Source organism: Sus scrofa, unplaced genomic scaffold, assembly GCF_000003025.6.
Source record: "Sus scrofa isolate TJ Tabasco breed Duroc unplaced genomic scaffold, Sscrofa11.1 Contig2345, whole genome shotgun sequence".
In the NCBI taxonomy this organism is placed as follows: Eukaryota; Metazoa; Chordata; class Mammalia; order Artiodactyla; family Suidae; genus Sus; species Sus scrofa.
Window position 1 is genome coordinate 3,221 of NW_018085072.1, and position 124,208 is coordinate 127,428.

A 124,208-nucleotide genomic window follows, 5' to 3' on the forward strand; every position below is an offset into this window, starting at 1 on the left:
AAAGTTATTAAATTGACAGGGGGATGCCCAATTTTTTATAAGGGAGTGAGGGGGGGGGCCTATTTAAGAGGGTCCCTTGGTTATTTCAATTTCGTTTCCCTTATTTCTTCTTCTTGTGGTTTTCTTCTCGCCTTTCTCCCTCCCTCTCTCTTTCTCTTTCTCGCCTTCTCGTTTTCTCTTCTTTCTTCTTCTTCTCTCTCTTTCTTCTCTTGTTCTCTTCTCTTTCTCTTCCACACCCACACAAACAACACCACCCACACACAACCACCCCAACCCACACCACCAACACCAACCCACCCCACACCAGTTCCAAAGAAAGGTGGCGCCAGGTGGCTTTGAAGGCTGAAATTTGCGCAGTAAACAAATTTCCTCTTGAATCATGACCTTTAGGGCCCAGGCCTGGGTCCTAGAAAAATGTCTGAAATTGTGGGGGTTTTTTCAAGATTGTTACCAGTTGTGGGGGTCTGCAAAACAATACATATTTCCTGTGGCAAAAAGAGGCTGTGGAAGGGTGCTTATTACATTTTTCAACTTAAAACCATTCAATATATCCTCCACAGTAATCGCAATGCCACTGCCATTGCAAAAAAATGCAGGATGCATTAAGCTTTTTCTCCTTACGAGCTTCGGTCATATCAGGCTTAGCACTTACAAAGGATATAATGAAGTCTGCTTTCATACAGCAATGTCCCTACAATTATGTGCTGACTGACCTTCACTTTGTGCTGCGCCGACAATGAAAGGGACCCTGATGTACTGTACGAGCATAGCATGTGCAACTCAGATGGCTGGGAAGGAAGCAGTGTAAGCTTTCCTGCAGCAACCTGATGCCATTTCACTCAACAACATAACACTAATTCTAGAGTGACAGTAGATGCATCGGAAGTTTAGGAAGTTTTAGGGAAGATTTTGAAGCAGTTTTTAAATACACCCAGATTTAGGTCTTCACCTGCTTTGTGAAATGTTATAATAAAGGGAAGTCCCTTCATTGCCTTATTCCACACATGGAACCTAAGCAAGATGCTAAGGAAAAATCTGTATAAACGTGACACAGAGATTAAATTCTCATCCCTCTTTTAATTTCCGTTGGTGTCATTTGTAGCTTTCTGCTCTTGGTAAGGTACATAACTCTTAATAAATAGACCAGAATACTTAGTGATTCAAGTCAACAGACACATTCTCACTCATAACAGCCCCAGTGCAATCTTAAGCCCTCGTGGTTGGTGGGGATGGTGTGGAATGCTTTGCTCCACACAGTCACTCAAAGATCTAGGTTGATGGAAGATTTGTCCATTACATATGAGTCTCCATCCCGGTCAGCTGGAAGGGAAAGGAACATGGAAAAGCCCACATGAAAGGCTGCATGAGTGATGGTCCCATTACTCCTGCTCACACATTCTTCTGGCTAGAGATCAGCCAGATCAGGCAACGAGGGAGGCTGGGAGATGTGCCAGGAAGAAAAGGATGAGGATTATGGTGAGCAGCTAGCTATCCCTGTCACACTCCCATTCACCTTGTTCTTTTTCTTTTTCTTTTTTTAAATCTTATTTTATGGCTGTACCTGCGGTATATGGAAGTTTTTGGCCCAGGAATTGAATCCAAGACACAGCTGCCACCTATGCTGCAGCTGCAGCAACACTGGATCCTTTAAGCCACTGTGCAGGGCCAGGAATCAAACTCGCACCTCCACAGCGACCCAAGATGTTACGTATCTAGGAAAAGACCGTTTATACTCGGACAATCCTCACACGTCCTACTCAGTTCCCAAAAATCTCCATCCACAATATTTAAATCCAAGACTGAGATTTTTTCAAAAACCCTATTGCACATTCTCTGATGATCAAATGAGCACCTCAGATGGTAAATGTGTTCTCTCGCCTCATCTGTAGGATGGAAACAATCAGTATCTATTCATAAGGCTGTGGTGAGGATGAAGTGAATGGATATGTGTAAGCCACTCAGAAACCTGCTGGTACACAGTGGAGGCTTAATCGATGTTGGCCATTATTTTCTTTCCTTCCCTCCTTCTCTCCCACAAATCTGTCCCCTTCCCTGTTTCACAGCACCCACCTAACAACCAAGCTCAAAGCCGTATTTGTCTCTTTTCAGCTCTCACCTCCGTCCAGTGACTGTCACCTATCACTGACTTCAGAGTTGCCACCCGATCTTCACCCTCACTGTCTGCTCACATGCAGATACTCAGTCCTCTCAATGAACTACTGCATGATCCTGCTCAGTGACCCCAGCACCGTTCTCTGATTTCTCTCCCTCTAACTCTCCCTCTACTGCCAGAGCTCATATCTTTAAAATATTCTAACTGTGTTCCAAATACTTCAATGGCTTTTATTATCAACAAGTATGAAGACACAATCCTAGAGCTGAAAAAGTGAGTCAGGGTGTTCCTGTCATGGCTCAGTGGTAACGAACCTGACTAGTATCCATGAGGACGTGGGTTTGATCCCTGCCTCACTCAGTGGGTTAAGGATTGGCGTTGCCATGAGCTGTGGTATAGATGACAGAAGGGGCTCAGATCCCACGTTGCTGTGACTGTGGCATAGGCCAGAGGCTACGGTCTGATTGACCCCTATGGAAACTTCACATGCTGCAGGTGAGGCTCTAAAAAAGCCCCTGCCCCAAAAAATTAAATTAAAACAGCCTTAGAAGCTTTAGAAGAGCTCATTAGCTTGCATTTGTGTAACAAAGATCACTTCCCATAGTCTTAGCTGCAGATTCCTGAAGAGAATATAAAATCTAGATGCAATTAAAAAAAGAAAAACAAATGCGAACAGCTTGAATCGATCCTGGTTTGACACTCCTGCCTCTCCTGCTCATTCAACCATCCCCATTCCTCACACCGTTCACCTCTGTGTCTTACTGATTCCGGTCCTTGTACTGAGAAGGCCTACCCTGTTCTCCTCTAAGTCTTAGACTATCATCTCCAGCTCAGATGTCACCTCATCGGAGCAGCTGTCCACTCCACTCAGATTCATCTAGTCAATCTCCATCCACCCAGCATTTCATTCATCCTCTATCATTATCAATTACGACTTGTCTTAACATCCATGGAGCCTGTCTTCTCTCTTCGACTGAGCCGTTGAGTGTCCCCAAGCAGTTAGCCTCACACCCTGATACTTTAACTTAATGTTTAAATTTTCTCAGCTTGCCAGGGTATAAACATGGACAGGAACTGCCTTGAGCTGGGCTTGTGTATTCCCTCTTCCCCACTGGGCGGTTGGCTCCCTTAAACATGTGGAGCAGATTCGGTCAACTTTCAGTACCCGTTGAATACCAGAAAGTCTCATGATCTCGTTTAGACACCTGCTGCTGCTGCTGCTGCTGCTTCTTCCAGCCTGACACCCCTCAAGTGTTGAGAGGTGAGGGGAGGGATATGGACCAGTGCGACCGCATGTCAAAGGGCTCCTTCCAAACTCACTCTGCTTCAGCCTTGCTCACCAGTGCTGGGAGCTGCCAAGTAGGCAGTGGGATGGTGTTCACAGAGGAAGGTGGCTTTACCCAGCACCCTCCTCAACTGAGGACCTCCCCAGAAGGGTGCCACCATCTCCAGTGCCCACTGGGCAGGCCACCGCTGCTCCTCAGTTACCTGGTTGCTTCACATACAGCCACTAGGACCTCTAGAGTCCTCTTCTGCACCTCTAAGGGCAATGAAGGACTGGAGAGGTGTGAGTTGTCCCATCTTTCCCCAAACGCCTCCTATTACAACCTGCCAAGTCTGCTAGCCTGGCCTCTCCACTGGGCCCTTCCTTCTCAGATAGCTCTAGATCAAACTCTTAAGTTCTCAAACCTCAGGGCACATGTGAGATTCTGGGGCTGAAAGGAAAGGTAAGCCCTGCCTCAGACTCCACACACTCCTCCAGTAACCCTGAAAACAGTCACGTGAGTGGAACGACACCCAGCAATGCCAGGCCAGGGATGAGCTGCCTATCTCCATGTCTTCAAGTTCCACCAGTCTGTCAGAGAAATTCCCTTAGAAGTCCTCTTGCTTGGCTTGAAGGATGGGAGGCAATAGCCTCTCACCTGGGACGCTGTTGTCACTCAGCTAAGACTCCTCTCCTGCCAGTGGATGGTGGGGTGGAGCCAGCCCACTCTGGTCCCTCCCAGTGAGCCTAGAGAGGCAGCACTGGCCTCACTGCTCTGTGTTTTTGGAATGTGGTGTATATAGGCTCTTTCTGAGCTTTGGGCCTTGGCTCCAAAAAAAAAAAAAAAAAAAAAAAAAGTGACACACCATTAAGTGTCTTATAAGAATGTATGGTTCTGTTGACCTTATTACTGTTTTTATTTTTATTTTTCTTCTTATAGCCACACCTGTAGCATATGGAAGTTCCCAGGCTAGAAGTCAAATTGGAGCTACAGCTGCCGGCCTACACTACAGCCAAAGCACGTGGATCTGAGCCACATCTGTGACCTACACCACAGCTCACAGCAATGTCAGATCCTTAACCCACTGAGCGAGGTCAGGGATTGAACCTGCATTCTCACAGACACTATGTTGGGTTCTTGACCTGCTGAGCCACAATGGGAACTCCCTTATCGCTGGTTTTTTGTCTTTTCTAGGGCCGTATCCGCAGCATATGGAGGTTCCCAGGCTGGGGGCGAATCAGAACTGTAGCCACTGGCCTACGCAGAGCCAGAGCAAAGCGGGATCCGAGCAGCATCTGCGACCTACACCACAGCTCATGGAATGCCGGATCCCTAACCCACTGAGCAAGGCCAGGGATCAAACCTGAAACCTCATGGTTCCTAGTTGGGTTCCTTCACCACTGTGCCACGAAGGAACTCCTATCACTGTTTTTAGAACATGTTTTCTAAATGCACTTCCTCCCACAGAAACTGGAAACTCCTGAAAAGATTTTATCATCTACATTTTGATTCACCCTTTCTCTGCAGGGACCTCAGCACTTCGTGGATGTTCAATAAATGTCCAATATGCTATTTTCTAATCTCCAAAAAAAAGTTAAAGTACCAGGATCAGGAGATGCTAACTTCCTTATTTTTTCAGAAGGTGAAACTCAGGTCCCAAAAGATGAGGTCACCTATCCAAAGGCACACAGCTAGTTGGAATTCCATTTCACATACAAATTTCTACACTTAATAGTACAGCAGAAGCAGAGGCAAGCCAAGCAGATTTGATGACTGGCCTTTGGAGAGAAGAAAGTGGGTAATGGAAAACCCTGAACAAATTCCAAAAGTTAATTTCTGCAGATGAAGCACATTTTTCATTCCCTGGTCTGGGCGGCTTTGCCAGTGTGTGCTGTGACTAATTCCTGTTGGCCCAGCCTAGGCTTCCTGTTTGCAGGGCAGCGTGGCAGATTTGTTGGTATAATCTGGCTTTAATTCATTGCAGGCTGATCCTGGAAACCAGAGGCTCTGTCATGTCTTCATTGCAACATTAACTCCATTTTTCTTGCTTGGCTCCCTCTATTAATAAGCAGAGGCCACTCAATAGGGCAATCCTAGCTGCCCACTCAAGGTGACAGCTAGAAGTAGAAAGAATTCTTCTCACCAACCCTCCTATTTTTTCCAGGAAGAGTAGTGATTTTGTTCTCATATCTCTCGAGTGGATCTAAGCTGAGAACTCATTCAAGATAGCTTAAAGGTTTCTTGGTAAAACAGAAATTCCAGGGTAGGCTTCCGGAGAAGGGCAGGTCCTCCAGTGCCACCTGATGACTGGGATTCAGAGTGGCTACAAGAATGTTGTCTAAGCCCCAGCTGTATCCAACTAAGCTCCTTCTAGGAAAGCGCGGAGCCGTTGGAACCTGAGATATTATCCACGGAGGATTTTCCTCTGCTTTGCCTGAAGGCACAAAAAAGCAGTACTCTTATTCAGAGATCTCAGAATAAGGGTGGAAAGGAAGAAAGGTGAAAAGCAGAAGTCTGCAGCTGTGGGCAAAGTCCTCCATATATGGGCGGATTTGCACAGGCACTCAGGAAAGCCTGTGATGGACAGTGGTCTCTGGGCACAAATCCTTTGGAGGGGGCAATTCATGAGTCAACAGCCTTTCAGCAGAGGTACCTATATGGCTGGCTCACCTTCATATATTGGGATAGGCCTCATCTAAAAATCTACCCAAGCCTAAAGCCATCCTTGGCAGAGAAATAGAAGTCAAACACGTTGTTCACTGCTAAGTCCTTTGCCTCACCATGAACTAATTAGCACAGCCAGGGTGATCTAGGCACCAGCTGGGTACTCTGTATGGTACACCCACACCAACTCTATGAAGGGAAAACAGTACCCAGTGAACGGCAGTGGGACACCCACAAGACATGGGGAGAAAGGGAGAGGGTATTTCCCGGAGGAAGGAGTGCTGGGCAGACATCTATACATCAGTACAAACCCCCAGACACTTTTTAATTTATATTCTCAAACTTAATCATTAACATATTACTTAAGATAACTGTGATATTTCACCTAACGTTTAGTTATTTTATGTAGCCTATTGGACATAATGTTCACATATATTATACTCCCCCAAACATTGTTAGGCTTACAACACCTGGGAATTGTACACCCTGACTACCTTCCAGCAATGCACCACATGTCAAATTTCTCCATCAAGTGTGCTATTGTTCCCAATCTATTCCTTTCCTTTCCCATTTCAAAGAATCACGTGGAAAATGTTTAGAAATACACAAGTATTTCAGAATGGAAAAGGTAGGGAAGATATATTGCTTTAAACCATCATATTTATCAATGGAGAGATTGGGCATATTGGATTTCCAGAGGGTCTGAGAGTAGAAACGAATTGTTTTCCAGTGTGTTTTCAGAAAGCAAATCAACAGCAGCATTTTCTTAGACAAAACCTAATTCTCACAAGGTCTATTAAAAAGAGAAATTGAGATCTCTATGTAGAATCTGGAAAGTCGAGAGGTTCCTTTTCCTTAATATTGCTCCTTACTCTCCTTCTGCTACTGGATCCATGACCATTATTTCTGGGACGCAGCTTCTTGCTACTGCAAAGGGAACACCAGGCTGCCTGCCCCATTCATCAGAGTCCCCAGTGCTACAAACAATATCACAGAGAAGCAAGTGAGGGCTCCCATCATCTTCACTCTTAAGTCAATGTGGGCAGCAAGAATTATGAGTGTTCATCATGGGGTATTCCTATAAGGTTTAATATGTTTATCATCAGTCATCAGTATAACACTAGGCTTTGGTATTTCTTATAAACGGGTCTTTCCAAAGAACATTTTAGTCGCTCTCTGCCCAAAGATTCACTTAAGCAAAAGCATGACCTAAGGGAAAATAAAAGAATAACAGTCCAATTTACCTTCTAAATCTTCTCACCAGCAAATACATAGTTCTAAAGGGAAGAGATGAGAAGAAGATGCTGAGGTTAGTGATTAGAGGAAGTTGTAACCCTTAGAAGGGCAATGCTTGAAGCAAGACAAGGATGCAAAGGGGGAAAAGGAACAATAATTCCTTAAACGGTGGCTTCATTCCGAACACTCTCTTAGATGTGAGGTTGACAAAGATAAATAGAAAAAGATTTTCATCCCTCAGAAAAATCACAAACTTGTAGGGAAGACATGTGTATTATCTAGGAAAGTGTCTCATGCATAGATGGGGTCTATTCAATCCTTGCTGGCCTGATGACTTACCTGTAATAAAATTCGAATTCTTACACTGCACCATACCTGGGTCAAATTCTGGCTCCACCAACAACAACCACCACCAAGGTGTGTGATGTGACACAGGTTACTCAATGTCTCTGTATTATTGCGAACTGCTTTGCTCAATGCCTGGCAAATAAATGTAGTAGCAGTTATTGTTGCTGCCTGCCTCATCCCTCATCCTTCACTATGCTCCTTCTTTCTCCCTTTGTTATAACCTGCACTCCAGTCATGCCAAGCCAGGGTGCCTCCTGGACACATCATGATACCTAACATTTCTGAGTTTAAGATTTTCATTCTATCTTGCCTATCAAGAGTGGACTTTCGAAACTGCCTTTGGGGAGGCACTACGCTCCTTCATGTTCATCATTCCAGCACCTAGCATTTCCTGCAACAGTGAAGATATCCAACATACAATTGTTTGAATGAACTAACTATGTATTAAACTAAATCATGTGAATAAAACTATGCTCATCAAGGTAAGAGTGAGGAATTCTTCACAGGGAATAAATAAATCATAGGAAAGTTTCCCATAGGAGCAGACAGTTTAACTTTGAAGGATAAGTTCATCAGGGGCTGGAGGTTTGGTGTGTGTAAGTGTTGTAGTCAGCATAAGAAAACACAAGATGTTACTACAATGGGTGCTCTCTAAGCAGGGAGCTGAATGAAGGAAAGAATGGAGACACACATTTGTTCTCAAAACAACAGCTTTTTTTTTTCATTCTAAGAAAAGCCCAACTTAGATTGTTTGGCATCATTTTAGCATCTCCCCTGAATCAATAATATTATTTTTGTAAGCTTGTTAGTAATGAGGAAGGAAAAGGTCTTAGATATTTCTCAGACTTTAATAGATAAGCCAAATAATAACAAATAATCCTCACTACTATTCAGTCCCCTCTTCTTCCAAGTCTCCTTTGCCCCTGCTCATTATTCCCCAAAGACAATGGCAACCTCTTCTCCATTCTCCTCTATGCCATCTTCATCTGAGCTTGCATAGAAGCAGACCTCAGCAACCAAATGTCCACAGATAAAGGGAATTTTGCTCAAAGTCACATCTTTGTAAAGTGTATGCAATACTGATCAGCTATTTTCTATTTATCCGTGGACAACAAGCAACCCATCAAAAGGCAAATGTGGGACAAGACCTAAACCAAGGCACATCGTCAAACCTCCCATGACATCTGCCTCTAGAAATTCTGCTAGGATTGGGTGAGAAGACCTAAACAGCTGAAGAAAATGAGGAAGGAGTACACAGGAAGATCAGCTAGGACCAAGAGCTGTGGCAAGAGGTATTTGGCATGTTTGGGGAAAGACAGGGAGAGAACAAGGGAAGCGGGCAGGCAAGAGTGGCAGGAGGTAGTGAGAGCAGAGAGATCAAAGACCTGATCACATAGGGTGCTGATGTCCATGGCAGGATCCCTGTATGAGCAAGACACAGGCCCCCGTCCTTTGCAAAGAGTCTACCACGGAAAAGACGCATCTAAGAGACAGTCATCACAAACATGATGAACAGGATGAAACCAAAATGCAAGTATTAGAGGATCATAAAATGAAGGGCTTTCATGTATCTGAGAGGGTTAGAAAAGGCTTCCCAAGTTCTTTAAAGAAAGTGTCGGTCTGGAGTTCCCGTCGAGGCACAGCGGTTAACGAATCCGACTAGGAACCATGAGGTTGCGGGTTCGGTCCCTGCCCTTGCTCAGTGGGTTGAGGATCCGGCGTTGCTGTGAGCTGTGGTGTAGGTTGCAGATGCGGCTCGGATTCCGCATTGCTGTGGCTCTGGCATGGGCCAGTGGCTACAGCTCTTATTCGACCCCTAGCCTGGGAACCTCCATGTGCCGCGGGAGCGGCCCTAGAAATGGCAAAAAGACAAAAAAAAAAAAAAAAGTGTCAGTCTGACAATGAATGAGTTGGAGAAGTAATGGTGAGCATCACAGTGAGAGGAAACAGAATGGGCCAAGACTCAGAATCAAGAGAGGGAGAGGGAGAGACAGCAAAACAGAGAAAGAAAAGGGCATAGAGAAAAAGCATTTGAGGCTAAAGTGCTGAGTCTAAGAAGAGAGGTGCTGAGGAGGGAGACCACAAAGTGAGACAGGGCTGGATGGTAGGAGCCCTTGTAAAACATGGCATAGATTTTGGTCTCTGTCCTAAGAGCAAGAGGAAGACACGTCAAGCAGTGGAGATACATCAGATGGAACCTTGAAGGTCACATCGTCAGGTAATTTTGTGTGGCTGAAATACAGAGTGTGGAAGGGAGGTGGCAAGAGAAAACATTGGAGCAGTTAGCTGAGGCCAGGCGGTGCAGGAAAAGATCCAGAAAGGTTCTTCTGTTCAGAATATTTTTTAAAAGAAAGAAAAAGAAAAAAGGATAGGCAATCTAACATGCTCAAAGGAAAATATCAAACGTCTCTCTCGGGAAATTTCCCTCTCTCCCCCACTAACTTTATTCTCTTGACCAGTGAGGATGAATGTTATTTTTCCATCTTGTTTTGGCTTCACAGTAACTGTCAACATATTAGTCACTTACTCTAGTGCTTCTCACACTCACTTGAACATGCATAAGGATCCCTGGTGACATTACTAAAACAAAGATTCTCGTTCAGTAGGTGTGGGGTAGGGGCTAAGATGCTGCATTTCTAACATGCTCTCCAGTAATGCCTGGGATGCTGGTCCATTCTAGAACTAAAGAGAAGGTATTTGGAGCTTTCTGAACATATACATCATAGCAGGATTAAAAATGCAAAACAAGCAACCAAACAGGGCCAGATGATTATGTCTTTGTTACTGCGCTGCCTTTTATCAGAGAACCTGGGTGTAACATGTCTTTCTATAAAGAGACTTTAGGACATGTTCAGTGTGTAACAGTTGGAAGCAGTTCAACTCCTACAGCACTTCTCTAGGAAGCTCCAAATTAGAGCCCTTCTGACTGTGACCCTACACCACAGTGACACCTGCTGGTGGGTTGCTGGATTACATTTTAAGGCTTTGAGAATAATCGAGTTAGTAAGTACTTTTTCACACATAACTTTACCTGAAGTGCACCTTCTGGTTGTGAAAGGACCCTTTTAAAATAAAACATAAGAAATATCTTGATAAGGAGTAAAGTCTGTGCAGTATTATACTAATCAAAGTTTAACAACTGGCTCTCTAGGAAAAAAATACTTGAGTAAATACAGACATATATATACATATATATATATACAACAAATTTTATTCATTTAAAAGATGTTAGCCCATAATTTATAAGTAACAATAAAGTTTACAACACATTTTGTTGTCAATTCTGTAGAGAAATTTATCCTGACTCCTTTCACTTATTTTGCTGAACTTGTATCAATTACTGAAATTGCAACAATTTGACAATGTCTTGACAAAAACAGCCTATGAAAAAAACGTTTGCTTAGTATATAATTTAGCAAACTCCACTCATGTCCATTATCATATGAATGTAGTTCTGACACAAATGTTGGTCGGTATTTGTGTTTACATTATAAAACAAGACAACACAAATATGTTTGGATGTCACTCATTCGTCAGTGACATTCAGAATGACTTCTTTGTGGAACTGGATGACAGTTTTGAATACTCAAAGACATTAGTTCTTCAACTGGAAGACTGTTTATAATGTAACAGGTAAAGACATGACACAATTTTGAGTTTAATCTGAATTAATAACATTTCTCCATCACGTTCTCGAGTCAACAAAACAATAAATCCAGCCCTGATCTGTGGCCTTTTCCAGCTTCCATGTTATAAATACTCCCACCAGGACCAGTTTCAAGCTACCCAGGTAACATCACTGACTGTGAAGTTGGGAAGATGTGCAGTACCACACCATTCTGTAGTATTTCCACTCTGCAGGTAAAACAGACGTAAATAACCACAATAGGACAAGGTAAGAGAAAACTATAGCAAAATAATTAGGAAGTGATTTAAAAAAAACTGTTGAGTGTTTTTAACCTATGTTTTTAAAGAATTTATTTAATTGTAAGATTGCATCATTTAATTTTTTAATAGTGACTGTTTCTAACAACCAGCTCACAAAATTCCTAGAAATGTGACAGTTGGCTCTGAAAAGCCAGTAAGAGTCAGCTCTAGCACACCACTGGGTTTGGGGGATGGCGAGGTCTGAAGATAACACAGAAATTCAGGGAGCTTAGGGGGAATACCCTAGGACTTGAGAACTAAGAAAGGTTGACAAAAAAAAAAAAGAAAGAAAGAAAGAAAAAAAAATGGCAGATGAAGTCATGAACGTCACAGTGGAATACAGAACCATTCCTGAGGCTAACGTGAGAAAAGAACTAAAATAAGTTGTCCTACCCAACAGTGGAGCTTGGCAGGGACACGGAAAAGACAAGGCAGGGGAGCTGAGGCAGTTGACAAGGTTGCCAACAGGGAAAGGAGGGTGGAGAAGGCAGACCGCTGGTGCAGGCACTCTCTCCAGAACCTCCCAGGCCAGTAGCTGGGCTGTTTGACAACAGGGTCATCAGAATGGTAGAAAAGGTCAGCAAAACTATTGAGCCCACATATTCACCAGCAGTGACAGAGAGAAAGAAAAGCAGGGAAATCTAACCCCTGAACTCCACCCATACAGGGAAAGCTTTGGGGAAACCTAGTTTCTATAAAGGCAGAGTAGGATAATGAAGTTTCTGCCTTTGGTTTGATTAAGCAATGAGTCGATCTATTTACTGCCCATCTAAAGAGAAGAATGACTGGGTTCGCTTAATTAGGATTTTGTCACTTTAAAGTTAGAAAATCTATCTGGAGATCAATGGACCAGGGAGATCAATGGATTATTTAGAGATAATCTAGTGCAGTCTTCACATTTCACAAGTAACTGTAAAAATTATTTGAGACTTCTGTGCCCAGGAAATAGAGTGGAATAGAATTGCTTTTCCATATTACTTCTGAAAAGCACATCTAAAATCCTTTATATATAAAGCACACCATATATAAAACAAACATTAAAAAACTCCAAAAGTTGGAGAGAAAGTTGAGCTGTTAGAGAATTCAGTACCTAAGGATGACACAAGTGGAGAGTTTCTTAATGTTTCTTTTTTTTTTTTAAGACATACCAGATTTTGAGCTAAAGAAGCAGGCAACTAGAAAACGGCAAAGGACCTGGAAAGGGACAGTCTAGCAAGACAGAAAGCTGTTAGACAATAACTCTCCTACTCAAGAAGCTAAAATCAGAAATGAAAGGGGATATTACTACCAATTTTACAGAAACAAAAAGGAACATGAGAGTACTATGAACAATTGCATATGAACAAGCTGGATAACTGAGACAAAAGGGATGAATTCCCAGAAATATACAACCTACCAACGTTGAATTATGTAGAAATAGAAAATCTGAGTAGATGTACATAGGGCCACCATAACACCAACCATCTCGTCACTCAATATGAAATAGATAATGTGCATAATCCTATAACTACTAAGAACACTGAATTCATAACTTTAAAATACCCAGAAAAAAATCTCCAAGCCTAAGTGTTAAAATAATTAGAGCCAACGCTACATAATTTCTTCCAGAAAACAGAAGAGGAAATACTCCCTGATTCATTCTATGAAACAAGTATTACTCTGATACCAAACCAGACAAAGTACAAAAGAAAAAACAAAACTATAGCCAATGTCCCTCAGGAATGTAACACAAAATTCCTTAATGACATAAGAATATAATTCTTAGTATACAGAATTCATAAATGTATTTTTAAATTATATGTTATAACTAACTGTAGTATAATCCAGGGATGCAAAAATAGTTCAATATTTGAGAAAGTCACTGTAATCCACCATATTAGCAGTCTAAAAAAGGTATATGACATGATCATATCAATCAAAGCAGAAAAAGCATTTGATAAATTTCAATACCCATTTATGATTTTTACAATTTTTTTAAATTTTAGAAAAATAAGAAGTAAGGTGAACATACTCAACTTGATAAAGTGCACCTACAAAAAACTTATAGCTAACATTATGCTTAATGGTTAAATATTAACAACCCAATTAAAAACTGGTCAAAAGATCTAAACAGACATTTCTCCAAAGAAGATAGATGACCAAAGAGCACATCAGAAAATGCTTAACATCAGTAATTATTAGAGAACTGCAAATCAAAACTACAATTAGGTATCACACCTCACACCAATCAGAATGGCCATCATCAGAAAGTCTACAAACAATAAGTGTTGGAGAATGTGTGGAGAAAAGAGAACCTTCCTACACTGTTGGTGGGAATGTAAGCTGGTACGGTGACTATGGAGAACAGTATGGAGGTTCCTTAAAAAACTAAATATAGAACTACCATATGATCCAGCAATCCCACTCCTGGGCATATATCTGGACAAAACCACAATTCAAAAAGATACATGCCCCAATGTTTATCATAGCATTATATGATATCCAAGACATGGAAACAACCTAAGCGTCCATCAATGGAGGATTGGATAAAGAAGATTTGGTACACATATACAATAGAATATTACTCAGCCATAAAAAAGAATGGAACAATGTCATTTGTAGCAACATGGATGGACCTAGAAATTATTATACTAAGAAAATTAAGGCAGCAGAGAAAGACAAATATCATCTGAGATCACCAATATGTGGAATCTAATAAAAATGATACAAAAGAACTTATAATACAGAAACAGATTTTAGAAGATTTTAAAACCAAATTTACATTTACTAAAGAGGAAATGTGGGGGGGGCATTAAATTAGGGGGCTATGATTGACATATACACACTACTATATATAAAATAGACAGAAAACAAGGACCTGCTATATAGTACATGGTAATATAGTCAATACTGTGTAATAACCTGCACAGGAGAAGAATCTGAAAAGGTATGGATATATGTATATATAACTAACTGATCTACTTTGCTGTACAACTGAAACTAACACAACTTTATAAGTCACCCATACTCCAATAAAATTTATCTTTTTTTAAAAAAAAGCATTATACTTAATGGTTAAATATTGAAATTTTTTCCCTGAAATAAGGAACAAGACAAGAATATCCACTCTCATAACTCTTATTCAACATAGAGCTGGAAGTTCTAACCAATGCAACTGGTCAAGAAAAGGAAATAAAAGACATAGAGAACATAAAGGAAAAGAGAAAACTATTTACAGAATATATAATGATTGTCCATACAGACAATCCCAAGGAACTCAAAATAAATTCTGGGAATTAATAAGTGAGTTCAGCAAGATAAATATACAAAAATTAATTGTACTTCTGTATACTAGCAGTGAACATATGGACACTAAGAATTATAAATACAATATTTATAGTCAATACATAGGTGTAAATATAAAAAAACATGTTCAAGACTTATATGCTAAAAACTACACAATACTGGAATTCCCTTGTGGTGCAGTGGGTTAAGGATCCTGCATTGTCACTGCAGAAGCTCAGGTTGTTGCTATTGTGCCAGTTCGACTCCTAGCCTGGGAACTTCCACATGCCACGGGCATAGCCAAAAAAAATACAAAAACAAACAAACAAACAAAAATCAAAAGCTACACAACACTGAAGAAGGAAAACAAAGATCTAAATAAATGGAGAGAAATACCATATTCATAGAATCAATACAGCAAAGATGTCATTCTCTCCAAACTGATATACAGTTTGAATTTAATTCCTAGCAAAATGCCAGAAAGTTTTTTTTTTAATATAGACAAGACTGTTCTAAAATTTACATGAAAATGTAAAAGAACTATGAGTTCCCACCGTGGCTCAGCAGAAAATAAATCTGACTGGTATCCATGAGGATGCAAGTTCAATCCATGGCCTCACTTCAGTGGGTAAAGGATCCGGCATGCCGTGAGCTGTGGTGTAGGTCGAAGACGCAGCTCAGATCTGGTGTGGCTGTGGCTGTGTCGTAGGTCAGCAGCTGCAGCTCCAATTGAACCCCTAGCCTGGGAACCTTCATATGCCATCAGTGCAGCCCCAAAAATAGAAAGAAAAAAAAAGAAAGAAAGAAAAGAAAATGTAAAGGAACTAGACCTCAAATAATTTTTTAAAAAAAAGGAATAAAAAGAGAAGAACCATTATACTCGTTTCAGGACTTAATATAGCTACAGTACTAAAGACTATATGGTGTCAATGGAGGAAGAGACACATAGATCAATCAAACAGAATAGAGAACCCAGAAATAAACTCACACAAACATGCCCAAATGGTTTTTGACAAAGGTGCAAAGATAATGCAATGGAGGAAAGATAGCCTTTTTAATAAATGTACTGAATGGAGTTCCCGTTGTGGTGCAGCAGAAATGAATCCAACTAGTATCCATGAGGACGCAGGTTCAATCCCTGGCCTTAATCAGTGGGTTAAGGATACAGCGTTGCTGGAGCTGTGGTGTAGGTCACAGATGCGGCTCGTATCTGGCATTGCTGTGGCTGTGGTGTAGGCTGGCAGCTATAGCTCCGATTCGACCCTCAGCCTGGGAAACTCCCTATGCTGTGAGAGTAGTCCTAAAAAAGGAAGAAAAAAAAAATCTAAATCTTACACCTTATATTTTTAAACCTTATATAAAAATTAACCTAAAATAGATCACAAACTTTGGAGTTCCTGTTGTGGCCCAGCAGGTTAAGAACCCGAGTAGTATCCATGAGGATGTGGGTTCAATCCCTGGCCTTGCTCAGTGGGTTAAGGATCCAGTGCTGTCCTAAGCTGCAGTGTAAGTTGCAAATGTGATTCACATCTGGTGTTGCTGTGGCTGTGGCATAAGCTGGCAGCTGCAGCTCCAATTCAACCCCTAGGCTGGGAACTTCCATATGCCACAGGTGCACCCCTAAAAAGAAAAAAAAATCACAAACTTAAATATCAAATGTAAAACTATAAAATGTTTAGAAAAAACTAAGGGAAAAATATTTGAGATCTAGGGCTAAGCAAAGAGTTCTCAGAGTTAATATCAAAACATAGTTCCTAAAGGGAAAAATAATATACAATTAAAAATAAAATAAATTCAAAATCAAAAGCTTTTGTTTTGCAAAAGACTCTGTTAAAAGAATGAAAAAAACAAGCTACAGAGATGGAGAAAATGTTTGCAAACTACTTTATCCAATAAAGGATTAGTGCCTAGAATATATTTGAAAACTCTCAAAACTCAACAATAGAAAAGGAAGCAATCCAATTAGAATATGGGCTAAAGCTATGAAGAGACATTTCATAGAAAAAGGTATAGAGATGGAAAAAAAAAAAACCATGAAAAGATGTTAAACATTACTAGCCATTAGAAAAATGCAAATAAAGATCACCATGAGATATCACTATGCATCTATCAGGATGGTGAAAATTAAAAATAGTGAGAACAGTGGTTAAAATGCAGAAAAACTGTATCACTCATACATATTTGGTGGGAGCATTGTAGCCACTCCAGAAACCAAGTTGTCAGAGTTCTCGCTGTGGCTCAGCAGTTAACAAACCCAACTAGCTTCCGTGAGGATTCGGGTTCGATCCCTGGCCTTAGTGGGTTATGAATCCAGCATTGCCGTGAGCTGTGGTGTAGGTCATAGATGCAGCTCAGATCCCACAGCTCCAATTGGACCCTAGCCTGGGAACCTCCATATGCCATGGGTGCAGCCCTTAAAAAAAAAAAAAAAAAAAAAAAAAAAAAACGAAAAAATTTAAATCAGTTTTGCCAATTTCTTTAAAAATTATGTGACTACCGTATGACTCAGCAATTGCACTTCTGGGCATTTTTCCCAGAGAAATGAAAAGTTAATTTCACACAGAAACCTATATCAAATTTAATTTTAAAATACGTAATTGCCTTTTCAAGAGTTATACAGAAGTGTAAAAGCAGACACAGGACCAGATCTCTGTCTAGCCCTCTGCCTTGTCACTACATCTTGGTTCACTGTATCTGGAACGGCAGGTAAGTTTTGTCTTCATCTGATGGATAGTGGATACCTGAAATTCTGTGATGAAAAGGATTCTAAGGACTTGGAATTTCAAGGTTGGCAAGAAAAGTTTTCACAATGAATTAGTGGTATCTGCCATGAATAAAACCAGTAAGAATGGCAATATACAAGCTTAATACTTGCCAGTTCTAAATTGAAACATGCTGCCCTGCCAATCATAGAGGTATTAGCAATGACTAAGTACATAACCCTTGTATTTTACTGATGGAGAAACTAAAACAGTAAGATCAGAGAGAACTAAACCCCAAGTTTATTATCTGACCTCTCCATTTTACCAAGCCCAGCTTTGCTCAGTAGTAAATGACTAATAATTCAAGTCTATGAGTTTTCTCTTTGTGTGGAAGGGATTTTACATGTGCAGTTATTTCTCACGAACAGCTTCTTGATGCTGGAACTGTCTTAGGAAAAAAGGGGGAGCATTCTAGAAAAGGAAATACTCAACTCCCAAACTTTGGAAAGGAATCTCTTTCATATTCATCATCTGGATAGGCTAAAGTTTTCAGAGACCATCTGGTCTTATTTTAAGAAGTACAAGTGTCCTTCACTCATATTATGGGAAGTGGTAGAGTAGAGAGATGTAAAAACGTGTGCTGTGCTGGGGCCTCCAAGCCCTATGCAAATCATCACCTTAGTGTGCTGGGAATTTTCAGGAGTCTTTCTAGGCTTCCAGAAATACCAGGTTCTATCTTCCCTGTTAGTTCCTTTGCCTTCCTAATAACAAAGAGATCACTAAAAATGAGTAATGGAGTCAAATTAAAGTGTTCAGGTTTCAACACTCCTAGGTTTTAAAAGAAGGAAAGAAGACAGCTGCTTAAAACCTTTGCCCCTGAGAACAAGCTGTGCTAAGAGACCTGAACTCATGACTGGCTGCTTTGGTTTCCTGTACCTTGAGACTCACAGAAACTCTGTCTGAAGCCTTGGTGTAACCTTCCTGAGTAACCACATATTGATAGTTAATGAATATGTAAGGATTTGAGGATCAGGCTTGGGTGAGCTGGCCCGACACTTGATCTTTTGAGTGAAACTTGTGATAACAGCTCGCCTGTGCCTTCTGAAAGCTTCCCATGGCCCTTGCTGCTGCCAGCCTCCCACCTTATCGGCAGGCACCAAAAGCTTCAAATTACAGCAGCTAATTGGATGAAAGCGGAAATGCATCCTTCTAATGGAAGGAGAGATTAATGCCCTGATCTTTTTCCTTCACTTACCGAGGCAAAACAAAAACACAGATGAAGGTTATGATGCAGAAAAGCAAATTAACTCTGCTTCACAGTCACAAGAGTGGCCGTTCCAGTGAAAATCTAAGATGTTTTAGAGACTACAGACACACATCAAAAGGACAGAAAATAACCCAAGATAGTGATTACCAAATTATCCTGGAGACAATCTGCAATTCCCTTGCTCAGTAAAAATGATCAGGACAATTTACTTTCATACATAGATAAGCTACTCCGTACCTAAGATAGTTTCATTTATGGCCTGGTTTATTATATTCTCTTATCTTTGACACCCTATATGGGTAACAGGAATAAACAGAGCTGAAATATAAGAGGCATCAAAATGAAGATTTAATGTGAAATTGTCTAATGCAATTGGGACTCATATTTTAGCCAAAAGAGTATCTTTTTCATGAATACTCTGTTGCACCAATAGGTTTCTTATGGACTAATATGGTTTGTATTTAAAAACATATCTGCAGTTGACTCAGGAAAGAAGACTCTTTTGACATCAACCTATTTTCTCAAAAGAAGTGTAATTAAAAATATAGGAGTAATTTCATCTTTTATTAAATTACCCTGAAGTAGAAAGCAATGTTACCACAGGGTGATTGAGACACTGAAATTCTAAGAAGCTTGAGACAAATTAAATTTATATTATTTGAAAGATAAGTCTGAGATCAAAGTTCTGGGTGGTTTTCCTCTGACACCTGTGGTGGATTTTAATATGCTTTCATACTCCATCATCAAAGGATGAAATTTGTGAGTGTCTAGAGGAGGTGTCATTCCAATGGGGGGGGGGGGACAGTGGGGAGGAAAAGAGGAAAGATGATAGTAATCAAGCAATTACAGAACCTGGTGTTCAATACATTATTAAATAATAGATCACCACTCAGGGCAGTGGAAAGAACAAGAAAAAAATGCGAAAGGCACTCAAAATGCCTAATTGTGAGCAAAATTTCCTCTCAGGAGCACTTACCTCATTGTTGGGGATAAAATTCTTGATCAACAGATGCCCACCATCTTCTGTCGTCTGAGGATTTGCTTCACAGTGTCAGTCAACAAACCCATCTCTCTGAAGCACCAGTTAAAAGCAGTCTTGGGTTATACATTCCATGAATGACTACCACGAAACAGACGTAATATTCAGATGCTGTCTCCATTAAATCTGCCAATTCCACGACCCCAAAAATGCTGTCTGTCCATTTTATTTGGTCAGCTAAGGGATCTCTAAGTATATTCTTTGCAGTAATTCTGTTTCTTTAAAAGTATATTGCAGAATGATCATGACCTTTGATCTATATCTGGACTCAGCTACTTACTTGCTGTGTAAATGTGGATAACCTACTTGACACACTGCATCTCTTTTCCCATCTGCAAAATCAGGGAAATACTATATTCACTTTGCAAAGTTGTTTTGAGGCTCAAATCACATGACAGCCATAGTTAAAAATGTTTGGATCCCAGTAGATTTATATTGAGCTACAGAAAATGCAAAAACATGACCCTCTAGGACAAGATAATCTAGTAGACAAGCTACAACCTGAGACTATCCTGAGGCAATGTACAGACATGCATTAAATAGACGTGGAGAATAAAGACAGCCCACATGCATGTCACAGTTACTTGAAGCAAGCAAAGGTCATCATGAGGGTGGTTAGTCAGAGAAAACTTCCAAGAGACTTTAGTCCCTGGTACAACAGATTATGACGTCTCCATTAAATCTGAAATTATAGTACATTGTAGGCATTTCAAAGGCACATATATCTCTGAAGACTTTTTGAATGCTTTACCCAACCTTCTGACACTGAGCAATACAACCTACTCTTCAACAAACATTTATCAAAAGCCAGCTGATTTCCAGGTGTTCCTTCTCCTGCACCTGTTATCATCTGTACAGAAACAAGAGAACCCATCCAGGCTCTTCCAGACTCTGAAGAAAACAAAGAGCCTTACCTTGACCTCTGTGATCAGCCCTGTGAACTGACACTTAGCTTCCTCTTTTAGAGAAAAAAAAATATGCTATTTGGTTGCATTTTCTCTGACTGGTTATTATCTTCTCTTTTAAAGTACCCTTGATTCTCCAAATATTGCTTATTTCTATATATTATACCTACATGTCTACTACCACGACCAATGAGACGTGGCAAATTAATTATCCAGATTAATTATCTGTCTTGGCCTTAATTTCTGTTTTAAAGGATGATGCCTTGAATTAAAAGGATCAGCACATGAAAATACTGCCTATGTTTGCTGCAAAATTTAAAGGAAAAATATTTTAAGTTCGAACATATTTGTAGATATTCAAACATTTTAATTTACTCATGAATAGGTTTTTAATTAGGCAGGACATGCTACTTATAAATCACTAACTGTGATCATACAAGTGTGTACAGGTAGGATCCAAAATCATAAATGAGATTCATTCCTTCATTCATGGATTTTGCTGGGCACTAGGGATATACACAAAAACAGAAACAAAAAACACCATCTGACCTTCAATGTACTTAATCTGCAGGAGACAAATCTGTAAACTGAGCATTAAAATGACTATATAGTAAGTCCTTTTACAGACATTGCAGGGAGGCTTTCCCCATCTCACTTTTTCCTTCCTGATGGCAGGACATATCAGACTAGCATAAGAGAAGGGAACAGGAGATAGGTGGTATTTTAGCAGGATAATCTACAGAACGTGCTTATGGGATTGCAGAAGCTACACAGTCCAGAACTTTGGGAAAGCCTCTTTCCCTCCACCTGGGGGAACATCCAGCAGAGGGCTTGGCAGTGCAAAGACACTCACCTGACTAAAGAAGCATGACCCTGGGTGGGGAACAGAAAATGAACATACGAAGTCTCAGATCAGTTGAAAGAAACCAAAAGAGATGCTAATGAAATGTGGCAGGAGAGACTGCCAAAGCCCACTGACTTAATGAAACTCTTACGTGAGCTAAAGTGCAAAACCAAAAGTCCAAGAGTCTTCAGTGTGTTCCTCCTTGTTCCCTGTAAGTGTGTGGATGTGCACATGTCTAAATATGTACATCTGAACTTAACCTGTCGACTGTTAAGACCAGTTTGGGGAAGGGATTGTACCATTCCCTCCTTGTCTACACTAGCATGTAATCTTGGTGGCTACAAAGGAGAAATATACAATGTGTAATGAAAGAGGAGGAGAATAGTCTTTGAGGATATTAGGGAAGGCTTCACTGAGGAACTAATTTGAGCTAAAAGTCTTGAAGTATAAAGAGGGATTCATCAAACTAATATTCCAAGCAGAGGATAAATAAAAGTATATACAAGATGCAGAGAATGAAGAAAGCATGGAGTATTTAGGCCACACAGGGGTCTGGTACAGCAGAGCACAGAGGCACATTAATGGGAGGGGGGTGTAAGAGGTCAGCTTGGAAAGCCAGATAAGGGCTGTATCAGAAGAGTCTTTATCCCAAAGGGAAGGAGTGGCTACTAAAGCATATTAAGCTAGCGAATGTTTGATTTACAAGATAAAGTTTTATTGGCAGTAAAGCCCCCAAATGAGAGACTACAAAGCCAATACCTTATAACCCTATTGGGAAAAGGCTATGTGAAGGTCATCTGAGCTGCAAGGTCGAGCATGACCTTAGAAGAGATGCATGGAACTCTTGAACTTGGCGGGACTAATTTTGGTTGGTGAGGACCTACACTAAAACAGTGGCGGAAGGAAGTGGCTAATGCAAACACGTTACGGGAGCAGATTGCTAAGTGGGATGGGTTAACCTGGAGAGAAAAGGCAAGGAAGGAATAGAGATGCACAGACGTGCAGTTTTGGTGATTAGACAGATTTATGGGGAAAGATCTTGATTTCCATTTCATTAAGGTCAAGGGGCCTAGGTTGCATCTAAGTAAAGTTTCCCAGTAGGTAGATGAACATATATAACTGATCATGAATAGAAGCATGGCTTTGAGAGGGAAAAAAAATGTCTGGCATCAAAAGACAGATCAGTAATTATCTAGGGCCTGGAATGAGGGAGTACTGACTACAAAGGGAAAAAAGGGAATATACTAGGGTGATACACATGTTCTACATCTCAATTGTGGAGGTGGATGCCCATCTGCATATATATGAAAGGAGCCACTGAACCTGAAATGGACATCCTGTAGTTATGTAATTATAATGCAGTAGAGTTCATTTTTTAAGATGCATTGTCATAAGTATATTGATGATAGCTGGAAATGTGAAATGGACAAAATAGATGAGCAAGGTTATAGAGTGGGAAAAGAGGATGGAGGCTAGAGCAGTATAATAGGGGTAGGAGAGGAAAACTTGCAAAATCATCAGCCAGTGTTTAGTGTTTAGGCATGGCACAGAAGCATATCTTTTTTTTTTTTTTTTCCAAAATTGTTTTGGCTAGTTTAGGCCCTTTGCTCTTTTACATGAATTTTACTTCTTTTTCTTTAATTTTTTTATAGCTGCACCAGCAGCATATGGAAGTTCTAGGCCAGGGAGGGATCGAATCAGAGCTGTAGCTGGTGGCCTACACCATAGCCACAGCTATACCAGATCCAAGATGCATCTGCAACCTATGGCCACAGTTTATGGAAATGCCAGATCCTTAACCCACTGAAGAAGGCCAGGGATGGAACCCACATCCGCTTGGATACTATGTCAAGTTTTTAGCCCGTTGAGACACAATGGAAACTCCAAAAGAGAATCATTTTAAAGCTCTTTGGAGGCTTACAGGTCATCTAGTTCAACTTCATTTTACACAGGAAGGAACTGGGGGCAAGGATGGCCATATTGAAGTAAAATGCTTTTCCTCACAAAGGTAGTTAATGGCAAAGGCAACGCCAGATGCCAGCCAGGACTCCTGAGCCTGGGATGGCTGTGTCCGGGACTACTCCCATCACTGGGACTCAAATGTCAAAGGACACCCTACACCACAGAAAGAGGTCCCACTAGTGTCCCTCTGGAGTTGGCCCATACATTTTCTTCTCTGCGCTACCATACTCTTTCTCAGTGCTCATCAAAGAGCCACGAGACCCTAAGAGCTCATAAAAGGCTTTAGAAGACAAAACCACCTGCTACTATCTGAAATTTTGGAAGAAAAAGGAATATGATTAGATCTAGGTCACCACGACTGAAAACAGAGGAGGCATTTTTTTCATCACACAGATGTATAGATATACCTACAAAGCAAGGGGTTGGGGTTTTGTTTTGCTTTCCTAGGATGATACATCTCTACACACTGCACACTTTCTGACAAGTCAAATAAATGAAACTGTCACAGGCCAGAAGCCTCAAAAAAGAAGACAGTATTGAACAACTTATCAAGCAAACACCACCTTTCAATTTTTATTTTTTCTTAAAAAAAAAAAAAACAGGACTCACACAAGTATACTTTTATTTTTAATGAGAAAAGAGACAAAATGTTGACTTTGTTGGTGAATACTGAACAGATGGAACCATAAGCATGGAGGGGAGAGGAGTGAGAGACAAATATGGTTGTCATGGTTTCACTGAGATGCAGTAAACAAAGGGACCCAAATGGACAATGAAAGCCCCCGCTGGGGGAAAAAACCCACATGTCGCTTGTTTCTTTCTTAGGTAATTGCCAAGCTCGCTTGGAAGGTCTGGAGTCCATGAGAGATGAGAAAACAGCAATGCTGTCACTCAACCCGGCTATCCTCAAATCATATTTACCCTGGACCCAGCCTACCCTCCTATATAACAGACAGCCACGATTAATGACTACCTCAGATTAATCAGTTAGCCCAGTCGGCAGCGTCCTGCAGAAACCTGTGCCACATGTAATCATGAGGGAAGCTGGTATGGCATGACACCCAGTTCTCTGTTTAACTGGGAAGCAGCAAGCACGTATGAACAACACCTTGAAAGATTTGTACATCCTGCTGACACATCAAGGTCCCGGGCTTAGGTTCACTCTTCAGTTATCTCCAAATTAACTTAAATGCACCTCAACTGTATTTCAGGTAACTGTGAATCATGGATAGCTTGATATTCCTGCATTGCCCAGTTATGGCCCCATACCTTGTTTATGGGAGTGTCGGAAAAGGAAAAGAATGGAGATAGAGAGGGATCTCTTCCAAACAACTTTTTTGAGGGTCAAATTCAAGTCCTGCACAATGAAGCTTGTATCTATCATGGCAAACAGGCAAACGTCGGAACATTCAAAAGTTTGGCTGAACTCACATGTTTTGTCTGGAGGTTCTGATCTGGTTGACACGAGGTCTTTTCCAAGGTCATCGCATAAGGCTGCCGGCGCTGAGGTCAGGCTGTTTAAACCCGGAGTTCTATAGCAGCCCCCCTCCCACGCCTGCCAAAATAGATTCTTTCTAGTCCACACAAGACTAGGGGTTGTTTTCTCCTTGTTTTCCATGACCTTCATGAATGACCTTCCAGACCTCCAAAGGCTTGGACAACTTGAGCAGGGTCTTGTGTAGAGGTGAGGAATGTGGCTGTGTTTAGGAGACACTGATTCTGGGGTGATGGTGGTGAGACTGTGGGCACTCAAGCTAGCTGCAGACAGAGGGAGGGAGGGAGGTTTGCCTTGGCTCAGTTACATGTCTTCAGAAGCCAAAAAGAGCAATTTTCAGGTTGTTGCAATTTCTCTCTCTCGTGAGTCTGGCCCTAAGGCCTGTAGCCTGCAACATCTCATTTCCTGTTTGGGGATTTCCTGAAATCGAAACTGAGATGTTGGCCTCTGTAAAGAAACCTGTAGAAAGGCTTTTCCTCTGGAACTATGACTGTGTGAGTCAGCTTCAGTGCACACTTGGCCTCGCCAACTGGATGCTCTTTCCACACCTCCTCTGAAAGTGCATGTACGGCCTCTTCTTCATTGCCCATACCCTCTGTTCCTGGTCAACATTCCCCCCTACTTTCTGAAAATATGAAAGCCTCTTATTATAAAGTTTATTTGGAGGTGTTGCTTTTCCAAAAGACAGGTGCAGACTATGAATTCTGGGGAGCCATATTATCCCCTATCATTGTAAAACTAAAGGAAATTTTGGATAAGCATCAATTTTTTAAAAATCACAGCCTTGATGAATGTAGATCTGGGACTTGTACAGGGAGGGTGGTTACATAATAAGTAGAGCACAGGAAATACCAGCATCCGCTATTTTCTTTGACCCTTAAAGCTGGTTTTCCATAACCATGACCATGGTTTACCATAGGGTCACTTCCAAGATCCAAACATTATTTTTTCCTGAGTTTTTGTTGTTAACTCGAATATATCACCATCACAGTCCTTTGTGAGCTTTGCTCTGCCAGGTCTCAAAACAGAGAAGAGAGGAGTTCCCATCATGGCTCAGCAGTTAAAGAACCTGACTAGTATCCATGAGGACACGGGTTCAATCCCTGGCATTGCTCAGTGGGTTAAAGATTGAGCATTTCCATGAGCTGTGGTGTAGGCCGGCAGTTAAAGCTCCGATTCAACCCCTCGCCTAGGAACCTACATATGCCATGGGTGCGGCCCTAAAAAAGATACACACACATACACAAAAAAAAAAAAAAAAAAAAAAAAGGAGAAGAGGAAGCACGTGTGTACACAGAAGTGCAGAAGCCTCTGCAGACAAATCCGGGTGATACCACCAAACCAAGGCCATTCCAAAGATGGGAGTATCTGTTATGGCCAAAGTATGGGCTTTCTCATGTTTCACTTCCCAGTACATACAAACCAAATTCCTTATGATTCCAGTATCACAAGGAAGTTTCTGAAGAATATTCTGACTTATAAGCAAGCTACCCTCCACTAGAATTTCCTATCTATTTTAAAGGCTATCAGAGTAAAGCTAGATTTTTCCATATCAGTTCGGGAAAGGGATATTTTATTTTTTCAGAGATACTGCAAAGAATTGCAGCAATCTCTCTCTCTCCCTATGGGGAAAAAAACATTCTATGGTGGAAAGATCATGAACAAAGAAAACAATCTTGAGTTTGAATTGGATAAGCTGTGTATATAATTGCTATCTATGTCTTGTTTCACCATCTTAGGTAGGGTAAGACCACATTTCTTTTTAATTTAAGCTTTCTTATCTCAAAGAAGTCCTTTCGATTTTTCTCATTATTCTGGTAAAAATCTAAGAACTTCAAGGACTTATTAGTACAAGGAACTTTGCTTGGTCATAATTTCCTTACAGAGAGAAACCTGGAAAAATTAATTAATGCTTCAGAAGGTCCCATTATCTCCCACCATTACCGCTCTTGCATCTTATTTATTTCTCTTCATAAACCTCCTTAATTTTTCTCCCACTTCCTCTGCCTCCACCTCCTCCTCATTCTCAGACACTTATAACACACACCCCCTCCACACACACACACACACACACACACACACACACACACACACCACACCCCTCACTTCATAAAACTAACCATCCTCTATATCTGCTGTCAAGCTGGGACATCCTTTTCTCAAAAAGTGAGAAGGGCCGCTGGCATCTTCTCTGACAAGTGCCCCAGTTAGGGGCCTCTGTGGTCCACAGCGAGGTTCTAATGATATAAAGCCTCAAAAGAGAAGGGCCCATGAATCTAATATGAGAAACAATCAGATAAATCTGGATTATGAAATACTCTACAAGGCAAATGGTCTTAACTCCTCAAATACATCAGTATCACAAAAAGACCAAACACAAAGCAAAACAAAACAAGGTAAAGCAAGAGAATGCTTGCAAATTAAGAGATTGAAGACAGAGTTCCCACTCTGGTCCAGTGGATTAATGATCTGGCTGGTCTCTGTGGCGTTGCCAGTTCGATCCCCGGCCCGTCACAGTGAGTTATGGATCTGGCATTGCCACCATAGACAAAAAAGAAAAAAAAAAAGAAAAAAAATAAATAAAGTTTTAGGAATTCCTGCTGTGGTGCAGCAGAAATGAATCTAAGAACCATGAGGTTGTGGGTTCGATCCCTGGCCTTGTTCAGTGGGTTAAAGATCCAGCATTGCCGTAAGCTGTGGTGTAGGTCACAGACACAGCTTGGATCTGGTGTTGGTGTTGCTGTGGCTGTGGCACAGGCTGGCAGCTGTAGCTCCAATTGGACCCCTAGCCTGGGAAACTCCATAGGCCACGGGTACAGCCCTAAAAAAGCAAAATAAATAAATAAATAAAGTTTTAAAAAATTAAAATAAATAAAAGAGATTAAAAATATATGAACTTGCGGTTGCCAAGGGGGGTGAGGGAGAAAGTGAGATGGACTGGGAGTTTGGGGTTAGTAGAGGCAAACTATTACATTTAGAATGGATAAGCAATGAGGTCTTGCTATACAGCACAGGGATCTACATCCAACCACTTGTGATAGAACATGATGGAAGAGAACATGAGGGAAAAAATGCATATAGGTATGACTGGGTCACTTTGCTGTACAGGAAAAGGTGATGACAGAACACTGAAAACCAACTACAATTTTAAAAAAGGAAAAAAAGATAACAGTGATCCTCAACTGAATCTTGGATTGGAAAGAAAAAAGGAACAACTATAATAACTCATGGATGGTGCAACTGGGAAAATGTGAATAGGGCCTGTACATTAAATAGTATTATTACATCAATGTTTGATTTCTTGGTTGTGATCATGGTTATCATGTCATCGTTATTTAGAAGAACGTCCTCCATAGAAGACAGAGGGGTGAAGCGTCACGATGTCTGCAATTCTTTTTATTTTATTTATTTATTTTTCATTTTTTGGCTTTTTTTTTTTTTTAGGGCAATATCCATGGCCTATGGAGGTTCCCAGGCTAGGGGTCGAATCAGAGCTATAGCCATCGGCCTACACCACAGCCACAGCAACGCAGGATCCGAGCCATGTCTGCGACCTACACCACAGCTCACGGCAACGCCAGATCCTTAACCCACTGAGTGAGGCCAGGGATCAAACCCACAGCCTTATGGTTCCTAGTTGGATTCGTTTTCACTGAGCCACAACAGGAACTCCTGCAATTTCTTTATAAGTGGCAAAAAAAAAATTTAAAGAAAAAGAAACAAAAAGAAGTACAGCAGTATAGTCTGAAGTCCAGGAACCTGATTCCTCCAGCTCCATTTTTCTTTTTCAGGATGTCTTTTGTGCTTCCAAACAAACTTTAAAATATTTTGTTCAAATTCTGTGAAAAATGTCCTTGGTAATTTGATAGGGATTGCACTGATTCTGCCTATTGCCTTAGGTAGTATAGTCATTTTGATAATATTAACTCTTCCAATCCACGAGCATGGTATATCTTTCCATCTACTTGTGTCATCTTTGATTTCTTTCATCAGTGTCTTATAGTTTTCAGAGTACAGGTCTTTTGTCTCTTTAGGTAGATTTACTCCTAGGTATTTTATTCTTTTGGATGTAAGTGCTGGAGAGGGTGTGGAGATAAAGGAACCCTATGACACTGTTGGTGGGATTGTAAATTGGTACAACCACTGTGGAAAACAGTATGGAGATTCCTCAGAAAACAAAAATAGAACTACCATTTGATCCAGCCATCCCACTCCTGGGCATCTATCCAGAGACAACCACGACTCGCAAAGATACATGTACTCCAATGTTCATTGCAGCACTATTTGCAATAGCCAAGACATGAAAAGAACCTAAATGTCCATCGACGGAGGAGTGGATCAAGATGTGATACATATACACAATGGAATATTACTCAGCCATTAAAAGGAATGAAATACCGGCATTTTTAGCAACATGGATGGACTAGAAATTATCATGCTAAGTGAGGTCAGCCATACAATGAGACACCAGCATCCAATGCTGTCACTGACATGTGGAATCTGAAAAAAGGACAGACTGACCTTCTTCGCAGAACAGATGCTGACTCACAGACATTGAAAAACTTATGGTCTCTGGAGGAGACAGTTTGGGGGGTGGGGGATGTGCTTGGATTATGGGATGGAAATCCTGTGAAATTGGATTGTTATGATCATTATACAACTACAGATGTGATAAATTCATTTGAGTAATAAAAAATTATGCTAAATGGAATAATCTAGACACAAAGGGCAACCTATTATGTAATTTCATTTATATGAAATATCCAGAATAGGCAAATGTATAGAGACAGAAAGTTGATTAGTCATTGCCTAAGAGTGAGTTTGGAGAGCAGGGAGTGGGGATTGACAGCTAAGGCATGTGAGATTTCTTTTAGAAGGGACAATCATATTCTAAAATTAGATGATGGACACTCCCTTGTGGTACAGTGGCTTGAGGATCCAGTGTTGCCGCAGCTGTGGTGCAGGCAGCAACTGCATCATGGGTTCAATCCCTAGCCCGGGAACTTCAAAAATAACAACAAAAAAGTATAACAACGCTTTCACAACCCCCTGAATATACTAAATACATCAAATTGTACACTTCAAAAGGGTGAATTGGTACGTGAATTATATTTCAATAAAGCTGTTCTTTTTAAAAAAATTTTTTTAAAGTACAGCAAAAAATTATAAATTGGTGAATCAAATCAAAGAACAGTTGTGTTGATTATATTAGTCTTACAATTTTTTTGCAATTCTAACTTTTTCAAAATAAGATGTGTGCGGAAATCCAGTTTCTGTAAGGTAAGGAGGAAGAGTCTCTAGGATTTTCAAGAAAGTCCAAGACATCTATTCTACGCAGGTTTCCACTTCTTCCTATATTTGGTTTTTGACTTTTCCATAACTAAGGTGTCTGACTAAGGTATATGGATTGATTGGCCAGTGGGGACCTGCTATACATATAGCACAGGAAACTCTACCCAGTGTTCTGTGATGATGTATGTGGGAAAAGAATCTGAAAGAGAAAGGATGTGTGTGCATGTACAATTGAGTCACTTTATTGTATAGCAGAAATTATCACAACATTGTAAACCAACTATACTTCAATAAAACTTTAAAAAATGAAAAAAAAAAAATAGAGTGTTTGATGGCGCTATCCCTTCCAAGCACAAAAATATTCCTCCCTTCTTCCAGAACAAAAGGAACTTGATTACCTTACATCACCATATATAGAGGATTAATCATGAGGTTCTTGCTGAAGCACAGATCATACCCACCTGAAAAACATGGACATTTCTGCCACTAGAAAAAAGCTATTGGCACATCCTAAATAATGCCTTTTCTCAATTTAAAAAAAAAAAAAAAAAGCTTGGGAGTTTGCATCGTGGCTCAGTGGTTAACAAATCCGACTAGGAACCATGAGGTTTGGGGTTCAATCCCTGGCCTCGCTCAGTGGGTTAAGGATCCAGTGTTGCCATGAGCAGTGGTGTAGGTCACAGACGCAGCTAGGATCCCGAATTGCTGTGGCCCTGGAATAGGCCGGGGGCTACAGCTCCGATTAGACCCCTAGCCTGGGAACCACCATATGCTGCGGATGCAGCCCTAGAAGGACAAAAAGACCAAAAAAAAAAAAAAAAAAAAAAGGTGTACAAATAACAAATTCTGGGGAGCGTATGGAGAAAAGAAAAGCCTCCTGCACTACTGATGAAATGTAAATTGCTGCAGCCACTATGGAGAACAATATGGAGGTTCCTCAGAAAACTAAAAACAGAGTTGCCATATGATTCTACAATTCCACTCCTGGGCATATATCAGAAGAAAACTCTAATTTGAAAAGTTACATGCACCCCTATGTTCACAGAAGCATTATTACAATAGTTAAGACATGGAAACAACCTAAATGTCCATTGACAGGAATGAATAAAGAATATGTGGTACATAATACAATAGACTATCACTCAGCCGTGAAAAAAAATGAAATAATGCCATTTTCAGCAACATGGATGGACCTAAAGTCTATCATACTAAGTGAAGTCAGAAAGAGAATGACAAATACCATATGATAGCATTTGTATGTGGAATCAAAAATATGACACAAATGAATTTATTACAGGACAGATTCACAGACATAGAGAACAGACTTTTGGTTGCCAAGGCAGGGGGGGGGTAAGGAATGGATTGGGAGTTTAGGATTAGCAGATGTAAACTATCATACATAGAATATAAACAACTATCCTACTGTAGAGCACAGGGAACTATAATCGATATCCTGTAATAAGCCATAATGGAAAAGAAAAAAATAATAACTTTTTTGAAGTTTAAAATGTCAACCCCCATTGTTAAATGGAATTTTTGTTTTATATTATAAAGAGGGGTGAGGACTATCTATCTCAAGTGGTTATTGTGGCAACTAACTCATTATACATCACAGCATCTAACACAGTGTTCACTCTTAGTAAATATTAATAACCTTTTCTCTATCTGAGTGCCACATGCTCAGAGATTGTTCCAGAACACACTGGTGCTGAAACACCCTGTCTTCCCCTATATCTCCCAGCGTTAAGGTGACCACACATCCCTGTCTACGCCTACTGTCCTGGTTTCATAGCACCCCCGCTTCCACTCTCATGAGTATCCCAGTTTGGACAACACATTATAAAGCCATCCTACCTACTGTCGCAGTCTTTCCAGAAAACATATCTTGCTAAAGGCGCAAAGAGCTGCACTGTCTTTCTGAATAAAGATGATCAAAATGTGTTTTCAATGGCATCACTGCACTAGAGTTATTGCAAAAATAAAAAAAATAAACAAATTAGGGAGAGGAGTGTCATAGCAGCCATGCCTCCTTTTCTTATTTCTGCTCTATCACCTCCAGGCTAAAGGCACAATGAAGCTGGGATTTTAGACCATGAGAACAGGAAGTAGAGGACAGCTGTGATTACACATCACTACCAAAAGACGTTCATCTAAGTGGCCTGCACTCTCCCAGACTAGCAGATAATATTATTTCAATGGTGAAATGAGTCTTATTAATGGTGTGTGAGCTATATACACAATGACTGTATGCAGCTTGTAAGTTAACTTTTTCAGGTACTACAACTAAGTAAACACTGACCCAGCCCAGCCCCTGTATGAAAGGTGAACAGATGTTTTAGCCACAGAGCAGAACTGCTTGCCCAGTGAGCTCGTCACTGCCTTGCCATTCCCAAGTCAGTTCTTATTCTTGCCAGAAATCACACCACATTGACAGGAGCAACGTCCCCTCTTTTGGGAATAGGGATAAAACAATGGAGTAAAAAATGAAAAGAATAGGGGAAGAATTTGCTTCAAGATTGCCAACTCACTTCAAATCTGAACTCTCAGTCCTTGGAACATATCTTGTCAATATAACCCATTTAATACACTCCATCAGTACAACCATGAGTATCACAGCTCAGGTTTCAAATTGAGCAGCAGAAATTCAGGAAGTAAATTCCATCTCATGGGGCTCTTACAAAATAAAGAAAGAAAAGACCCCTGGAAGCAGCTTATATTTTGCTAAAGCATTTCCATTTTCATCTCCCAACTAGAATTAGAATGTAAGCTCCATGGTTACAGGGATTTTGTAAGTTCCATTCACTGCCGTGTGAATAATTCCTGACACATACTAGGTGCTCAATAAAAAAAATTACTGAGTAAATTAACAAATTCCAGGCAGCCTGACATTCTGAGTGACTCAAAATGGTGATTTTCTCAATGTATTTTTCAAACACTTTTCTTGTTCTTTAGTACATTTTTTAAATTTATCTCCCCAATGAAAAAAACCAAAGACTTTTCCCTCACTGAAAGCTCTGATTACCTTGAAACCTCAGTTTTCAAGGGACCAATAATTTTTAAAATATCCTATTGGAAATTCCATTTTCACTTATGCAATTCACCAACTAAAAAAATTTATTTAATTTTTTTTAAAGAAGTTCCTGTTATGGCTCAGTGGTAATGAACCCAACTGGTATCCATGAGGACATGGGTCAATCCTTGCCCTTGATCAGTGGGTTAAGGATCCGGCATTGCTGTGAGCCATGGTGTAGGTCACAGACACAGCTTGGATCTGGCACTGCAGTGGCTGTGGAGTAGGCCCGCAGCTGCAGTTCCAATTCGACACCTAGCCTAGGAAATTCCATATGCCACAGGTGCGGCCCTAAAAAAAAAATTAATTAATTAAAAAATAAAAATTACTCTCTCTCTCTCTCCAGTATATAACACTACCTCATCCTGCCTTTGAATTATAAAAACAAACTAATAAACACCTTTAAATATCATCTCTGATTCCATTCAACACCAAAAATAACATTTGTTAGTTCATCAGGAAAGTCTCAAGTATCAGGAAGTTGTAAAGCTCAAAGTGGAGAAAACTAGCTTTCCACAATCTTAATTTTCACTTGTAAGTTGAAATTTTATCATTGGCCACAAAGTCTAGCTGTTCTCTTAAAGTGACAGGCTTACTACATTTCCATGAGGATGACTGACAGAAACCCAATAGTGAACAACCAGAGTTTGCCAGACATGCTTTTGAGCAAAAATGGTTTTTGAGTTTACCTCACAACTCAAACAATCACACAAATGCTTTTCCTTGAGATTCCTATTGGGCTATGATGTGCAGCAGAAATGCTTTATGTAAACACCTCCATTTTGCCACAGAGAATATTAAACAGTGTACTCAAAGGTCAAGGTTTAATCAAATGAGACATTTTTACTGGTTCATCAAGAGCATTGTTAAGCAAAATGGCTTCATTTTTTTTGTGAGCCTGACTCATCAGATGAGTCTCCATAGCCACATCTACCCTGTATATATAAGGAGCAGTTTACGTGACACTCATTCCAAAGGCTCCTGGGATAAACGCTTGCCCTAAAATCATTAATGTTACCCCCTACCTACACTTATGATCTCTGAAATCTTTAATTACCTACTCATTTTTTTTTAAATTAAGGAGTCTGTGATAGTAAAATTCCAAGTATTCCTAATAGCCTAGCTGGCCTGGTTGTATAACCTCCTCCGATGAGGGAGGTTGCAGGATGAGGTCATGGTTTGTGGAAATAAGATAGGGAATAAATTTTTGACCTAATGCTCAAAATTCCCTTGGAAGCATTAACCAATGTTCAGTCCTAATTCATTAAGAAGCTTCAGAGACAAAGAGCCTGGAACCATTCATGTCACTGGTTCCAGGAGGAGACTAAGGAGCTGGGAAGAATCCCCAGTGAGGTGAAAGGAAGTCTCTGTTGACCATGACTGGTCATACCCTCCTGGGTATACAGTCCACCTCGGACTGACCCCAGGCTTGGCTGCTAAGCCCAATGAGTTGAGAGGACAAAATCACAAAGGGCCACTCCTGACTTTCTCACACCTGCAGAGTGTAACCAACTCCTTAACAGTCCCTACCACCAGCACCACGGGGTCACTAACTTAATGGGTTGGGCCCAGGATATTGATGAGGTCACATTTATTAATCAAAGATGTTACTATGACTTAAAAGGTAGCATCTGTGCATTGCACCCCATATTCTTGCCTCCTTAGCAAGTAGAGAGCAAATAGGGCTTGTCTCCTAGAGTTTCCCCCTCTTTTCTTCCTTTTTAGTCCTCAATTAATGAGTAAGTAAGGCCAGGACCTAGAGATTTTCTCTCCTTTCTCTTGGCACATTGATTAGGCTGGTCCTAAAGTTGAGAACTGAGGATCAGAAAGGCAGGAAAATTGATCCCCTTTAGGCTTCAAGTCTAAATCAAATGTTCAAATCTAGCTTTTACCAGAGATCACTGCACTGGATTTATTGGGGTTTGCACAGCTACCATCAAGAGGTTGCTGAGTTTCATTATGGTGGCAGTAAAACTCTGTGTAAAACTCCATCAGAAACCCCAGGGAGGGAGTAGGGAGAGGCGGTTATAGCACAAGTCAAGTATTCCTCAGTCCCTGGTCTTAATCCCATCATCATATCACAACTCCCTACTCAGAACCCTTCACACCTTCGTCATAACTGCTACAAGGTCTAACACAATGCCCATCTCATAAAAATATATGTGTTGCAATAATTAAATGAAGAACAAAATGGTCCAGTCACTAGTCATTCCCTTTTTCCAGACAAAACTCAATCCAGGTCTTCACAAACAAAAGGATGATGGCCACCATCAACTATAATAACCTCAGCTCATATTTATTGAGTGAAGTATGAACATAAGCTTATTTAATCATCATTACAACCTCATAGGGATGTTGGATATTATAATACCCATTTGACACATGAGCAAACTAAAGCCTAGAAAGGCCGAATAATTAATACCAACCAAGATGGTACACTGAAGAGAGGAACTAAAATGAGGTCTTTCTTACTCCAGAGTCATAGCTAATAATTCTATACTCCCTCTAAGCTTGTCAAGCATTTTTATTTCTATAATCAGAAGAAAACAAAGATATATGTTGACATTAGAATTATGCAGTAAAGGTATTATCCTTAATGACAACAACAAAAATGGAAACAAAGGAAAGGAATTTCCTAAAGAAGGGTGAAGAAATTCTCTGTAAAATATTCAGGATTGCAAAGGTATTGAAACATAAATTGACTACCTTTATTTGTGGCCTGTGAACTTCTATATTGTATACTTTGAAGATTCTAAGATATATTTCACTTATGCAGAGCTGTACCCTCCTGGCTTTGGACAATCAACATTTTTCATTGAAAATAAACTCCACACTGGATTCCCCTAATAAACTGTCAGCTCTAGCACCGGTTATGTGCTACTAATGATTTTTTAAATGCATAATATTACAGTGGGCATTCCAAAGCTCAGGTCTGTGCTGTGCTTAAATCCTTACAGTGTTCCACAGATACCGAGCCCATTCTCCTAGGTATAATACACAATGTTTGACTCTGAAAGAACGATGCTCATTTTTGCCCACATCTATTATTTCCAAGTAGGGCCTAGAACACAGTGTGCATTTAGTCCGTTGGGAATAATGATAATGACCTCAACTGATACTAAGTTACTGGAATCCAGGCCTTTAGAACAACAAATAAGCCAGTCAGCATTCAGGTTCTGAAATGTTATATTTGCTACGTGATCAAAGGTCAAAGTTGCCTCCATTTTCCAGGTGAAGAAGTGAAGACTATTAACTAGTATTAGTAATCATTTTCTTCAACATGACTGAAAAGATTTCTGCCCACCTGTCACACTGCTTTAAAAATTAGGTTTGGAGTTCCCATCATGGCTCACTGGTAACAAACCCAACTAGTATCCATGAGGACGAGAATTCAATCCTTGGGCTTGCTCAGTGGGTTAAGGATCTGGCATTGCTGTGACTTGTGGTGTAGGTCACAGATATGGCTCGGATCCCACATTGCTGTGGCGTAGGCAGGCAGCTGTAGCTCCAATTCTTTCCCTAGCCTGGGAACCTCCATATGCTACAGGTATGGCCCTAGAAAGCCAAAAAAAAAAAAAAAAAAAAAAAAAAATCAGTCTTGGAGCATAATCCAAGTAAAATGTACTGAAGCACTAAACAGAAAGTTCCATTGCTCCATCACAGCCATAAGCCATTCCTCACAACAGCCCTGTGAGGAGGGACACTTGCTTAATCATATTTAAAAACTGGAGTCACTCACGTGAAGAGAAAGATGTGGTACTCTGGCGTCAACACGGATAAAATACACGGAGGGCCTTACACGAAACTCAAAATGCAGAGCTCCCATCTTGCAGATAAAAATCCTGCCATAATGAGAACATGCCTGTCACTCCATGACAGCGATGATCACAGACAAAGGGCATCATCTTATTAATGAAAATCCTATTGCAAAAGACGCATATGCTAAGCAAAATAATAACAATAACAATAAAGTCTCAAATCTATGGATACTCAAAGGAGTCCTAAAGAATCCTTAATTTATTGTCTTTGAAGTATACTTCATTTTCAGTCCCATAAAATTCCCTCTCCTCCATCCTCTTCTCCCACAAAATTTTTATTCCACATTAATTGTTCAATGAGTTTATTTCACCAAATTTGCTCAGGTCTACATGCTTCATACAAGTTTAGGGAGTATCTGATGGATGGACTCTTCAAAAACCAGGATAGAACAAAACGACCTGAAATACTGGGGTTTAAAACTTACATGCAGCATATAAACACTGGGTGTTTAAGGCATTTATGAACTGAAGCTCCCCGATAATATCTCACCAGAGGCACAAATCATATCTTGAGCTTTCTTTTAAGAGTGGGGGGAAAAAATAAAAGAAATAAGCAAACAAAAAACAAAAAACAAAACCCTCATTTAATACACAGTTTAAAATCTGGTCTTTAACAAACAATCCCCCTTTCCAATCCTTTCCCTTTTAAATTTTTGTTTTGTTTTGTTTTGTTTTCTTGGCCATGCCTGAGGTATGTGGAAGTTACCAGGCCAGGGATTAAACCCTGAGCCACTGCAGTGACAACACCTGATCTTTAACCTGCTGTGCCACAAGGGAACTCCCAACCCTTTCCCTTTTGATATTATCAGATAAAATAGCAGAGAGATAATTAAATTACTTTCTATCCCCACACTACCCAATAAGAACGTTTCTTCCTCTAAAGAAGAGTGTGCTTCCCTTGAAAAACACACAGAGGCTCTAATCTAGTGTGTTAATGTCTTCATAAAAACACCTACAAAATTAAGGTTCATAAATTTTGATAAAAAGTTAAAGAATGCTACACAGAAAAGAACTTCAAAGACTAGTCCAATCACTTTTTTTAGGTATGACAGCTAAGGCCCAAAGAGGCTAAGAGATTTGTTCAAAATCACACCCAACTGATAGCAGAGCTGGGATTGAGAAGAACCCAGTCATAGGTGAGAAGCAGTGTGACCCTCTTGCTTCCAAAAGAACATACTGGCTTCGGTCCTTCTTTTTTCTGGCACAGCCGGAGAGAGAGCTACGCAAAGAAGGAACTGGCCTTGGCAGGCACTGGAGGGCATTGACCAGAGATCAAAGGGCAAGCATAGCTGAGGGCGCTTTCCTCAGTTTCTCCCATCAGGGACATGAGTACTGGGACCCCTCCTGTCCTCTGGAGCTTACGTCTTTCCACAATAAAGAATACAAAGGCCACCACACATTGCACAGCAACATCCAGAAGCCTCCCTATGCTCCAGCATGATCTAGAAGCCTCCCCAGGCTCATAAGGAATGAGAGTGAGAGCCAGTGTTTTCTCTGTCTTTTGTGGAGCTCAAGTAGAGACTCCAGATGAGACAGCTGAAACTCCTCTGTGCCAGCAGCATCAGACCTAACTGGGAACACTCTCAAGCCAGTGGGGCTGCCCACCACTGCAGGCTTATGCATCATCCTAAAAAAAGACAGGCTTCAACACCATGGGAGGTCCTGTGGGTACTCACTTGCAAGCCCATGGCAATCAAAACACACAGGCTGTCCAGCCTGAACTGTAGGATTCTTATTACTATTCTGCTCAGTGGAATAAGGGACCACTGGGGACAACCTGCCAATCAAAACACATACGGAGGACACACGTCTTCATAAGACTTTCCACTCTCGGAAGAACACGGGAGGATGCAGGGCAAGGCGATAATACGAAAGGTAGGGTAGGTGGCTGAGGGCACTGGGAAGGCAGGGATGTGCTATGTTCTTTAGACCAGAGTACACAGCGGATCGACCTTACAACCTTCATTACTCACTCACATCCCTGGAAACCAACAGATGGGCTCTCTCATTGCCAAGTTTTAACGCATTTCAGATTCAAGCTCAGCATCAGGGCACTTGGCTTGCCAAATACCAACAATCGCAGACAGCAAGGTGAGGACAGGAATTCACAGCTATGCCCTCTGCCTTCTCTGTGGGGCCTCTTTCCTTGCAGGAAAGAAGGCACTCACTCCATAATGGGTACATTTCCATTAAAGGTGACAGGTGCGTGGGTCCAGACACGCATACTGAAGGTAATCAGCGTCCATAAGAAATATGTACTCTTTGGAGTTCCTGTTGTGGCTCAGCAGTAATAAACCTGACAAGTATCCATGAGGATGCAGGTTCAATCCTTGGCCTTGGGTTAAGGATCTGGCGTTGCCATGGGCTTCGGTGTAGGTTGCAGACACAGCTTAGATCCTGAACTACTGTAGCTGTGGCACAGTCCTGCAGCTGCAGCTTCTATTGGACCCCTAGCCTAGGACCTTTCATATGCTGCATTAGGCGTGGCCCTAAACACCAAAAGAAAAAAAAAGGAAAGAAAAAATATGTATGTACTTTTTTAGTATAAAAAATAGAGAAGTGACCCCTCAGGATAATTCCTATCTATTATTCAGTCGAGCTCATTATGCCTATCATAGCTATTCATTCTTATCCTAATGGATGGTCAACCAAGTAGCTATTATATTATATTCAAATATTAAGGCAACCCAGAAAAGAAAACTCTGATACTTTCTGATATTAGTCCTTGAATACTAGGGCCCAAAACTCTTGAGTTGAAAAGTTTTGATTCCTATCAACCAGCCACCTTAGCGCCCGGGCTTCTTTCTTGGACTGCTGGAAGCTTGGGATCCACATCTCTCGCAAAGAGCTTCTAGGTCGGGTCAGGGGTGAGAAAGCAAACGTTGTTGGCTCTGGACAGCTCAAGTGGGAAACATCTGCCTTCCACGTTTTCGGTGGTAAGCCCTAAGGTGGGGGGAGGAATTAAAAACATAAGTTAGCACATCCTATGCTCCCTAAAATAAGTCCCTTCACCTCATAGAGTTCCTATGCTGAATAGTTGAAGGAGAAAGTAACATTTATTTAGAATATTCTGAGCACTAGAAACTTTACCAGGTGTGTTACATAGCTTGTCTCATTTAATCCTTATGGTAGTAAACATACTAAATACATACAACTGCCCCATTTTAAAGAGGTGGCAACGAATCAGACTAGTATCCATGAGGATGCAGGTTCGATCCCTGGCCTTGCTCAGTGGGTAAAGGATCCAGCATTGCAGTGAGCTGTGGTGTAGCTCTGATTCGGCCCCTAGCCTGGGAACTTCCATATGCCATGGGTGTGGCCCTAAAAAGATGAAGAAATTACAATACAATACAACAAAAATAAATAAAGAGGTGAGGTGGAAACTAACGCTCCAAAAAGTTATGTAAATTGTCCCATACGGTCCACTTAAGATTGACCCTAGTTCTCTAAAGCTATCCCCTCCCTCTCGTTATTGTTTTGGATTCGTTTATTTATTCATTATATTCTCCCCTACATACCACTGGTAATCATCCTCCCCAAAAGCAAAAATTTCAATGTGTTTAATATAGTTCTTGGCATTGAAATGTCCTTTTGAAAAAAATGTGTTCTCATTTTCTGGGCATTTATTTTTAATTAACTTGTATGTTACTGTATTATATATTTCATTCTGTTACTTCTTCACCAAGAATTGTTTTTACATGGGTGCATGTTGTCACATGTACATCTAACCCTTATTTGTCAGGTATTTCCACTACACTCTGTCTTCTAGACGTTAAAAATATCTAACATTTGCAGAGGACCTCCAAACTTCCACAGCGCTTCACATGGACCTATACTGCTACGTGCTTGTCCAAACTCTGTCTGGGTTATTTCCATGGTCTCTTAACTAGTCGCCCTGATTCCACCCTTGGTCCATATCAGGCTAAACGCAGCAGCTATTCATGCTGCCTGGAAGACTCCATTCAGGATTTGGCCATCCAATAATTTTCTAAATATTTCTTCCAATAAATTTCTACGTAATTTTCTAAAGGAGGGAGAAAGGAAGTGGGTGGGGTGGGGAGAAAGATAGACAGACAATAAGGCAAAAGTCAGATAATTAGTTCCTCAGTGTTGACCATGGTGCCATAGTTATGTAAAACATTAACTCTTAGGAGAAGCCAGGTGAAGACTACTCAGCAGCTCTGTATGATCTTTGTTACTCTTTCATCAGTCTAAAGTCATTTCAAAATTAAAAGTTTTCTTTAAAGACAATAACAAAATGCCTTCTGAATTCTAAGAAAATCTGATGTCCACTGTAGTAGCTTACGTTAGCTAAACAGTAGCTTAAATGTTAGAGTAAAAATGAAGACATATACATGCCTTCTTAAGAAATTATCAGAGGGTATAATCAACCAAAACAAGAGGGCAAACTAAGAAGAAGGGAGAAAAACATATGAGAAACAGAGGTGCCAATACGAGAGAAAAAGACAAGAAAGGAAATTCCCAAAATGCTGGGTAAGGGAGGTGTCAGGCTGACCCTCTCTATACAATGTGGAGGGCAGCCAGATGTACTGGGGTGTGCCAGGAGGCTTCGGAAGAGATCTAGTCAACAAAATGCAACGAGTTAGATGCCTAGGATAGCTGAACGTCTTTGGAGGAGATTCAAGCCATCCACAAGGACTGAATTAGTGATTTAAAAATATAAAAATAATCAAGAGTTCCCTGGTGGTCTAGTGTTAAAAATTTGGCATTGTCACTACTGCAGCCTAGGTTTGATCCTTGGCCCCAGTAACTTCCACATGCCATAGTCATGGCGAAAAAAAAAAAAAAAAAAAAAAAAACGAAACTATATATATGTCAAATAAGAAGCAAGATAATTATTAACTGGGTGGAAAACAACAGCTGTACAGGCAAAAGGAAACAAACTGTAGTATACTACATGGCTCATCTCTGAATGAGTTACATAATCATATATACAGGCAATATCAAAAATTAGAGTATAAGCATGTTATTTAGCCTCAGAAAACTATACACATAACTACCATATGACCCAGCAATCCTACTCTTAGGCATATATCCAGACAAAACTTTCCTTGAAAAAGACACATGTACCCATATGTTCACAGCAGCACTATTCACAATAGCCAAGACATGGAAACAACCTAAACGTCCATTGAGAGATGATTGGATTAAGAAGATGTGGCATATATACAAAATGGAATACTACTCAGCCATAAAAAAGAACAAAGCAATGCCATTTAAAGTAACATGAATGGAACTAGAGACTCGCAATTAAGTGAGGTAAGTCAGAAAGAGAAAGACAAATACCATATAATATCACTTATATCTGGAATCTAATACATGGCACAAATGAACCTTTCCACAGAAGAGAAACTCATGGACATGGAGACTAGATCTGTGGTTCCCAAGGGGAAGGGGGAGAGGGAGGGAGTAGGATAGGCTGGGAATTTGGGGTTAATAGATGCAAACTATTGCCTTTGGAATAGATAAGCAATGAGATCCTGCTGTATAGCACTGGGAATTATATCTACATCACTTATGATGGAGCATGATAATGTGAGAAAAAGGAATGTATATCTGTATGTGTGACTGGACCACCTTGCTGTACTCTAGAAAATTGACGGAACACTATAAACCAGCTATAATGGAAAAAATAAAAATCATTAAATTTTTTAAAAAGCATGTTATTTAGAAACATTGAGTAATTACCAAAATAATTAGTAAGTATGGTGGTAAGTGGTTGCTTTGGGGGAAGGAGAAAAGGGGAAAAAAGTAGAAGATTTGGGTTTTTTTTAACTAACTTCACAAAATTATTTGATGTTTTAAAAAGTCCACGTGCATGTTTACCTTTTTCTAAAAAGATTTTTTAAAATAGTGAAAATAGTAGGATTTATAGGGTTTCATCCATACCAGATTTATAAAGCAGAGCAGAAAAACCAATCTGAAATATAACAATGTGGGTACCTACCTATGGTTGGATAAACACATTCTCTTTTCTTTAAAATTCCCATAGGAAACATATGAGAAGATATTAGGGGTGTTTAGTCTGAAAAAGAGATTAGAATGAACTTATAGCTTGTTTTGAAGAATCTAAAGGGAGTACAATTAGAAGAGTGAACTAACTTGTTTGGTAGAGCATAAAGCATGGAGTTGCCTAAATCTTCCCTTCTCTTGAGAACTACTTACAAATGATCATGTGTTTGACTTCCAAGACCCTAGAAGTAGAGCTAGGATTCTCTACCAAAACATAATTGAGCAAAGAAAACCAGAACACAAATCCAAATAACAAACCATTAGGAAATGCTAATACTTACAATCTGGGAAGTATAAATACCAACCCAAAGTTCAAAGGACCAACAGTACGCTCAAAATGGCGCAACGGAAATGAATCCGACTAGGAACCAATAGGTTGTGGGTTCGATCGCTGGCCTCACTCAGTGGGTTAAGGATCCAGGATTGCCATGAGCTGCGGTGTAGTTCACAGACACGGCTTGGATCCAGCATTGCTGTGGCTGTGGTGTAGGCTGGAGGCTATAGCTCCAATTCGACCCCTAGCCTGGGAACCTCCATATGCCATGGGGGTGGCCCTAAAAAGACAAAAAAAGACAAAAAAGAAAATTATGGTTACTATAAACAAAGTTCACGGTGGGCTGGAGACTGTATTTGGGGAAGACCAGACTCAAATAAGGAAGACCCAAAGCGATGACCACAAAACAACTTTGCAAAGGCCATTTCCTTTATTGACTGACAGATACAACTGCAAGGCTGAACCAGAGTTAGAAGCAGGTGATTAAGAGCAAGCTATAGAGGGGTAAGTCTGGGTTCAATATAAAGACCAATATAACTGTTGAAACTAACAATAGATAAAATTTCCTACCCTAAAAAATAATGAAATTGCCTGCATTGGAAATGTTCCAGCACAAATTAGTGGATGACTTGTTCATGATACTTGAATCACCAGTCAGTTAGAAGTGGAACTGACCACACAACCTTTGATGGCCTTCCCAACCCTGACCTTGCATAAGTGTCTACATGAGAAAGTCAGTAGTAACACTCTCTTTCCTTGCCTGCCCACTCAAAATTCTTTCAACAGTGTAGGATAAAGTTCCATCAGAGGTGACATCACAGAGAAAAGAATCTTGTGAAATGGACTGTTTTAACTCTAGTGTTCCTCCAGAAATATCACAGTATGGCCTGACGGAAGTGCATCTGATGAAAGAACTATGACATATTTAGAAGTAATGAACTTTCGGCATCCCAAATTGCCTTTCCAGCTGAGATCTGGGAAGGAAAACATGCTGTTCCTAAATATATTAATAAATATTTTGCTTCCAAGGAGAATATGGCTCTTATTTTAACAATAAGGAAAAAGTCAGATATCCACAAATTCGTATCTTTTCTTGAATTTGTCAGGGAAATGAGATCACACAGCAACCAAGTAAACTGAATCCCACAGAGTGACAAGACCCTCCAAGGGAGTAAGGATACAGGATCGATTTCACCTTTGGCAAATGAGGTGGCTACCACCCTAGTAGGTAAAAAGAAACCAACTACAATTTTAACACATCCTTAAAGGTAAAATATAGTTACCATGTCAGTTTGGAATAGCTGGAATCTGAACGACAACAATAACAACAAAAAAAGAGTTCGAACTCACTCAAAAGCTCTTTTCTATAGACTTTCATCAGATGCCCAGGAGGAAGATTGGGGCCAGAGCAGGAGACTGGAAAAAGCAATTAAGGGTGATCAATTGTTGCAGGGGGACATTCAGGAAGCCCCTTCCATCTCCCCAGATCCTTCCCTCATCAAGAGAAAAAGCCTCAAGCCACTGAAGAAGCAGGGGAAAACCTTCTGTCCCCAGATCCAAGAGGAAAATCTCTCCCTTCCCCAGGCAAAATTCATCTCTCTTGTGGTTCAGGGGAGGCTGAACACTCTTTTGAGCCTAGGATCCTACAGGCCACCTACCCCTGGGAAGGACACAAAATGCTTTCCCATCCAAACCAACCACAGGTATCAGGCAGACATTGACGGCCATATGAAGGAGGGGCAGGAACACTGAGAAAGTTTCACTCCTGAGATGGAGGAATGCAAAACCTGTCCAAGCCTGAGGCAGCCAAGACAACAAAGAACCCACACTGCCCACAATTCGATCCCACCACTAAGTAACAAGCAACAAGAGTTTACTGCTGATAGAGGAGCAAGAGCATGGAGACCATCTCTGTGACACAGCAATGCTGGAACTGCCCACAGTTGAGGGTGAAGAAGTGCTGAGAAAAACTATTTAGTTCCAGGACCCACTGTAAGCACAGGTAATTCTTACAATTAATTATAATAATACCTAATTATTAATTATCATAATTATTAACACTGGAATCATTTGAAGCTGTGGAGTACTAAAGGTAACAGTGGCAACACAAACCCAAATTTAACTCACCTCCTGACTAGACCAACTCAACCCCCGACACACACTTACAACCTGATAGAAAAAAGAGGTGTGCCCATTTCTGAGCATAAATGTTATTTACCTCAGTCTCTATACTGCTGTACATGATGTCCAGCAATCAATCAAAAATCATGAGACATATTTAAAAAAAAAAAAAAAAAGTCAAGAGAGAAAGCAATCAACAGAACAAGACTCAAAGATGACTGAGATGTTGGAACTGTCAGATAGGAACTTTAAAATAACTACCATTAGGAAGGGAGGGTAGTTAAATTAGGAAGTTAGGACTAACATTACACATTACTATCTAGTAAATAGATTTTAAAAAAAGAGGTCCCTAATGGCACAGCAGATTAAGGATCCAAGGTTGTCACTGCTGTGGCACAGGTTTAATCCCATACCAGGAAACTTCCACATGCCATGGGCATGGCCAAAAAAAAAAAAAAGTTAACTAACAAAGACCTGCTGTAAAGCACAGGGATATCTATTCAATATTCTCTAGTGACCTATATGGGAAAAGACTCTTAAAAAGAACAGATGTATGTATATATATAATGGATTCACTCTGCTGTACACCTGAGACTAAAACAACATTATAAGTTAACTATATCCCAATAAAAATATTTTATAAATAATAAAGTAAAGCAACTGCCATTAATATGTCAAAGCATACAGTGGAAAAGATAGATAACATGTATGAATATAAGGGGAATTTCAGCAGAAAGATGTAATAAAAAACAGGAGTCAAAGGAAATGGTAGGATTCAGCAGCTGAAGGGATACTGAATTATAAGATCTCTGAGCTACCTTTAACCCTGACATTCTATGATTCTAAGACCACCACTTCAATAAGGTAGGAAAAGAAAAATCAAAATAGGAAAATACATGGTTTATATGGAGAAAGCATGAGGCAACTGTAACTGCCCACTTGGAATTTTTCCCTCACATTTTCAATTTAAAATATTAAAATAATGAGGGAGTCCCCACTGTGCCTCAGCAAGTTAAGAACCAACTAATATCCATGAGGATGTAGGTTTGATTCCTGGCCTCGCTCAGTGGGTAAAGGATCCAGCATTACTGTAAGCTGCACAGGTCAAAGATGTGGCTCAGATCCCAGATTGCTGTGGCTGTGGAGTAGGCTGGCAGCCGCAGCTCCGATTCAACCTCTAGCCTAGGAATTTCCAAATGCTGCAGATGCAACCCTAAAAAGAAAAACAAATAAATAAATAAATAAAATATTTTAAAAATGAGATTACTATACATACATTTGTTTGAAAGTAAATTCTATTAACCCAAGACTGTCTGCTTTTTTTTTTTTCATTTTGGCCATGCCCAAAATGTGGGAGTTCCCAGTCCAGGGATCGAACCTGAGCTATAGCAGCAACCCAGATGATGCAATGACAATGCCGATCTCTAACCCACTGAACCACAAGGAAACTCCTGCTTTGTTTATTTCAAATAAAATAGAAATATCTAAATTGCCTTGCTTTTTAGAAGCATGGCAGACTGAATCTTTCCTTTTTCTTAGAAATCCTCTCCATTTTCATAACTTATTTATAATTCTAACTTCAAAAGATTATCCAAACTACCTACATTATGCTTAATCTTTAAGAAGAAAAATTTTGACCTAAGATATGTCTATTGGATAACTTTTAATGGGTGACATTTATGATACAGGAAGAATAAGTTTTGTGTTTAGTACATATTAGATGAAAGTGTGTTCAAAGAAAAAATATATAACATACTTAAAAAACAGGGCAACCAGAAATCAAAACCAAACATTATATTCACAAAAACTAAAAAGAAAAGTACACAAGCATAAAATAAATGGAAATCATCCAACCAAAAAAAGAAAGGAACAAAGGAGAAACATAGAATCAACTGGAAAACAAGGTCTAAAATGGCAATAAATACATATTTATCAATAAACTACCTTAAATGTCAATGGACTGAATGCTCCAATCAAAAGACACAGAGTAGCAGAATGGATAAAAAAGCAAGAGCCTACAATCTGCTGTCTACAAGAGACTCACCTTAGGGCAAAGGACACATATAGACAAAGTGAAAGGATGGGAAAAGATATTTCATGCCAATTAACAAGACAGGAAAGCAGGAGTTGCAATACTCATATCAGACAAAATAGATCTTAAAATGAAGGCCATAAAGAAAGACAAACAAGGACACTATTTAATGATAAAATGATCCATTCAAGAAGAGGATATTACAATTGTCAATACATATGCCCCTCAGATAGGAGCACCCAGATATATACAACAAATGCAAACAGACATAAAAGGAGAAACTGATGGGAATACAATAATAGTAGGAGACTTTAACACTCCATTCACATCAGTGGACAGATCCTCTAGGCAGAAAATCAATAAGGCAACAGAGATCCTAAATGACACAGTAGAAAAGTTAGACTTGGAGTTCGCATTGAGATGCAGGGGAAACAAATCCAACTAGGAACCATGAGGTTGTGGGTTCGATCCCTGGCCTTGCTCAGTGGGTTAAGAATCTGGCATTGCTGTGAGCTGTTGGGTAGGTCACAGATGCAGTTTGGATCTGATGTTGCTGTGGCTGTGGCGTACGCTGGCAGCTGTAGCTCCTATTCAACCCCTTGCCTGGGAATCTCCATATGTCATGGGTACAGCCCTAAAAAGGAAGGAAGGAATGGAGGGAGGGAGGAAGGAAGGAAAGAAATAAAGAAAGAAAGAAGGAAGGAAGGAAGGAAGGAAAGAAAGAAAAGGAAGGAAGGAAAGAAAGAAAGAAGAGAAGGAGGGAGAAAGAGAGAGAGAAAGAAAGAAGGAAAGAAAGAAGAGTTAGACTTAATTGACATTATATGCAAAAAAAAATTAGAATATACATTCTTTTCAAGTGCACATGGAACATTCTCAAGGACTGACCACATACTGGGGCAGAAAATGAACCTCAACAAATTTAAGAGTATAGAAATTATTTCAAGTATCTTCTCTGACCACAATGGCATGAAACTAGAAATCAACCACAGGAAAAGAAATGAGAAAAAACTAACTACATGAAGACTAAACAACATGCTACTAAAAAAAACCAATGGGCCAATGAGGAAATCAAAAAAGAAATTTAAAAATACCTCAAGACAAATGATAATGAAGACACAACCACTCAAAATCTATGGGATGCCACAAAAGCAGTGTTTAAAGGGAAATACACAGAGATAACAGGCCTTCCTCAAAAAAGAAGAAAAAGCTCAAGATGACAACATAACCCACCACCTAAATGAATTAGAAAAAAAAAAAAAGAACAAGCAAAACCTAAAGTCACCAGAAGGAAGTACATCATAAAGATCAGAGAGTAAATCAGTAAAAAAGAGATTCAAAGAACAATAGACAAAAAATCAATAAAACCAAGAGCTGGTTCTTTGAAAAAGCAAGTGAAATTGACAAACCAAGACGAGGGGAGGAAAAAAACAAATAAAATAAGAAATGAAAAAGGAGAAATCTCAACAGATACTGCAGAAATACAAAAAACCATAAGAGAAAACTATGAACAATTATACACCAACAAATTTGACTACCCAGATGAAATGGACAACTTGCTAGAGACTTACAGCCTGCCAAAAGTGAATCAAGAAGAAATAGATCAACTGAAAAAAGTGATCACTAGAAATGAAATTAAATATGTAATAAAAACACTCCCTACAAATAAAAGTCCAGGACCAGAAGGCTTCACAGGCGAATTCTACCAAACATAGGAACTTATACCTATTATTCTTAAACTTTTCTAAAAGACAGATGGAGAAGGAACACTCCCAAAGACATTCTATGAATCCACCATCACGCTGATACCAAAACCAGACAAAGGTACCACCAAAAAAAGAAAACTATAGGCCAATATCTCTGATGAATATAGATGCAAAAATTCTCAAAAAAAAATTTAGCCAATCAAATTCAACAACATATAAAAAGGATCATACATCACAACCATGTGGGATTTATCCCAGGTTCACAAAGATGGTTCAACATATGCAAATCAATCAACATCATACACCACATTAACAAAAGAAAAGTCAAAAACCACATGAACATCTCAATAGATGCAGAAAATGCATTTGAGGAAGTCCAACATCCATTAATGATAAAAACTCTTACCAAAGTGGGTATTGAGGGAACATACCTTAACATAGCAAAAGTCATTCATTACAAACCCATAGCAAATATAATACTCAATGGAGAAAGCTGAAAGCCTTCCCACTAAAATATGGAACAAGACAAGGATGCCCACTCTCACCACTTTCATTCAACATAGTATTGAAGTCCTAGCCACAGCACTCAGACAAACAAAAGAAATAAAAGGTATCCAAACTGGAAGAAAAGAGGTGAAATCGTCACTGTATGCAGATGACATGTTACTATACATAGAAAACCCTAAGGATTCTACACAAAACTACTGAACCAATCAATAAATTCATCAAAGTAGCAGGATACAAGATTAACACTCAGAAACCGGTTGCATTTCTGTATACTAACAATAAAATATTAGAAAAGGAATATAAAAATTCAATATTTTTTAAAATCGCACCCCCAAAAATTAAATACCTAGGAATAAACCTGACCAAAGAGGTGAGAGACTAATATGCTGAGAACTATAAAACATTAATCAAGGAAATTAAAGAGGATTCAAAGAAATGGAAAGCTCCTGAGTTGGAAGAATTAATACCATAAAAATGGCCATACTATTCAAAGCAACCTACAGATTCAATGCAATCCCTATCAAATTACCCATGACATTATTTGCAGACCTAGAACAAACAATCCAAAAATGTGTATGGAGCCATAAAAAACCCTGAATTGCCAAAGCAATCCAGAGGAACAAAAACCAAGCAGAAAGCATAACTCACCCAGACTTCAGGCAATATTACAAAGCCGCAATAATCAAGTTAGTGTGCTATTGGTACCAAAACAGACATACAGACCCATGGAACAGAATAGAGAACCCAGAAATAAACCCAGACACCTAGGGCCAATTAATCTTTGACAAAGGAGCAAGAATATAAAATGGTGCTGGGAAAACTGGACAGCCACATGTAAATCAACTGGAACACACCCTCACACCATGCACAAAAATAAACTCAAAATGGCTTAAAGACTTATACATAAGACACCATGAAACTCCTAGAAGGGAACATAAGCAAAACATTCTCTGACATCAACCTTACAAAGGTTTTCTTAGGTCAGTCTCCCAAGGCAACAGAAATAAAAGTAGAAATAAACCAATGGGACCTAATCAAACTGATTAGGAAACCATAAAAAAAAAAAAAAAAAAAAAAAAAAAAAAAACCCAAAAGACAACCTACGGAATGGGAGAAAATACTTTCAAACAATGCACCCGACAAGGGCTTAATCTTTAAAACATACAAACAATTTATACAACTCAACATCAAAAAAACCCAACAACCTAACTGCAAAATGGGCAAAAGACCTGAATAGACATTTCTCCAAAGAAGATATACAGATGTCTAACAAGCACATGAAAAAATGTTCAACATCACTGATTATTAAGAAATACAAATCAAAACTACTATGAGGTACCACCTCACACCTGTCAGAGTGGCCATCATTAATAAGTCCACAAATAACAAATGCTAGAGAGGGTGTGGAGAAAAGGAAACCCTCCCTCACTGTTGGTAGGAATGTAAATTGGTACAACCACTATGGAAAACAGTATGGAGGTACCTTAGAAAACTATATACAGAACTAGCATATGACCCAGCAATCCCACTCTTGGGCATATATCAGACAAAACTTCCCTTGAAAAAGACACATGCACCCCTATGTTCACTGCAGCACTATTCACAACAGCTAAGACATGGGAACAACCCAAATGTCCATCAACAGGTGAATGGATTAGGAAGATGTGGTATATATACACAATGGAATACTACTCAGCCATAAAAAAGAACAAAATAATGCCATTTGCAGCAACATGGATGGAAATAGAGACTTTCATACTGAGTGAAGGAAGTCAGAAAGAGAAAGACGATACCATATGATATCACTTATATCTGGAATCTAATATACGGCACAAACAAACCTTTCCACAGAAAAGAAAATCATGAACTTGGAGAATAGACTTGTAGTTGCCAAGGGAGAGGGGGAGGGAGTGGGGTGGATTGGGAGCTTGGGGTTAATAGATGCAAACTATTGCTTCTGGAATGGATTAGCAATGAGATTCTGCTGTTCAGCACTAGGAACTGAACTATGTTGAGTCACTTATGATGGAGCATGATAATGTGAGAAAAAAGAATGTATACATGTATGTGTAACTGGGTCACCACACTCTACAGTAGAAAAAAATGTATTGGGGAAATAACAATTAATTACAATTTTAAAAAGAAAAAAATAAAAAATAAAATAAATAAAAAGAACAAAATAATGCCATTTACAGCAACATGGATAGAACTAGAGACTCACATACTAAGTGAAGTAAGTCAGAAAGAGAAAAACAAATACCATGATATCACTTATATCTTGAATCTAATATACAGCATAAATGAGCTTTTCCACAGAAAAGATACTCATGGACTAGGAGAACAGACTTGTGGTTGCCAAGGGGGAGAAGGAGGGAGTAGGATGAACTGGGAGCTTCAGGTTAATAGATGCGAACTATTCCATTTGGAACAGATAAGCAATGAGATCCTGCTGTACAGCAGTGGGAACTATATCTAGCCACTTGTGATGGAGCATGATTGCAGGATAATGTAAGAAAAAGAATATGTGTGTATGTGTGTGTATGTGAGAGAGAGAGAGAGTCACTTTGCTATACAGTAGAAAATTGACAGAACACTGTAAATCAACTATAATGGAAAAAGTAAAAATAATTGAAAGGAAGGAAGGAATGAACGAACGAACGGAAGGAAGGAATGTAAAGCAGCTACTTCTCTTTTGGCAGGTGTCCATTTGATAACTTAGGGTTATTATTCCCAATGATGAGTTAGTACTACCACTAAAATGACAGTAAGGAGTTTTTTATTAAAGCATAAATTCACAAGGACAAACAAAAAAATGGAAACAACAGCAACAACACTTTGAAGTTGCAGAGATCAGCAATGGGCGGCAAATGACTTAGTTGACCTGAGAAAGCTGAGTTCTAAAAAGCAGTGGGAAGGCAGTAAAGCAACTCAATCTATAATGCAGCATCCCCAAGGTATTAAGAATTTGGTGGCATAAAGAATCTCAGGAAATGGGTATAAAAATGGGACTAAAAACAGAAGAGTTGCATGTCATTTTAGTAAGAAGGTCATTTGGTAATTAAGGTTCCAGATAATCAATCTGCACAAAGAGGAAACCTATGCTCCCCATCCCAGCAAAATCGTATTCTCCAAAGGAAGTTGAACAGTGGGTCTCCAGACCGAGGGGAGAGGGGACACAGATGAGGGACACTCTGCTCTACCTGAGCCTCTCAACCTCACCTGTCTCATGTTTCAGCATGGAGGGCTCCAAACAACTGCACATCTCACCCCCTTCCTTGTGACTCCTGCCTCCTTTCCTGAGATTTGAGCATTGAAGTCATTGCGGAACACTTCTCAGCACCCATATCACACACCTCATTTCAAGACTTCTTATATAGTAGCAGTACTCAAATACAAACATACTGATCAGCTCAGAAAATGACTCACACATATATGGCCAATTGACTTTTAAAAAAGAAAAGTCAAGGTAATTCAATCAGAAAGAATGATCTTTCTGGCAAATGGGGCTGATATAATTGGATATACAAATAAAAAACTCACTCTTACACTATACCACATCACAAAAACCAACCCTAAGTGCATCACAGTCTTAACTGTAAAAGCTAAAATTACAAAATTGCTAGAAGAAAAGAGAAGCAAATCTTAGCGACTTTAACAGGTAGACAAAGATGTCTTTGAACAGGTAGACAAACTATAAAAGAAAAAAATTTATGAGCTAGATTTCATAAAAATTAAAAACTTTAATTTTTTAGTTAAAAAATTTTAAACTTTTTAAATTTTTTAATTTAAAAAATGTAAAAAACTTTAATTTTATAATTTAATTTTTTAACTTAAAAAAAACTAAAGGGAGTCCCGTTGTGGCGCAGCAGAAATGAATCCAACTAGTATCCATGAGGATGCAGGCTCAATCCCTTGCCTCACTCAGTGGGTTAAGGATCTGGCGCTGCCATGAGCTGTGATGTAGGCTGAAGACACAGCGTGGTTCCCACATTGCTGTGGCTGTGGCACAGGCCAGCTCCAATTTGACCCCCAGCCTGGGAACTTCCATATGCCTCAGGTGTAGCCCTAAAAATCCCCCCCAAAAAAATATATATATACTCAACATCATTAGTTAAGAAAAGGAAAATTAAACCACAGTAAGATACCACTACACACCCACTAGAAAGGCAAAAATGAGAAGGCTGACCACACCAATTGTTAATAAATGGAACTCTCATGCAATGCTGACAGGAATGAAAGAAGGAACAACTCTAGAAAACAATTTGGTAGTTTCTCAAAATGTTAAATGTACACTACCCTATGACCTAGCCATTCCACACCAAGGTATTTATGGAAGAGAAATGGAAGCATACATCTATACAAAGACCTGTACGTGAATATTCATAGAAGCTTTATTTGTAATAGCCGAAAATTGGAAACAGGTGGTAAGCAAATTTTGGTATATCCAAACTTCAGCAATAAAGAGAAACAGATTATTGATAAATGTGACACTGTGGATAAATGTCAAGACTATCATTCAGGATGAAAGAAGCCAGAACACCAAAGAATATACACCATCTGATTCCATTTATATAAAATTCTAGACAACTGCCTTGGCTTCTTTGTCAAAAATGACAAAAAGCAGACAGGTGGTTGCCTGAAGAAGGGGGAGAGGTGGAGATGGAATGAATCACAAATGGACATGAGTGATTTTGGGGGTAAGATAGTTATCTTTGTCTTCTTGACTACAGTCATGGTTTCACAGGTATATGCACATGTAACAACTGATCAAACTGTACACTTTAAATATGCAGCTTATTGTAAGTCAGTTATACTTCAATAAGACTAATTTTAAAAAAAAAAATCGCAGTTCTATAAAATTAAATTTCCAGTTATTACCTGTTGTCTCTCTGAGGTCAGGATAATTCATCAATAAATGCCCTTTTAACTGACTACAATTAACTCCTACGTTGGCCTCTTCAATACTGAAAGACTTTGCCCTACATAAAGCGAGCAGACAACACTGAGAATAAGCCCACTCAGGCTCACTAGGTGTGATGCTGAGACTCATGATGGACCCATGACCTCCTCCTTCTGGTAGTCCCACCACTGTATTATTCCCTCTCCTCAAGTGTGGGTGTTATTTGTCCCTTGCTTCTAATCAAGAGAACATGGCAGAGGTGAGAGGATGCAGGAGATTACATACATGTGGTTACATCAATAAGGCAGGAGCACTGGTCTTGGACTTTCTCCACACCTTGCTGGCTCTGAGAAATCAAGCAGCCCTGTTGGGAAGGCACAGGGCAAGGAATCATGGGTAGCCTCCAGGAGCTGAGGGCAGCCTCCAGCCAGCAGGAACCTGAAGCCCTCAGTCCTACAACCTCAAGAAACGGAATCTGAAATAGGCATGTGAGTTTGGAAGCTGAGCCTCCAGATGAGAACCCTTCACTCACTGACGCTTTACTGCAGCCTTCCAGGAAACCCAGTTAAGCCGTAACTAGAATCCTAACCCACAGAGGATATAACAAATATCTGAAATAACAAACGTATGTTGTTTTAAGCCACTAATTTGTGGCAGTATTGTTTATACAGCAATAGCTAACTAACATACTAGGTGTGTATGTTTATCAGAAGAAGAAGCATAATAAAGGGGAAATGCATTTGATATTCTAATATTTTCTTCATCTAAATACAATGACACAAACTATAAACAATTGTAAGATAAAAAAGTTTGGAGGAGATCAAATTATTTCTTTCAGCTTTTCTTTGTCTGAAAGGGAGAAAGTAAAGAAACATACCTGAGAAGCTTACTTTAAGGCATACCTATATATAAGCTGTAACAAATCTTGTAAAATAAATGCAAATGAAAACAACTGGCCTAATGCCCTTTAATTTACTTTCATGGTATGTTGTGTTCTGCTTTTCAAAACGTAGCACATTAGCATTTGCAAATTTTATCACGTTCTTTGAAATGCAAGCAAAGTCTTCCAACACCTCCACTGATCACCTCTCTAGGAGGAATAGCGGCATGCTGAAGGAAGGTCTACTCTATTTTTCCTCAGAGATTCCAAAGAAAAGAACATCAATTACACCTCCTTCAGGCACTCTGAAATACAGCAATCAAAGAGCATTTTCTGTTGGAAATGCAAGAATGTATGTATTCCCCATATCTTTTAAAAAGCCACTTCCCAATGTCGCTATATCCTCTTTTCCAGTCCCCAGTCATCATCCCAACAGGGCTTCTGTGAGATGCACAAGCAGTTAGAATCTGCATGGTTCTTTCATTTTTCTGTAAACATAATCTCCAACCCTGCAAAGGATAGTGAAAGGCAACCCAAGCAAATCTTCCCCCTCAGTAGTTCTGTTTTCTGCTCTGATACATTTTCAGAATCAACAATGGATACAGCAGAAATTGAAAGAACACTGCATATCAACTATAACAAAAAAACTTTTAAGTTAAAAAATAAAATAAAATTATACACTTCAAAAAATGAGTATAGCACAGGGAATTAATGTGGCTTCTACTTTCTCACATGCTTTTTGCAATGGTGTGTGTGTGTGTGTGTGTGTGTGTGTGTGTGTGTGTGTGTCTTTTGGTTTTTGCTGTAAGGTCACCCTACGAATTAGGTCATAAAGGAAGTCACTGGAAATCAGCATGCATTCTCTGAGAAGAGTGATGTCATATTTACTGTTCCTGTTGCTAACCAAGACACTCAGCTTAAAAGATTTTATGAGAAAAACTTATTAAAAAAACAGAATAATTTAAATTCTCTTAATTATGAAAATGTTACAAGTAGTTTAAATTTATTAAAACAAATATTTTAAATTTAGCTAAAATTTTTCTAAACATAAACATATTTAGCACATGAAAGCCTCATATGGTATATGTTCAATACATTAAAATAACTCCAAACGCTGTTTAGGTTTATGTTTGACCTGAAAGTAATATAATAACCAAAATAAACATTTAAATATTTAACAAAAATGTTTGCCTTTAGAGAATTTAGCTAAAACATAATGTGCATAGAGGAGTCAAGGAAATGATGAGTGATGGCCAAGCAGGACCAATCTCAAAGACAGCAGAAAGTAATCTTTTTCTTTCAACAAGATTCCTTTTAATAAAATCATTTATATATAAGGTGGAACCATTCCTGTCATAAATAATAAAGTAAGAAAGGAAACATTAAGAACATGCAGAATTTGAAGATGTTACTAAGAACATTAATTACAATAATTTAAGAAAAATAAGTAGTTTAAGGATTATCCCCAAATTATTTGAATATCCTCTTTATATTAATAAGTATGGGAGTTCCCGTCGTGGCTCAGTGGTTAACGAATCCAACGAGGAACCATGAGGTTGCGGGTTTGATCCCTGGTCTTGCTCAGTGGGTTAAAGATCCAGCATTGCTGTGAGCTGTGGTGTAGGTTGCAGATGCAACTCGGATCCCGTGTTGCTGTGGCTCGGGTGTGGGCCGGCAGCTACAGCTCCGATTAGACCCCTAGCCTGGGAACCTCCACATGCCACGGGAGCGGCCCAAGAAATGGCAAAAAGACAAAAAAATAAATAAATATATATATATATATTAATAAGTATGTGTGTATGTCAGACACAGAAAGAACAACAATCAGAGAGAGAAAGAAGGGTTAATTGTGTATATGAAATGAAAGTAAGTTTCAAAATGGCAAACAGCAGGGCAAGAGCATGAAGGGTCTGGCAGAAACCACAGCCTTGATGGAGAGGTTAAAGGACTGACCATGTGGATGAGATTCAGAACTTTCATTTTATTTTATTTTATTTTGTTTTTTTGGCCTTCTTCCCTCCCCTACAGCTTCCTGTATCACTGCCCAGAACCTGCAGTACAGTATCCTCCAGAAGAAACAATAAAGGAGAATTTAAGGACTTTGGGAAGAAGGACAGGGCTAGTAAACTTCATGACAGTCCTCAAAGAATAGAAACAAAATATTTAGAGTTTCAGTTTTAGTTGATTGAGTTAAGGACCCGACATAATGTCTGTAAGGATGCCAGTTCAATCCCTGGCCTCGCTCAGTGGGTTAAGGATCCAGTGTTGCCATAAGATGTGAGGCAGGTCACAGATTCAGCTTGATCAGGTGTTTCTGCGGCTGTGGTAGGCTGACAGCTGCAGTTCTGATTCAACCTTAGCCTGGGAACTTCCACATGCTGCAGGTGCAGCCATAAAGCGGGGGAAAAAAAAAAAAGAAAAAGAAAAGCAGGTGCAGTCATAAAAAGAAAAAAAGAAAAAAGAAATGAAATATTTACCCTTCCCACAGAGCCTGGCCTCTAGAACAGAAATGAGAGGAAGTGACGCAGCCGCTGCAGCAGAAGAAGGCAGAGCAGCAGAGAACATCACGACAGCCAGCCTGGCACCTCTGTGCCAAAGCTAGATTCACTTACCTTTTCCTGGAGCCTAATGTTATCCCACACCTTGGTGCACACCATGCACTCGAAGGCCTCAATGTAGTTTTCCTGCGTGATGTCCTGCACCCCCCACTTCCGTTCCCTGAGAGCAGTGAGGAGGCGATGGTTGGAGATCTCGCCCTTCAGCTTCCACTCCAGGTAGGCTGCATACAGTCGGTCATCGTGATCCAGCCGTCTGATGTAACTTGCCAGTTCTCGAGGGTGAGAAAATGCTGATACCAGAATGGCACTTCTATTGCTCGGAAGCCAGTCTGCGATACTGGGGGACCCGTAATACACAGGGACGACCCCCAGCTTCAGAGGTCTCCAGAACTTCTCTGTGATGTAGTCATCGCAAACCGCATTCTCAAAAGCAAGGATGAACTTATACTGGGCAAGGATCCTATAAAAGCCTTCGGCGTCCATAGAGGCTGGACTGTTCAGCGGCTGAGGGAGATCTCTGTTTCGCAAGCACTCACCATAGGAATCAACCTCGATGTACGTCATAAGTTCTCGAACATAGCTGTCCCTATCTGAAGGTGGGTCACAGTCAGACTGTACGTACACCAGCGGAGCAAGGCTCTTTCGAAGGTTGTTTTTGGACTGCAAGGGGACCAGGTACTGGAGTGACGTCAAGACCTCTGGGCCCTCCAGGTACTGGGTAGTTAAGGGCAGGTGGGAATGGCGGCTGAAGGTGGCGGTGTAGTTAAACAAGGTGATGACTGGCTGGTGAAAGAGCTTATAATTGTTTTTTGGAGACTCTTCGTGAAAAAGGGCCCAGTCGTGATGGGCTTTCCGAGGTAGAGGTAAGCTATCTATGTTAAAGTCAGTACCTAGGAGAAGAAAAGACAATGCTAGTGTGTCCAAAAGAACTCCGGTGTTGACGTTTGAGTCCACCTGAGTGTGGTATATCAGTACACAGAGGAGTGTGAGGTTACATATAAGAAGCATGTTACAGTGTCTGCAAAATGCCTAGCAGTCAATCATGAAGCTTTCACCCTAGAAACTCCTCAGAGAGAGCCTCACCAAGGAAAGGGACCCTCTCTTTCATTATATGAAAAAGGAAAAGGGAGTAGTGTCTAGCCTGGTCCTAAAGAATTCATTCCACTGCAATTAGCTTTTCTTCCCAGAGGTGTTGCCTAGGAGAAGAAGGGAGAAATAAAGAGATATACAGTTCTTTAAAAAGAAAAGCTCAAGAGAAAGGAAGCCAAAAAGGGAAAAGCAACCAGCTGGGCAGATTGATTAACTGAAAAAGTTAAATCATGCAAAAAGTAGCCAGAACAAATATACAGGACAGTTTTTTTTTTTTAATCCAAAATGATCGATTTTGACAAAGTACAGTGAATCAATCTTAGTCAAAATGGCAGACAAGAGGCTTTTAAAGACTTAAGAGCTGATAATAGCACTATGTTACAGACCACTGCAGGATGGACAAGAATTAACAAGCACATCAAGAAATAAAGAAGGCATAACAGGATTATAATTATGAGTGATTCCAGCTTCCACTGGATTAATCGGGGAAACCTTTGAAACATGATAACGTGCAGACAGACATGATGGATGTGGTAAGCCATTGTTTCCTGACTGTGTGGGTGGAGACTCAATCAGGAAGAAGTTATTTCTATAACTGAGAAAGAAGAATTAAGACAATATCATAACACATAACACAGAACCTCTAAAGTGTTCCAGACACTGATGATTTTTTGGTCCAGTGATCTTTCTAAACGTAAAAAAATGACATACACAAAAAATCCATCTTCTGGCATCCACTGGGGGAAAAAAACAAATAAATTCTTCTAGTGTAATAAAATATATCCTCTGGTAGAATTCATAAAAATTAATTATGTAATGCCAGTGCACACTCTCTCAAATAAACACATTCTCTCTGGTGCCAATAGTATATTAATGAGAAACCAATTAATCAAGAAAGGTTTTAAACAATTAAAGACCAAATAAGATTATGCTGGAGGACACAGATGGAGCACAGAGAAACTGCTGAAGAAAGTATTACTGTCTTGACAATAGGCTTCTATTCTCAATAGTCAGGAAGGAAAGACTAACATCAAAAAATGGTTATATATTTGTTTACTTGGCATTTGCTGTATTGGACCTTTAGCATCAAAAAAAGTTGGATGGTCAGCAACAGTTAACAGACAAACATGAGGACATGAAAGAGAACCTGAGAAGAAAAACAATTTATAACATTGAAATGGTTGCTGCTCATAAAGGGTCTAGGCTGGTCAAGTGGCCAGCGACAGGAACCGAACCCATAAACTTGAGTTAAAACAAAAAGTTTCCCACCCACAGTAGAGCAGAGATTCAAGGCCATTTGCCTAGGAGAGGAAGAACCAGAGTCCAATCCCTAGCAATCAGAGACAGGGACCAAGATATGAGATTAAAGGTTGGAAGGATTATGGTTTAAAACCAGTGGGTCTAGAATTAACTAGGGGACCAGGCACAGATGCCTTGAGTGAGGGACTCAAACACCATGGCTGTCTGCTGCTAACTGTTCTCTGGCGCATGGGGGCATCACCCTGTGGTTGTCACGGCAAAGATCCAAAACGTAGAGCAGGGAAAGAGAAAGACACAAAATCTGCTTCCAGTGCTTCAGAGAATGGAGAGGACCCAACTTCTATCTCTGCTTCTCTACATCAGTAGAGTGTATATAAAAATGAATAAAAAAGGCTGTGCTAGACCTTTTCATGGCCAGCATCTAGGTCTGTGTGTTGGTAATAGGAATGGGACTCGAAACTGGTTCCAGTTATAAGCTTTTCATTCATTATAACTAGGAGATAAGGGTTTCCAGGCTCATATACCTTCAGCCAAGTTGCTATTGGAACCTGGAGGCTGGGAAGGAGAGAAGAGCATAGGGTCTCTCGAATATGCAATCTGTGGTAGCAAAAAAATAGCCAGCACAATCTAAGCAAGAAACACGTATACTCATGCCCTAAAAAACAACAAAAAGCTTTTTAAAATGAGAGCAGCAGGTTCCCGTACATGTGAATTCTGTTTAGTTTGTAGAAGCAGGACTATCTTCAATAGTGGGGGAACGCCTCTTTAATAGAGAGGAAAGTTAAAGGAACCTAACTTGCCGGAAACATTTCACATCATTTGCTGCTTTTAAAAGTATTTCCTGGAGTTCCTGTCGTGGCTCAGTGATTAACAAATCCAACTAGGAACCATAAGGTTGAGGGTTCGATCCCCGGCCTTGCTCAGTGGGTTAAGGATCTGGCATTGCTGTGAGCTGTGGTATAGGTCTCAGACGCAGCTTGGATCCTGTGTTGCTGTGGCTGTGGTGTAGGCCATTAGCTACAGCTCCAATGAGACCCCTAGCCTGGGAACCTCCATATGCTGCACATGCAACCATAGAAAAGACAAAAAAAAATTTTTAATTTTTTAAATTAAAGTATTTTCTAATCACCTCCCTAAGATATATGCACGCACGCACATGTGCACACGTGCTCTCACATTAAAATAGGGCTTTTCTTCAGTCTTTCAAATGAAAGTCTCTGAGGAAGATTAAAAAATATATGTCATTTTGCCCAGTGATCTCCTCCCCTAAACTTAGAGCTTCAGATGGTAAACACTCAAGAATTCTGAAATTAGAAGCATAACAGACCTAAAATACTTCGCTGAGGATATTTACTGCCTAGAATGTGAGTGGCGATATTGAGCAGTTTCTAAAAGGTATTGGATGTGGCTCAGGAAGTAGCTTGGTTATTTAGCTCTCTCTGACTCCAGGGCAATGTTCACTCAAACAAGAATCAGAACTGGGGTCTTTAAAGAAATGGAAACCAATTAAACTATGGTAAATCCATAAAAATGTGACTAACTTGCATGTGATTGGTTCAGTAGTTTTATACAGCCATCTTCACCGGTTCTGACACTTAACTTCAGATTCAAACTTTCATTTCTCTAGGCTATTTTGCGTTTACTGAATACAAATTCATTCGTTCCTTTAAATAACAGCTGACAAACACCTTAAGCATCAGAGTACATTGTAAAGGGAACTGCAACTTGGAGTACAAATGGAATAGAATGAATGCTGGCAAGCAGTGCCAGATTGCTGACAGTAGGGACTGAATCCGAAATGGCACCGAAGCAGAGGAATGATAATAAATGGCAGACATCCAGAGGAGTGACAAGTCTTTGTGATACGATTATGTGCTCCCTTTCTTCTGCAGGTGCATATACTCATGATTCCCACACAAACTGGTGCAAACAGAAGGCCACACCGACTATTAGACCCACTCTACTAAGAAAGTTTAGTCTGAGTCATATACGTGGAGTTAAAACACCCTGGTAGGGACCAGAGTTTTCAGACTGGCTAATGGCAAAAGACCAGAGGAATTACTGACCCTGCGACAATGATGATTCTGGTTGAGTAACTTACTCGTGGTGCATGTGCACGCACACACAAAGACACACACACACACACACACACACACACACACACACAGACACCCACAGAAATGTTACCTGGCTTAAAACCGGGTCCACTTGGGAGAAGACATGCTTTAATTTTGAAAAAAGAAATGTTCCCACACCATGTCCTCCAAAGGTCATCTGTTTTTATTTTTATTTTCTTCTTTAGGGCCATACCTGGCACATGGAAGTTCCCGGGCTAGGGGTTGAATCGGAGCTGCAGCTGACAGCCTACACCACAGCCACAGCAACACTGGATCTCAGCCACATCTGTGACCTACAATGCAGCTTTCCACAAGGCCAGATCCTTAAGCCACTGAGTGAGGCCAGGGACTGAACCTGCATTCTCAAGAACACTATATTGGGCTCTTAACCCACTGAGCCACAACAGGAACTCTGGTCATCTCTGTTTTTATTTTATTTTTTAAATTTATTTATTTACTTTTTGTCTTTTTAGGGCCACATCTGCAGCATATGGAAGTTCCCAGGCTAGGGGTCAAATAGGAACTGCAGCTGCCAGCCTTACCATAGCCACAGCAATACTGAATCTGAGCCACATCTACAACCTACATCACAGTTCATGGCAACACCAGATCCTTAACCCACTAAGAGAGGCCAGGGATGGAACCCAGTTCCTCAAGGATAACAGTCGGGTTTGTTGCCACCGAGCCACAAGAGAAACTCCCTTATCACTGCTTTAAAATGAACCTGTACCAGAGTTCCCATCGTGGCTCATCGGTTAACAAATCTGACAAGCATCCATGAGGACGCAGGTTTGATTTCCAGCCTTGCTCAGTGTGTTATGGGTCCGGTGTTGCGGTGAGCTGTGGTGTAGGTTGCAGACGTAGCTTGGACCTTGCGTTGCTGTCGCTGTGCCATAGGTCAGCAGCTACAGCTCCAATTCAACCCCTAACCTGGGAACCTCCATACGCCTTGGGTGCAGCCCTAAAAAAGAAAAAATAAATAAATAAACAAACAAATAAATAAAATGAACCTCTACCTTAAAATGGCATGTCCCATGAAATGTAACCCCACAAAATACCCCCAGAGAGGACACTAAAACTCTGGAGGAAAAATAATTTAGGCCAAGGAGATGCCTCATCTAGCATTTGCATAGTTCGTAGCTATTTTTAAAGCCATTTCACGTGAATTTTTTTGACCTATCCATACAACCCATCAACCACTTATGCTCCCTAAGGTTCTCGGGTTTAACCAAAAATGCCACACATGCACCTCTGCAGAGAGCCTGGCTCTAGCCAATTCAGAGGGACTCTGACAGGTCACTGGCCTCTGGCAGGTCACTCTTGTCCAAACTTCCAGACCCATATTCTTTCCTCTTCTCCCATCATCTCTCTTCATGGTCCTTTTACCTGCCCCTTAATCGATTCTCTGTTATGTAGCCCTTTCTTAATTATACATGTTCAACTAGGCATCTATCCATTCTACCCCTGGGTGTGGAAATTTCGCAAGCCCCTTACTAATCCTGAACTGTGGGTCAATCAGTAACTTTGCAGTCCCTTCCTAACAGAGCAGGTCTAGAGGCAAGAGTCCTGCCTACCAAATGCCTAAATGTTTAAAGGCTATACATCAACCTAACAAGCTGTTATATGTTTTATCCTTCTACCTTTATAGACATACACATTCATGATTTTCCTAGTGTGCAGAACAGCAATTCACACCAAGTATGGATAACAACTACTCAAAATTAATGTCATTTTATGCCACAAATCATAGTCCTCTTTGGAGCTTGGCATGGGGTAGAAAGAGGAGAAGGGAGAGGCTTCCTCCTCACCTGTTGATTCAGCCTCCCCTAATCCTCAAGCCTCCCCCTCCATCCACTCAGAACATCCAGGAGGAAACACCATCTGCTCCCCCTCCTTGAGGGCCCTGCCCTTTCTGCCCCCACTGTCCATCTGCCTCCTGAAGCCCTTGAGCGTGATGTCTGTAAGATTTCTCCCCTGTAGAAAGAGTCCCCACCAGACAAGCCCTGCCCCACCCATCTCAGCATTAGCCTTTCGAGCCCCTCAAAGGAACCTGCAGCTGGAAGGCCAGGTTCAAACTCCGAACTCTCAGAGTTCCAAGCTGGAATGCAGTGGTGCCTGGTCCCCATTCCTTCCATCCCTGGTTCCATCCCACACTGTTGGGACCCTGCACACATGACACAGATACCTCAGTCTGCAAGTCCAAGTCTTGTCCTGACAAAGACTCTGCCTGACCAAAGTGTAATCAGACTCCCTCTGAGCCCTCTTCTCGCTACGCCTCAACCTTGGCCAACCTTGGCCAGCTGGCCTCCCTGGGCCTGCAGAGCCCAGTTTCAGCAAGAATCCTGTTGTGTTGGTTTAGGGAGGAAACCCCCCGCCCCAACCCTTGATGTCAGAGTTCCTCACCCTCCTCACTTGATGGCTAAGTCCTTGGCCTGCCTTTAGCAAGAATCCTGTTAAGCCGGCTTACAAAGCATCTTCCTGCCCTTAACAGCCTCTTAGTAATTTCCCCTCCACTGACCCCCTCACTGCCTGGCTGGCCATCAGTCCCCAGTTATCTTTGCTGTACTTGGAGCTGAGCTCAGTTCTATACTGAAGTCTCTCTCCTCTTCTACAGTAACTCAAATAAAATCTAACTTGCTATATTTTTTTTTTACAAAACACTGGCTCCTGCTCACCTCCAACGGTACAGCCTCAGAGACCAGCCATCCTGAACTCTAGACAAAGATTCTCCCCCTGTGCTTCTTCAGTCCAGGGGTGGTTATGTTTCCCTCATACCTAGAATAATTTGTTTTCCTGTCTGACTACAGTTAATACAGAAGCCCATTTCAAAAGCTTGAGACTTCCACCTGATTGCAACTTTATTCTAAGTTCCATTGCAAGTTTTCGCTTGCTCTCTTTCTCCTTGAATTTCCTAAAAATACTATCCCTTCTTCACCGTTCTACCCCCTGTTACCACCATCGCAGGCTTCTATTTTCCCCTCAGAGAACCACCTTTCTTTTCATCTGAGTCCATCTGGTGAGAATGTGGAAGCAGAAAAAACACAAGAGAAAATACAAAATCAGAAAATGAGACTCCCTTTAAGATAGGAACCATCAAATTACTTGAAACCAAAAGGACATTCCTCATTCGGATACTGTACTGAAAATTCCTTCTCTGAGCTGCTAATTAAAATCTACAGAATACTGCTGACCCAAGCAGCACAAAGAAAGATGGGATGGAGGTAAAGGTCTTCAGTAAAACTTATTCAACCCCATTCTAAGTTTTATCACAAATTACAAATCCTCTTCCCTGTACTTTGGGCACTTCATGTAAAAAGAGATAAAGACTTTCTTATTGCTAAAAGATTTTATTAGAGAAATTTTACTTATTGGAAATGAACATCTCTATGGCCAAATGTTCTTAAAGCTTATGAAACAATGGGCAAAGCATGGCTACTGTGGGAGACAGTAATAGTTCATAAATCACACCTATTGTTATTCACCTCAGCTGCGGCTAAACTCACAGTGACCTCACTGAATTTGTTCTCATTTCCTGCCTTGGATTAAATCATTTGTTTCATGAAGCTCAAACAACTTTTAGTTTTTGAGATAAACCATGACAATTGCTACCTCCCTGCCACAGCTGTCTGCAATAAGCTTACTAGCAAACTACAGTACTTGACAGTTTCTAAATCTAAACAGAAGTAGAAATTCGGTTTCTTCCAAAGTAATAATTAGAAAAAGTGAGAACTGGGTGTTATAAAGACCAAGAAGAAAGCAGAGCAGGAATAACAGCTTGCGATGCAGCCCAAGCCTTGGAGAGATAGGAGCTGATGTCACCAGGGCTTGTTAACAAGGCCAATTCTGCAAATCCTAGAATGTTCTGCCAAACTTGAACATCAAACTTTCTTCGCTCTGATTAGGGTTTGTGACATCTCTCAAGGCACGCGAAGAACGTACTCCCTGTTATGAAAAGCCACACCATTTGGGGCTGGTAGATGCAAACTATTACATTTAGAATGGATAAGCAATGAGACCCTACTGTATAGCACAGGGAACTATGTCCAGTCTCTTGGGGCTGGACATGATGGAAGACATTATGAGATAAAGAATGTACATATACATATGACTAGGTCACTATGCTGTACAGCAGAAACTGACACAAAACTGTAAATCAACTATAGTCTTGGAGTTCCCGTCGTGGCGCAGTGGTTAACAAATCTGACTAGGAACCATGAGGTTGAGGGTTCGATCCCTGCCCTTGCTCAGTGGGTTAACGATCCAGCGTTGCCGTGAGCTGTGGTGTAGGTTGCAGACGTGGCTTGGATCCAGCATTGCTGTGGCTCTGGCGTAGGCCGGCAGCTACAGCTCCAATTCAACCCTAGCCTGGGAATCTCCATATGCCGCGGAAGCGGCCCAATAAATAGCAAAAAAAAAAGACCAAAAAAAAAAACTATAGTCTGATTTTTAAATAGCCACATCAGGGTATTTCTACATCCCATGTCCTGAGTCCCTCTATTGCAAGCAACATACGTGGAGACAGGAGATGTTACCACTACCTCAGAGAGGCACAACCACCCCTAAAAAGCCAGGTTTTACTGAATTGTCCAATTTGGAAAGCATCAAGGTGGGAACTCTGAGGCTTCAAAGATGAACAAGATCAGCCCAGGGACCTGAGGATTATAAATGTAAATATTCAACCCTTAGCTGAAATTCAGGATAGAATAACACAAATGCAAACAGCCCTGGCAAGAAAAAGAAAGTTATATTTCCTTGGGACTGGTCAAAGACTCTGGAGCATACTCTAATTATGTGAGCACCTGACAAGCCCCCAGCAGATAAGGAGACTTTCGAGGACCTGTACCTTGTTTCATCTTCGCCTGCAGAACCTAACACAGTGCCTGCAATGGAGTAGGGACTCAAAGATATTTGGAAAATAACTATAAGTTCATGTTGTGGTTTTATTTTGTAAAAGTCAGGCCTAAGCTTATTCGGGCACGAAATGTAGAAAAAGAGTAAGAAGTAAAAGCAGAAACTGGGTGTTAAGAGTTATTTGTCAAGAGGATAGAACTCAAATGTGGAACCACTGGGGATCCTAAAAAAAAAATAAATCTTAAAATTAAGTAAAAGCATTGAAAGCCCTTCATTCAAGGGTCATCTGCAAATTACATCAGTCCCATCCCAAGTAAACAAGAAATTCAGTTCACAATATGAGCTGTTTGATTTCATGACTACATCTCCACCCAATGAGGTCAACAGGTTTCTGTAAACATAAAAGAATATATTAAGTTAGGGAGAGCAGATGAAGTGAATTGATGAAAAAATCACTACATCATTGTAGGGCCTTTCTCCTGCCTTGTTTGCTCTGAAAAGTATAGCAATTTCATTTTAATTACTTATAATAATACTTCATGGTAGACTAATAAGTGTATACTACTACCTCATAAAAAAAATGAAGTCTTAGCAACATTTTGGCATCCTGTTATTAATTCTTTGCAAAAAAATTTCTTTGACAGAGCCAATGATTTGAGAAAGAATTACTGAGAATTTTAAAAATGGGTGAATTTCTGTTGTGGCTTAGCAGGTTACCAACCTGACTAGAATCCATGAGGATGCAGGTTCAATCCCCGGCCATGCTCAGTGGGTTAAGAATCCAGCATTGCCATGAGCTGCAGTGTAGGTCATAGACATGGCTCAGATCTGGTGTTGCCATGGCTGTGGCGTAGGCCGGCACCTGCAGCCCTGATCCGATCCCTAGTCTGGGAGCTTCCATATTCCAGGGGTGTGGCCCTAAAAAGAAAAAAAAGAGGAATTTAAAAATGGGATAATGAAGAAGTGCTAAAGAACTAGACTCTTCACTGAGCTTTGGTATGGAAAATCTTTTAGGCAGAGGTCATTTCTGGACTCTTCTATGTGACCACATTTTCATTAGGGTTGATTCTATGGAAGCATCTTAGCAGTCAGTCATGGGAAAACATTAAAATTCATCCTAAACCTGAGCTCATGTGAAGTCCATGAAATTATAACGGGCAAGTTAAATCTGTAAGCCAAGTGTCTTAAACTTTTTCTGAGCTTTATACAAATCAAATGTATAAGTAAGCAATAAATAAGATTTTACTAAAAGCAAAGCAAATTCCCAATTTGCTGTTTGAGCTTGCAAAATTTAATTATCCGTATTCATTGTGTTTCAAATTTTTCACATGTTAAAAGAATTCAAACTTTGAGGGGAATTGTGTATAGACTTGTTGAGGCTAATTTGGCAGTATGTACCAAAACTTAGTTTAATTTATCCACTGACACAGCAACTTCATTCTCAAATGATCTAGAGAAATGACTACATATGGACAGGAGTTCCCATCATGGCTCAGCAGGTTAAAAACCCAACATAGTATCTGTGAGGACACGAGTTTGATCCCTGGCCTCGCTCAGTGGGTTAAGGACGCAGTGTTGCCTCAAGCTATCAAAGAGGTCGAAGATGCAGCTCAGATCTGGCATTGCCGTGGCTGTGGTGCAAGCCAGCAGCTGGCCCAGGAACTTCCATATTATGAAGGTGTAGCAGAAAAAAGAAAAAAGCATACATACAGACAAAAACATACAAGTATATTCATGATAACTAACAGAAAAACAGCAACCTAAATAACCATAGACAGGGAAGTGGTTAAATAAATTTAGGTAGTTCCATACTACTGAATTACCATAGCTTTAAAAATAATAAACTGACATAGTCTAATATGAAAAAAAAATCTTTAAAAATATATTTAGGAGTTCCTGTCGTGGCTCAGTGGTTAACAAATCCGACTAGGAATCATGAGGTTGTGGGTTCAATCCCTGGCCTCCCTCAGTGGGTTGAGGATCCGGTGTTGCCATGAGCTGTCGTGTAGGTTGCAGATGCGCCTCAGATCCCACGATGCTGTGGCCATGGTGTAGGCCAGTGACTACAGCTCTGGTTAGACCCCTAGCCTGGGAACCTCCATATGCCATGGGTGTGGCCATAGAAAAGAACAAATAAATAAATAAAAATACGTTTAAATGGATGGAGTTCCTGTTGTGGCCCAGCAGTAATGAACCTGACTGGTATCCATAAGGATGTAGGTTCGATTCCTGGCCTCGCTCAGTGGGTTAAGGACCTGGAGTTGCCGTGAGCTGGAGCTTTGGTCTCAGATGCAGCTCAGATCCTGCTGTTCCTGTGGCTGTGGCATAGGCTGGCAGCTGCAGCTCCAACTTGACCCCTAGCCTGGGAACTTCCATATACTGCACATGCGGCCCTAAAAGGCAAAGATTGAAAAAATAATAATAAAATAAAAATTTAAAAATATGTTTAAAAGCAGAAGAAAGGGTGGGGGAAAAACTGTAATTGCAATGTATACATCTAAGGATAACCTGACCCCCTTGCTGTACAGTGGGAAAATTAAAAAAAAAATAAAAATAAAAATAAAAATAAAAATAAAAATAAAAAATAGGAGTTCCCGTCGTGGCGCAGTGGTTAACGAATCCGACTAGGAACCATGAGGTTGCGGGTTCGGTCCCTGCCCTTGCTCAGTGGGTTAACGATCCGGCGTTGCCGTGAGCTGTGGTGTAGGTTGCAGACGCGGCTCGGATCCTGCGTTGCTGTGGCTCTGGCGTAGGCCGGTGGCTACAGCTCCGATTCGACCCCTAGCCTGGGAACCTCCATATGCCGCGGGAGCGGCCCAAGAAATAGCAACAACAAGAACAACAACAACTAAAGACAAAAAGACAAAAAAAAAATAAAAAATAAAAAATAAAAAATAAAAAATAAAAAATAAAAAATAAATAAATAAATAAATAAAATATGTTTAAATGAAAAAAACCAATATACACCTATGGTATGATTCAGTTTAAGGAAAAAAAAAAAAAGGCTACTGGATGATTCAATTACACATAAAAATTCTGAAAGCACAGCCACTGATCTAACAGGGATAGGGATTGGGAAAGTAAGATTGAAATTTTCTTTTCGCTTGGTAAGATTTCTTTACTGTTTCACCTGCTTCAGTGATATATTCAGGCCTTACTTGTGTAGATTTTAAAAATCAAAAAGTTAAAGGAAAAAATGAGGCACTTTTCTGAAGAGAAGCGTTAAAAAGTCCCACTAACTGTATAATACATAAAGGCTCATGGATATAGTCCCAAATGGCCCTATCACCCCCAGTGCCACTTAGGAAAGACGGCCCTTGGAATCTTGCATGCTTCTAAGAGTATATTTCAGAATTCATATGGAAAATTATTTGGCATAGTTAACTGCCAGGAATTTCATCCATCACAAAAGGAAAGCTGGCCGATTACAGCCTCCTCAAACATCAACAGGTGAATGTGTTCAGCTAAACATATGGCTCATCAATTATTTCAGATATAAATGAGAGATTAGCCGACATCCTCAGAGAAACCACATGAGGGCAATGCCTCACAATTCAGTCAAAAAAGCGGTTGGAGTTTTTAAATTAAACACATCAAAATAATGCAGCTGGAGCGCATCAAACCAAGCACCTTGAAATAACAATAATTATTATTTCAATTTGTTCATCTTAGTGCTTTCAATGTGTACTTTGCAATCTTGATGACATTTAAGTAGAAAATGTTGGCAACATCAGAGCTCTTAAAGCAGTATTCCGGAAAGTAGAAAGGTAATGAAACATAATATGTCCTTAATAAAACAGGAAGCCAAATGATAAAAAACATTTTTTAAAAAATTAATTGAGGAGTTCCCATCGTGGCGCAGCAGAAATGAATCCAACTAGGAACCATGAGGTTTCGGGTTCGATCCCCTGACCTCGCTCACTGGGTTAAGGATCCGGTGTTGCCGTAAGCTGTGGTGTAGGTTGCAGATCTCGTATAGCTGTGGTTGTGGCTGTGGTACAGGCCGGCAGCTACAGCTCCAACTGGACCCTTAGCCTGGGAACCTCCACATGGCGCAGGTACAGCCCTAAAAAGACAAAAAAAAAAAAAAATCAGGTGAAATCGGGTAAGTGACCCAAACCCAGCCAACCCTCCAGCTGGATGGCTTTCAGAAGGATTCTCCCAGAGTTGAGTCCCTTGCAGCTGAGTCTCTAGGTGAAGAAACATAAAATGTCCATTTTTCTCACCCTTCCTCTATACTATTTAGAAGCTCACTCTCCTGGTGCCCAGTTGTTCTTTACAGCATCTACCAGAAGGGGCTAGTACAATCAATTCATCCCAATTTGCCTAGGACTTACCAGTTTTACCAGTGAAAACCCAATTTCCCAGGAACTGAGTCCTGGGCAGCTCTGGACAGTCAGTCACCCCTGCACCCCAGGCCACACTCTCATCAAAGAAAAACTGTCCAGGCTCTCAGAGTTCCCACTGTGGTGCAGCAGGTGAAGAATCCTATGTTTCTGTGGCAGCACGGATTCAATCCCTAATCTAGGAATTTCCATATGCCGCCAGCGCAGCCAAAGAAGAAGGAAAAAAAAAAAAAAAAAAAAAAAAAACTGTTCCGCTCTCAATAATCACTGAGTGGGCAGAAGAGGCATGAGTCATATTCCCTGTTGTGTAAGTCTACATCCTGGGATACAACTCAAAGTCTCTTTTCGACTGGAAAATAGAGGAACCTCAAATACATGCTGTGAGACAGAAGCCAGACAAAAGAGAGTCCATGGTGTACAATTCGATTTATACAAAGTCTCTCGACTAGCAAAACTAACCCACGGTGATAGAAGTCAGATCGGAAGGGGGCAGAGAGTGGGGAGTAAGAATTACACAGGGGCACGGGGAACTTTCTGGAGTGGGTTAGTGCTCTGTATCCTGACTGATTGTCACCAACCGCTGACTTAAAACATGTGCCTTTGTTATACGTAAACGTCACCTTTCAAGAGCTGATTTTAAAAAGAAGAGAGATATCTTCCATCACCCACAAGATTGAGGACAGACTGGAGCAACGTCTTTTAAGGATGCTGTTGGAGGGGTTGCTGAGCTGTGGGGAAGGTCAAAGATCTATGGTCACTCTCATCTCTACCCTGACAAGATGCTAAGGGCATATTACCCTACTCCCTGTCTAAAATGAATTCAAAATTCACTCAGAGTTTGTGCAGGTCTTCATTACAGGAAATTGTACACATTCCTTCTCTGAAAGTATCAGTTAAAAAAAAAGGGCATAGCTAATGTTCTCCCTTTCTGTATTGTTTTGTTGTTGTTATAGCTATGAACTCACCAAAGACTAGAAGCCTGAGGTACAATAGGAAGGGAGGTGGTGCCTCTGAATAATGCAACAGAGCAGCCCAACACAAACAGCTTCCAGGGCAGAGATAATCCCAGCAGTGGGGACCTAATCTAATAAAAATGTGTGAAGTGGCTCTTGTTCAGGAGGGGGGTCTCCCTTCTGACCCTGAGGCCCTATTTACTTACTTCGAGGGAACATGTGAAAGTTGGCTTAGAAACAATGGGACAGAGGCAGAGACTTCCAGGATGGAAGGATGGAGCACCTGAGAGGGGACCTTATGACTCAAACAGAGGTCCTTCAGTGAAGCATTAAGTGACCCTACCTTTCAAGGGAAACAGACTCTGAATATTTAATTTTTTAGAATGTTATCTTGCCCTGATCCAAGAAAACTAACGCTTTTCAATTCTCTGCCCCTCCCTTGATGCTCATGTTACCCAGAGAACTGGTATGCACTGCAAAATTGTTGCACTCTGAGACTGAACTGATGGAACCTGCTTTGTTGCTAAGCAGCCCTGAGATAGCTGTGATCCTGCAGCATCCACAGGAGGGGAGGGTGTGCCTACTGCCGGTGACTGTGGGGGAAGAAAGCAGTCCAGCCTTTAAAAGGCTTCTGGGGAAGTTTCCATGGACTTGTACTGGAAATTTCTCAAGTGAAAAGCCAGAAGTCCCTCACTCAATGCACATCTGGCGAGGGATAAGACTCAAGAGCCTTGGGTGTGTGCATACTGTGCACTTCCACGTGCCAAATGTCGGCTGGTTCCTCTCCACCAGTAAAGCAACTCTTTGCACAGCACCAACAGAGCCAAACATCTTCGCAGAATCAAGTCCCGATTGGGAAATGGAAAGTTATAGGATTGACTCTTCCATCTGCTGGTAGGTAATGAAGGCTAGTACAGAGCTGAGATCCTGGCCCAGGGAAACATCAGAGCCAATTCCATCCTCTGCAGCCGAGAGGTGAACTGGCATGAAGGGGCCCCAGGGCTGCACCATCTGCCCAGCCAGACCCTGCAGGCCAGCCGCCTGTTACTGATGACCACCCCAAACAGCCATTTCACTCAGGTTTCCTACCACAACCACATCGTAGGGTCCCCTCTGGCTAATGATGAGCAGTGGATAGCTGTTGGGTGTTATGGTCCAGGCCATTCAGATGCCAAGCCATGAAAATAAATCCTCCCCCAGTAACTTGGAGGAGTGCTCAGGAAAACTAATGGCACTACAGAGATATCTTTGCACTTGCATGAAAAGAGTTAGAGGATTAGAACTGGTGAATGACGTTATGAGAAAACGAGTACACTCACTGATCCAAGGTACATAAGGAAATTAAGACAGAATAACGCAAAATCAGGATGAAGGAGAGAAAGAGGGAAATACTGAAGTCGTTTTAATCTACAACACAGCTGGAACAAGGCCAAAATGAACCAGACTGGTATTTCTATTAATCTGCTCCCTAGAAAATGCACCGAAAAGGATGTGCTGGTTTCAACATAACTGAGGGGCTCTATCTCAGAATGAAAAATTGCATAGGACCATTAGTTAATAAGAAAAGGAATCCTAGAGTTCCCACTGTGGCTCAATGGGATCTGCACCATCTCTGGAGTGCTGGGACACAGGTTTGATCCCCAGCTCAGCATAGTAGGTTATGGATCTGGTAGCTGCAGCATAGGTCACAACTGTGGCTTGGATCTGATCCCTGGCCCCAGAACCCCATATGTTACAGGATGGAAAAAAAAAAAAAAGAAAAGGAATCTTTTTTTTTTTTTTTTTTCTTTTTAGGGCCACACCGCAGCATATGGAGGTTCCCAGGATAGGGGTCTAATTGAAGCTACTGCTGCCAGCCCACGCCATAGCCACAGCAACGCCAGATCCAAGCCGTGTCTATGGCCTATACCACAGCTCACAGCAATGCTGGATCTTTAACCCAGTGAACGAGGCCATGGATCGAACCCACAACCTCATGTTTCCTAGTCAGATTCATTTCTGCTGCGCCACGACAGGAACTTCAAGAAAAGGAATATTTAGAAAATCTTCCTTTGGAGTTTAAAACAACCTTATGCCAAACTAAGAGGGTGTAATCTAGAAGATCATTTCAGGTCTAAATTAAGTACATGTGAATCTCACTGGGCAGCACCAGAGAGTTTTGAATCTCAAAAGTCTCAACTGTATCTGCCAAGGCATTCACCATTCTCAGCTCAGAACAGGCATTTGATAATTGCCAACCAATTCTGGTTGGACATCAAGAGTCACACCTCCTTGTGGACATCATACAAGCCACTCAAACCATTTTGACAGAGATGACATGTGAGCAATGATTAAATAGCAATGCACTGTATTTAAAACCCATCCTTACCAACTCTACATTGTCTCTGGTCTAAAGACCTGGGACAGTAAAATCCTCAACAGCAGAGAAACTCTTCAAAATCAACATTACCAAGAGACTTTTTTGAAGAAGCCCTCAAAATAGCTTCAAAGACATTAATACAGAGCCAGGGAAAGCAAAAGTGAAGCCCTGGGCTTAAAGAGTAAGCCAGTGTGAAAGCTTAAAAAGGCCTCAAAAACACTCATCAATGACTATACAACTGGAACTGCAATTTGATCCAATCAATTCACTCTCCAACCTCAACCTCAGAACTATGCAGGCAAGACAGAAAATACTGACCGTGTCATTCATGGGCCTAAGTGTCCATCCAAGAGGGGAAAAAAAAAAAAAAAAGACCCACACCAAGCCACATCACCATAAATTTTTAGGAAACTGGTTATTTACAAAGGAGTGGGAAGCACAATACTACCAGATACAAAGAGGTAAAAACCTGATGTAAAGGTGAACCAAATTCCAGATACCAGTGTTCTTTGGTTAGTATTTATGCTACTTTTCCTTCAAAGACAAAAAGCTATACCAAAATCAGAAATCTAATGCCCCTTAATTAAACTAGACTGTGTGACTAAATTCCCTTACAAAGGAAAAGGAATCAGAATGACATCAGACTTCTAGAACACAATGGAACAAATCTTACAAAATTCTGAGGAAGACAAAATTTTCAAAAATAAAAAATAAAAAATTCTGTAGATTAAAAAAAATAAAATAGATAAAGGAGAAAAAAAAATTCTGTAGGAGGATAAACTTGCCTTATAGTCTTCTTAGGAAACAGAAGGGGCTGCAGCCACTCAAGGAAATAAGTCAAGAAAGCAGGAAATAGATCTAGGAAATAGGAGAGATTTAGGATATAGGGAATCCACCATAAAGCAGAAAAAAAAAATTCCTCAGGGTATCTGAAATTCCAGGATGAGAATATTCAGCAGTATTAGTAAGAAACAAGTCCAGTTTAGAGCAGAAGTGGGGTGCAGAACAAATGTTCCCTGGAGGAGAAATAAAATCAATGGATTATCTAATATCTCGAACCTTTTATTTTAAACTTTATCTATTTGTTTTATACACATGCAAGTGCCACCTGCACAGACAGGCATTTGATATATCTGATGGAATACTTCAAAAATTAATGATGAGGAGTTCCCGTCGTGGCGCAGTGGTTAACAATCCGACTAGGAACCATGAGGTTGCGGGTTCGGTCCCTGCCCTTGCTCAGTGGGTTAACGATCCGCGTTGCCGTGAGCTGTGGTGTAGGTTGCAGACGCGGCTCGGATCCCGCGTTGCTGTGGCTCTGGTGTAGGCCAGTGGTTACAGCTCCGATTCGACCCCTGGCCTGGGAACCTCCATATGCCACGGGAGCGGCCCAAAGAAATAGCAAAAAGACAAAAAAAAAAAAAAAAAAAAAAAAAAAAATTTAATGATGAGTTGTAGTCCCCATTGTGGTTCCACAGTAATAAACTCAACTAGTATTCATGAGGACATGGGTTTAATCCCTGGCTCCATCAGTGGATTAAGAATCCAGTGCTGCTATGAGCTGTGGTGTAGGTCAAAGACATGGCTCAGATCTGGCATTGCTGTGGCTGTGGTGTAGGCTGGAAGCTACAGCTCTGATTCGATCCCTAGGCTGGGAATTTCCATATGCATCATATGTGGCCCTAAAAAGACCAAAAAAAAAAAAAAAAAAAAAAAAAAAAGAATGATGAGTAATTAATAAAAGTAAGCAATTTCTAAAAGACAATTATTAGCTCTAGGTAAATAAATAAAGTATCAAAAAAGTAAATATAAGATGATACGATGTTAGGAAGTCCCCTTGTGGTACAGCAGGTTAAGGATCCAGCATTGCCCCAGCTGTGTTACATGATGCAGCTGTGGGTTTGATCCCTGGCCCAGGAACTTCCACATGCCAAGAGTAAGGCCCAAAAAAAAGATGATACGACGTCTGGAAATTTTTTAAAATAGAGTGGAAAGGAGGAATGTGGGGATAATCAAACACAAGAGAAAACTGGCAACTGTTGAAGCTGGGTGAAAAGTGCCAAGATGAAAACTTAAAATTCTAACAATTATATAGTAAACAATGACTTCTGATGTAATTGAATTTGGCTATATTAGATAGATGGGGGGAGCATAAATATGTTGTGTCTAGGGAAAGTCATTAAAAATAAACCAAATACAAATCCATTCTCCAAGTCCATAAGTTTCTTTTCTGTGGAAAGGTTTATTTGTGCCATATATTAGATCCCAGATATAAGTGATATCACTATTGCATTTGGAATGGGTAAGCAATGAGATCCTGCCGTAGAGCACTGGGAACTACAGTCACTTGATGGAGGATAATGTAAGAAGAATATATATATGTATGTGTGACTGGGTCACTTTGCTGTACGGAAGAAAATCAACGGAATACTGTAAACCAACTATAATGGAAAAAATAAAAATCATTTTTAAAAAAATAAGCCAAATAACTGTCTCAAGAAATACACATATGCACATATTATTTAGAAATAGGAGCATAAATTCCAGAAGAAGTTACTTATGATGTAGCATGATACATGAGAAAAAAGAATGTATACATGTATGTGCAACTGGGTCACTGTGCTGTACAGTAGAAAATTGACAGAACACTGTAAACCAGCTACAATGGAAAAAAATAAAAATCATTATACAATAAAAAAGAATTTAAAAAGAGGTATACAAAAGAGGGAAAGAGAACTTTATTTTTTAATTGAAAAACTTTTAATATTTGATTTTTTAAAATTTTAATTATTTATGCATTACCCTAGTAAAAATTAACAAAATTCTTCATTCTCAAGATATTTTTGTTATGGTGGCGTGTAACTTCAATGTATTTGTCTCTTTATTTATGTAATGAGATTAAAAGAATTAAGGGATGCTATACGAACATAAAAAAGCATAACTGGAAGTGATAAGAATGCAATAGCCAATTTCCATTATGAAGTTTGGCTGTATATGCTGCCCTCTAGTGTCATGTCATGGGAAAGCATCTTAAATTTTATAAACTTACTAAATCTTCAAATGTCACATGCTCTATCTTGGATCTTCTATCCTCCTCATGCAGTAAGTATCACATTTCTAGCACCCAAAATTCAGGCCTAGACTATTAGTTTTATGGTATGCTCATTATGGATTCAAAAGGTTTTGATGGGAGGGTCTTGGAACCTGGTCATGATTAAGGGGGAAATGTGTTCTGAGTTCTTAACAACTATTTATTCTAGTGGGGGAAAAAATCCATGTGTTTGTCATTTCCTCAATTCCTCAATATGCCTATAGAATCAAATATAGTGCTGGACAGAAAACCAACACATAAATGCTCAAAAAACACTGAATGAGTCTGGCAAGTGACTGATATCAGAACTCATTTTGCTATTTGCAGGCAATCTGAAGGTATGAAGCGTCATATAGGAAAGTCATCATTGTTGTCATTAATGAATGCTTAACACAAGTATTTAAGGAATATGGACAAAGCAACACAGACAACATAATCTAAATTATTCCTGGGGAGAAAAGGGAGAAAGGTCCCCCTTGACACCCTCCATCTCCTCCCTAAACAAAAGACAAAAACAAAAAACACCTACCTTTTACTACACTTTTAGAATAATAATTTATTTTCTCAGAGGGAGTCACTTAATCTGTTTCTTAAGATCCATGACATAATAATCTGTGTGAATGTAGTTGTGTTTAAATGTATGTATTTTATACTGTAAAAAATAAAAATAAAATTTCAGGAAAAAAAAGAATTTATTTTCTTCTTAAGCATTATTTACTATATGATAAAAAATCACACTTCTCTTCCTGCCAAAATGCTGACACGTGTTCAGTTCCCAGAGTCATTCCTCTGCTTGCAGATAAGGGAGGGAGCCCAGTGCTGCCCCTGACTTCAACAGTTTTCCATTTCCAGGGTGGTTGCTCCTCCTCTCATCCCATTGCTGCTTTGCTGATCACAGAGATGAGCTCAGATCCACGTGCTCAAATCATGCTGTGTCAATACCTACACCGGGGGCTGGGGTCTCTGCAGAAGCACTCTCTTACAGGGCTTCACACAAATCTTCCTTCTCCAGTAGTTCTATTCAAGGTCAGAAATCCTTTAACTAGCTCAAGGTCATTCTAATTTTGGCTCCTGATCTATGAGGAGAAATCCTATTTCCTACATCACTTGAATAATGCTTTGATCAAGAAAACCATATAATGAGTCTATAACCATCTATATAAAAATCAAGATAACAATTTTTACAACTTTTGACCCTCACAAACATGCCATACCAAACTTGGGCATTTCAGATTCTGAGTCTTTGCCGGAATCAGAGATTATAAACTGTCAGTCAAATTGAAATTTTTTTTCTTTTTTTCTTTTTTTCTTTCAGTTTTAACGAGATACAACTGACATACCACCACACTGTGTAAGAGGAGCAATGTGGTCTGACTTAGGTACATCATGAAATGATTACAACTTTAGTGAACCTCCATCATCTCATATAGATTAAATTGCAAAATGTCACATGCTCACTTCAGAGCCAACAAATCCATAAACAGGGATAATAGTTTCTAGTGTAAGTGTTGAATCTACCAACACGGCACATAATTGAAAAGGATCTGTCTCTCTTTAGGCACGATAAGTTTTTTAAAAAGTCATTGCCAAAATCTTTAACTCACCAGAGTATTGAGAAAGAACATGTTTTGATTATTGCTCTGGGTATTTTTGTTGTTTTTGCTTTTTAGGGCTGCATGCAGCACATGGAAGTTCCCAGGCTAGGGGTCCAAGTGGAGCTGCACCTGCTGGCCTACACCACAGCTCACAGCAACACCAGATCCTCAACCCACTGAGCACGGCCAGGGATGGAACCCACGTCCTCATGGACACTAGTCGTGTTCTTAACCCACTGAGCCACAATGGGAACTCCAGAACATGGGTTTTTGAGCCAAGGGAGTTAGAGCTAAAAACTCAGTTCAGCCACATAAATATGACTTCAAGCATATTATTATAAACCTCTGAGACACAGCAACCTCATTGTTCGAAGGAGGACAATATTGACCTATAGGACTATTTTGTGCCTGTAACACAGAGGATATTCGAGAAATGTTAGTTTCCTCCCCCTTCCTCTTTCCAGGTCTCCTGGCACCCCCCAACCCCTTCCACCTCCCCCACACACACATCAGTCCCATCCCCCATGCTAGGGGTAGAATAACCACCACCTGCCATAAACTTCCAAGCAAAGCTGTGGCCAGCAGGAAGAAACTGGCTTCTGCTCTTCCTTTACTACCCCCATCTGCATCATTACAGCTTTTTGGTTTATTGGGGCAGGAATCTTTCCAACCCTAGAGAGGCCTCCTGAGAAGCAATAAGCCACAAAGAGTTGCCCAAGTCACACGAGCTCCCCTCTAGCCTCCTCTACTGAACTCCAGCTCTCACTCTGACTCCATTTCTCTTCTGGATACTCTGTTATTTTGCTTCTCAGTTTCCACTTGTGCGTTCTCCCCTCCCTTTCCCTGCATTCCTGATCAAGCAGCCTAACAAACTGCATTTTCTAACCTAAAAGACAAACCAGAGGCCACTCCTCTGGCAGCTCTCTGCTGCCCCCTTTCCTCGAAAAACAGAACAGGCTCAGGCCAGAAAAATCTCATTTCATGCTTCAGGAATACTCAGCATTTACTGAGGGTATACTGAGTGCCAGGTGCCAGGTATTGGAGATATATCAGTGAACTGAATCAGAAATTCCCCTGTTCTCATGGAGTTTATTTATTTATTTATTTTTTGTCTTTCTGCCTTTTCTAGGGCCACTTCCCGTGGCATATGGAGGTTCCCAGGCTAGGGGTCTAATCAGAGCTGTAGTTGCCAGCCTATGCCAGAGCCACAGCAACGCGGGATCTGAGCCAGGTCTGCGACCTACACCACAGCTCACGGCAACGCCGGATCGTTAACCCACTGAGCAAGGGCAGGGATTGAACCCGCAACCTCATGGTTCCTAGTCGGATTCATTAAGCACTGCACTATGACGGGAACTCCTCATGGAGTTTAAATTATACAGTGGGAAAGTCAGGCATTAATCAACCAATCACATCAGTAAATGTAAGGCCATAACTTAAACATGTGTTATGAAATGCAATAAGAGCCTATCACAGGGAATTTGACCTTGTCAAAGAGATAAAAGAGGGCTTCCTAGAGGTAGGGACCCAGGCTGAGATTGAAAGATGAGTGGAACAAATGACGGAGAAGGAACATTCCAGAGGGCCTGAGGAAACGTGTGTTCTAAGGTCTCTGGTAAGGGCACGTAGGAGCTATGAGATACTACAGGAAAATCAGGGAAGCCAGAGGAAGGGAGAAAGTCTAGAGTAACAGAGGGAGCCTTGGATGAGTCTTGATGGATTCCAACATCCAATGGCCAGCTAGAAAAGGGTCTTACAAGGGCAGACAAAGAAGCAGAAAAATCAGAAATGCTGGGCTGGAAAAGTGCAGGAAGGAGGATATTTCAGGAAAGAAGACATAGTTAAAGACGTTAAATGTTGCTGAGAAGTCAAATACAATGAAGACCAGAAAATGCCACCATCTTATTTAGCAATTTGGAGGATTTGGCAACAGGGATGTCACTGATACTTTAGCAAGAGCTGTTTCGGGGGAAAGGTGGGGGCAGAGAGGAAAGCTGAAAAGTGACTAAGGGATAGAATGAGAAGATGGAGAGGATTATGAAATGCTTTTTGGAGAATTTAGGTTGTAAAAGGAGAACGATAAAAGGTAAGCAGGAGACTGTATTTAAGGGAAAGATCTGTCCACGTGTATCTGCTAATATGACCTGCTTCCCCAGTGGAAAATCATGCCGTGGGCTCCCTCCACTCCAGGTGGCTTAGGTTGGCTGAAGTGGGCAAGAGAGGAAGGGGGGAGCAAGGGGACCGTGGGCGCACCTGCAGCGGCCCCCCTCAGGATATGCAACCTTTTAAAGAGCCCATAAAATTCACCTTATTGGAGTTTATGGAATTAAGTTCAACTCTGTCAGTTCTGAATGAATCTCATGATCACGCTTTCTATAAGCTGGAGGACAGTTAAGGAAAGAGGAAACTCCCCAACTTACCATGTTGTCCAAGACAGAAAGGAGGTCACTGATAATAAAATTCACTGACTCATTAAACTAATCAATAACCTTAAGCATGTGGTATAAGATGAGTGAAATTCAGGAATGTTATTTCTCAATTTAAATTTTTTTAGGTGCCTTGTTAGCACAGTAGGTAGCATGTCAGTCCATAAAAGATTAAAAAAAAAAACACACACACTCTCTAGAAGCACTTCCCAGCCTCAGATAAAGCCATCCCTGGAGATCACCTCTTCAAGGGATTGCAGACATAAGGTGAGCTCCGATCACATAAGAAGCATGGCCTATGTCTGTGGACAGCATTGAATGAACACTGAATGTGAAACAGTGAAAAGCGGGGACTGTTATCAATTCCATTCGGGTGCTTTTACTGACTCTCAGATCCCAGGGCTTTCTGTTCCACCAGGAGTTCCTCAGACAACTGGGGGTATACACTTTTTTTTTTTTTTTTTTTTTGCCATCTCTTGGGCCGCTCCCGCGGCATATGGAGGTTTCCAGGCTAGGGGTCGAATCAGAGCTGTAGCCACCAGCCTACACCCAAGCCACAGCAACGTGGGATCCGAGCAGCATCTGCAACCTACACCACAGCTCACGGCAACACTGGATCCTTAACCCACTGAGCAAGGCCAGGGATCGAACCCTTAACCTCACGGGTTCCTAGTCGGATTCGTTAACCACTGCACCATGACGGGAACTCCTGGGGGTATACACTTATGGTATGGCTCACCCTACCCACTCCCTTCCAAAAAAAAAAAAAAAAAAAATGCTACCATTATCTTTGCAAAGTAGAGAAGGAGGAGAAATCCTTGATCTTAACTGAAATGAAAAAAGTAATCTAGTTCATATTTAAGCCTAGCAGATCTTTCCCATGTGCTGAAACTCACCAACCCCTACACCACCATTCCATATGCTGACTGGGACTAAGAACATCAACGGTGTCCTGGTACCAAATGTCAATTAATACAGAGCATTGGCTAAGGGATGGAAGTTCGAGGATGAGCAAAAACCAAGTAGTCACTTGGTTGCCATGAAAAGCAAAAATGCTCATTTCTTCTTTGTGCTTTTAGTTCTTCTACATATACTAGCAACCCAACCAGGGAGTGTTTGAAAAACTGGATTTAGTTGCTGCCTGAAAAAAGGCAACTTGGGAAATTAAGAGTATGAGCATTTGCCTTCACTTCAAACTACAGGACAAACTTATCTAGGAAGCCTGCAAACTGCTTGATGTCACCTATGAGGATAGAAACTAGAGTTTAGTTGCCTAGAGGATAAAGAGGAAATGGGCCGTGGTAGCTGATCAGGTAGCAAAGACTTGAGTCTCTGAAACTATGAGCTTCACCGCCACTGATCAATGGGGAATTTAAAGGGATTGTTTTAAAGGAATTTAGGAATGAGAGCACTGCAGCAGACAGCTAAGTCAAATGACCTTGAACGCTCCCCTAGCCCTTCCCCAGCCAGCTTCATTCAAAAGTTTTATAGTTTTATGGCAACACACAGAATCCTTCCCCCTCCCCTGAGGATGCACATTCTGGGTCTGTGCACTGCTGGATGGAGACAACAGAGAAAAACTTTTATCTCATCTCTCCTGGAGCCAGGCTTTTGCTCAGCATCAGCTAAATAATCAGAATTGTATTCTAAGAGGAAGTCCTTGGTTCAGACACTTCAAGTATCACAAGATGCTATAGTGTTCCAATAACTAAGTGTTCCTAAAAGCCTAAATTGTGCCCATGTGGCTAAAACAAACAAACAAAAATCCTAATTGCATAATTCCTTTGAAAGAATCATCAAAACATATATTTTCAATTATAAACTGTTTTCCAGTCTCAACATAAAACTTTCTTGGAAACTTTGTCACAAGGTAGATGTTTTTAAAGGGGATTTTATTTTCCCAAAGGCATAATGTTATAACTGGATATTCTGGTACCCAAGACTAAGCATCAAATCAACCATAGGCACACATAAGAGACATTGGGATATAAAAGCAAAGACATCTATAAATTCTCATAATGGAACTTAGAGATTTTATACTAAGTCATAAAAATGTTAGTGGTGACGCCTCCTAAGAGACCTAAAAGCTGTCCCCAGCACAGATTCCTGGACCTCATTTCCAGAGATGTTGACCTGGTGTGGGGTGGGAAACAAAATACTTTATTTTCCTTTTAGTTTTTTTAAAGTGATTCAAGACTCTTGGGGGGAGAACATGACTCACATGAATGACACTGCATGTTTTTCTCCTAGACTTACTGATTAAATGCTAATGGCCTCATCAGTAAATGAATAAGTCTGATGAATTTGTGTTTACATTTTTCGATGGTAAAGATTTTGGTAGTGATTTATATGACTATCCTTGCACACTTAGCTTTTAATCACTGCTTTCATGGGCAACTGAAATCTATAGTCACCAATGACTATGATGTCAAATTTAGATGTCTGTACTCAGGAAAGGAGAATAAGCAGACGTCGATAACCTTAGGAATAAAAAATTTATATGCCTATGGAAGCAGAATATTTAGTGATCAATAATTTACTGACTTATTTTTTAAACCCATCAGGAAGGAAATGAATAGCTGCATTTGCGTTTTTTTATGCATCACGATTGTGGTAAGTTGGTAACGTGAGGCTGAACTAAGTGTCTGAGAGGCCAAGGAGTTAAATGAATATGTACAGTGCATTTTTCTCCTTGGACACCTGCATAAGTGAAAAAATAGACATTACTAAGACCTCAGGACATCAATTCTATCCTGAAATCACCTCTCAGATCTACCCATTTCTTTCTCCACTGGCTCCCACCCTTATCCAGAGCAACATCATTTCCACATATTTCATAGAAACTGTCTTGCTTCTATTTTCACATTCCAATCCATTCTCCAAGGAGAAGCCACAGGAATCTTTTTAAAGTTATATCAGAATAAAAAACAAACAAACAAAAAAAAAACACCATCAGGTGTAGCACCTCTGCTTACAACCTTCTGATGTTTTCCCATCGCCCTTAGAACACATCCAGTCCTCTTAAGCCTGTCTTAGGAGCCCTTTATCAACTGGCCCCGGTCTCCCATTCAGATAGATCTCTTCTCTCTTCCTTCACAGCCACTGTGTATCTCAACCTCCTTTCTGACATTCCATCACACCAAACTTCTTCCCACTCTTTTTGCATCAGTTGTTCCCTATACCTAAAGTTAATTCCCTCCATCTTCACGGGACTGTCTCCTCCCATCTTTCAAGATGCAGCCTCAAATGTTATGTCTTCGGAGAGGCCTCCATGATTACCCTGTTTAAAGCCAAAATGCTTATCCCTGCCTAGTGGCATCCTATGTATCTATTTCACAAGCACCATGAGGGCAAAGCCTGTTGTAGACTGGTTTATGGAACCAGGTACGAGAACCATGATAACCCGGGTACCCAGCACAGGGCCACACATAAAATAAGTGGTTCTTCCATGCTGGCTGTACAAATGAATGCAGAACAGACTCACAACACCAGCCAGGGCTGCATCCTGAGACATTCTCAAACTCTCCCAAATCATAAATACCATAGCACATGATTCCCTCAAAAAACGGAGGAGTTCCCATTGTGGCACAGAGGAAACGAATCTGACCAGGAACCATGAGGTTGAGTGGTTGATCCCTGGCTCACTTAGTGAGTTAAGGATCCAGAGTTGCCGTGAGCTGTGGTGTAGGTTACAGATGTGGCTCGGATCTGGCACTGCTGTGGCTGTGGTACAGGCCAGCAGCTGTAGGTCCAATTAGACCCCTAGCCAGGGAACTTCCATACACCTTGGGTGTGGCCCTAAAAAGCAAAAAAAAAAAAAAAAAAAAAAATGGAGTTATGTGGCCTGTTTCACACTGATCCAAACCTTAGGTTAGTCCAATGTTCTACTTTTTAATCTATCTTAATAGCTAACTTCTGCCTGATAACCACTGTTTCTTAAAACACTTCTCTTTGTCCTCATCTCCATTTTCCAGAGAGGTTTTTTTTTTTTCCTAATCAACAAGGTGTTTAATATTCCAGCAGATCTCCAGCATATGCAACAGTATAACACAAAGCAAGTTGAGAGAGGGACAGTGGCTGTTCTTGTCCAGCAAGCATGTGACACTCTCCTCTGTACACTCCCCAAGACTAAGATACTCCAACCTGCACCCTAGAACTTATCGAGATTGGGTGATCTAAATAGAATGTAAACTCTATGAAAACAAATCTGCAGTACTTACTCTTCAGTCAAAACTGTTTTTGTTTTGTTTTGGTCTCTGACTTTTAAGAGCACAGAGACTGTATCCGTTAGAGCTGCCTGAGTTTATTTCAGGTGTTTAGGGGAGGTGTGGTTGTCTGCTCTAAAGAATGAGCTGCCAAGGAGTTCCAGTCATGGCTCAGTGGTAAATGAACCTGACTAGTAACCGTGAGGTTGCAGGTTCGATCCCTGGCCTTGCCCAGTGGGTTATGGATCTGCATTGCTGTGAGCTGTGGTATAGGTCGAAGACACAGTTTGGATCCCGAGTTGCTGTGGCTGTGGCTGAGGCATAGGCTGGCGGCTACAGCTCCGATTTGACCACTAGCCTGGGAACCTCCATATGCCATGGATGAGACCCTCAAAAGTCAAAAGACAAAAAAAATAAAATAAAGAATGAGCTGCCAGCTGGTCTCAAAGGAGCTCTGGGTGTTGGAGGGTCTGCCTAGAAGTAGATCAACGCCAGCACGGCCATTGGCCCCAACTGCTGAAACTGCAGTAACGAAATCTGTCCGCTGCCGCCCCATGCCAACAAGAAAGTGCCTGACTCCTGGCGCCTGGCACTTGGCGCTCCCTTTCAGATCTTTAAGCCTAACCTGAGAAATGCTTTCGGATTTTCAGTCCCTTTGCTCTTCCTTTAATCTTTATACTATCATACACTCCTGAAGACTAGAGAAGGTCAAAAAGCCAGAATCAGAAACAAAGGGAAGAGAATTCCCAGTCTTGACCAAACAACTCTTAAAACCGAACATTATGAGGCTCGCTACAGCCTTTGTCCTCAAACCCAACTAAATCTAGCAAAACTCAGTTGACTTATTTTTAGCTGGTAAGATTGAAAATCAAATAATATTAATAGGCAATTTTTTTCATAGAAGGAAATGAATACCTTAGCTGTAAAATATTAATGTCTTTGCATAATGAACACTTTCCTAAAAGGCAAAAAAGTCTAGAAATCGATAACTTATTAATAAATGTTCTTATTGTCTTTGTGCTTAACTATCTCCTAGGACAAAATGTCTTTGTTAATTCAATTTTTATTTATATAAAATTAATACCTGCATAAGCTTTAAATAGAAAATAGTTTCATCAGGAAGGTAACACATGGCAGGGTGCGGCCCCACCTCACTTCCACATATCAGAAGCAACCACCCCAATTCTTTCAAGTGTTTCTTCTGTATTTGCACTTCAAGAATATTTAAATAACACACAGGATGTGCTATTTCTTGATTTTTCAGGGTTTTTTTTCCTTTTTAGGGCTGCACCTGCAGCATATGGAGGTTCCCACGCTAGGGGTTGATTCAGAGCTATAGCCGCCTGCCTACACCACAGCCATAGCAACGCTGGATCATTAACCCACTGAGTGAGGCCAGGGATCAAACCTGTGTCTTCGTGGATACTCGTCAGAGTTGTTAATCTCTGAGCCACGACGGGAACTCCTGATTTTTAGTTTTAGAAAATACCTATTGTCCAGCTGCTCTGGAAGGTGTAGATTTGTTTCTCCCTTCTCCCTTTCCTTCTCAACCATTTTTGATTAAGTGCATATTCAATATTTTCATTAATACAAGTATAAATGCTATTTACAGCTGTGCCAAACCAGTGCACAGCAGTTATGTTTTCTTTCTTGAAAATGTGTTCTGTTTTGTTTTGATTTGGTTTCAAATCTCTGGCCATCTCTTCCCACACCTTCCAAAAGCCCTGAAAAATGCTTCTCAAGCCAATCTCCCACGTGGACAAATTGACAGATACGTGACAGGTTATATGCCTTCAGCACTTGAGATACTAAGTAAGCTAGAGTAGGGGGCCCAGAGACTTAGGGGAGTTTTTGTTGATCTATGATCTATAAACTTAGGGATTTGTTGATCTATGATCTTAGGTTCGGGGACCACTCACTCACAGCAAAATAAGTAAGAAGAAAAACTCAAGCTTTAGGAGTTCCTGATGTAGCACAGTAGGTTAAGGATCCACCACTGCCACAGCTGTGGCGTAGGTCAAAGCTGTGGCTTGGATTTGATCCCTGACCTGGGAATTTCCATGTGCCTTGGATTCAGGGGGAAAGACAAACAAACAAACAAAAAACCCTCAAGTTTTAGAAATTTAAGTCACAGAGAATTTCGGTTCAGTTCATCATTTTCACATCTCTTACAGAAACTTTCTAGAGATGGAAATTAATGTGACACAAGTTGACAGAATGACCCACACCTTCTACTACATGAATGATCAGCAAAACCATCAGCTCCTATTAAAATGGCCAAAATTTCAGCCAAGGTTTTGGTTTTCTCACTTAACAACCATGGAACTTGACACCAAAATGTTGACCATTTCACAGTAAGACTGAACACCTCTGTTCCCATGACAGCCATCTCCTCCTGTGATTAACCTTGGCTGCCAGATCTGGACTAGTGAGAGTGATAATCAGTCACCTCTGACTGATATGATAAGGGTTACAACACAACTGTCCCCCATGTGGCCACAGTGACTTTCTGTAGCCCAGCACCAGGCATGTGGCATCTGTACTGAGAGTTTGAATCCATGGGCAGCCAGAGTGAACCTCCTTCCTCCTTTTCCAAGTTTTAGAGGGTCAAGTCACACTTTCTTAGCTCTCTTTTTGTCAGACAAGTCGTGACTAAACCTAGGTTTGCAGTTAAACTGGTGGATTAACTGTTCAGTAAAACAATAGTGAAGATGTTTTGTTTTGTTTTGTTTTTTAGGGCATAAACTAAAAGAGCAAAAGAGATAATTAAAGAGTGATCATGATGGGAAGCAGAGTGATGGGAGTCATGACTTAGGCTCCCGAAAGATGAATCTAAAGCCCTCCGGGGGAGGCCAATGCACCACCTAATTTACCTGCCAGCCCCCAGACTTTTCAAGAATGTGATAGTATTAAGGACATCCCGTAACCAAGAAAAACAAAGAGAGCTGCTCGCCATCCACTTCTACAGGGATTAAGTCATAGCCCACTGCAGTCTCTGAGGGACAGAACATTCTGAGAGGAAACGATAAGAGAACGCTCTGCGCTTTGGGCAGGCAGGTCCTTAAATAGTTAGGTGCATATCTCAGGAAGAATTTCAGGCAACCAGATTTCTGCATCTCCTCTTACCCAGAAAAGCACTAAAATCATTAACTGGAGACATTTGGCCTTTGTGAGTAGCAGCAATCTTTTACTAAGATGTGTGCTTGACCACATGTATTCCCAGCCAAAAATCATGTATAAACTGGTCCTCCCAATCTCTTTGGAACAATTCCCCGTGGCAACTGAGAGGCTGTCTCCCAGGCTATAGCCCTCAGTAAGAATGTGAATACAACTTAAACTCACAACTCTTTTGTTGTGCATTTTCCTTTAAGCCAACAATCCAAAAGTAAATGTGAAGATGGGACTAAGCACAGAAGACTGTTTACAAGTCAGCTTAAGGGTCAGTTAAAAGCCCAGATAGGAGCTCCCATTGTGGCTCAGCGGACGCAAACCCAGCCAGTATGCATGAGGATGTGGGTTTGATCCCAGGCCTCGCTCAGTGGATTAAGGAACCAGTATTGCTGTGAGCTGTGGTGTCAGCTGCAGACGTGGCTCAGATCCCACGTTGCTGTGGCTATGGCGTAGGCTGGCAGCGCAGTTCTGATTCACCCCGAGCCTGGGAACTTTCATACTCCACAGGTGTGGTCCTAAAAAAAAAAAAAAAAAAAAAAAAAAAAAAAGCCCACATCCCTTTATTCCGTGCAACTGAGCAACAGTCCCTTCCCCACCCTGATAGCGTCCTGGAGGTTTCTACCTGTTAAAGGTCAAAAGAAAGGGGATACAAGTCGAACTGAGGTTGGGGTATCACACCAAAAAAAGAACTAAGCTACAACGTACAGACTGTTAAGAAGCTTCCAGAAGGTTACCACCCCTGTTAGACCCTCCAAGTAGAGAACTGAAAGAATCCTCTGGGAAATCAGACCAGCCCAAGAGAAAACTTCTAAAAATACTGACATGGAGGGTAACCACTCTACACAGCTGGGCTCTGAATTGCAATTATGTGAGTTACAATAACATAAATGCTGAATAGCAATCTAACCAAAATCCTTATGTTCCCCTGTGGGAAGTCAATGAATAAGCCTAAAATTACAAATTCCAAAATTGAAAAATTAGGAAGTAACAATATAAACATGCAATTAGAAAATGGGGAGCAGAAAGTGATTGCTTCCTGGGACTGGAAAAGGGGGCAGATTCTCTGTTTCTTTGAAATAAGCCTTGTACCAGTGTATTTAATTCAACGCCACACATAACTTTGACAAAACAGAATTGAAATAAAACAGAGTTTTAGGAATTCCCATTGTGGTTCAGCATGTTAAGAACCCAACTTGCATCCATGAGGATGCAGGTTTGATCCCTGGGCTTGCTCAGTGGGTTAAGGATCTGGCACTGTGGCAAGCTCTGGGGTAGGTCACAGACATGGCTCAGATCCCATATTGCTGTGGCTGTGGCCTAAGCCTGCAGCTGCAGCTTCAATTTGACCCGTAGCCTGGGAACTTCCGTATGCCATGGGTGCAAACTTAAAAGGTAGGTAGATAAGTGGGTAGGAAGGGAGGAAGAGAAAGAAAGAAAGAAAGAAAGAAAGAAAGAAAGAAAGAAAGAAAGGAGGAGGGAGGAGGGAGGAAGGAAGGAAGGAAGGAATGAAGAAAGGAGGAGGAAGGAAAGAAAGGAAAGGAAGGAAGGAAGGAAGGAAGGAAGAAAGAAAGGAGGGAGGGAAGGAAAGGAAGGAAAGGAAGGAAGGAAGGGGAAAAAGAGAAAATGCTTTAATTGGGGGCAAAAAGAAGGACTTTGAAACCTGTGGGTAGGGGAAGCACAGAACCTGCCTGGTGGGGAGGTGGGGAGGTGCCCTTTGTCAGTCACTCCATATCCTGAGCCAGCAGGACTGCAGCAGTCCTTTGAATCCCATGTTCTCCCTTCTAGTAACCTCCAGACACCATCTAGGGGAGCTACTATTTTTCAGCAGCCTATTTTTTTCTTCCTGTCCATGTACCTATACTTACCAAAACTTCTATTTAGAAACTCACCTAAAAGTAAGCAGTTCCTACCCTAACTAACCTCATTCTCATCAAGTGCACTTTGACCCCTTCTTCACCACAGACACATTTCAAGAGAACCATTCAAAAAGACAAAGATGGGGAGTTCCTGCTGTGGCACAATGGGTTAAGAATCCAACTGCAGTGGCTAGAGTTGCTGCGGAGGCATATGTTTGATCCCCAGCACGGTACAGTGAGTTAAAGGAACTGGCGTTACTGCAGCCGTGGTGTAGGTTTACAACTTCCACTGGGATTTAATCTCCGGCCCAGGCACTTCGATAGGCCTCAGGTATGGCCATAAAATAAATAAATATACAGAACTGGAGTTCCCTGCTGACTAGGTAGGTTAAGCATCTGGAGTTGTCACTAGAGTGAGGGTTTCTAACACTAAATTCTGTAATTCTGTGGTCTTTTGTTTTTAAAAAATAATTTATTCATTTGTGACTGCTTAGTTTGTGTTTCAGAGAATGGTTGGTATAGGTGAAGATTCACATTTCTCAAATGACTCAAACCAGACAGAGAATTCACTGTATTCCTCAGTGAGTCTTTTAACTATTACCTCCAGAAACGTGTTTATATTAAGTAAATGAACTACAAAGGAAACAAAGTAAAAAATATTCTACTTCACAAAAGCTTCAAGGTCATGTAATCCTCTGAGTTTCCGTATCTATTAATTAGGTCAGCTTTGATGCTTGAATCATTTTCCTGTCTTTTCTTTGTCAAACCTGGTGCACCAGAGTCCTGTCTCAGTTGGAAGTGACCTACTTAATTAGAATATGGGATCTCCCGACAGAAAAGTGCATTTTGCCTTAACTCTATTTTCCTCACCAGATCTTGTTAATGAACTGAACTTCTAATTTGGTTTGTTAAAAACCATATGCTGCAATCCCTAGCAAGTAATTCCCAAATCCACTGCAATTCCACTGCAAGCAATTCCAAAATCCAAATGTCCAGGTTTAATTACAGTCATGAGTGTACATTCCAATAAGGTTTGGGAGAAAGAGCACTGGACCAGGTGTCAGGGTCAGGCCACCTTGGTTCTTCACCCAACCTCACTGCCAACCCCTGTGCAATCTCAGCACATCTCTAACTTTCCTGAGCCCCGGTCTCTCACCTTCACCAAGAAAAGATTAGACTCCCAGGTCTTTTATGGCTCTGAGTCTCTGTCGACATGTCCTGAACATTGTTCACATGTTGGTTTTTTTTAACTGAAAACTAGTTTTGTTTATAAATGACATGCATGTGGAGTTCCTGTCATGGTGCAGCAGAAACGAATCCAAGTAGGAACCATGAGGTTGCGGGTTTGATCCCCAGCCTCACTCAGTGGGTTAAGAATCCGGCGTTGCCATGAGCTATGGTGTAGGTTGTAGACTCGGCTCGGATCTGGTGGTGCTGTGGCTCTGGCGTAGGCCAGCAGCTGTAGCTCTGATTAGACCCCTAGCTGGGAACCTCCATATGCCACGGGTGTGGCCCTAAAATGACAAAAAGATTAAAAAATAAATAAAATAAAATGACATGCATAGCATTAATCTAACTCCATTGGTGTAGACATCACCATCATACTCACTATTTGCAATTAATGTCATAATGCAGATACATTTTGGTTTGCAGTCTGTACTTGAGCAGGATTTATCTAGTGGACTTTGGTAAAGGCACTGTGCTTGAACAGGGGGTGGAAGAGGAACAAGATGAAGTGATGTTGCCCTGTCATCAAGAACTTCATAGTCTATGAGTTCCCTTCGTGGCGCAGTGGTTAACGAATCTCACTAGGAACAGTGAGGTTGCAGGTTCAGTCCCTGGCCTTACTCTGGGTTAAGCATCCGGTGTTGCGGTGAGCTGTGGTGTAGGCTACAGACACAGCTCGGATCCTGCGTTGCTGTGCTCTGGTGTAGGCCGGTGGCTACAGCTCTGATTAGACCCCTGGCCTGGGAACCTCCATATGCCACGGGAGCGGCCCTAGAAAAGGCAAAAAGACAAGAAAAAAAAAAAAAAGAACTTCATAGTCTAACAGAGAAGAAATGATATAGGACAAAATCAAATGCCAGTTACCTTATTTATCTCCTGTATTCCTCATGACTGGCATTGTGCCTGACATACAGCAGATGCTCAATTAACTGGCATAAACGATAAAATGCCCACGGACATTCAGAGAAGAGAGGCCACATCTAACATAGGGGAATCAGGGAGGGTTCACAGGTGTTATATTTGAATTGGTTTTTAAAAGGCCATTCAATTTTCACTGGCTCCCTAACTTTATCCTCTAACATGATGCAAAATCTTAAGTCAATGTTAAAGATTCTCCATGCTCTGGTCCCAAAATATCCTTCAATCTTGACCTCTCTTTTACATGAAACTATACTATAGCCAACCAATCCCCTTGCTATACCTTAGCTACTACCCATAATTTTCTACCGCTACACACCTATTCAGGCTGTTTTTCATGCGAAAATGTCTTCCAATCCCAACATAGTAATAATTAATTAATAATTAATAACAATAAAATCCCAACATAATTCCATTATTCTTCAAGGCTCACTTCAAATCTCCCCAGTTTTATGAAGGCAACCTTACGAAGCCCTTCCTGATCCTTCCAATCACATGTGCTCTCTCCCTTCTTTGAAGTCCCACGAGACACACTGACATTCCCCCATGGTAAACCCAGCCTTTAGGCCTGCATGGCAGTTGGGTAATACCTGTGTCTCACGATTGTAACATCTGACATCAGAAACTACTGTTTCTCCACATTGCCAAACACATGGTCAGTGTCCAGCAGATTATTTTGACAGGACAGATAAAAAGGACACTCCAGGACAGAGAAATTGAATGAACAATGGTATGAAGTTAGGAACATCTGTGGCGTGTGCCTCGAATGGTGACCATTCCAGTTTGATTTCTGAACATAAGGTTTAGCTGATATAATCACAGGAGTTAAGTTTAGAAGGCAGGCCTGAATCAGATTACAGAGAGCCTAAAGTGCCAGGGCAATAAAAATGGCATATATTCAGTTCTCAGTGGAGTCAGTGACAGTTTAGGGAGCTGGATGGTAACAAAATCTGAGATAGGAAAAGCAAAGCAGAGCATGCTGGCTGACATCAGTCTCCCGGGAATTTGATGGGAGGCAAGTCCATCCCTGAGAGAAGAAATGAGCTTCACTGTGCTGATAAAATTAAGCGCAGGCCCTGCAGGTCTGCAATTCCTTAAAGAGTCTCCAAGTAAATACAGCTTTGTAGGCTTCCCGGCAACCAGATATTTGAGTGCCCACCTCAAGAGAAGGAAAGAGACAAACATCAAAACAATCATAACTGAATTTCCAAACTGGTCAAAAAGCAAAGGTTCTGTATTTTTCCAGAAGAGGGAGAGGGGAACAAAAATAGTACACTACATGCAAAGAATGGTAAATCACAATACCTCTGAATTCCTCAGCAGTGATACTGGAAGCTAGAAGACAGTGAGGGAAATGTCTTAAATAGAAAAGAATTTCCAACCTAGAATTCTTTTTTTTTTTTTTTTTTTTGTCTTTTGTCTTTGTTGTTGTTGTTATTGTTGCTATTTCTTGGGCCGCTCTCGCGGCATATGGAGATTCCCAGGCTAGGGGTTGAATCGGAGCTGTAGCCACCGGCCTACGCCAGAGCCACAGCAACTCGGGATCCGAGCCGCGTCTGCAACCTACACCACAGCTCACGGCAACGCCGGATCGTTAACCCACTGAGCAAGGGCAGGGATCGAACCCGCAACCTCATGGTTCCTAGTCAGATTCGTTAACCACTGCGCCATGACGGGAACTCCCCAACCTAGAATTCTATGCTGAGCAAACCACCAGAGAAAGTAAAGGTAGAATAAGCACATCCCTGGCCATCCAAAGTCTCTAAAAACCTACTTTCCGTGAACCTTTCTCAGAACACACTGAAATAAAGACATAAACCAGGAGGGTTCCCTGGTAGTCGAGCGGTTAGCACTCGACACTTTCCCTGATGCAGCTCGGGTTCAACCCCTGGTCTGGGAACTGAGATCCCACATCAAGTTGCTACATGCAGCAGCAGCAAAAAAAAAAAAAAAAAAAAAACATAAACCAAGAAGGAGGAAGACAAGGCATAATAGAAACAGACACTCTAAGAGTTCGCTTGAGCTGCAGCAGGTTATGGATCTGGTGTTGTCACTGCAGTGGCCCAGGTCACTGCTGTTGCATAGGTTTGATTCCTGGCCTAGGAACTTCCACATGCCTCAGGTGCAGCCAAAAAAAAAAAATAGAAAAAAAGAAACAGAAACTCCAACATAAGAGTGAAGTACAGGGAATCCCTGGAGTGTTGGGAAGCTAGGAGGGCAGCTGGGCCCAGGCAGAAAGAATAGTGGCTCTAACTGGACAGGACAGGAATACAGGAGACACTACTTCAAGAATAACTGGTGCTACTCCAAGGAAAATAATTTGTGCAGGAAAAGAAATCTCAGTCTAGTATATGGCTCACTGTGACCACAAAATGAGGTAAAAACTTGATATTAGTCTATCTATAACGATGATACAACTTGGGGGAAGAACATGGGGCTGAGAAAGGAGTGGTGGGGTGTGGGCAGAAGTGAGGAAGCAGAGTTAGATTCTTCCACAGTAAGAATCAACATATGATATTATATTATATATATATATGTATATATATATATAATATAAAACATATAATGCCTAAAACTGAAAAATCTAGAAGTCACAATCTAAGTGTGTTACCTGGAAATACAGGAGCTGTACGTGCATGCATAACATGTTAAAAAGGTTTTTTTAGTTTAAATGTTAAAAAGACAGCGACCATGATACAATCACTTTGGATATAGGTTTGGAAATACCTAGTAAACATAAATTCTAATTCTACTACTAGGTATGAAATCTCATGAAATCTCACATGGATTGTTTATTGTAGCATTTTTTGCCATAGGCAGGTTTTTTTTTAAACAACCTAAATGTCCAACAAGAGGAAAATAGTTAAATGAAGTGTGCTGTATAAATACAATGACATTCTACCTGACGGTAAAATGGGTGAACTGGAGGTATAAGCACCCAACATTGATGAACTTTAAAAACCATGTAAGAGAAAAAGTAAGTTACAGATAGAATGTTAACCTATCATATATTTATGTTAATTTTTTTCTTTATGGCCATACCTGCAGCATATGAAAGTTCTCAAGCTACAGGTCAAATCAGAGCTGCAGCTGCTGGCCTATACCACAGCCACAGCAACTAGGGATCTGAGCCTCATCTGTGACCTACACCACAGCTCAGGGCATCGGCATATCCTTAACCCACTGAGCGAGGCCAGGGATCAAACCCACATCCTCAAAGCTACTAGTTGGGTTCTTAACCACTGAGCCAAATGGGAACTCCTACGTAATTTTTAAAACATACAAAATAACATATGCCATTTATGTTATCAAGTATGTACACACACACACACCCCAACCTCAGGGTCATGACTCCCTCTGGGGTAGAAGGGAAGGAAATGGGATGGGGTCAGGTCGGGGCTCAGAGACGCTTTCAATTTTACTTGTAAATTTTATTTTGTAAACTATGTAGTAAGTACACAAATACCCATTACCCTGTCTATGCTTTTCTGTGTCTAACTGAAATACGTCTAGGGGCTTCTGCTAAAATTTGGGAAATTATATTCATACATTTAATGTTTATTCATCTCAAAACACCCCTAGAGGATTATAACCCCTTATCTGAACTCTCAGAGCTTTGTGTTTCAGAATCCAGAATCCTTTGGATTTTGGAAAGGTATCATGATGCAATTCCATATGTTACATCACACCTTCAGTGGGACCTGAAATCAAGTGATGTACAAAATAAGCATTTGATGCAATTCAGACTCAGGTGGTTGTTCGCCCCTCAGAACAATTAGCTGCCAGTGTGGCCCTGTGCAAACAGCGTGGCTGCATAAATCTATGCTGATACCCTACAAAGCAGAGAAGGAAAGCAAGTGGATGCGGACATCTGTGGGCCTTGGAGGATCTGGGCTCCATCACATGTGGAACTCCTCTGACTCCCTACCTGCACCAGGCACTAACGTCTATTGCTCTGCAGCCCTGACCAAAGGCGGGGCACATATACCACCTGACTCCTGCTGAGCCCACTTTGTGCTTTATTGAAATTGCTCTGAGGTAGAACACTGAGGATGACTCAGCTCTACATCCCAGTCTCAGTCCTGCTACTACTGCACTTAGACACATTGACACACACACACACATATTCATACCACTCAAAAGCAGATTTTCTTTCACTGACTTTCTAACTTAAGTGATTAAACTTAACCAATCCTTGGTGGAGAGTGCTAATCTGCACTCCTCTGCCCCCCTCACTCTGCACCCAGGAGCTCCATATTTCCAGCAGCTGCTGGCATCTCACTTCCCCCACCTGGCTGGGTTTGGCTGCCCTTCAATCCCAGCATGACATATAATCAGCCTCAGGAAGTGATGAATACCAACTTGCTCTTGAAAGCTGATGCTGTGTCGGGAGCCATAAGGCTGCTCCAGTAAAGAAAGCAAAGCCACAGTCGGCACCTGCATAAGGCTTGTCTGGTTAGCAGAGCTACAGACAAGCTGAAGAAAGAAGAAGGATTGCGGATGCGTGAGGCTTGTCTGGTTAGCAGAGCTACAGACAAGCTGAAGAAAGAAGAAGGATTGCAGAGCAATCCCTTGAAAGACATCGGCTCCAGGAAAATAAAAATGATATCCCCTAAAAAATATGTTAATCTATTTTTCTGTGTTTATCTTTCCTTTTCTATCTCTATTCACAGCTTTCTTATGCTAAAGATTTGCCCTGGGTACGTAAAACACTTGAACCAAAACAGAATGAAGTTATTTAAACAATGTAATGGAAAAAGCCTTTGTTTTGGAGTAACAATTTATGGCACCTATTTTGTGAGAGTATACAGAGGGAACTTATGATTTCAGTCCCTTTACTTAAAAAGAAGTTTGGGGCTGGGAAAAATGTTGTTTGGCCTATAAATTGCTATTTCTATAATAGATATATTTTTTATCAAATAACAGTGTCACCTGTAACTTTCATCCCTTGTGGGGGCATTTGTTAATTTTTGGGTATAATACTCCTTTCTATTGAAATTGGTGGTTTGGAACTTACGTAAATCAGCACAATAGGTTAAATGCTTAGCTTGCTGGTGCCAAATAAATCGTAGTTTTAAGAATGTCATGAGCCCAAGGCTTTCATGCGTTTTGTTAACTACATACACCTTTAGTTAAAGAATGTTAGGTATCATAGTTTATTACTTATTAAAGCTTTGTTCTTAATACAGAATAGAATAGCTACTGTTGTTGACCTTTTAAGAAAAATACGGTGTGAAACTTTAAGTTTATAATCTTGAAGGAAAATCTAAAGTTGAAAGGAACATGTTTTAACTAACCTTTTTTTTTGTATCTCAGGTGGAGGGAACAAAAGGGCTTTAAATCAAATGTTAATGTCAAATCTTATACGAAACCTGATTGTGATATGGTATAAAAACTGATGCTTTTCATTTAATAAATTGGGTCATCTGCAGCACTTGCTGAGGGAGTTGGCTCCAATTCTTTCCTCGCCTGTTTGTAGCCCCTCCTCCTGTTCGTCGTCTCCTGGCTGCTGGGGCTGGACCCCGGCAATGCTGAACCATCTTTTCACTTTGATTTCTTGCGAGTGAAATAAATAAAGAACATTGTGCTGCACTTACGTCCAACTAAACATCTGTTTTGGTGATCAAAATCTCCGGGCTATTATCACAGGTGACATTCTAAACTGACATCAGCAGTATAATCAACAGCCAATTCCTAAATACCAAATTCAGTAAGCATAGTGCCTAAATGTGAAAAGGTGAGGAAGAAAATAGCTCTTTTCCATAAATAGAAGTGGCCCAGCTAACCATGCCTCCATGGGTGGAGCTTGCTTATTTATTGTATTTGCTCACTGCTCAGGCCTTCCACGGGCCTTCCACAGAGCAAGCGTGAAGGAAACTGGGCTGTTAAAGTGCTTTCAGGGAGGGCCCCACCATCTCTTCCTCGGGAGGAAAGCAGTAACAGCTTTGAACAGGGTGTCTGCAAACCAGGGGAGAAAGGTGAAAGCCCTACTTACCATAGAAGAGGAGCGCTTTGGTCCTCTGATGATGGAGGTAGGTCCGGTTGATGGTGAAGAAGCAAGCATCCAGCCCACACTGGCCGAGCCTGCCAGTCTCCCCAGTCAGTGGGGACCACCAGAGCATGATGGGGTAGCTATCAGCTGCCAGTGTGTTTTTCTTATTCAGGCTGAGTCCTTCTCTCTTGAGGAACGGATGGAGAGGTACAGGCTCTTTTTCCATTTCTGCATATCCATCTTTCAAATTTGAATTTTTAAAGTTCTTCCCTTCAAATTTTCCCAGCTCAACTACTACCTAAAAGATGACAAACATTACCACTGTCAGACTATTTCCTTCTACTCATCTCCCATTCATCTTAATGACTTAGCTTATTAGTTTTCTATTGCTACCATAACAAATGATTACAAACTTAGCAACTTAAAAAGATGCATGTTATTATCATACAGGTCTGGAGGTGAGAAATCTGAAATGGTCTCTGGTCTAAAATCAAGGTGTCAGCAGGGAAGTTCCCACTGTAACGCAATGGTGGTGTCTCTGCAGCGCCGGAAAGGCGATTAAGATACAGACAAGTACAGGCGTTCCATTGCGGCACAGCAGCTTAAGGATCCAATATTGTCACTACAGCAGTTTGCGTTACTGCTGTAACTCAGAATTGATCCCAGGCCCAGGAATTTCCATAGGTCCTGGGCGCCACCAAAAATAAAGACAGACAAATACATGAAGAGGACCGTGTGAAGACACAGGGAGAAGACAACCACCCACAGACCAAGGAGGGAGGCCTCGGAAGAAACAACCCTGCTTGTGGTCACTTTAATCTTGGACTGCTAGCCTCCAGAACTGTGAGAAAATTAATTTCTGTTGGGTAAGTCACCCAGTCTTTGGTACTTTATTATAGCAGCCCTAGAAAACTAATACAGGATCCACAATGTGATTTTTTCATTTCACAGTGTTAAAAAAAAAAAAAAAATAGTGGAGGGAGTTCCTGCTGTGGCTCTGCGGAAACGAATCTGACTAGTATCCATGAGGATGCAGGTTGGATCCCTGGCCTCGCTCAGTGGGTTAAGGATCCAGCGTTGCTGTGAGCTGTGGTGTAGGTCACAAACAAGGCTTGGATCCTGCGTTGCTGTGGTGTGGCATAGGCCGGCAGCTACAGCTCCAATTTGACCCCTAACCTAGGAACCTCCATGTGCCATGGGAGCGACCCCGAAAAAGGCAAAAAAAGAAAAATAATAATAATAATAATGGAGCTCCTGTTGTGGCTCAACAGAAACAAACCTGAATAGTATCCATGAGAATGTGGGTTTGATCCCTCGTCTCACTCAGTAGGAAGATCTGGCATGGCAGTGAGCTGTGGTGTAGGTCACAGACAAGGCTCAGATCCCGAGTTGCTGTGGCTGTGGTGTAGGCTGGCATCTGGAGCTCCGATTCAACCCCTAGTCTGGGAATTTCCATATGCCATGGGTGTGGCCCTAAAAAGAAAAAAAGAAAAAAAAAAAAGCCCTTTGGGATGTTAAAATGGACAGTGGTACCTGAGTGGGGGCCAAGATAGGTGAACTCATATCTACATTTTCACCATCATTGTGAAATTCTTATTTTAATTGGAAATCAGCAAGTTCAGAATAACCAACTAAATGACATAAATATGAGAACTGAAGAAATGTTTCACTTCACTCCCCCAATAGACAAATGTATTAATTGCAGGTATTTGTGTTTTCCACAACAGACTAGGTTGTCCTCAGAACAGTCCCTGATACTTGCAGAATGCCACCTTTCAGAAGGGATGATGACGATGGGGACTTGGAAGAAGCCATCTAATTCTGACCCAATAAGATGGACGGAATTCCACCTTCTGCTCCTCTAAAACCAGGGCCCTGCAAGAGTCACAAATGAGGAGTTCCCACTGGGGCTCGGTGGCTTAAGAACCCAATACAGTGTCCACGAGGACGTGAGTTCAATTCCTGGACTCACTCAGTAGGTTAAGGATCCAGCGTTGCTGCAAGTTGCAGCATAGGTCACAGATGTGACTCGGATCTGGTGTTGCTGTGGCTGTGGTATAGGCCTGCAGATGCAGCTCTGATTCGACCCCTGGCCCAGGAACTTCCATATGCTGTGGGTGTGGCCATAGAAAAAAAGTCACAAATGATCCCCTCACTGATTTTGTTTCTACCTGACACACCCACTCACTAAAACTGCTTCATCTGTTTAAAAAAAAAAAAGAAGAAGAAGCACTTTCCCTGCCTTAGATAGAAATTTTTTATCCTGGGAGATAAGGCAAAAAGTAAAGCACTCTCAGAGAATAGGGGTGGGGGTGGGGGCAAAGGTCCAGGAATTAACAGTACTCAACCCAAATTCTTGGTACCTGGAGCGTGACGAGCAGAAAGACCGTAGCTGAGACGCACAGGCAAGATGCCAAAAGCTTCTTCCTCCGTATCCGAACCATGCTGCCCTGCCCCGGGTGACTGGCAGGGGGCAGCCTGGTTACCAGGTGCTCCTGAGCTGGCCCGCAGCACAAGGCACCTTCACGTGGAGGAACCATCTGGGTGCCAATTTGCTCCTCTGCCATTCCTGCTGGGACCCTGTCTCCATGAAGGACAGAGATCCAAGGTCTGAGCAGGCCAGGCCTGGCATTGAAAGGGAACAGCACACAGTCTTCTTAAGCTATCATCAGAGCAGCTGGAGATTCCTTAAGCCAAACAGCATCAAAAAAATCTGTAACGAATGAACACTATTTCAGCCATGGCACAGATTCCATAAACATAATCTTGCAGGGTTACCGTGTAGAAACCTAAAGCTTAAAAACTAAAAGGAACCTCTGAGATCATGTAAACCTAATACTTCACATAAAGATGAGGAAGCCACAACCAGAGAGATGAACTACTTGTTCAAGGTCACAGAGCCCATCAGAGCAGATCTACACTCAGGTCCCTAAATTAAAAGGGTACTTTCAGTTAATTTTCTCTACTATCAGATTTGAATTTCAAAGGTAACTGAAATAAAATCACTTCCTTCTGCCGAAGTTCCAAAAGAGCAGAGAAGTGGAGCAAAAATTACTAGGACTGCCCACCCACTAATGCAAAAACTAGAGAAAAAACAAAAGTTTCGAGCACTGATCAAAAATGGAAAATGATCAACTGACCCCAGTTCCCCCCAAGGAAAACTGTAGCCATAACATCAGGGATTTAGGCTACTGATTTATCTGTTTAGACTTTTATGGCAAGTGCACTAAAGTAGTGGGTTTTGGAGTTCCACTGTGGCTCAGCAGAAATGAATCCAACAAGCATCCATTAGGATGTGGGTTCGACCCCTGGCCTCACCCAGTGGGTTGGGGATCCGGTGTTGCCGTGAGCTGTGGTATAGGTCTCAGATGCGGTTCCAATCTGGTGTTGCTGTGGCTGTGGCATAGGCCGGCAACTGTAGAAAAAGTAGTGAGTTTTGTGGACAACATGATTCTCTGGATATCCTGAAATAAGATTTCCAACTGTACAAAATGGATTATCTTTTCCTTTTTTTTTTTTTTTTTTTTTTGGTCTTTTTAGGGCCATACCCATGGCATATGGAAGTTCCCAGGCTAGGGGTCAAATCAGAGCTACCACTGCTGGCCTATCCCATAGCCACAGCAACACAGGATAGGAGCCACATCTTCAACCTACACCACAGCACACAGTAATGCCAGATCCCCAACCCACTGAGCGAGGCCAGGGATGGAACCTGCATCCTCATGGATACTAGTCAGGTATGTTTCTGCTGAGCCACAAAGGGAACTCCCCCAAATTTTCCTAAACGAACTAAAAAGTCCCAGAGAATGCCTCTCACTCCCAGGGTTCTATGAATTCAAATGCCTTGAGCTAATGACATGTGGAGTTCAGAGTAGTGCAACATTCCAGAGGAAGGGAGCACTCCAGGGACCTGATCCTGACATCTGATTGCATACCCTTCAAATATGGAATTAAAGATACAATGAGAAATATAAAAATGACATATAATTCTGGTTGAAAACTTTGGTCTTAAAGGTGTGCTCCCCCCTCATGCACCTACCTTAATTTTTTTTTTTTTTTTTTTGCTATTAACGCTTTTATTTTTTGGTAATTTATATTAATTTTTTAATTAAAGTATGGTTGATTTATGATGTTGTGCCAATTTCTGACATACAACAACGTGACCCAGTCATACATATATACACATTCCCTTTCTTATATTATCTTTCATCATGGTCTATCCCAAGAGACTGGATATAGTTCCCTGTGCTAGACAGCAGGACCTCATTGCTTATCCATTCTAAATGTAGTAGTTTGCATCTGCTAATCTCAAACTCCCAGTCCATCCCACTCCTTCCCCCCACCTTGGCAACCACAAGTCTATTCTCTATGTCCATGAGTCTGTTTCTGTTTTGTAGATAGGTTCATTTGTGCCATATTTTAGAATCCACATGTAAGTGATATCATATGGTATTTATCTTTCTCTTTCTGACTCACTTCACTTAGTATGAGAATCTCTAGGTCTATCCATGTTACTGCAAATGGCATGATTTCATCCTTTTTATGGCTGAATAGTATTCCACTGTGTATATGTACCACATCTTCTTAACCCATTCATCTGTTTATGGACATTTACGACGTTTCCATGTCTTGGCTATTGTAAATAGTGCTGCTATGAACATAGGAATGCATGTATCTTTTTGAATTGTAGTTTTGTTTTGATATATGCCCAGGAGTGGGATTGCTAGATAATATGGTGGCTCTATATTTAGTTTTCTGCAGTACCTCCATACTGTTTTGCATAGTGGTTGTACCAATTTACATTCCCGCCAGCAGTATAAGAGGGTTACCTTTTCTCCACACCTTCTCCAGCATTTGTTATTTGTTGACTTGTTAATGATGGCCATTCTGATCCATGTAAGGTGGTACCTCATTGTAGTTTTGATTTCCATTTCTCTAATAATTAGTGATGTTGAGCATTTTTTCACATGCCTGCTGGCCATCTGTAGGTCTCCTTTGGAGAAATATCTATTTAGGTCTTCTGCCCATTTTTCAAATGGGCTGTTTGTTTTTTTGTTGTTGAGTTGTATGAGTTGTTTGTTTATTTTGGAGATTAAGCCCTTGTCAGGTGCATGGTTTGCAACTATTTTCTCCAATTCCATAGATTGTCCTTTTTTTTTTTTTTTTTTTTTTTTTTTTAATGGTTTCCTTTGCTATGGTGTAGGGGTATGTTCTAGTTTCACTGATTTCCATGCAGCTGTCCAGTTTCCCCATCATCACTGGCTGGGAGGCTGTCTTTTTCCCATTTTATGTTCTTTTTTTTTTTTTTTTTTCTGCTTTTTAGGGCCAAACCCATGGCACATGGAAGTTCCCAGGCTGGGGGTCAAATTAGAGTTACAGCTGCTGGCTACACCACAGCCACAGCAATGCGGTATCCAAGGTAAGTCTGCAACCTACACCACAGCTCACCACAACACCAGATCCTTGACCCACTGAGTAAGGCCAGGGATTGAAGCCAAATCTTCCTGGGTACTAGTCAGATTAATTTCCACTGAGCCACAAAGGGAACTCCCCCATTTTATATTCTTGCCTCCTTTGTCAAAGGTCAATTGATCGTAGGTGTCTGGCCAGAAATATCTGGCCTCTCTCTTCTGTTCCATTGATCAGTATGTCTGTTTTTGTACTAGTACTACACTGTCTTGATGACTATGGCTTTGCAATATTGTCTGAAATCTGGAAGAGTTATGCCTCCTGTTTGTTTGTTTTTTCCTCAGGATTGCTTTGGCAATTCTGGGTCTTTTATGGTTCCATATACATTTTTAAATTATTTGTTCAAGTTCTGTGAAAAATGTCATGCATAATTTCATACGGATGACATTAAATCTGTAGATTGCTTGGGTAGTATGGACATTTTAACAATATTAATTTTTGCAATTCAGGAGCATGGGATATCTTTCCATTTCTTTGAATCCTCTTTAATTTCCTTGATTACTGTTTTATAGTTCTCAGCATATAAGTTTTTCACCTCCTTGGTAGGTTTATTCCTAAGTATTTAAATTTGAGGGGGTGTAATTTTCAAAGGTACTGTTTTTTGCTTTTGTTTTTTTGGCCACCCTGAAGCATATGGAGCTCCCAGGCCAGAGATAGATCTGAGCCACAGTCTGGACCTAAGCCACATCTGGGGCAATGCCAGATCCCTAACTCACTGTGCCATGCCAGGGAATGAACCTGCATCTCAGTGCTCCCAAGATGCTTCCAATCCCACTGTGCATTAGCATGAGCTCTGACCCTTGATTTATTTTTAAGTTCAGGCTATTTTTCTCCCTCAGCAACAAAATGACTCTTGGTCTCATAAACAGCCAAAAGTGCATTTTTCTTCTTTCATCCGCGGAAGACCCACAATCCGCTGTGATGAGGAGAATGGGCTGGAGAGTCAGCCTGCCAGGATTCAACTCTCAACTCTTCAGCCTCTTCACAATTCAAGTCCCAGAGAGTGCCTAATCTGAGAGTTACTGTAAGAATTCTATGAGATAAAACTGGCAAAACACTTATTTCAGAGCCTGACACATAATGAATTTCCAATAAATGTTTGCTAGCCTCATTTTTTAAATATTATTATTTTTTTATTATAGCTTTAAGTGAAAAATGAAGTTGAATTCATATAAAGTATGTTGCTGTCTGATCAACTGGAATTTCAAAAGGAGAAACTCAGTTTGCCAAAGAAAAGGAGATCACTAATATTTGTTGAGTGACCTACAATGACCCTTCCTTAATACTCAGCAGGCATGAGCTCATTCAATCTGCCCAACAGCTCATGAAGCAGCAACTACTATCTTCATTTTAAAGGGTGAGAAAACTTCATTGGGAGGAAGTAAAGAAACTTGCCCAAGACTGTAACTTTGATAAGTACTACAACCAGAAAATAGTCAGATTCCTAAGTTCATGCATCCTTTTTGTATTTTTTAATACTAAAGCTATAAAATTCCCACCAGATAATCCTAACACTCACAGCTTATCTGCCTAAATCACAGAAAAAAACCTTGTGTACAAGAGCTCTCCATCAGATGATGTACCAGAGAAAAAAGTAATAAAAATCCATAAGAACCTGAAAAGCACCTTTCCTTCTACTCAATAGATGCTAGTAGCTATTAACCACATCAAATGAGGAGTGAGCACTTTGGGCCCCAATCCTGGCTCTGTCATTTATATGTAATATAAATTTGGACAAAGTGCTCAATCTTTCTAAGTCTCAGTTTCTTCACAGTAAAGAATAAATGTTAACTCTCATCATTTCTTTCCCTTTTATAACAGAAAGATTATTAAATTTTCATTTTATATGCAAAAGCAATCTACTATAACTATAATTAATGTAACCCAGATTAGGTAATGAAATAATATGACCACTTTAAATGGGTACAAAGCTAAATCATTTTCAGAAGACTTTTTGATGTATCACTCCATTCAGTCTTACTGACTAACCACTTTGTAAAGTTAGGCAAGGTAGTTATCATTATTCTCAGTTCCCACAAATAAGAAATTGACCCTCGGTAAGTTCACTTCATTTACCCAAGCTCATAGTTTACTTCATTTACCCAAGCCGACATGGGTCTAGAAATCAGGTCACCTGCCTCCCAGATCAGTGGAAAAGAAAAAGAAGGGGAAAACACTGACGGCTTGTTAACAGTACAAAAGAGTCAGAAATAAAGGAAAACTAAAGATGGAGAGAGAGTTTGAGGACATAGTCTGGGATATTTTTAGAGCTACTACGTAGCTCGGGCCTGTCCTCGGGCCTTTGTAAGTCTTTACACAGCTGTACAAATTATGACAAAAGAATTTAGGGTTACAGATTCTCTTCCATCCAAAGAATCTCAATTTAGTTTATATTTCCCAAGCCTGAAGTACATAATAGGTCTCAAGGATTGAGCTGTGGTTAAATACCCACTACTAAAGAATAGAACTAGCTAGTGTAGCTGGTATTATGATTTATAACATGCAGCAATTAACCAGGCCTTGGGGTATGTCAATCTAACCAACATATGGCATTAATTACCCAGGAGTTGCCATCAAATCAGCAGTTCCCTGACTGATGGGACAAACAAGCTTGCAGAAGGCACTGTGAAGGACAATAAGCACCAATACAATGGGACTCCAAGAAGAAAGCTCCCTTCTGTTTCATCATTGCCCCCAGGGTGAATCTCAGAGTCCTCCAAGACCAGTGCCCCAGAATACTCCTTCCCAGGCTGAAGCAGTGTGTGTGTTCAGAGAACCGTGTAGATAACATCTGAAATGGACTCGCTAACTAACCCTTTTGACCCAAGTGCTGAGCTCCTGAAAAGCCTGGTACGGCTATGGGCACTGCCTGGGGCTGGCCATCTGCTGCTCAAAAAGGGGTATGGAGCTGAGTGTGACAACCTCTTACTCCTGCAAGTGCTATTCCATCCAAACCAGCAACACTTTCATTCCCAAATAACTTCAATACAGAAGAGAGACAGAATATCTCAGAGTGAATGGGCAGCCTAAAGATTCCAACTTCAAATGTCAGCCTAAGGGCCAGTCCAAGGTGCAGGTCTCAGACCTGGGACTAAGATGATTCCTGCCTGAGCCTCTGGCTGTAAAATGAGAAACCAACCCAAGCTCTGAAAAGTCTCCTTGGATCATCTCTCATCTAGACATCTGGGTTAATAAGCCACTGCCTTAACTGAGTTGAAGGTTGGTTATACAAGGGAAAGCCTTTCAAAGGAATATAATTACCAAACTTAAATTACTCATTTAAGTACAATTTCTCAAATAGGCAGACTCTCTCAAGATGTTTTCATTTTATAATGTATAAATCCTCAGAGCATCCCTTGAATGGGGGCTGCTATCCTGGGAAAGATAGACAAGTTGCCAGCAGATGGGAAGTTCTAAGGGGCTCTGGACAACTCTCTAGGCAATTTTTAACTCACTCCTTCCATCTACTTGTCCTCACTAACACTCCTCATCCATTCCTACTTGGTGACGCCAAAAGCCCCATAACTGGGATTTCTACCAGTATGATCCATTAGCACCCTCCACTCAGCTGTAGAGAATGTTGTTGGAATGCAAGACTGGATGTCTCTCTTCTGATTAAAATCCATCAATGGCTTCCCAAAGATTTCCAGATAAAGATCAAACTCATCAGCTCAGAAAAACAAGATTTCCTGGACCCCACCCTACTTCCTTAGCTTCTGCCACACCTATGGTTGTCCTGGCTGTTCCTGGAATTCAGCTCCTGTTCTAGGCTCTGGTCCCTACCTATGACATCCAAACCTCTTTCACTCTCCCAGCCATTCTCCTGGGTTTTCTTCCTTCCTTTTTTTTTTTTTTTTTTTTCCTTTTTAAGGCTGCACTTGCAACATACAGAAGTTCCCACGCTAGGGGTCAATTCAGAGCTGCAGCTGCTGGCCTACACCACAGCCACAGATCCAAGCTACTTCTGCAGCCTGTGCTGTCTGTGGTAACGCCAAATCCTTAACCCTTTGAGTGAGGCCAGGGATTGAACCCTCATCCTCATGGACATTATGTCAGGTTCTTAACCTGCTGAGCCACAACAGAAACTCCTCTCCTGGACTTTCAAGGCTACCTGCTTTAGGGGCCTTACTCCTCCCCAGCACCAAGACAGGAGATCTAGACCCATACACTGTGCTTGTTTCTATCACAGCAGTGGAGACAATGCTGGGGATTTTAGGGAACTCTCTAAAGCTTATTTATTGGGTGCATATAAAACAACCACTGAACATTATAAACAGTTGACTAAGGTTGTTAATTTGCAGAAGATTTCCTTAGCCCCCTGAATATCCCTTTGACACCTGACGAGCATGGTGTGATGGTTCCACAGTTTCCGCTTTCATTCAGTTTTCTTTATTCACATTTATTTGTATTAATGTGTTCATCACTCTTTTCTAATGGACTTCATATTTTGTTGAGTATTTATTTTTAAGTAAAGAGTGTTCTGAAGTTCCCCTTGTGGCCCAGCAGAAACAAATCTGACTAGTAACCATGAGGTTGCAGGTTTGATCCCTGGCCTTGCTCAGTGGGTTAAGGATCCAGCATTACCATGAGCTGTGGCATAGGTCGTAGACATGGCTCGGTTCCCAAGTTGCCGTGGCTGTGGCCTGTGGCATAGGCCAGTGGCTACAGCTCCAATTTGACCCCTAGCCTGGGAACCTCCTATGCCACCGGCACAGCCCTAAAAAAGCAAAAAAAAAAAAAAAAAAAAAAAAAAAAAAAAGAGTGCTCTGCCTTGCAGATTTCTATCTGGGAAGGTCATCCTCTTTGACCAAGAACACACTGCAGGAGAGACAAATAGAGAATAATGAGAAAGAAAGGGATACTGGAAGCCCTGTGAATCAACACTGGTGATTAATGTGGGTGGTTAAAAGGAGGACAGAAGTTGTAGCACAAGCAATTTTGCTTTTCTATTGTAGCACTGAAGGTAATTCTTATATTCTTAAATTCCAGACAAACACCGAAGCACACAAATTATACAGTATTAATACAATCTTACTTAGGAGGTCTGCTTAGTGCAGAAAGTAAACAAACCCAAACAAAAAACTAAATAAAAAGACTGATACAAAGCCCCAAACAGAAGCACTCAAAAAGAACAGATTTTGGAGTTCCTGCTGTGGCTCATCAGTTTAAGGCCCAACACAGTGTCCCTGAGGATTGGGTTCAATCCCTGGCCTCGCACAGTGGGTTAAGGATCCGGGGCTGCCAAAAGCTACTGTGTAAGTCACAGCTTCAGCTCTGATCCTGAGTTACTGTGGCTGTGACACAGTCCAGCAGCTGCAGCTCCAATTCGACCCCCCTGGCCCAGAAACTTCCATATGCCACAAATGCAGCACCCCCACCCCCAAAAAATGTTTTTAAATGGAGGAAGGAGCCAAAGACTGGGAAGATTTTGTATCACACTGAGAACTGAGCCAGCTCCTGGAGAACAGGGCTCTTTTTCCTTGGAACATGTTCTTTGTAACTGTTCTTTCTCCAAAAAGGGCTTATTGGTTACTCTAACAATTTTCCTTCCTGACAAAAAGATCTGAATTAAAATTTTTCAACTGCTTTGATCATTTATGTAATCATGAGTGAGGAACTGATTAAATAACTGTGACAAATTCTGGCTAATACTTCACATCCCTAAAAACAAAGGGCAGGACCAAAAGATCTTCAAAGGTTCATCCCAAAAGTCAGCTCTCTGAATGGTGCCCAGGAACACAGCATAGAAGAAAACTCAATTAAGTAAGAGACAATAATCAAGACAATCTAATTCATCAAAAACTAAGATTTCCAGAAATATAAAACACGAAATATTTCTACATGACAAGTTTAGTATTACTTGATCTTCATTCTCCTTTTGAGTAATTCAACATTAACTTATGAAAACTCAAATTTTATTCTCAAAAAATATCTGAAAAACACTGTAAATAGATACACTTAATTTTTTAAATTTTAAAAACCCATGGTCAAGAACACTATCACAAATGGTTATTATAGGAGTTCCCATCGTGGCGCAGGTGAACTGAATCGGACTAGGAACCACGAGGTTGCAGGTTTGATCCCTGGCCTCATTCAGTGGGTTAAGGATCTGGCATTGCCATGAGCTGTGGTGTAGGCCAGCAGCCAGCAGGTGCAGCTCCGATTTGACCCTAGCCTGGGAACCTCCATACGTGGAGGGTGTGGCCCTGAAAAGCAAAAAAAAAAAAAAAAAAGTTTATTATAGAATGATAGCAATTGAATTAGGTATGGGTTTTCTTACTGAATCAACTCTTTCCACTCCAAATTTAGAGGGCATTTAAATATGGGTTGGAAATGTCTGCCTATTGAGCAATACTCACATACATATGAACATCACTGTCCAAACAATATTATTTCCTAAGTTTAACCTTAGTTTGAATTTTTTGTAAGATAAAACCTGAACACTTACTACTTTTTTAATTGAAAAGTAAAAGATGAGCCATAAGAACGCTATCAGTTGAGATTGTATATTTAAATTCACTGTTACACACTGCCATCTAGCAGGAGGCCAGCAAATGAATCACTACAGCAATTTTTTAAATGGAGCCGACCTTAATGATCCTCTGATGCTAGGACATTACTTTTGGCTTACAAGCAGGAGAGGGAGAAAGTTCTAAAATTGAGACTAAATTGGAGGCTATTGGCAAAGCCACTTTATTATGCAAATGCATGGATTGCTTATACAATGCAGATAGCCCGGACCCCTTAGGAGTCCTCCTTGTGAGACCACGTGATCCAGGTCGGAGAACAAGGCCCTAATTGCAGTGTGACAGAATTAGCAAGCCCACGAGTGGTCCTGAGCTTCTGGGGTGTCTCATTTTGAAAGAAGGAAGGATGTATTAGGGAGAATGCGGTCCTGAAGACAAACCTGCCATATTCAAAACTGCACGCAGTCCTCAAATGAAATTAAAAATCCAAGTCAAGCGTGATACTCGACCCAAATATCTCAGGGCGCTGAGGAGGGGACGGGGGGGCGGGGGTAAAGTTTGCTGGAGTTGTAGAGTTAAGAAAAACAGTCATTTTGCGTGGCATTTGTTATGTATTCATTAAAAAGATCCCCAGAAAAATGTCTTAAAATCACGCCAATGTTCCTTCTATATCTTACACAAAAGCAGTTCTATTCTGAAGTACAAAAATACTTATGAAATGGCTTGTATATGATAAAGAAAGCCTGCGGTTCTGGGGGTTCTCCCAGAACATTTTCTCAGTTAAGACACAACGCTCTCTACCGCTGGAGAGCCAGCACCGCTCCGACTTCAGCACACACAGCTTCAGCAACAAGTGATTCTCAGCCGAGACTCAGGGAAGAAGGAAGCCATTCACAACACAGAGAGGCGGAGTCAGGTTCTGGAATTGGTGGGGCTGGGAAGACCGCGGCGGGCCAGGAGGTAGGAGAAAACCTCCCTTCGAGGGGGGAAGGGGGCACCCGCGCGCCTCCGGCGTTCCCGCGGAGGCCCCTGCGCATCGCCTGCCTCCCACCTGTGCATTTCAGCAACCAGATGGGTTTCCGTCTCAGGCAGTGGTCCTGAGAAGCGCTGCTCAAGATTTCCCAAAAGAGACTTGGCTTCGTTCTCCCACACAACCCCGTTTCCCTCTTACACACACTCCCCTCTGGGCACAGAGCAGTTTCCTTCGGCTGAGAGTCGGGCGGGCAGCGGCCCGGCCTCCGTGCCCATCAGACAAGTCTCTTTTCGTTTTTCCGCACCAAGACCCTACCCGCACCGCTCCATCGCTCAAGCCAGGAAAGACCCAGAGGGTCGCACTCACCTCGTTGCGGAGACCGAGGCTTGTTGGGCGGTCTGCAGCCCGGAGGTTTCCCAGTTTCAGTTCCCGCCGGGCTGGAGCTCAGGCGCAGACTCGGAGAGATTTGGGAAAGGGGTAACCCTCCGCGCGGTCCGGCCCCGCAATCCCGGATCCGGGTTTTCTCGGAGGCCTGTTCAAAAGCTAGTGGGACCTCGGCTCTGGGAAAACACCCGCCCTCCCCTCGCTCGCCAGCCAGTGGCGCTAAACGCTCTGGAAAGTTCGGGACGGGGCGGGGGGGTGAGTGGGGGCATCTCTGAAGATCCTCTTCTTAATTCGCGGGACGGGTTGTGCTTTTCAGACTAAGACTGGAGCCCATTGAAATTCACCTATTCAGGAAAATTGAGAACTTTTTAAGCAAAGCAGAGGCCTGGTACCGTTAGTTAATCAGCTCCCAGGGTTTGGTAGTCTGAACTGGACGGTCATTTAGCTGTATTTTCTTAGAGCTACCACTGACTGCCAGCTACTGAAAGAAATTCGACTTCACAGGACCCACGTGAAATTACTTTGCCCTAGTCTTGACCTGAAGTGATAAACCTAGGGAGGTCCTTCAACACCTTGGGAGGCCGGGACTCGGGTGAGGCATGCGAGGCATCCAGGGTTCAACATGTGAGTTGGAATTGACCCTCAGAGTTGTGCACGCTCTGGTCCCCCACTTACTGCAACCCGAGCATGATTGCTGCCCGCGGCTGCCTCGCTCTCCTCCAGGCCTGAGAGCTCTGGTGCCAAGTAGCCCAGTTAACATCTCTGTAAAAGCAGGTTGATAATAATGATATCAACTTCTAGAAAATGCCAAATACAAAGGAAAGACAGATAAACCGGATGTCATTAAAAGTGAGAAATTCTGTTCCTCAAAAGACACTATTGAGAAAATTCAAAACAATCCAAGGAGTAAATGAAAATATTTGCAATAAATTTATCTAACAACGAATTCACATTCAGAATATAGCAAGAACATCTACAATGCAATAGGAAAAACACAATCCAATAGCAAGGAGAGGGAAAGGACCAAAAATACAGCACCTCACCAAAGAGAAATCCTAACGGCTAATGAATACCTAAAAAAATTCTTAACTTCTTTAGTCTTCAGGGAAACGCAAATTAACACAGCAATGAGGTGCTACTACACAGTCACCCAAATGATGGTAAAACTGATAATACAGAGCAAAAGCAAAGCTGTGGAGCACATGGCACTTGTGCACTCTTGGCTAGGCTGTAATTGTTACAGCCACTTTGGAAAACTTGTCTATCAGTATTTACTAGAACCAAATATGTACTTGCTTTGTGATCCACAAATTCCACTCCAAGATATATGCCTAAGAAACATGCATACATATGTACCCTGAAAAACAGGTATACTGGGTGACAAAACACACCTTAACATATTTAAAAGACTAGACATCATACAAAAATATGGTCTCAGACTAGCGATGGAATTACACCAATTAACTCAAAGCCTGCAAAGTGTCCCGCAGCAGGGGTAAGTCTTCACATAGTAACATTATGTCTTTAATGTAATGATATAATTGTATATGTTTTACTGATATGGGGAAGAGACCAGGGGCAGTTCAGGGTTACCAGCCTAGGACACGTGTGAAACTGCGAGGTAACCTAGGGGAGGCAATTGAGAGTTTTATTATTGTTTTTCTCACGTGAAGGCAAGTTGATCTGTACTTGCCCAAGCTTTTTTTTTTTTTTTTTTTTTTCTCTTTTAAGGGGAAGCATCATTGCAGTCTTTGTAGAAACACTTTTTTTTTTTTTTTTTTTTTTTGGTCTTTTTGTCTTTTCTAGGGCCGCTCCCACGGCATATGGAAGTTCCCAGGCTAGGGACGCGGGATCCAAGCGGCGTCTGCAACCTATACCACAGCTCACGGCAACGCCGGATCATTAACCCACTGAGCAAGGGCAGGGATCGAACCCTCAACCTCATGGTTCCTAGTTGGATTTGTTAACCACTGCACCACGACGGGAACTCCTGTAGAAACACTTTTATAAAAGCATCTCAGTAAAACAATAATTGTTTATAAATGATAAAAGATTTCAAAATAGCCGTGGTTAAAGAGCTGATGAAGATTTTTTAAACACAAAATCTTTGTATTCTAGGCAGATTACATTAAAGCTAAGAAAAACTTTTGTCCACAATTTTTTTATTAAGACCAGAAATGTGTCTTTTAAACAGAGAGAAAACCAAATTTTATTTTATACCATGCACTTTTGATATTAAATTTTCTTAAATTTAAATAATTGATTTTAATTTTAGCTTGACCACATTTAATAGTTTTAAAAGATGTGTCCTTCACAAACTTTTTGATTTTTACAAAGCTTTTGTGATTTTTATAAACCTTTTAAGACTGATATAAACTTTTTGAAAGTTTTTATTTCTAATTAGGTTTTGTCTTTTTTTTTTTGAAATAATAGTTTTGTTTTAGGACAAAAAAAATTTTAATTAAAAAAAGTCCTTTATATCTGTGGACCAAAAAAATATTGCCTGCCAACCCAGTAAACAACAACTGTTCCCCACCATGAAGCCATCAGCCACCCCTGAAGGTGTGCTCTGAGGGGAATTCAGGACAGAGAAAAACAAGATACTGGCCCTAGATATTTAAGTGCATATCAAAGGAATAATTTCAATGAGCCCAGACTCTTGTGTATTCCCACATGTAGTAAAGCACTAAAATCATAACCGTGAGGTGTCTGTTTTTGTGATCAGCAGTAGTCTTTTGATGTTTGATTACATGCCTTGTTTTTGTTTGTTTGTTTTAGCAAAAACTCTGTATCCTGGCTCCTCTTTACCTCTTCAGAACAGTCCTCAGGAGTTCCCGTCGTGGTGCAGTGGTTAACGAATCTGACTAGGAACCATGAGGTTTCAGGTTCGATCCCTGGCCTTGCTTAGTGGGTTAAGGATCTGCCGTTGCCGTGAGCTGTGATGTAGGTCACAGACGTGGCTCAGATCCCACACTACTGTGGCTCTGGCGTAGGCTGGCAGGTGCAGCTCAGATTAGACCCCTAGCCTGGGAACCTCCATATGCCACGGAAGCGGCCCTAGAAAAGGCAAAAAAAATAAAAAAAATTTAAAAAAATAAAATAAAAAAAAAAGCAGTCCTCAGAGCTATCTGAGAAACTATTGCTGGGCTATTGTCCTCAGTAATGTCCTCAAATAAAACATAATTCTCAACCTTTAGGTTGTGCAACTTTTTTTTCAGTCAACATATCTTTTTATCTATAAACAAACCAAACATTTTATTTTCTTTATCAAAAATGCATCTCATACCTTTTACTAGAAACATAGTCCTACTTTTTTATATACACTGGGTTTTTTTCATCCTTATTATTTCTACTAATTTTATCAAAAAACAAAAGAAAACACCTTGACTCTTTTACAAATCAGTTTTGGCAAGAGAATTTTTACAGAACAGTCTGTATTTTTTAAAAGCCTCCCTCCCACTTTTTTTTTTTTTTTTTTTAAGTATCCATAGGCTCTGTTTTGGTTAATTCCTGGGGTGTTTATATTTTTAAAAACATGTAAGATTTACAACCTCAAGAGACAGATTTTTTAAAAAGTAAGTTTTTTCCTAGGCGGTTTGGGGCAATTGTTATTTAAATTTTTCCTTTGTATTAGGGATGAGAGGACCTAGGGCATTTCCTTCTTTTCTCAGCAATCACAACATCTTCCTCTTTATTTTCAGCTCCTTCCTAGAGATTCCTTTCACCTCTTAGGATCCTAATCAGGTTTTGTCACAAGCTCAGGTCTCCAACTCACCAATCTGCTCTCCCACCTGTGTGCCCAACCCAGAGCTAGCAGATCAGTGGGCGCACACATCCTTCTCTAACCTCAGCTCTTCTAACTTTTTAACTTGTGTTTCAGCCTCTAATTGGGCATCAGTGTCCAGCTGAACTGCCCCCAGTAGAGATCACATGAGATTCCCTTCTCTGTGCTCTGCACAATCCTTCAAAAAAGCACATTGAAGCAGGCAGTGTTTTCAGGGCATCCCCACACTCATAAGAACTGGACCATAAGCATCTCATGTACAGGCCACCCCTTCCCACACAGAGGTCATGGCCAACCCGGGATTTCCCTTGTGGATCCCTCTTTCCCAAAACCCATTTCTTTGGTCTCCCGGCTTGCCCTTCAATTGTTGGTTCACAGCCTCACAGGGAGTTTCCCAGATGAAATCTGAAATTGCTGCCCCCAGTTACCACCCCAACACCACTACCACTATGTGCAGAGAAGGGAGAAATCCAAGAGGCAGACCACTCCACAGATTGGTGAGTTTTTTTTTTTTTTTCTATTTTTTAATTTATAAGCCACTTTTTTTTTTTTTTTTTTTTTTTTTTTTTTTTTTTTGTCTTTTTGCTATTTCTTGGGCCGCTCCCGCGGCATATGGAGGTTCCCAGGCTAGGGGTCGAATCGGAGCTGTAGCCACCGGCCTACGCCAGAGCCACAGCAACGAGGGATCTGAGCTGCGTCTGCAACCTACACCACAGCTCAAGGCAACGCCAGATCGTTAACCCACTGAGCAAGGGCAGGGACTGAACCCGCAACCTCATGGTTCCTAGTCGGATTCGTTAACCACTGCGCCAGGACAGGAACTCCGGTGAGTGCATTTTAAATAAGCAAAGGAACCTACATAGGAGGCTGCAAGATGGGTTAGATTTCCATACACAGATTCAAAATCAGATTGATTTTTGGTGAGGATACGTCATAAGGGGAGTTGTGTATGTTGTATATATCATAACAATAAGCGTTTTGGTTTATCCTCTCCATTTGTGATGTTATGATTGTTGAAGTGTTATGCAGTTTAATTTTGGACATTTCGGTAATGTGAAATGGCATCTAACTATATTTGCAATTCACATTTTACAATTATTAGTTAGCATGAGCACATCTTTTTCCAAATTTATGACCATCTGTGTTCTTTTTCTGTCATGTGTCTGTTCACATATTTTGCCCCTTTTCTGTTGATGTTTCTCTCTTTATTACTGATAAATAGAAATTCATCCTGTGTTCTGGATTCTATGACTCTTCAATAATATACATTTAAAATTGTTTATAGTCTCTGTTTTTTCATTTTAGTATGACTTTTAATGCTCACAAGTCTTTCGTTTTTATGTGGTCATATTACCAGTATTTTCCTTAACGGTCTGTGCTCTTTGTATCCTAATTAAGAAATCTTTTTCTTCCCTGAGATCATAGTGATATTTTCCTCTTTTTTTTTTTTTTTTTTTTTTTTTTTTTGCCTTTTCTAGGGCCGCTCCCGCGGCATATGGAGGTTCCCAGGCTAGGGGTCTAATCGGAGCTGTAGCCGCCAGCCTACGCCACAACCACAGCAACGCAGGATCTGAGCTGCGTCTTTGACCTACACCACAGCTCACGGCAACGCTGGATCCTTAACCCGCTGAGCAAGGCCAGGATCGAACCTGCAACCTTATGGTTCCTAGTCAGATTCGTTAACCACTGCACCATGCTGGAACTCCTCTTTTAAATATTTTGTCTTCACATTTAGGTCTTTATTCTTCTCTGAAATAAACGTTTATATTTATAATATAAAGATCCAGTTTTATCTTTTCACACATGAATGACCCATTGTCCCTGCACAACTTATTCATAATTCATGTATTCCCTGCTAATCAACAATGCCACCTCTGTCATGTACTGACTTTGCTTCTATGAGTGGAAATGTTTCAGGTTCTCTATTCTGTTCCATTATTCTCTTTTTATAATTTGCAGCCATTGCAAATGGATGCAAATATTATAGCTTTATAAGAAATTTCTTTTTTGAATAATAAATCTTAGTATCTTGGCAGGAAATTGTATTCACCTTGTTCATCTGTTCCTTGCCTCACAATTAGATATTTTGTAGCAGGATCACTATCTCCCCTGAAGGTGGTTGATAGTACCATTATTAAAAATTACCCAAGAATGCACCAAAGTAGTTTAACATATTTCCGACCAACTCTACCACCAAGAACAATTGTTAAAGCTAACAAAATATGAGGAAAAGATGCCAAAATGTGATAACTTGCCAGGTTTACATCCTGAAAGGAAGAGAAAGCCAGAGAAGTGAACCTACATTGACCCTCAAGGAAAGAGCAGATTTTAACATGGCAACCCAGAGACCTAGAAGGTGAACAAAAATAAGCAGCTAAGATGATGAGCAAAGATTTCAACAGTTTCGTGGGCTGTGGGGAGGAAAACTGGTCCAGAGCCATGAAGAAAAGAGAACAATATATAATTGTGTGTAAGAAAATTTAAAGACATAATGAGACGTTGAAAAGTTCTAACATAAGTGTTTAATCAGTTGTTTACTAATAATAATTGCAATGATAACTCATTCCATTGCCTTTTTTCAAAATACATAGAGCTTTAAGATTACAGGGCATTTAATTTTTTTTAATTTTTAATAATATTTGTGGTAGGGAATATGATAAAATAGTCAATAAAGCATTTCTCAAGATTAAAAGTACGTTACATTAGGAAAAAATTCTGTCAAGGAAATAGAATATATTTTTGTGCAAGAAAAAGAGGAATTATACAATATTTCTGATTGTTAGGGTTTATTCAGTTTTTTTTTTAAATTAAAGATGTTGTTTTTCAAATCTCCAATTATTTAGGTTCCAAGAATACTGTAATCTTTTAAAATGTCAGGGTTTATAATATGCCATAGGAGTTACCTGATGGTGCAGCAGCTTAGTGATCTGGCATTGTCACTGATGTGGTGTGGGTTTGATCCCTGCCTCAGGAACTTCCACATGCCATGAGTGTGACCCAAATAAATACATACATAAATAAAAATTTTAAAATAAATTAAAACATGCCATAAATTACATAATTTTAACTATTTAAATTTATGATGAAAAAAAAATTTTTTTTGTCTTTTCAGGACCGCCCTTGTGGCATGTGGAGGTTCCCTGGCCAGGGGTCAAATCAGAGCTATAGCCACCGGTCTATGCCACAGCCACAGCAACTTGGGATCTGAGCTGCATCTTTGACCTACACCACAGCTCACGGCAACGCCGGATCCTTAACCCACTGAGCAAGGCTGGACATTGAACCCCACATCCTCATGGTTGCTAGTCCGGTTCATTAACTGCTGAGCCACGACTGGAAATCTTATGATGAAATTTCTTAGGTAGCAGTTTAATAATATGTGAAGGAGCATATTGCTTTCCACAAGTGTTTGAGGGAGTACCCCAGAAAAAATATGTCAATGTCACAGCTCCAGATGACCTCACCAGGGCTCATAGTTTTAAATCTTAACGCATTCTAAATGTATATCTAGGGTGCTATTTCTCACCTGACTCCAGAGTTGTGTTCTAACTGCTCTTTTAGCCTTTCAGCTTGGATATCTAATTTGACCTTTTGAACTTAACAAACCCAAAACTGACTACCCACCAAATCTGCACTCCGGTTACCTAGCTAGTTGATCAAACACCAAATGGCAGAGTCATCACTGACTCTTTGCATTCTCTCACATTCCACATGCAATCCATGTGCAGATCTTGAGAGCTATACTTTAAAAATAAATACTGAATCCTAATACCTTTTAACTACCCAAATTCAACAGCTGTTAATATTTGGTGGCATTTGATTGGCTATTCTTTCTCTGTTGGGGTGTGTGTGTGTGAGCATATGTCTGTGTATGCACACAGATGCATGCACACATGCATTTTTTTCTATTTCTTTTGGATCCTTTGCATCTTCATATATATTTCATGATGGGCTTGTCAAATTCTATAAGCATCCTGTTGGATGACTTGGAAAGCAATGGATCTGTAGATCAAGCAGTAGAAAACAGTTTTCTCGATGACAATGAGACATTCAAGTCGAACATGATAAATCTCTCCATTAAAAAATTTTTTTTGGCCTCGACAAATTTTGTAGTTTTTAGCATAGACACCTGCATCAGGATATTTTAAAGCCTCAGTTTATTTTATTGTGAAGCTGAATTTAACTACCCTGTGCCTGATTTGGCCCCAGTTTGCTCCCCCAAATTTCTACCTCTCTCCCCTTTTCTCACAACCCTCTGCCCATGCATTCCCCTTGCTTGATCCTTGATCACTCTAAGCATCTTATCTCTGGGACTTTGCATTTGCTCTTTATTTGCCTTAACACATACTCACATGTTTTCATATGACTTATGCTGTCACTTCACTGAGGCTCCCTAGATATCATCTCTGAGTCTTTCTCTGATTACATATTCTAAAGGAGCATCCCCTTTTCAATCTCTCTTCACCTACTTTGCTTCATTACTTTTTTATAACATTACCACTCCCTAATATTACATCAACTATCTAAGTAATCTCCATCAGGACATAGATCCTGTTTCGTTTTGTTTTTTTCACTGCTGTGTCCCCAGCACCTACAACTGTATCTGGCATATAGCAGGTGTTCCAAAATTAGTTAAAGAGAGGAGCAAAAGAAAATATTTACTTTTCACTTTCTAGGCTTTCTAGTCTGCATTCATGTGTTACTTGTAATTACATTTTTGCAGCGAGGGGAGGGGAGCGGAAACCTGTGGCATGTGGAAGTTCCCAGGCTAGGCGGCGAATCGGAGCTCCAGGTGCCAGCCTATGCCACAGCCACAGCAATGCCAGACCCTTAACCCACTGAGTGAGGCCAGGGATCAAACCAGAGTCCTTATGGATACTAGTTGGGTTTGTTACTGCTGAGCCATGATGGGAACTCTAACTTCTAATTACTTTTTAAAAATATTTCTCACTTTGAGGATGTTTCTAAATTCTGCTTTTCCATTTGGCATTTTTGCTCTTTAGGAGGAAAACTTGTTAAGAGCTATTTCTAAGATTGGTAGCAAGTCAAGATTATTTAACAAAAAACTTTTAGAACTAATAGATAAATTCACTATAGTTGCGGGATATAAAATCAATATATAAAAATCTGTTGCATTGCTATTCACTAATAATTAACTATAAAAAAGAAATTAAGAAAACAATTCCATCTACAATTGCATCAAAAAGAATAAAATACCAGGAAAAAATTTAACTAAGGAAGTGAAAGATCTGCACACTGAAATTGTAAGATATTAATGAAAGAATTTGAAGGAAATGCAAATAAATGGAAAGATTCTGTGCTCATGTATTGGAAGAATTAGTATTGTTAAAATATCCATACTACCCAAAGCAATCTACAGATTCAATGCAATCCCTATCAAAATTCCAATGGCATTTTTCAAAGAAATAGAACAATCCTGAAATGTGTATGGAACCATTAAGACCTCCAAATAGCCAAAACAATCTTTTTTTTTTTTTTATAGTTGAAAAACGGCCATGTCTTTTTTCTTTTTCTTTCTTTCTTTTCTTTTCTTTTTTTTTTTTTTTTTTTTTTTTTTTTTTTTTTTTTTTTTTTGTCTTTTTGCCATTTCTTGGGCTGCTCCTGCGACATATGGAGGTTCCCAGGCTAGGGGTCGAATCGGAGCTGAAGCCGCTGGCCTACACTAGGGCCACAGCAATGTGGGATCTGAGCCGCATCTGCAACCTACACCACAGCTCACGGCAACTTCGGATCGTTAACCCACTGAGCAAGGGCAGGGATCGAACCCGCAACCTCATGGTTCCTAGTTGGATTAGTTAACCACTGAGCCATGACGGGAACTCCAGCCAAAACAATCTTGAGAAAGAAGAACAAACTCGAGGCATCATGCTCCCTGATTTCAAACTATGTTTCAAAGCTATAGTAATAAAAACAGTATACTATTAGCATAAAAACAAACACACAAATCAATAGAACAGAATAAAGAGCCCAGAAGTAATCCCTGCTTCTATGATCCATTAATTTATGAAAGGGCAACAAACATACAATGCTAGAAGGGCTGTCTCTTCAATAAATGGTGCTGGGAAAACTGTACAGCCACATTTAAAAGACCAAAACTGGACCACCATCTTATGTCATACACAAAAATTAACACAAAATGGCTTAAAGAATTGAGTGTAAGACATGAAATCATAAAACTCCTAGAACAAAACATAGGCAGTAAGCTCCTTGTCATCTGTTTTAGTGATGATTTTTTCAGATCTGACACCAAAAGCAAAGGAAACAGAAGCAAAAACAATCAAGTAAGACTACGTTAAACTAAAAGTCTTCTGCTCAGCAAAGGAAACCACCAACAAAATGAAAAGACAACCTACTATATGGAAGAACATATTTGCAAATCATATGTCTGATAGGGGATTAATACCCCAAATATATAAAGAAATGATACAACTCAATAGCAAACAAAATGAAACAAAAAACCCACAAATAATCTAAGAAATGGACAGATCTGAATAGATGTTTTTCCAGCAGGAAGATGAAAAGATATTCAACATCACTAACCATCAGGGAAATGCAAATAAAAAAGCACAATGAAATATTCTCTCACACTTGTTAGAATGGCTATTATCAAAAAGACAAGAGCTCCTTAGCAACTCAGTGGATTAAGGATCTGGCATGTCACTGCTGTGTCTCTGGTTATAGCTGTAGTTCAGGTTCAGTCACTAGCCCAGGAAATTCCACATGCCATGGCATGACCCAAAAAAAAAAAGACAAACCAGCAAAACAAAACAAGTGTTGGTGAAAACGTGGAGAAAAGAGAACTCTTTGGCACTGTTGGTGGGAGAAGAGTATGGAGGCTCCTCCAAAAATTGCAAACAAAACTATCATGTGATCCAGTAATTCCACTCCTGGGTATTTATCCAAAGGAAATGAAAACACTAACTCAAAAAGATATATGCATCCCCATGTTCACTGCAGTATTATTTACAATTGCCAAGATATGGAAACAACCTAAGTGTCTATTGACGGATGCATTTAAAAAGAAAGTGTCGGAGTTCTCCTCATGGCTCCATGATTAACGAATCTGACTAGGAACCATGAGGTTTCGGGTTCAATCCCTGGCCTTGCTCAGTGGGTTAAGGATCCAGCATTGCCATGAGCTGTGGTGTAGGTCGCAAATGTGGCTAGGATCCGGAGTTCTATTGCTCTGGTGTAGGCCAGCAGCTACAGCTCCGATTAGACGCCTAGCCTGGGAATCTCCATATGCCGTGGGAACGTCCCTTGAAAAGGCAAAAAGCCAAAAAGCCAAAAAAAAAAAAAAATGAAGAAGAAGAAAGTGTCATATATGTGTATAATGGGATATTATTCAGCCAAAAGAAAGAATGCAATTCTGCCATTTGCAACAACATAGCATAACCTTGACAGCGTTATGCTAAGTGAAATAAGTCAGAGAAAT

The 124,208-nt window shown here is 40.8% G+C and overlaps 1 protein-coding gene across 11 annotated transcripts; it reads right to left on the reverse strand.

The window, feature by feature from the left end:
* Nucleotides 1–1,194: 1,194 nt before the first annotated feature.
* Nucleotides 1,195–113,156, reverse strand: FUT10 (fucosyltransferase 10). 11 transcript variants are annotated; one of them, XR_002341171.1, is made up of 8 exons: nucleotides 112,951–113,156; nucleotides 102,039–102,388; nucleotides 99,679–99,973; nucleotides 58,274–59,109; nucleotides 39,997–40,154; nucleotides 37,133–37,235; nucleotides 19,763–19,858; nucleotides 1,199–1,320 (listed from the first exon to the last, which is right to left on the reverse strand). XR_002341171.1 is itself a non-coding variant. In XM_021081783.1 (7 exons), exons 2-7 carry the CDS (start codon nucleotides 102,240–102,242, stop codon nucleotides 1,294–1,296), a joined length of 1,623 nt encoding a protein of 540 aa, XP_020937442.1. In that variant the 5' UTR covers nucleotides 102,243–102,388; nucleotides 112,951–113,156; the 3' UTR covers nucleotides 1,201–1,293. The 11 variants fall into 11 exon arrangements, 8 of the variants coding, with proteins under 8 accessions (XP_020937447.1, XP_020937446.1, XP_020937442.1 ...); XR_002341170.1 differs by having other exon boundaries at nucleotides 1,286–1,320; nucleotides 19,763–19,906; XM_021081783.1 differs by lacking the exon at nucleotides 19,763–19,858 and having other exon boundaries at nucleotides 1,201–1,320.
* Between the last annotated feature and the right edge of the window lie 11,052 nt (nucleotides 113,157–124,208).

What these genes read in the sequence shown, in the direction of transcription:
- FUT10 (XM_021081782.1), bottom strand. Translation starts at nt 102,242, where the DNA reads ATGGCAGAGGAGCAAATTGGCACCCAGATGGTTCCTCCACGTGAAGGT. An exon ending in TTCTGCTCGTCACGCTCCAG is followed by an intron (nt 99,974 to 102,038) that starts GTACCAAGAATT and finishes GTCATCTTTTAG; the next exon opens with GTAGTAGTTGAGCTGGGAAA. An exon ending in ACATTAGGCTCCAGGAAAAG is followed by an intron (nt 40,155 to 58,273) that starts GTAAGTGAATCT and finishes CCCCCACCTTAG; the next exon opens with GGCTTACCACCGAAAACGTG.